At 42.3% G+C, this 141,857-nt stretch overlaps 7 protein-coding genes and 1 long non-coding RNA gene across 45 annotated transcripts in view; 5 read left to right on the top strand and 3 right to left on the bottom strand.

Moving 5' to 3' along the window:
* Window positions 1-6,089, top strand: part of NKAPL (NFKB activating protein like) — a 6,576-nt gene extending 487 nt beyond the window's left edge. Inside the window, 2 exon segments of the mRNA XM_078368085.1 lie at window positions 1-2,642; window positions 5,951-6,089. The exon segment at window positions 1-2,642 is cut by the window's left edge and continues 87 nt beyond it. Coding sequence (XP_078224211.1) covers window positions 1-779 — 779 coding nt within the window. The 3' untranslated portion in view covers window positions 780-2,642; window positions 5,951-6,089.
* On the bottom strand, window positions 5,899-24,664 carry LOC128931901 (uncharacterized). Its single transcript, XM_078368099.1, has 2 exons — window positions 23,997-24,664; window positions 5,899-10,292 (listed from the first exon to the last, which is right to left on the bottom strand). Exon 1 carries the CDS (start codon window positions 24,432-24,434, stop codon window positions 24,087-24,089), a length of 348 nt encoding a protein of 115 aa, XP_078224225.1. The 5' UTR covers window positions 24,435-24,664; the 3' UTR covers window positions 5,899-10,292; window positions 23,997-24,086.
* ZSCAN26 (zinc finger and SCAN domain containing 26) lies at window positions 7,127-17,582 on the top strand. The gene is given in 7 exon segments (XM_078368083.1): window positions 7,127-7,197; window positions 8,756-8,967; window positions 11,889-12,006; window positions 12,009-12,152; window positions 12,155-12,357; window positions 12,687-12,804; window positions 15,988-17,582. Coding segments are annotated over 5 exon segments (1,419 nt in total). The 5' UTR covers window positions 7,127-7,197; window positions 8,756-8,967; window positions 11,889-11,954; the 3' UTR covers window positions 16,890-17,582.
* On the top strand, window positions 17,053-52,974 carry PGBD1 (piggyBac transposable element derived 1). 14 transcript variants are annotated; one of them, XM_078368070.1, is made up of 8 exons: window positions 24,288-24,456; window positions 26,418-26,871; window positions 27,183-27,289; window positions 28,151-28,307; window positions 29,641-29,729; window positions 47,156-47,285; window positions 48,229-48,325; window positions 50,732-52,974. In XM_078368070.1, the coding sequence occupies exons 4-8, from the start codon at window positions 28,163-28,165 to the stop codon at window positions 52,290-52,292; spliced, it is 2,022 nt and encodes a 673-aa protein (XP_078224196.1). In that variant the 5' UTR covers window positions 24,288-24,456; window positions 26,418-26,871; window positions 27,183-27,289; window positions 28,151-28,162; the 3' UTR covers window positions 52,293-52,974. The 14 variants fall into 14 exon arrangements, with proteins under 14 accessions (XP_054110672.1, XP_078224196.1, XP_078224197.1 ...); XM_078368071.1 differs by having other exon boundaries at window positions 24,288-24,600; XM_054254695.2 differs by lacking the exon at window positions 27,183-27,289 and having other exon boundaries at window positions 24,288-24,389.
* Window positions 52,975-68,326: 15,352 nt separating this feature from the next.
* Window positions 68,327-93,816, bottom strand: ZSCAN31 (zinc finger and SCAN domain containing 31). Of its 8 annotated transcripts, none has more exons than XR_013533572.1 (6): window positions 78,988-79,103; window positions 77,484-77,581; window positions 71,742-72,217; window positions 70,930-71,068; window positions 69,551-70,399; window positions 68,327-68,396 (listed from the first exon to the last, which is right to left on the bottom strand). XR_013533572.1 is itself a non-coding variant. In XM_035294714.3 (6 exons), exons 4-6 carry the CDS (start codon window positions 72,120-72,122, stop codon window positions 69,711-69,713), a joined length of 1,209 nt encoding a protein of 402 aa, XP_035150605.3. In that variant the 5' UTR covers window positions 72,123-72,217; window positions 77,484-77,581; window positions 85,625-85,861; window positions 93,406-93,816; the 3' UTR covers window positions 68,327-69,710. The 8 variants fall into 8 exon arrangements, 7 of the variants coding, with proteins under 7 accessions (XP_035150605.3, XP_035150603.3, XP_035150604.3 ...); XM_035294714.3 differs by lacking the exon at window positions 78,988-79,103 and adding exons at window positions 85,625-85,861; window positions 93,406-93,816 and having other exon boundaries at window positions 68,327-70,399; XM_035294712.3 differs by adding an exon at window positions 93,406-93,816 and having other exon boundaries at window positions 68,327-70,399; window positions 78,988-79,045.
* ZKSCAN3 (zinc finger with KRAB and SCAN domains 3) lies at window positions 79,164-114,156 on the top strand. 12 transcript variants are annotated; one of them, XR_004741460.3, is made up of 7 exons: window positions 87,834-87,884; window positions 99,933-100,393; window positions 101,737-101,884; window positions 103,859-103,941; window positions 104,244-104,367; window positions 105,945-107,035; window positions 109,509-114,156. XR_004741460.3 is itself a non-coding variant. In XM_078368075.1 (6 exons), the coding sequence occupies exons 2-6, from the start codon at window positions 99,992-99,994 to the stop codon at window positions 106,802-106,804; spliced, it is 1,617 nt and encodes a 538-aa protein (XP_078224201.1). In that variant the 5' UTR covers window positions 79,164-79,350; window positions 99,933-99,991; the 3' UTR covers window positions 106,805-109,044. The 12 variants fall into 12 exon arrangements, 8 of the variants coding, with proteins under 8 accessions (XP_078224201.1, XP_078224199.1, XP_078224202.1 ...); XR_013533569.1 differs by having other exon boundaries at window positions 87,844-87,895; XR_008480972.2 differs by having other exon boundaries at window positions 87,844-88,001.
* Window positions 109,492-133,265, bottom strand: ZSCAN12 (zinc finger and SCAN domain containing 12). Of its 7 annotated transcripts, XR_008480971.2 has the most exons (7): window positions 133,181-133,265; window positions 131,601-132,072; window positions 125,381-125,525; window positions 123,403-124,549; window positions 115,062-115,452; window positions 113,774-113,883; window positions 113,393-113,641 (listed from the first exon to the last, which is right to left on the bottom strand). XR_008480971.2 is itself a non-coding variant. In XM_054254700.2 (5 exons), the coding sequence occupies exons 2-5, from the start codon at window positions 132,003-132,005 to the stop codon at window positions 115,332-115,334; spliced, it is 1,818 nt and encodes a 605-aa protein (XP_054110675.2). In that variant the 5' UTR covers window positions 132,006-132,072; window positions 133,181-133,265; the 3' UTR covers window positions 113,960-115,331. The 7 variants fall into 7 exon arrangements, 1 of the variants encoding a protein (XP_054110675.2); XR_008480970.2 differs by having other exon boundaries at window positions 109,492-113,883; XR_013533567.1 differs by having other exon boundaries at window positions 111,989-113,883; window positions 123,227-124,549.
* Window positions 133,266-133,307: 42 nt separating this feature from the next.
* On the top strand, window positions 133,308-141,002 carry LOC128931903 (uncharacterized). The gene is made up of 4 exons (XR_008480978.2): window positions 133,308-133,423; window positions 135,612-135,753; window positions 136,842-136,919; window positions 139,707-141,002. It is a non-coding gene; the product is annotated as an uncharacterized LOC128931903 (long non-coding RNA).
* Window positions 141,003-141,857: the final 855 nt, after the last annotated feature.

The following is a 141,857-nucleotide window of genomic DNA, read 5'->3' as shown; positions in this document are numbered from 1 at the left end:
CAGATTCTAATGAACATAGCCCAGTTGAGGATGAAGAGGTAAAGCATAGGAGGAGCAGCGGCTCAGACTCCAGCTCGGAAGAAAACGGGAAAAAGAAGACCAGTCGTTCAAGAAACAAGAAAAAAAGAAAGAATAAGTTGTCTAAAAGAAAACATAGGAAGTCTTCTGATGATAGTGACGGTAACTCAAACCCAGAAAAAAAGTCTAACTCTGATGATGATAAAAAGAGAGTTAAAAAAGCCAAGAAGAAAGAGAAGAAAAAGAAACACAAAACAAAAGAACCCAAGAAAAAGAATAAGACTGAAAAAGAATCTAGTGACTCAAGCTGTAAAGGTTCACAAGAGGAGTTGTCTGAAGATACGTGGACGGAGCAGCCAAATATTGCAGATACTATGGATTTAATAGGTCCAGAAGCACCTATAACACATACCTCTCAAGATGAGAAACCTTTGAACTATGGCCATGCTTTGCTCCCTGGTGAAGGTGCAGCTATGGCTGAATATGTAAAAGCTGGAAAGCGAATCCCACGAAGAGGTGAAATTGGGTTGACAAGTGAAGAGATCGCTTCTTTTGAATGCTCAGGTTATGTCATGAGTGGTAGCAGGCATTGCAGAATGGAGGCTGTACGACTACGTAAGGAGAACCAAATCTATAGTGCTGATGAGAAGAGAGCTCTTGCATCCTTTAACCAAAAAGAGAGACAAAAGAGAGAAAATAAGATTTTAGCCAGTTTTCGAGAGATGGTGTACAAAAAGACAAAAGGGAAAGATGGCGAGTAAGGGCTTAGTTGCACAGCAGGACGTTTAACAGGAAGTTTCATTTGACCCAAAGTGTTAAAAGGACTGTACTACCAGAGTAGTCAGCGTCTCAGGAAAAAACTTTTGAGATGTCTTTAGCAGCTTCTTTTTTTGACTTTAGAAAGTAACAGTTTTAAAAATAGTCATTACAGGAGGGGAGTTAGTAAAAAGTGAATCTTTCACGGCAGTCCCTGACACCTTTCTTCCAAAAAATATCTTTTTTGGTGTCTTCTACACGGGATGTACATTCTGCACATACACAACGGTATATGTTGCAGGATAAAGGTTAAGAGCTATTAAAGTTTTTTTCCCCTGTTACTCTGTTTTGCCATTCATTTGCCCCAGGGGGACCAAAAGCAGCCCAGAAAGAACAAAAGGATTCCATTAAGTGTACACCTCTACTTTCAGTTAGAAAACAGAAAATATTTACTGGCTCTTGAAAAGTCTGGAAGAAGGATGGATTTCCTGCATGTTAATTGAACTTTGGCTTTCTTCTCCACTTTCCTTTTCCAAGGGTCGTTTACCTTGGGCTGGTTTCCCTTATATAACAAAAGTGCTGTGAAGCCTCCTGAGTTTGGTTACCCTTTTTTCTGGTCCACCTCTGAAGAGAGAACATTTCTGAGTTGCCAATCCAAGCAGGAATCCAGAGATTCACCATAATGGGATGAGCTTGGACCACTTGCCCACTCAAAACAAGTGTTGTTGCTTAGGAAATAGAATCGCTCATCTGTGGAGTTGTAGACCAGTTGTACGGGAGTGGATTCTGGAATGAAAATCAGGTTGGGCAAGGGAGGTAGACAACTAATAAATGCCTACTACAGTTTTGAATCATTTTTTAAAAGCATATAGTGAAAGTACACGTTAGAAGCGAAAATTTTCTTGTAGAAAAGCTTGGCTTTGACTACTAGAAGCCAAATCCTGATTTAAGAGGATATAAGCTTTATTCATAAAAAAATATAGAAGATGAATATCAGAGTGCTTGAGTAGATTTGGGCCATCTAGACTGGCAAGAGAAAGAAAAAATGATAAGGTATAAAGAAGAATGCCAGGGCATGATGGCTTGCCTGTAGTCCCAGCCCTTTGGGAGACTGAGGTGAGATAATTGCTTGAGGCTAGGAGTTCAAGAGCAGCCTGAGTAACAGAGCAAGAACTAATCTCCACCCCCACTCCCAGAAAAAGTGAGATGTTAGATTTTGAAGGGAAAGCGAGGGTTAAAGAAACACGCACCACACACACACACACGGCAAATGCAGGATTTGTGTCCGGCATAACACCTACAGAGTTGGGGACCAACCTAATGCCAGTGCCTACCATTGCTTACAGGCTGGGGTACTTGTAGGCCTGAGCAGGAGGGGTCTGGGCAGTATGGCTTGCTGCCAGGGAAGATGTTGATAAGACATTTTGAGGCAATTTGGCTCTTGTTCCCACAGAATATAATGTTCCTGGCCCTTTTGCCAGCACAATATGAGAAAGGGCAGCCTGTTTCTCATGGCCCGAACCCCGTGGAATGTTTCACTTTGATCAAGGTCTGAGACCTGGTGGGAGACTTACAAAATGTTGCCATTTGGACTAACAAGAGAGAACCAGAGGAAGAATAAGGTAGTTGGCAGAACTCGAGGAGAGCAGATCAGGAGGGACTACAAGGACAGAATTAGCATCGAGAGACTGGCTAATCGTCAGAGAAAACTTCAGGGTGATCTCCACTAAAGGTCTATGAAAAGGCCTTTTTGTCGTTCCGTGATATGTGCCTGGACCCTGAGACTTTAACACCATCCAAACGATCTCTCATTTGAGCAACCCCCTTTTCACAGTTCAAAAGACTGATTAGCCCCCGGACAGTTGCAGGTGAGGAAATGGGGTTCTAGAATCTGGCAGGGCAGTGTGATGCGGAAGGGCACGTTTACTCTTCCACAAGATGTGACATGGCTGACGCTGGACCACACCAGCTTGAGATTTTCCCCAAAGCGGCTTGTTGCATATTGGTGATAGCCATGCTGTTACATGTGCATATTTCCATTTAGAACAAATGATACCACGCTATACACATGGATTGACACTTTGCTCTTTTAATGTTTTATATCAATACATATCAAACTTTCTTTTAAATAACCTTATAGTATTCCATTCTATGAAAGCACCATATTTTGTTGCATGGTTGAGAGGTTTTTCTATATTATGCTATCACACAGCATTATAGTGAAAGCCTCTGTGAATATGTGACAGTGTATCTGTAGCATATCATCTGAAAATAGATGAATATTAGGTCAAAAAGAATCTTGTGGATCATCTAGAAATGCTGACTTCAAGACCGAATTATTGAAACAAGGGGAAAATGTCAGGTGCTTCCTATGTATTCGGCACTGTGGCTGGTACTGCGGATAAACCAAGAAACGAGTTAAACTTGCTCCTTGCCATCATAGAATTTTACATCTTACTGGGGGAGACAGACTCACAAAAGCCGACAGACAAAAACTACAAATTACGGTACGACGTGAAAAAAGTAAGAGGCTACAGACGGTGTTGGGGGGATCTTTTTTGATAAAATGCTTAAAGTCTAAGGATGTCACATTTCAGCTCTGAGTGCTTTTCAATTTTAATAGATACTGCAACACCCCCTCTCTGTTTACACACTCACCATCATCATCACCAATACTGTGTTTTCAAACCTCTTCATCTTTTTCAATCTAAGGTGAAAATGACGTTTTATTTTTTATAAGGTAGAGCATCTGTTCATAGATGTGTTTATGAGTCTTTTGAAATTCTTTTGCGTGTATGTGAACTGCTCCTGTGATAACCTTTGTCTATTCTTTTATGACGTTGTTGGTCTTTTTCTTACTGATCATAAAAATGCTTTAATAAATAAATTAGATCTTTGTCAAATATCTTGCAAATATATTTCACTGTTATTTACTTTTTACTTGCTTTTTCTGGGAGACACTTGTCTATAATGCCCTTTAAGGCCTCAAAAGATTTTCTAATAGTGGCCGAGCAAGTATCTTTATCTTTCTCACTTGGAAGAAGGTACAGCTGAGAAACTGTGACTTCTAACTAAGCCAAGGCAAGATTAGTGAGCTTTTTTCCCAGAAAGATGAAATACACACCATACAACCAATAGTATTTGTAAGGCCTGCAGTGGAATACTCATGATAGCTGTAATTATGCTTCACTTGCCATTTAAAGTTGCTATTAGAGAAGGACTTGGCCAGTACATCTGCCTTAAAAGAGATTTCAAAAGCTGGAATTTGACTGCAGACTACTGTTGTCTCAGGGGAGCTAATAAAAAGGGTTACAACAACTTTTCCTTTGAAGTAGTTTTGCCCAGAGTATGTAGTTATTGATTGTGAAATAGAAGAAAAACGGCACAACAAAAATTTTATGTTATGTTTACGTTTCAAGAAGCCATCAAAATCACTTTATTATTTCACTCTGCTCAAGCAGGAAGTTGAACAGATCACATAACTTGTCTTAGCCACCAGAGTTATGTTGAGTTTTATTCAGTGCTGAGAAACAGCCTAAGAAAGCAAATTAGCGAGGCTACTGCCAATTTACAATGGATGCATTTTATGGAATAGCATTAATGTTCTCATAGACCATTACTATATGACTTTGTGGAATTATCAAAAATAGTGTTTCACGAAATATAAAAATCTCCCACTGATATAAGGGGTTTAATGGGTATTTCATGCTTGTTTTTTTTAAAGTTCTATAGCACAAGGGAAGGTGTTTCTTAATCTTAGCTACCAGCAGTTTAGGGAGTAAGAAATTATAGATTTAGCAAAATTGCTGCCAAAGTTGCTAATTCTTAGCCTAATTAATTCAGCTAGATTTTAATTTTAATTTATGGGGGATATGTCTAAGATTTCACCATCAAATATAAGGGAGGTTTCTGGTATATTTGAGGTGTTTAATTTTGTCTTATAAAGGAAGCATCCATCTATTTAGTTTTTATTAGGAGTTTCTGCTTTTAGTCAAAAATATATGTAGAGTTTTATGAAATGACATTGTAGCATTGTGGAAATTATATTATTTTTCCTTATCAGCCTACTAATATGGTGACTTAAAGTTATAGGTTTCCTAATATTAGACTATAGGTTAAATTTGTTAGATTCATTTATAGGCTTTGATTGTTTAGAAGAATCACTGGGCAAATAATTTATTTAAAAACTCAGAGTAATGAATGAGACCTTGCTGTAGAAGCAGAGAGAAGAACAGGAAGCATGATTACCAAAGGATAAGAACTGCAAATCTTATGCCGCAGCATGATGGCATGACTTGTAATGCAATAGCATCTCTATTGATGGTATGGAAAGAAAGGTCTTATCTTGAATATCCTATGAATGAACGTGGTAGAAACATGATCACTATAGTTTACAAAAATGAGGATAATCTTGGAAGATGAAAACCTCAACTTTGAAAATTGATTTGTATTTTCTGTATGTTGTCTGTCCTGATGATAATGGTGTTTTAAATTATTCTCACCTTATCTACTCCTACTGCTCCCAAAAGATACAAATGGACTGTTTAAATAAAAAATGCACAGCTTGAAAATTTAAAAAAAAACAACTCTTCTTTGTCTAGCTACTTTAAATGTTTTGATTTCATGAGCTATCCAACGCAATGCCAATAATCTCAGTATTGATAATAAAAGTGACAGATTTAAGAAACTAGTCAGGGTAGGGAGTTTTAGAGGGGGAGTAAATAATAGGACATAGTATTTGCTTTCTGTTTAAATTTTCTTTATGTCTATTCCTTATATAATTTTTTTTTAAAAAGTGCTTTCTAGATATTAAAAATAAGATATACAAGTTTTCTATTCAAGAAAGAATATTGACTTCTAATTAGTAATACATTTATGTTGACTAGATTTGTTGGCTTAATGAAAAGTTTATATTTAACTTTTACTTTAAAAATATGCTTTCAAACATACATTCAGACACCCAAGAAGAAAAGATAACTGCTTGTGATAATGAAACTGGTTGGTTTTTCTTTTCTGTTATGATAATTTCAATCCTTGAAACACTGAATAAATTACATGTCATAGTACAACAGTTTGTATATTTAATATTTCAAAGTTTCTATCAACTGATAAGTTAAACAAAAGTTTAAGATTTTTTAAAGAGTTTATTTTTTCTTTCTTCCAACTTTTGTTTTAGGTTCAGTGGGTACATGTGCAAGTTTGTTACGTGAATAAAGTGCATGCTGCTGGGGTTTGGTGTATGAATGATTTCGTCACCAGGTGGTAGCATGGTAACGCTTTTCAATCTTCACTTCCCTTTCGCCTTCCACCCTCAAGTAAGTCCTTGTGTCTGTTGTCCCCCTGTTTGTGTCCATGTCTACTCAACGTTTAGTACACCCTTGTAAGTAGAACATGCAGTATTTGGTTTTCTCTTCCTGTGTTAATTGGCTTAGGATAAATGGCCTCTAGCTGCATCATGTTGCTGCAAAGGTCATGATCTCATTCTTATAGCTGCATGATATACCATGGTGTAGGTACCACATTTTCTTTATCCAGTCCACCATTGGCGGGCATCTAGGTTGATTCCATGTCTCTGCTATTGTGGAAAATGCTGTGATGAACATAAGCATGCATGGGTCTTTATGGTAGAACAGTTTATATTCCTCTGGACGTATACCCAATGATGGAATTGCTGGGTGGAATAAAAGTTCTGTTTCAAGTTCTTTAAGAAATTTCCAAATTGCTTTCCATGGTGGCAGAACTAATTTACATTCCCACCAGCAATGTGTAAGTGTTCAGAGAGTTCATCTTATACAAAAACTATAAAAACCCAGTTTGTGATACTGTGGGCAAGACAGAGACTATTTCTATTCTCTGATGTAGAATTTATTTTGATAAAATGATATCTGTTGCTTTTATTCACCCTGAAGCCTACATTCATTGCAAAATGTTGATTTATTTTCTCTCACAGTAATAGACTTAATTTCTTATTACCTTAAACCTTTCAATCAAACATATGTACACTGTTTAATTTTCAAAATACTTTGACAATTATTTTTTCCATTGATGAATTTTTTAATTGTGGAAAAAATGGCGAAGTATGTGTTTTATTTATGTGAGCAAAGTGAAAACGCTGGCTGTGATGACACTCATCGGGGCTGGCCTGTTTTTACATGAATGAAATAAACATCGTCTTTAAAATGAGAAAAGAAAAACCAACAATTTCAGCTCACAAGGAAATGACCCTACCAACCATCGGACCTCAGCCGGCTGGACGCAAGTCAGCCCTTTTCTGCGAGGCCTAAGCGGCGGCACCATCGAGCCTCGGTCCTCCAGCGTTCCTAGAGCGGAGAAGAAAGTGCTCCGAAGAGCTAGAGCTGACCCTCGGCGATGCGCTGAGACGCTGTTTCAGAGCGTTTGGCGTTTCTGCGGCCCCTTGGCCAGGTAGGCGGACCTTCAAGTCGGGCTCCGGGGCTGGGGCAGAACCGCGGCCTATGGGTTTGGGGAGCAGCTGGTTCCCCGCGGATGCTGAGAACGTTCCCTCGACCAAGGGGGCGGGGTCCGTGGCGGAGGTGGCGGTCCTGGGGCCTAGAGTGATGAAGCTGCGGACCTAGTTAACCGAGCCCAACTTTCTGTTGCGTATTTTTCGTCCATTGAGCGCGATTTTAAGTAGGTATTCAAGGTAGGCGTCACCGAGAAGGTAATATTTGAGCAGAAATCTGAAGAGGGTGGGTGGAAAGACCTGCGTTGCTTTTGCGGGCAGGAACTTTCTAGGTAGAGGGACTAGCAAGTGCAACGGTCCTAACCAGGAGCTTGCTTGTCGTGTTTGAGGAATAACGGGGAGACCAGAGTGGTTGGAGCCGTGAACAGAGGCGACCTTTGTGCGGAATGTCAGGGAGATTGGGATGTGGAGAGGAAAAGTGTAGACTAAATGAGCATTATATCGTGTAAGGAATTCTGTCTTTGTGTGTGTGTGTTTGGAGGATTTTGAGCAAAAAAAAGCATGATCTGACTTATGTTTTAAAGCATCTTTACCTGGAGACTCATGATGATGATAGATTGTAAGTGGGCAAGAATGGAAAACTTAAGAGTCATTTTTTAAAATTGCAAGTCATTCAGGTGGGAGATAAGGATATCTTGAGCCAGTGGTCAGAGTATTGATCTACTTTGAAAATAGAGCCAGTAATATTTGTTACTGGGTCAGATGTAGGGTGTGACAGTAAGAGAGAAGGCAAAAATAAATCCAAAGTTTTGGGCCTGTGGATTCAAGAGATACTGGAGGATAGATCTGAGGTTGGTCTTTAGGATCTCGTGTAAATTCTTCTACTCTCCACGTCTCAATTTCCTTCTCTGCACGATGAAATTAGGAATAGTATTTTTTATAGGGTTGTGTGAGGATTAAATAATTAATGTATGTGAAACATCTAGTATAGTTGTCCTAGCTCATTGTTTTATTGTGCTGAGACATGAAGTGTGAGAAGAAAATTGGAGGGCTGGAGGGTGGGTCCAGGCAGAAGGAATAAGCTGTGGAAGGGCCAAGGAGCAAGAAGGAGTATTGCAAATTGGAGGAAATAAAGTAGTTCATTACAGCACAAAAGAATTAAACCATATTAAATGGTTTCAGTTTGAACTTGATCCTAAGGCATAGCAGGGACATAATACTGTTTCATATCCTCCTTAGAATGATCACTGTTTGCCTGTGGAAAATAGATTGGTGTGTTAGACCAGTCTGTCGCAGTAGTCTGGTAGGAAAAGATGGTAGTAAAGGGGATGAGAAGTGACTGATTTGAGAGATATTTAAGCAATAGAATCAATAGAACTTGATTTATCAGATACATGAGACATGAAAGAAGGAAGCAATGGTCAGTTTTCTGGCTTAAATAGCTGGGTAGTTGGAGCTCCTCCCAAAACAGTTTATCAAAGGATTTGTTACATACTGTGTTTGATATATTTAATCACATTATAGAAATGAACTCACTAATTCAGCATCATACCCTATCAGGCACGGTGGCTCATGCCTGTAATCTCAGCACTTTGGAAGGCCGAGGAGGATGGATCACTTGAGGTCAGGAATTCAAGACCAGCGTGGCCAACATGGTGAAACACTGTCTCTACTAAAAATACAAAAATTAGCTGAGCATGGTGGCAGGTACCTGTAATCCCAGCTACTCGGGAGGCTGAGGCAGGAGAATCACCGGAACCTGGGAAGCGAAGGTAATGGTGAGCCACTGCACTCCAGCCTGGGCAACAGAGGGAGACTCGTTTCAAAAACAAAAACAAAACAAATCATACCATATATATATCAGTGTCATGCCATATATTTATTTATTTATATATATACAGCACCGATATAGGTATCAGTGTGTTTGTATGTATATGTATATGGCATAGATACATACGAATATCGGTATAGATACCTATACACATAAACTAATACAAATACAGGTATATATATAAAATACGAATACAGGTGTATGTATAAATGCAAATAATGTGAATTACACACACACACACACACACACACACACACACACACATGCCTGCATTCATATTAATATTTGTGTAAGTAGGATATCTATATCAGTAAAGAAGCAATCTAGAAAGAGATTTATTAGAAGGAATTAACGTAGGTCATTACGGAGGCCGGAAAGCCCCAGTATCTTCAGAATGAGTTTTCAAGCTGGAGACTCAGGAGAACAAATGGTTTAGTTCCAGTTCAAGCCCAAAGGCCTGAGAACCAGGAGAGTTGATGGTGTAGTTCCTGTCCAAAGGCCATAGACTTGAGGTTCACCAAGAGCTGTTTTGGTTCCAAGCCTGATGGCAAGAAAAAGCTAATGATTCAGTTTGAAGCACTTCAGACAGGAAGGATTCTCTTATGCAGGGATGAGTCAAACTTTTTGTTCTAGTCAGACTTTTAACTGCTTGGATGAGGCCCACAAACATTATTGAGGGCATTCGGTTTTAACCTACAGTCCACCAATTTAAATGTTAATCTTATCCAAAACACCTTCACAGAAACATCCAGAATAATGTGGACCAAATTTCTGAGCACCCTGTGGCCCAGTTAACACATGATACTAATCATTACTATACCAATCTTTTATTTTCTGGCTAAAATTCATCACCTTCTTGAACTTTTTTACTTCTATTTAGAATACCAGGAACTGGCTTTTTAAAGTGTAAGTTCATTTTGACTAAGGAAAATAATTATCAGCTGGGAAGTATTACTACGTATACATTCAGGAATATATAACAGCAGAATATTTGAAGGTTGAGCCACCGGTTAAGCGAGCCTTTCCCCGTTCCCCCACTTACCACATGCACATTGATTCACTGTGCATGTCACTGATCTATAGGGTCACTCAGGCATAGTCAAAATCAAGAATGCTAAATCCCCACATACCAAGGGCCTGCTGCAGAGGATGATAGGGAATTGTCTGAGTTCATTTTTGACATGTTGGGTTTGAGAGGCTTCTGTAGGGTATCCTGGTCCCAAATAGGCAGAAGGAAATTCAAGTCTGGCACTCGAGATAGCAGACCTGAAGAATAAGGAAATCATCAGCATAATGACAGTAGTTGAAGTCACAAATAGTACTTAAACTCTAGTTAGCCCTTTCTAGTTTGTACCCACCCTGTCTCTCTTGTTCCATTCAATGTATTCCTTTTTTGAAATTTGTAATTTATGCTTGCTCTGTCCATTTTCTCACTTCCTATGACAGGCTAACTATTCTCTCTCACTACCAAAATTACCTTCACAGAGGTCACCAATTACATCTTTGTTTTTGAATTAGGCATCTATGCCAGGTCTTAGATTAATCCACCATCTCTTAAAAACTGTGTTCATGTCATTTCACTTATAATTAGTGAATTCCTTGTATTCTTTAGAATTATCTCATTTACCTCAAAACTTCTGTGAATTAGGTATTATCTTCATTTTACAAATGAGTAAACTAAGTCCAAAAGGATCAGTAAATTGCCTGGGTCACAACATGTAAGTGACAGGGCTGGATTGGAACCCAGGCCTGTCTAAGGCCCAGGCTCTTCCCACCATTCCACATGTAGAGAAATAGACCTCCTTGGCCTTCCCACCATTCCACATGTAGAGAAATAGACCTCCTTGGCCTTCCCACCATTCCACATGTAGAGAAGTAGACCTCCTTGGCCTTCCCACCATTCCACATGTAGAGAAATAGACCTCCTTGGCCTTCCCACCATTCCACATGTAGAGAAGTAGACCTCCTTGGCCTTCCCACCATTCCACATGTAGAGAAATAGACCTCCTTGGCCTTCCCACCATTCCACATGTAGAGAAGTAGACCTCCTTGGCCTTCCCACCATTCCACATGTAGAGAAATAGACCTCCTTGGCCTTCCCACCATTCCACATGTAGAGAAATAGACCTCCTTGGCCTTCCGGATACCATTGCCTTTATTCTCCTCCGACCTTTCCAGTTTTATCTCACTTCTCTTTCTTACATGTAGATATCTTCCAGGATTCAAACTCCATATAACCTTTTCCCAGCCGTAACTAACTACTGTACTGAACTTCCAGCAGCTTTGTGCTCTTTCTCTCTGTCTGAAAAAACTTTTCCTACTTCCTTGTCTGACTTTCACTTGTGTCTATTTTCTTTCCTTTTCTTTTTCTTTCTTTTTTGATATAGATGTTGCTATGATTGCCCAGGCTGAACTCAAACTCCTGGGCTCAAGCAGTTCTCCCTCCTCAGCCTCCCGAGTAGCTGTGACTACAGGTGTATGCCACCGTGCCTAGCCAGTTTTGTTTTTGTTTTTGTAGAGACAGGGTGTCACTATGTAGCCCAGGCTGGCCTCAAACTCCTGGGCTTAAGCAGTCTTTCTGCCTCAACCTCCCAAAGTGCTGAGATGACAAGTGTGAGCCACAGTGCCCAGCCTCAGTTATTTTGAGGACTACAAAATGGTGATTTTTCAAATCTATTATTCCTTCCACATTAGCTGGGTATTCTTCTGTAAAATAGCTTTTTCCTTCTGTATGTATGTTTAGAAATGGTTGTTTCAGAGAGAAAAGATGGATAGTAGGAAATGTATAAACCCAAGAAAATGTTATTGTTCTTGTTAGCAGTACTATTACTGTTTCTGTTATTCCTGTTACTCTATTTTTAGGAGTATCCCTGAAGATACAGTCGAAAGAAAGTTCTCCAAACCTGGAAGAGCAGTCTGAAGCTGGGGATGGCGACAGCATTGGTGAGTGCCCACTCCCTGGCTCCCCTGAATCTGAAGAAGTGAGGGAGGATCACTACTCTACTTGGGAAGAGGGATTCAAGCGGCAAAGAAACAGTAAAGGCCTTGGACAGGAGCCGTTGTGCAAACAGTTCAGGCAGGTGCATTATGAAGAGACCACAGGACCTCGAGAAGCACCAAGTCGGCTCAGGAGCTCTGTCAACAGTGGCTACAGCCCGAGACCCAGACCAAGGAGCAGATCCCGGAGCTGCTGGTACTGGAGCGGTTTCTGACCATCCTGCCTGAGGAGCTCCAGGCCCGGGTGCAGGGGCATCACCCAGACAGTGGGGAGGACGTGGTGGTGGTTCTGGAGGATTTGCAGCTGGATCTTGGAGAAACAGGACAACAGGTGGTAAGGGTCAGATGTGCTCTTTTTCAGGAATGCAGGAATTGAGATCTCTGGCCAGAGAGGTGGACATGGGCTCTTCAGCTGAAGGAGAATTACTAAGCTTTGATTCCGTTTTTTTCCAGTCTAGCTATTCATTTCTATAGGTCTTACCTCAGCCTTTCCTGGCCCTTGCTGGGAGAAAACGGAATATGCACCAGATTCCCCGTGACCTTTGCTTTGCGCCTCTGGGGTTCCTCTTTGTTCTCTTTTTAACATCTAGGTGTTTTTCTGAGCAGCAGTTTCCTAAACCCACATATATCTAATTATGCTTCCATATACCTAATTGTCCCTAGGACCCAGACCGGGCAAAGAAGCAAGAACTGCTTGTGGAGGAGGTAGCCCCTCCGAGAGGACGGCAGGAGCAGCAGGTTCAGCCGGAGTGTGAAGTTACAAGGCCTCAGAAAGAGAAGGGTAAGAGCTGCATTGTATCTTCCTGTGTGTGAAATGTGGGGGGCTGTGCCTCTCCTTCTCAGGTTCTGCTCAGCACCCTTGTATTTTTGCTTTGTTTTTGTTTTGAGTCAGGTTTACTGAAGCATAATTTACACACGGTAAAATTCACTCTTTTTAGCTGTACAGGTTAATGAGTTTTCACAAATGGGAAATAAGTATGGTCTAATCAGGACCACTGTCAAAATATAAGAGATTTTTATCACCCTAAATATTTTAGTTGAACTAAATAGCAAGGAAAGGGTATAAAGGGAATCTGGACCTTCACTTTGCTTTTCTTCCTCTTACCGTAGGGGTGATTTAAAAAAATAATGCTAGCTTCTTGGGAAGCCAAAGCAGAAGGAGCGCTTGAGCCGAGTTCAAGGCTGCAGTGAGCAGTGATTTTGCCACTGCATTCAATCTGGGCAATGTCTCTGAAAAAGAAACAAGTAGTGCTACTTTCTCACTCAGGGCAAAGAATCCTAGCCACATGCTTCAGTACTCATTGTTTTTCTTATTTCCTTCAAATTATTTAAATGGCTACTGTCTTTCATTTCTAAATGTCACCTGGATTTTTTTTCTTTTTTTTTTGGTTCTGTATTTTCTTTTTGGTTATTGTTTTTGTGTGGAGACAGAGTCTTGCTCTGTTTTCAGGCTGGAGTGCAATGGTGCAGTCATAGCTCACTTGACCTTCCAGGCTCAAGTGATCCTCCCACCTCAGCCTCCCACATAGCTAGGACTACAGGTGTGTGTGCCACCACACCTGGCTTTTTATTATTATCATTATTTTTTGTGGCAACAAGGTCTCCCTAAGTTGCCCAGGCTGGTCTCGAACTCCTGGCCTCAAGCGGTCCTCCCATTTGGGCCTCTCACAGTGCTGGCATTATAGGTGTGAGCCACCTCACACAGCCTCCTTTATTTTCTTTGTCACTGAAATTCTTCTTCCTAATTTTTGTTCCTTACATTTCTTTTTTTGTTTTTTGTTTTGAGATGGAATCTGCTCTGTCACCCAAGCTGGAGTGCAGTGATACATTATTGGCCCACTGCAGCCTCCACCTCCTGGGTTCAGGTGATGTAGCTGGGATTACAGGCATGTGCCACCATGCCCGGCTAATTTTTTGTATTTTTAATAGAGATGGGGTTTCACCATGTTGACCAGGCTGGTCTCAAACTCCTGACCTCAGGTGATCCCACCTGCCTCAGACTCTCAAAGTGTTGGGATTACAATCATGAGCTACCATACCCAGCCTTCATTTCTTCTTTCTAGTCTGATGCAATCCCTGCTGCTTCTTTCTCTCTCTTCATTTTTATTTTTTTGCATTAGTGTCATCTTGGTACTTCCATTGAAGTAAAGTTACCTCTTGTTCAGTCTTTATCATTTAAACATAGATTCGATAGTGTTTCTCCCCTCTTTAAATCCCTTCAGGAAGCTGGATTATGTTATATATTCCACTTTTTTTGGTGTTGGAAAAATTCCATAATAAAAAGTAAAAATAAGAAAACACCACCACCTTCAGTGACTCTCGATAGCTACTTAGAAAGGCCTCACATGGTGTGTTCTGGCACGTGGTTGCTTTCATTTTTACTAGCATAATCAACGTGTCCCACTTTTCTTGAGGCTTTTAGCTGACAGTTCAACATCCTGGGAATTCCCTCAGTCCTATACAAATTAGGACAGTTAGTCACCCTGTGTCCCACGTGCTCACACTACGTGTTCCCATCATGCCGAGCTATGGTCCATTTCCCATTTGCTTCTGACGGTTTCTCTTCTGAGCTTTTCCCGCCTTGTTTCTTCTGTCTGGGACATGTTTTCATCTCTCCCTGACTAATTCCTACTCACCCTTCAGGACCTATCGTGAGTCCCCCAAGACTGAGTTAGTTTCCCGGCCTGCGCTTCTAGAGCTCCAAGTTTTCTTCTGTCATAGAACTGATTACATTATATTGTAGTTTCTAGTTTTCTTCTCTTTTCTTCTTGCAGACCAAAAGGGAAGGGGTTTTGTTTTGTTTCCTGAGTCGGCTACAGTCACTGGCTTAGTGTAGACCCTCAATAAATGTCTGTTTGACGAATGGCTAGTTTTACCTCTAAAATCATGCTTTACATGCTACCTACCTCTCTGTTCAATTTCCAAGTTAGTTTCAAAGCTGCCTTTCTTCTGGGAGCATTCTGAATAAAGTAGCTGAAGGATAGGGGCCTGCCTTTTCTGAATAGCCTTGCAGAAATGAATTTGTGCCATGTAGTCAGTGATGGGCCTATAGTTTAAATACGAAAAGTGAACGTGGCTGCTGTGGCGGTTCATACTTGTCATCCCAGTACTCTGCGAGGCCCAGTGGGGAGGTTTGCTTGAAGCCAGAAACTTGAGACCAGCCTGGGCAACATAGTGAAACCCTGTCTCTGCAAAACATTTGTTTAATGTCTGTTATGTACCAGGCTTTGTGCTAGAGAAAACAGGGTCTGCTCTGCATGTGCTCACAGTCTCTTGGGTGTTGGGGGTCAGGGGAGCAGGGAGAGAGAGAGACATGAATAGATTATCACAGCATTGGGATATGAAAGCTCTCTTGAACCACACAGGAGAGCAGCCACTGCTGTCCAAGGAGATCAGGAAGGGCAAAGGCATTTTTGTGAACTTCAGGCTGTTGTAGAGGTCTTAGGGTGGAGTATTCTTTCTTTATTGATAAGGACCCAGAGCCCAGAGAATTTATCTTACTTTTTTAAGATTACACAGCTAGTCAGTGATAAAACTGGCACCACATCTACACGTCTTCATTTTCAGTTAAAATGCCATCCCTTTCTTATGGGCCCTGGGGGCCTCAATTAACCTAGCTTTTTAATTTTCTGTGTGATAATTTATCTTCAAGATTGTACAGCTATGCCCTTTAAGACAGTTTATTTGCTTGCTTGCTAGCTTCTCTCTGTGCGGTATCACTTGGTGAAATTTAAACTATTTAAAATAAGTCACCTCTTACCAGAATTTCCCATCTTCCCCCAAAGGCAGTCACAGTTAGTAGTGTGTTATGTACCATTCCATAACTATTTCATGTAATCACAAGCATCCACAATGTTTTATTTTGTACACATGGCTTCATTTAATTTTTTTTCCTTTTAGTTGCAGATTCTTTTCTGCAAGCATCAAAAGACAAGTAATTGGTGGTATATATTTAATATTACAGGAGAGGAGCCAAGGATTGAGAATGGGAAGCTTGTTGTAGTTACAGACTCCTGTGAAAGAGTAGAGTCATCTGGGAAAATATCTGAACCTATGGAGGCTCGTAATGAAGGCTCTAACTTGGAAAGGCAGCAGGCCAAGCCCAAAGAGAAGACTGACTATAAATGCTCAGAATGTGGGCAGGGATTCATCCAGCACTCGGACCTGATTGAACATGCGAGTACACACAAGGGAAAAAAACTCTGTGAGTCTGATGTGTGTCAGAGTTCTATTCTTACAGGAAACCAGAAAGTCCTCCCTAGAGACAAAGGTCATCAGTGTCATGAGTGTGGGAAAACCTTTCAGAGGAGTTCACACCTTGTCAGACATCAGAAAATCCATCTTGGTGAGAAGCCTTATCAGTGCAATGAGTGTGGCAAAGTCTTTAGCCAGAATGCAGGCCTTTTGGAACATCTCAGAATTCATACTGGAGAGAAACCTTATCTATGTATCCATTGTGGAAAAAATTTTAGGCGCAGCTCTCACCTTAATCGGCACCAGAGAATTCACAGTCAGGAGGAGCCCTGTGAGTGCAAGGAGTGTGGAAAAACTTTTAGTCAGGCCCTCCTCCTCACCCACCATCAGAGAATCCACAGTCACTCCAAAAGCCATCAATGTAACGAGTGTGGAAAAGCTTTCAGTTTGACCTCAGACCTTATTCGACATCACAGAATTCATACTGGAGAAAAACCTTTTAAGTGTAACATATGCCAGAAAGCCTTTCGACTGAACTCACACCTTGCTCAGCATGTAAGAATCCACAATGAAGAAAAGCCCTATCTGTGTAGTCAATGTGGAGAAGCCTTCAGGCAGAGGTCAGGTCTGTTTCAGCATCAGAGATATCACCACAAAGACAAACTGGCTTGATGAGGTGTTCTCTCCTTGTAGAACATCAGAGAGGGCACATTGACTAGCAAACAGCACTTTAGGAAAAGTCACCATAGCCCACTGTGGCATCTTGGGGGCTGAGTTGGAGGCTCCCTGCCTCTGTTTCCTCTCCTTTGCTTTCCTTGGAGTCAGCTTTGGACCACAGGAATTTCACCCTAGATGGTATAATAGGATCAAAGCTAAACAGCATTCTTCACTGCGGGATATCTCAGAGCCTTTAACATGACTGCATGATTATGTACTCCAAGCAGTAGAGAGCTTCATGACTAAGGGCTTTGAAGTCAGCAGTGAATCCGGTGCCCACAGATTTACAGGCTTAGGCAGAACAAGGGACGATTGATATTTTTGCATCTGCTGTAGCAACTTACTCTTATGAAACTGATGATGCTGGAAATAAACCACTCACAGGTGTCTTAAAGTACAGGTTAATGGTGAACATTTTCCCCCAGTGGCTTCACCTCATTCCTTCCACTGGCCTTACCCTTCCCTTCCCCAGTGGAAGCATTTTCAAAAAGACAGATCATCTTTGCTGGTTAACTTTAAAACTTGCCTCAGGGTTAGCTTCATGTAATTTTGCCACTTCGCATCCCCGTCCCCACCACATTATCTCATTATTCAAGTTATAAATCAGTGTTTTACTGATTTGAATAAACCTCGCTGAATTAATCTGAATAGCAACTGTCTGTCTTGATAACTCCAGGGCCAGTGTAGTGACTGCTGCGTAGACACTATTCAGTAAATGATGAAAGAAATAGGACTCTTTTAATATTGATGATGCAGTTTTGAAGTGTTACTTGTTCTGGGATATTTGGAAGTTTAACGTCAGCTTGGAGAGGAGATCGTGATCTTTATATTGTGAATACTGGAATGTCACAGATGAAAAATGCTAAATTGAGGGGCCTCCACTCCAAAACGAATCACCAGAGTGATAAACACCGCTTACTAATTGGCAACAGCTGCAGAGGGTATTCCTGTCAGAAGAAGACTTCGTGGTCTTCCAGTGTGAAAAGATCACTGAACCTTCATGTAGTGATTGGGACTAGATTCAGCTGCATGTAGTTTAAAAACAAAAAAGCCATGAGATAATTAGTCCATCCTTATGGCTGCTGAAGCTCCAGTTTCACATGCAAGATGTGGACAAACGGCAGAGGAACAAGAGGAACAGGCTCCTCCTAGTTCAGTCACCTCCTTTTGAGCAGCCTCTCCAAAAATCACTTAGCAAGTACGTCGTAGGCAAAAACCTTGGCAAAGGCTGGAAAGTGTGTCTTACTCTGGACTGCAGAGTGCCTAGCTGAAAATTAGGCTTCCGTTACTAAGGCTAAAGCAGAGCGTTGATGTTGGAATAAACACCTAGCAGTCATGGCCCACTTTCTGCTCCTTCCTATGTGTGCCAGCTGACCAAAAGCGAAGTCAGTAGTTTCTTGGAGCGAGAACAAATCTGTCATAGAAACAGCTGTAGCTTTTTTTTTTTTTTTTTTTTAAGACGGAGCTTCACTTTTGTTGCCCAGGATGGAGTGCAATGACGCAATCCAGCTCACTGCAGCCTTCTCCTTCTGGGTTCAAGCAATTCTTCTGCCTCAGCCTCCCAGGTAGCTGGGACTAAAGGTGTGCGTCACCACACCCGGCTAATTTCGTATTTTTAGCGCAGATGGGGTTTTACCATGTTGGTCAGGGTGTTCTCGAACTTCTGACTTCAAGTGATCCACCCACCACAGCCTCCCAAAGTGCTGGGATTATGGGCGTGAGCCATCGTGCCTGGCCTTCAGCTGTAACTTTTTGAGACACTAAAAAGTTACATGTAAAATCAGTCATTGTGTGTTGCTTAGGAAGCCAGAAAGCTATGCATGTTTTATTCTGCTTTTATGAGTAGAATTAAGTTGATGTCTGGAATTTTCCTCCAAGTATTTTGAGGACTATGCTTATGTCAGTATCTAAACATTTAGCACCATCTCATAGTTTAAATCTATTTGGTTCTGTTCAGTTTTAGAAAGTTGATAGAATGTATTATTATTATGAAAATGAAAAGATTCAGAATGTGTGGTACTTTGCCCTCACGATCATCTGGCAGATGTGCTTTGGCTTTCTCCATGATGATTTTATAGAACAGGTGTAAACATTCTGAATTCATTGACACCTTAAACAACTTAATTCTTCCTTCTGGGTCCAAAGGAAACGGTCATTTCTCGTCATTTCCTTTGGGTCAGACCCATCTCCACCTGGGCATAAATGTCAGCTAGAGGTATGTTTAACTAATAATGTCTTCCTACCACTTCATGCTTTAAAGTTACAGCAACACTGAGCAAAGGGCACATGTAACAAATCTCAAGGTTTTGCTTGCAGTGTAAGACGTCCTAAAAGGCAGATTAAAAATCCCTGTTCAGAGGACAGGAACCCAGGAGGGATGTACAGCAGCAGTATTTTCTGCTGATGAGGCATTTCTGTTGGAGGCGTGTCCTGTGATACCCAAATAAACAGTGAAGTCGGAAGTCACTGTCTCCATTTCCCACTCACTCACTTGTTTAAAAACCTGGTTAAGTTACTATGTAGTTTGCCATTAAAAGTAGTACGGAAAAATAGGAAAGGGAAAAAGTAATCCTAATTGTCTATTAATATCTTCATACATTCTTATTAAATTTATGTCTGATAGAAGTTCATATCCATTGTTTAAAAAAACTTGAAAAATGTAAAAACAAATCTTGTTTCATGGTACAGATACAGCATCTTAACGGGTATTTGTAGGTAACTGATCTTTTTCACACATAAACAATTGACTTCTCACTGGACTTTATATCTTGAACAGTTTTTATCTGTAGCAGACAGGATGGTCAATTTACCTGTCCTCACACCCTGTTCTAATCTGCTCCTGCCATAATCCTGAGTGTGCAGCTGCCATGTGTCCTGTCTCTAACCGCTGATGATTGGATCAGGAAGAGATCCTCAAGCCAGGCTTTAGATGCCCTTAGGAATTTGACATTGGATCACAGATTCTGGTTGGCATTTTTTAGGCACCTGAACCCAAAAGTAATATAGAGTTAGAGGCAGGGTGCAGTAGCCCATTCCTGTAATCCTAACACATTGGGAGGTCAAAGTGGGAGATCATTTGAACCCAGGAGTTTGAGACTGCCTGGACAACATGATGAAACCCCATCTCTACAAAAAATAAATTAGCTGGGCACACACCTGTAGTCTCAGCTACTTCAGAGGCAGAGGTGGAAAGCTTATTCAAGCCCAGGAGATCAAGGCTGCAGTGAGCCATGATTGCACCACTGCAGTCTAGCCTGGGCAACAGAACAGCACCCTGTCTAAAATACACACAGAAAAAGAGTAAGAGGACACAAGCGCACACTGGAACAGTTTTTGTGGCCACATAAAAAACACAGAGACAAACTGAGAAGCAAAAAATGAAGCAGTCTCCTGAAGTGGGAATCCCATGAGGGCCTGGAGAGACTCAGGTGTGGCAACTTCAGCCCTCAACCTCTGTAATCCATATCTGTCCTGGCCTTGGGATTGCTTCCAATAAAGGTTTCAAACAAATCCCTGATTAAAACATGCAGGTCGTTAAAAGCCTTCGTGGAAGATAATTTTCCATGTAAGCTGTGCGGTGTTCTATGGTATATGTCCCCAGCGTTAATCATTTACATCATTTACAATTTGATCCCCATGAACAGTTTTTCAGTGAACATCCTTGTATATACAACTTTGCCTACTTACAGAATTTTTTGTTTACTCAATTCCCATAATGAGAATCAATGAGGCAGAGGTAGGCATATTTTCTAATAAGGCTTTTGATGCATTTGCCAGAATGACCTCCAGAAAACGTACACTAATTTGTACACCCTGTTAGCAGCCTGTGATCATGCCCAATTTTCCATACCCACCTCTGGGAATTAATCTTTGACAATCGGATGTGTACAAAATGAATTGCTTTTTTTTTTAAAACGGGGTTTCACCATGTTAGCCAGGCTAGTCTTGAACTCCTGACCTCAGGTGATCCACCTGCCTCAGCCTCCCAAAGTGCTGGGATTACAGGCATGAGCCACCACTGCGCCTGGCCAGATTGCTTTTTTTAAATAGACTATTTCTTAGAGCAGTTTTAAGTTCTGAGCAAAAGTGAGAGGAAAATACAAAGATTTCTCAAATACCCACTGCTCCCATGCGTGGATAGCCTCCCCTATTATCAACATCCCCTACCAGGGTGACATTTGTTACAACTGATGACCCTACCTTGACACATTATCACCCAAAGACCATAGTTTACACTAGGGTTCACTCTTGGTATTGCACATTTTATGGGTTGGATAAATAAATAATGACATATCCACCATTGTAGTTGCACTGTCCTAAAATCCTCTGTGCTTCCCTTCCTCCAGCCCCTAGCAATCGCTGATCTTTATACAGTCTAGAGATTTGTCTTTTCCAGGATGTCATGTACACAGGTTGAGTATCCCTAATCTGAAAATCCAAAATCCAAAACGCATTAAAATGTGAAACTTCAGCACCTACATGATGCCACAAATCAAAAATTTGACACCTGACTTCGTGTGACACGTCATAGACAAAATGCAGTCAAGGCTGTTTCTGCCAGGCACAGTGACTCATGCCTATAATCCTGGCACTTTGGGAGTCCAAGGTGGGCAGATCACCTGAGGTCAGAAGTTCAAGACCAGCCTGGCCAACATGGCAAAACCCCGTCTTTACTGAAAATATATAAAATTAGTCGGGTGTGGTGGCACATGCCTGTAATCCCAGCTACTGCTGAGGCTTAGGCATGAGAATTACTTGAACCCAGGATACAGAGGTTTCTGTGAGCCAAAATTGCACCACTGCACTCTAGTTTAGGTGACAGAGCGAGACTGTCTCAAAAAAAAAAAAAGACTTTGTTTCATGCACAAAATTATTTAAAATGTATAAAATTAGCTCTATTTGTATAAGGTATATGTAAAACAAATGAATTTAATGTTGCGCCTCATCCCTAAGTTATTTCATAATCTGAAATTGGAAATACGGCTGGCCCCAAGCATTTCAGATAAGGGATACTTAACTTGTAGTTGAAATCATGTAGCCTTTTCAGATTGCATTCTTTTCACTTCGTAATATGCATTTAAATTTCCTCCATGTCTTTTCGTGTCTTGATAGTTCATTTCTTTTTTCTTTTTCTATTATTGGTTTATTTTTTTGGGATAGGGTCTCACTCTGTTGTGTGTTGCCCAGGCTGGAGTACAGTGGTGCAATCTTGGCTCACTGCCTCTGCCTCCTGGGTTTAAGCAATTCTCCAGCCTCAGCCTCCCAAGTAGCTTGGACCACAGGCACACACCACCATACCCAGCTAATTTTTGTCTTTTTTATAGACATGCGGTTTTGCTGTGTTGCCCAGGCTGGTTTCCAGCTCCTAAGCTTGAAGTGATTGGCCTGCCTCGGCCTCCCAAAGTTCTGGGATTACAGCACTTGAGCCCTGGGGGCTTTAGCCATGGCTCAAACCTGTAATTAGCACTGAATAATATTGCATTGTCTGCATGTACCACAGAAAAAGAAATGTCTGTTAAGGGACTGTTATCCAAAATATGGAAAGAACTCTTAGAAATAAGGGAACATCCTGATTCATACGTGAGCCAAAGACCTTGACAGACACCTCACTAAAGAAGATATACAGATGGCAAATGAGGATATGAAAAGATGCTCCACATCATAGTCCATCAGAGAAATTGCAAATTCAAATAACTGTGAGATGCCACTACACATCTATGAGAATGACCAAAATTCAGAACACTGCTACACCAAGCTATGGTATGGATGTGGAGCAACGGGGAACTCTCGTTCATTGGGTTGGGTGCACTTTTCCATGGCAACACCCTATCTCTACCGGTGTAGCTTAGTTTTTCTGTCTATGTGTTAGGGTTAGGTGTGGCCATGGAAGGTTTTTACATAGAACATTTGTGCTGGTGGGAATGCAAAATGATACAGCCACTTTGGATGACAGTTTGGTGGTTTCTTACAAAATTAAAGGGAGTCTTGCCATATAATGCAGCAATCACCCTCCTTAGTGTTTACCCAAAGGAGCTGAAAACCAATGTCTACACAAGAGTTTGCACACAGATGTTTATAGTAGCTTCATTCATAATTGCCAAAACTCAGCTGGGCGCAGTGGCTCAAGCCTGTAATCCCAGCACTTTGGGAGGCCGAGACGGGTGAATCACGAGGTCAAGAGACCGAGATCATCCTGGTCCACATGGTGAAACCCCGTCTCTACTAAAAATACAAAAAATCAGCTGGGCACGGTGGCACGTGCCTGTAATCCCAGCTGCTCAGGAGGCTGAGGCAGGAGAATTGCCTGAACCCAGGAGGAGGAGGTTGTGGTGAGCCAAGATCGCGCCATTGCACTCCAGCCTGGGTAACAAGAGCGAAACTCCGTCTCAAAAAACAAAAAACATTAAAAAATTGCCAAAACGCAGTAGGTAAATGAATAAATAATGGGTCTGTTGTTAAGACTTTTATATTTTTACTATTTAACATCTTTTCACATGTTAATTTGCCACATCTTGTATTGTGTATAGCAATGTTCATGTCCTTTACTAATTTTTCTGTTAAAGCCTTTTAAACAGAAGTGCCCTTAAAAACCAAATAGGGAACTTGCATATCAACATTTTAAATGCACATGTCCTTTGGCTGATTAGTTCTAATATGCGGCGTTTATCCTAGAAATATATTCATAAAAGAATGTAAAGGTATTGAATGATATTCCCTCTGGTATGCATCAATGGGGTTAGTAAATTATGGAACAGCCATACAATACGATTTAGCTATTAAAGAATGAGCTAATCTGTGGAGATCTCCAAGTGACCTTAACCGAAAAGAGCTAGGGTACAAAATCACACTACGATACCGTAAGTGTTTTAAAATGTACAGATACTCACTAAACAAAATGCTTATTAAGTGCTACTACGTTGCCGGTAGTGTTGTAGAAAATTATGCACAAAATATAATGGTTAACTCTAAGGAGTCGGACGCTTTTCGTTTTACGGTCCTTTTGCAACTTGAGTTGTTTACGGTACATATGTATACTTAAAGAAAATAATTTGTACAGCTTACCATAATGGTCTTATTGATCTGTGTCTCCCACCCGCCAGTGCTAACGCCAAAGACAGACATTCAGCTTTGTCTTTGCCACTCGGTTGGTTTTCATTGAAATGATGTAGATAAATGTGGGCGTGCTCGGGCCGTTCGGACGGGCCTGGGGTCGGGCAGCGGAGCGCGACCTGGGCGGGGCGGGAGGTGGCAGCGGGGGTCCTCCCTGCTCACCAGAGAGACGAGCGGCCGTGTTCCTAGAGAGGAAGGGAACCGCCGGATTCCGCGATTCGGCTGTGGGCAGAGACCGGAAGCGTCTGTGAGCCGGCCCAGCCCCGCGGCCCGTGCTCTGAGGAGACCGGCGCGCTCGACTGGGGAGCCTCGGGCCTCTGTGCTCCCGCGGGAGCCTTCCGCAAGGTCGGCCACGTCTTTGTTGTGCGCGTTCCTGAACTTCTGGTCCATTAACCAACAATTGGACGCGCAGGTATTGAGTGCCTGGCGCGGTGCTAGATGCTGGGTGCAGCCTCAGAAAAGTAGGTTCTGGGGCGCGCCTGAGGGTGCTGGCTGCTGGGATCTAGGTGCTCCACGTGCATTCGTGAAGAAGCCACCAGTGTTTGTTGAATACCAGGTCCGTGCCGGGCTTGTGGAGTCTGTGCAGCCGTAACCGCGTTCTCAGGAAGCCGGGTGGGGATGGGGTGGGTGACCTGTCACACGAGATGGAGGAGGTGAGGGTTGGGTGCAGTTTTCCGTGGGAACACCCCATTCTACCTGCGGCTTAGTTTTCCTGTCTGTCTGTCAGGGTTAGGGGTGGCCAGGGAAGGTTTTACAGAAAACGTTTGCACTCGGCCTTGGGAATTGACCCTTCGAAGGGCGGTCCTGACTGTAGAGAGGGTTAAAAAAAAACAAAACAAAACGAAGAACTTATCATGTCAGTGACACAAGGAATTTGGGAAGACCGTGGCTTTCTTGAAAGTAGGAACGAAGTCTTTTATTCCAGAGTTAGCCTTATGCCTGGAAAATAATGAAGTGCTCCGCAGATGTTTACTGAGTGACAAACATGCCATCAAAACCCAGTCGAGATTAGATCCTGGGGAGTATGGATTTCCTTCAGCGAGTTTAATGAAGATTTTGTATGTGTTTAATGTGTGTGAGGCATGTTGAATATGGTCAGAATTGTGCTTTAGGAGGTATTAACCCAGTGACCATCGAAGCAAGGAGTTAGGCAGGAATACCGTAACGGAACATTATCGTGACAGTGAATGAAAATGATAGTAAAAGAATAAGAAGGAAGGAATGGCTGCAAGGGGCGTCCTTTAGAATTGGCTGGACTCACCGATTGTATATAGAGGCTTTTAAAAAGATGGAATGCATGTAAGATGACGGCGATGCCAGTAGAGATGGAGAAATACAGAGTGAGTGCAGCTTGAGGGACTCTGATCTCAGTTTGGGATCTGTAGGAGAGGCCTACCGCTGCTGGCATTTCAAGATGTGGGTTTGGATTGAAAAAAGCAAGCTGGAGCCAAAGATTTGAGTCTTCTTAGAACTGAGATATATTGAAATTGTGACTAAAGAGATCACAAAGGGAAAAATGAAGAGAGGGGAAAAAACTTAATCCATGTCTCCTGTCTCAGTTATGTATTGCTGCATCTAAAATTAAACTTAAGTGGCGGAAAACAAACTCAGCTTATTATTCCACAGGATTCTGCAGGTTGACTAGGCAGTTCTGCTGGTCTTACCTGGAGTTATTAATATAACTGCATTCACCTGGAGAATTATCTGAGCACTAGGCCCAGTAGGGCTTTAGCTTGGGCATTTAGATTCTCATCCATGTGACCTCTACATAGCTAGCTTGGGCTTCCTCACAGCGTGGCAGTCTCATGGCAGTGAGCCAAGAGCTACAGCAGCACTCCCTCTTACAATGTCATTTCTCCCATATTCCACTGGTTAAAGCAAGTCATAGGCCAGAACAGATTCAAGGGAAGGGAAAATAGATTCCACCCCTTGATGCGAACGGTGGCAAAATCTCTTCACAAAAGATATTTGAGAATGGGAGACTTTGGACAGTCTGTTACACCTACATTTAAAGTGAAATATGCAATGAGAGATACACAGATATAGATTACCTTTGAGACTGTATTGTTTGTCCATGAAGGCAGCCATCTGGCCCCTCAGTGGGTAAATCATACCTGCTTCCCAGCTAAAGTGCAAGCTGCCCAAGCTTTCTTATTGCTGACCCTTCTTCCCTTATATCCTACATCCCTCACCTCCGGACTCAGCCCTGTTAGTACTAGATCCAGATAGACTTCCGATTCATTTCACTGATAATAGAAGCACGCAGGCCCAGCTTTCGAACATTACTTACAGTGGGGACAAAATACAAGTGGGTCACATACCATTTTGTAGCTCTTATAATTTGCATGTTGCTGATCGATTCTTATGCCTCAGATCTGTATTTCTGAATATGGACCCCAAGCTGAGTGAACCTTTAGCCTCTAATCTCAACATGGATGAAGCTTTGCCAGGCCCTGCTCCTGAAAATGGAGATGGCCTTGTGAAAGTGAAGGAGGAAGATCCCACGTGGGAGCAGGTGTGCAGCTCACTGGAGAGCAGCTCCCACCCTCAGGAGATTTGCCGCCTGCGCTTTCGGCAGTTCTGCTTTCAGGAGGCTCCTGGACCCCGGGAAGCTCTGGCCCAACTCCGAGAACTTTGTCATCAATGGCTGAGACCGGAGATGCACACCAAGGAACAGATAATGGAACTGCTGGTGCTGGAGCAGTTCCTGACCATCCTGCCCAAGGATCTCCAGCCCTTTGTGAAGACATATCCTCTGGAAAGTGGAGAGGAAGCAGTGACAGTGCTGGAGAATCTAGAGACAGGAAGTGGAGACACAGGACAACAGGTGTGAAGAGAATGTGTGTGATGGTGTGGGAGAAGAAAAGGGGGACACGTTTCAGTTTAACTTTTTGTTTTGAAATAATTTCTAATTTATGAAAGTATTAGAATAGAGAACTCCTATAAACTCTTCATCTAAATCTGCCAGTTAACATCTGTTTCATGAAGTCCCCTTGTTGTGTACCCTCTTGTGCAAGGAGGTGCATTCCCCCCTTGTACACACACATACATACATGTACACATGCAGTATTTTTTTTCTCAAACCATTTGAGAGTTAGTTGCAAACACTATATCCCTTTACGTCATTCTGTTGTCCAGGCTGGAGTGCAATGGTGCGATCGTAGCCTCATTGCAGCCTTGAACTGCAACGGTGGAAGGCTCAGGCAATCCTCCCACCTCTGGCTCCTGAGTAGCTGGGACTACAGGTACATGCCACCAGTTTTTGTATAGGGGGTGGAGTCTTGCTATGTTGCCTATGCTAATCTTGAACTTCTGGCCTGAAGTGATCCTGCTGCCTTGGCCTTTCAAAACATTGGGATTACAGGCATGAACCACCGCACCTGGCCATTCAGTGTGTATTTCTCTTATATAACCAGAATACAAATATCAAGTTGAGGGAAATTAAAATTGTTATGATACTATCATATAACCTTAGTCCTTATTCATATTTTGCCATGTTACCCTAATGATGCTGTTGATGGTAATTTTCTTTCTGATACAGGATACAAGCCAGCATTGCATGTTGTGCTTAGCTGCCGTACCTCTAATCTTTGTGAATCTGGAGTAGCTGCTGTCTTTGTCATGACATCATTGTTTTTGAAGAGTATGGCTAATTTTTTGGAGAATATCCCTCAATTTGAGTTTGTCCTCTATTTTCTCATGATCAGATTCAGGTTGCATATTTTGGCTACAGTACCACAGAGGTAATGCTGTATTCTCAGTGCGTCACTTCAGAGGCACATAGTGATGATTTGTCCCGTTACTGATGAGGTTACAGTGGTACCTGTCAGATTTCTCCACTAGAAAGTTACCTTTTTCCCTTTTGTAATTACTAAGTAATCTGTGGGAGACATTTTGAGACAGTGTACATATCCGGTTCCTCATTACATTTTCACCAGCTGGTTTAAACATCCACTTGTTTGCTGTTTTTGTTTTTCTGGGCTGGTATCCTTTGCCTGTCTTTTCTGCCTTGTTTGCTGCTGTATCCATAGCATATAGAACAGTGGCTGGCTCTTAGCATGCAGTCCATATATGCATGCCTTTCAAAGTAAATCTTTTGTTTTTAGGCCTCTGTCTATATGCAGGGACAGGACATGCGCCCAATGGTGACAGAATACCAAGGAGTCTCTTTGGAGTGTCAGAGACTCGGGCTCCTGCCTGGGGTAACTACCCTGAAGTGTGAACCTCCACAGCTTACACAAGAGAACCCACAAGAAGTGAGTGGTGAGTGCCAGAGAGTGAGCTTAGTGAGGAGACTGGGAACTGGCCACTGACACTTGCACAGCCTTCTTGTCCTCAAGTTTGACACACTGTGAAATGATTACCGCAAACTAACATATATCTCACAGTTACCTTTTGTGTGTGTGTGGTAAGAATTCCTAAGATCCACTCTTATGAAATTTCAAATATGCAATACATTATTACTAACTATAGTCCCCATGCTGTACATTCAGTTTCCAGAACTTATTCATCTTATAACTGCAAGTTTGTACCCTTTGACCAACATCAAGTTGTATTTTTTTGTCTAACCCTGAATCTGAACAAACTTAAAGACCTGCTTTATTTTACACTGTGCTTTTTAAGCTGACTTGTTGAGTTTGTATGTGTTGTGGACGACTACATTAATAGTAGCAGTGAATCAGGGCAAAGCTGTTTTTTTCCAGCAAACTTTATTCCTTCCAGAAATGAAACAACAGTAGTAAAAAGATTCCATAGTGATCCATGATGGAAGCAAAGAAAAGCAGAGCAAAAATAGTGATGTTCTGTTTTATATTTTTGGGTTAGAATGACCACATGTGCTCTTCATTTGGTAATTTTATACTCTGCCATCTGCCAACTGTGTGACTCAGGCAAGTCATTTAGTGAACGGGTCATTCAAGTAGTCAGCAGTTACCTGTTTGATCTCTGTGTGTACTCTGCACTCAGCCGTGATTCTTCTCAATGTGCCTAGGATATATGAAGGCAATACTTCGGACCTTCTTGATTATTTTGAGGATTGGCAATAATCTTTTAAAGTAACAGCACAGTGGCTGGCATTGTGCAGTCGTCATCGCCGTTTTGATTACTGTTGGTTCTGTGGGATTAGCACCTCCTAACAGTTTTTCTAGTTCATGGCTAACATCGCTTCTCTGTTTTTTTAAACATCTTTATTTTCTGACTCTCTCTCTATCTTCCTTTCTTCTGCTTTCCTTTTTCTCCTCCGTCTCATCTCACTGCTTTCCACATCCTTTCTTTTGTCTCTGTGTTCTCTGCTTGATCTTTCCTTTGTCTATGATTTTTATTTTTTCTTTATGTAAGAGTGCATGACTGTAAAGTACCTTATGAGTTCGTAAATCCCACTTAAGTTTTTGGGCGAGAGACCCTAAAGTTGTACATTTTAGAATTTCTGACAGAATGAAAGCAGTTGTGATTCTTTGTCTCACACAGTAAAGTCTACGTCTTAGTTCTTGAGTGTTTAACAAACATAAGAACTTTGGGGGAAAAGCCTGGGTCTCCAAAAACAGTACCCTAAAGGCCACTGTGTCTCATTTAGGACTCTTGCCTTCTCTCTCTACAGGGCCTGTTTCCCAAGGATCAGCTCATCTCCATGAAAAAAAACCCAGAGACGAGGCTGCAATGCCTGTGTTTAACCCAGTCAGGTCCCAGGTGAGCAGGATGCCTAGGCTTGTAGGAATGTCAGTAGTGGTCTTTCTCCCTCACCTCGTGTTCCTTGCCCTTATCTTGGCTCACACTCATCCTGCTGAGAGCCATTCAGGTGGCACAGTTCCTCTGCCTTCCCCTTGTCACAGAATATCACAGAGTGTTGCATCATTCAAGGATCTTGTATTGTTTACATGCCATTCATTGCTTCATTTCACACCTTGTTTAGGAGGCATGTGTAAATCTAAAGGCATGTGAGTGAGGGATGGAGGGAGGCCCCTGGTTTCAGAAAGTACTGCACTCATCTGACGCTCAGTAAATGATATTTTCTCTTTTGGAGTCTCTGCTTTCTTTCCCCAGCCGGAGAACAAGGGCTGTTTCTCATACTACTTTATATTCAGCACATATACAATGAATGTTTGGTGATAATAGTGGAAATTCTATATTTCCAACGTAATACTTTACATCCTCACAAGATGGACTTTTTTTTTAAATTCTCTCAGTGGTTCATTCATTTTCCTAGTTATTTATTTACAATAAAATTGAAGTCTCCCATTTAAGTCCTCTCAGACACTGCGGCCACATGAGTTTCCTCAAGACACTGTCTTCATGGGTTTCTCTCCTTGCTCAGTTCTCTTCTATGGCTTCTAATTGGTTTTTAGTCCTGTCGGACCCAGTGTCTCCTGTTATTAACAAATAATTCCTGAAAAGAAGTATCTAGAAAATAAAACCTACTGATACACATTTTAAAAATCAACATCATTTCCTTAAATATAATATAATGGTGTAATGTAGAAACAAAAAAGTTATCTTTTTAAAAGTAGTGTTTTAAAATGCAAGTACTTGACATGATTATAACTAAGGCAATAACAACATAGGTGTTTGCAGTGAAGTATAATTAGTATTAAGTTAAAATTAAGGACTAAGATCAGAAGTCCAGGAAAATCAAAGGGCAATGGTATAGGTGGACAGAGGAATGAAACTAGCATTGAGTCAAATAATACAAGGCTAGACAGAGAAAGTGGGGCCCTTAATTGAAGCAGGGCTTAGATGTTGTAAATTGAATTGTGTCCCTCCAAAAGATATATGAAAATCCTAACCCTAAGTACCTGTGAATGTGACCTGACTTGGAAAAGGCTGTGTCTTAGTCCATTTTGTGTTGCTAATAACAGAATTCCTGAGACTGAGTAATTTATTTTTGAAAGAGGTTTATTTAGCTCAAAATTCTGTAACCTGAGAAGTCCAAGATCATCAGCCTATCTGGTGAGGAACTCATGCTGCTTCCGCGTGGCAGAAGGTGGAATGATGGAGAACCAAATATGTGCAAAGAGACCAAACTTTAGAGGCAGTTGTCCTTTAAACAGCTGGCTCTTAGAGCTGAGCCAGGGCAAGAATAGAAAGCTTATTCAAAGAAATAACAACAGGTTGGGTGCAGCGGCTCTCACCTGCAATCCCAACACTTTGGGAGGCCAAGGCAGGAGGGTTGCTTGAGACCAGGAGTTTGAGACCAGCCTAAGCAACACAGCAAGACCCTGTATCTGTTTTTTTTTTTAATTTTTAATTTTACTTTAGGTGCATACTCTATCTGGCATTTCTCCCCATGTTATCCCTCCCCACTCCCCTTCCTCCCCACCCCCCACTTTCTCTCCCCTACCCACCCCAACTGCCCCCAGTGTGCGATGTTCCTCTCCCTGAGTCCATGTGTTCTCGTTGTTCAACACCCACCTATGAGTGAGAACATACGGTGGTTGGCTTTCTGTTATTGTGTCAGTTTGCTGAGAATGATGGTTTGCAGATTCATGTAGTCCCTACAAAGGACGTGAACTCATCGTTTTTTTTTTTTTTTATGGCTACATAGTATTCCATGGTGTATATGTACCACATTTTCTTTGTCCAGTCTATCATTGATGGGCATTTGGGTTGGTTCCAGGTCTTTGCTATTGTACACAGGGCTGCAATGAATATATGTGTGCTTGTGTCTTTATAGTAGAACAATTTATAGTTCTTTGGGTATATACCCAGTAATGGGATTGCTGGGTCAAATGGAATTTCTATTTCTAGATCTTTGAGAAATCGCCACACTGTCTTCCGTAATGGTTGAACTAATATACACTCCCACCAACTGTGTAGCAGTGTTCCTATTTCTCTACATCCTCTCCAGTACCTGTTGTCTCCAGAGTTTTTAATGGTTGCCATTCTAACTGGCATGAGATGATATCTTAGTGTGGTTTTGATTTGCATTTTTGTAATGACCAGTGATGATGAGCATTTTTTCATATTTTTTTTGCCTCATATATGTCTTCTTTTGAAAAGTGTTCATATCCTTCACCCACTTTTGAATGGGGTTGTTTGTTTTTTTCTTGTATGTCTATTTTAGTTATTTGTAGATTCTGGATATTAGCTCTTTGTCAGATAGGTAGATTGCAAAAATTTTTTCCTATGCTGTTGGTTGCCTATTCGCTCTAGTGATTGTTTCTTTTGCTGTACAGAAGCTCTGGAGTTTAATTAGATCCCATTTGTCTATCTTGGCTTTTATTGCCATTGCTTTTGGTGTTTTAGTCATGAAGTCCTTGCTTATGCCTATGTCCTGGATGGTTTTGCCTACATTTTCTTTGAGTGTTTTTATGGTGTTAGGTTTTATGTTTAAATCTTTGATCCATCTGGAGTTAATTTTAGTGTAAGGTGACAGGTAGGGGTCCAGTTTCTGCTTTCCGTACATTGCTAGCCAGTTTTCCCAACACCATTTATTAAACATGGAGTCTTTCCCCATTGCTTGTTTTTTGCTGGGTTTGTCAAAGGTGAGATGGTTGTAGATGCGTGGTGTTTCTTCTGGGGTCTCTGCTCTGTTCCATTGGTCTATGTCTCTGTTTTGGTACCAGTACCATGCTGTTTTGATTACTGTAACCTTGTAGTATAGTTTGAAGTCTGGCAGTGTGATGCCTCCAACTTTGTTCTTTTTGCTTAGGATTGTCTTGGCTATGTGGGGTCTTTTGTGATTCCATATGAAGTTTAAAGTGGTTTTTTCCAGTTCTGCGAAGAAGGTCATTGGTAGCTTGATGGGGATAGCATTGAATCTATAGATTACTTTAAGCAGTATGGCCATTTTCACGATACTGATTCTTCCTAACCATGAACATGGAATGTTTCTCCATCTGTTTGTGTCCTCTCTTATTTCGTTGAGCAGTGGTTTGTAGTTCTCCTTGAAGAGGTCCTTTATATACTTTGTTAGTTAAGTATTCCTAGGTATTTTATTCTCTTTGTAGCAATTGTGAATGGGAGTTCGCTCTTGATTTGCTGTCTGTCTGTTATTGGCGTATAGGAATGCTTGTGATTTCTGCACATTGATTTTGTATCCTGAGACTTTGCTGAAGTTGCTTATCAGTTTGAGAAGATTTTGGGCTGAGATGATGGGGTCTTCCAGGTATACTATCATGTCATCTGCAAATAGAGACAATTTGACTTCCTCCTTTCCTAATTGAATACCCTTTATTTCTTTTTCTTGCCTGATTGCTGCCTAGAACTTCCAATACTATATTGAATAGGAGTGGTGAGAGAGGGCATCCTTGTCTAGTGCCTGATTTCAAAGGGAATTTTTCCAGCTTTTGCCTGTTCAGTATGATATTGGCTGTAGGTTTGTCATATATAGCTTTTATCATTTTATGATACGTCTGTCAATACCTAGTTTATTGAGAGTTTTTAGCATGAAGGGCTGTTGAATTTTGTCGAAGGCCTTCTCTGCATCTGTTGAGATAATCATGGTTTTTGTCTTTGGTTCTGTTTATGTGATGGATTGCATTTTTGGATTTGCATATGTTTAACCAGTCTTGCAGCCCCGGGATGAAGCCTACTTGTTTGTGATGGATAAGCTTCTTGATGTGCTGTTGCAATCTGTTTGCCAGTATTTTATTGAAGATTTTTGTGTCGATGTTCATCATGGATATTGGCCTGAAATTTGAGTTTTTAGTTGAGTCTCTGCCTGGTTTTGGTATGAGGATGATGTTGGTCTCATAAAATGAGTTAGGGAGGATTCCCACCTTTTGTATTGTTTGATACAGTTTCAGAAGGAATGGAACCAGCTCCTCTTTGTACATCTGGTAGAATTTGGCTGTGAACCCATCTGGACCTGGACTTGTTTTGGTTGGTAGGCTATTAATTGCTGCCTCTGCATCAGCCCTTGTTATTGGTCTATTCAGGGTTTCAACTTCCTCCTAATTTAGTCTTGGTAGAGTACAAGTATCTAGGAATTTATCCATTTCTTCCTGGTTTACTGGTTTATGTGAGTAGAGCTGTTTGTAGTAATCTCTGATGTTAGTTTGTATTTTTGTGGGATCAGTGGTGATATCCCCTTTATCGTTTTTTATTGCACCTATTTGATTCTTCTCCCTTTTCTTTTTTATTAATCTGGCTAGTGGTCTGTGTGTTTTGTTGATCTTTTCAAAAAACCAGCGACTGGATTTATTGATTTTTTGAAGGGTATTTTGTGTCTCTATTTCCTTCAGTTCAGCTCTGATCTTAGTTATTTCTTGTCTTCTGCTAGCTTTTGAGTTTTTTTGCTCTTGCTCCTCTAGCTATTTCAATTTTGATGATAGGGTGTCGATTTTAGATCTTTCCTCTCTTCTCTGGTGGGCATTTATTGCTATAAATTTTCCTCTCGACACTGCTTCAAAGGTGTCCCAGAGATTCTGGTAAGTTGTGTCTTCATTCTGGTTGGTTTCAAAGAACATATTTATTTCTGCCTTCATTTATTTTCTTTTTTTTTTATTTTGAGATGGAGTTTCGCTCTTGTTACCCAGGCTGGAGTGCAATGGCACGATCTCGGCTCATCACAACCTCTGCCTCCTGGGATCAGGCAATTCTTCTGCCTCAGCCTCCTGAGTAGCTGGGATTACAGGCACGTGCCACCATGCCCAGCTAAGTTTTTGTATTTTTAGTAGAGACGGGGTTTCACCATGTTGACCAGGATGGTCTCGATCTCTTCACCTCGTGATCCACCCACCTCAGCCTCCCAAAGTGCTGGGATTATTTCATTGTTTATCCAGTTGACTCTCAGAAGCAAGTTGTTCAGTTTCCAAGTAGTTGTGCAGGTTTGAGTGTGTTATTGTGCTGTGGTCTGATAGACTGTTTGTTATGATTTCTGTTCTTTTGCATTTGCTGAGGAGTGATTTGCTTCCAATGATGTGGTTAATTTTAGAGTAAGTGCAATGTGGTACTGAGAAAAATGTATATTCTGTGGATTTGGGGTGGAGTGTTCTGTATATGTCTATTAGGTCCACTTGGTCCAGCTCTGCATTCAAGTCCTGGATATCCTTGCTAATTTTCTGTCTCATTGATCTGTCTAATATTGACAGTGGAGTATTGAAGTCTCCCACTATTATTGTGTGGGAGTCTAAATCTCATTTTAGCTCGTTAAGAACTTGCTTTATGTATCTGGTTGCTCCTGTGTTGGGGGCATATATATTTAGGATAGTTAGCTCTTCCTGTTGGATAGATCCTTTTACCATTATGTAGTGTCCTTCTTTGTCTCTTTTGATCTTTGTTGCTTTGAAGTCCATTTTATCAGAGACTAGGATTGCAACCCCTGTTTTTTTTTTGTTCTCCCTGTGTTTGGTAAATCTTCTTCCATCCCTTTATTTTGAATCTATGTGTGTCTTTGTAGGTGAGATGAGTTTCCTGAATACAGTACACCAATGAGTTCTTTTTATCCAGTTTGCCAGCCTGTGTCTTTTGATTGGGGCATATAGGCCATTTACATTCAATGTTAATATTGTTATGTGTGAATTTGATCCTGCCATTTTGTTACTGGCTGGTTTTCTTTCCCATTAGTTGACTCATTTTCTTCATTGCATTTTTGGTCTTTGCCCACTGGTTTGCTTTTGCAGTGACTGGTACTTGTTCCTTTCTATGCTTAGTGTTTCTTTCAAGAGCTCTTGTAGGGCAGGTCTGGTGGTGACAAAATCTCTCAATAGTTGCTTGTCTGTAAAGGATTTTATTTCTCCTTCACTTACGAAGCTTAGTTTGGATGGATATGGGATTCTGGGTTGAAAGTTCTTTTCTTTAAGGATGTTGAATATTGGCCCCCACTCTCTTCTGACTTGTAGGGTTTCTGCCAAGAGATCTGCTGTGAGTCTGATTGGCTTCCTTCTGTGGGTGACCTGACCTTTCTCTCTGGCTGCCCTTAGCATTTTTTCCTTTATTTCAACCCTGGTGAATCTGATGATTATGTGCCTTGAGGTTGCTCTTCTTGAGCAATATCTTTGTGGAGTTCTCTGTATTTCTTGAATTTGAAATTTGGACTGCCTTGCTAGGCTTGGGAAGTTCTCCTGGGTAATATCCTAGAGCGTGTTTTCCAGCTTGGATTCATTCTCCCTGTCATATTCAAGTACAGTGATCAAGTGTAGATTAGGTCTTTTCACATAATCCCATATTTCTTGGAGGCTTTGTTCATTTCTCTTCACTCTTTTTTCTCTTGTCTTGCCTTCTCTTTTTATTTCATTGAGTTGATCTTCAGTCTCCGATATCCTTTCTTCTGCTTGATCGATTCAGCAATTAAAACTTGTGTTTGCTTCATGTAGTTCTCATGTTGTTTTTCAACTCCATCAAGTCATTTATGTTCTTCTCCAAGGTGGTTATTCTAGTTAGCATTTCGTCTAATCTTTTTTCAAGGTCTTTGGTTTCTTTGCATTGAGTTAGAACGTGTTCCTTTAGCTCAGAAAAGTTTGTTATCATCTACCTTCTGAAGCCTGTTTCTGTCAGTTTGTCGCATTCCTTGGTCAACTTGTGATCCTATGTTGTTGAGGAGTTGTGATCCCTTGAAGGAGAAAAGGTGTTCTGGTCTTTGATGGTTTCATCTTTTTTGCGCTGTTGTTTTCCCATCTTTGTGGGTTTCCCTGCCTGTGTTGTCAGGGAGATGCTTGATGAGATTGTTTGTCTGCCTGTGGAGGAGCTACTGGGTTTCTAGGGACTCCTTCAGGTTACTAGGGAAGCTTCCTGTGTCTTTTTTGTTTACAGTGGGGGATTAGGCCCGCCTCTTCCGCTGACCTGTAAGTGCTGCTGGGCTGTCAAGGACGCCGTCCCATTGCTACGTAGGCTTCCTGTGTTTTTTGTTAAAACATGTAGCCCAGTCCCACTACGTAGGCTTCCTGTGTTTTTTGTTAACACATGTGGCCCAGTCCCACCCCTCTAGTGGTGGGTTGTGCCCTTCCTCCACTGGGCTGGATCACTCATCTCAGACTGTGGCACCGGCTGCCTAACCCACTAGAGTCGGAGCTTCAGCCCTCTGGGGTTTGTAGGGGAGGGGAGGGACCCGTCTAGCTGCACCTGGCCGTCTTCCCCTTTCAGCTTCCTCTCTCTCCAGTCATGGGGTAGGGGGCTGCCCAGCTGCTCCCGCTTACAGCTCCCTCTCTCTCCGGGTGGAGGGAAGGGGCAGTAGCTCAGTCCGCAGGCTCTTATTCAACTCCGTGCTTGTAATTCCCGGCACTTGACTGGCAAAGATCCCCTGTTCTGTGTATTGCTGAGGCTTTGGGGGAAGCGCTGTATCTGGACTGGAGTGCCGGTCAGATGCACTTTCTGGGTGAAGCAGCACTCCCCACTGCCTTGGTCTGCCCTGAGTGGGCCTTGCTCACTATCGGACCAGACCCGTTGAAATACACCTGGTACCTCAGTTGGAGATAGGAGATCTCTGGATCTCTGCATCTCTCTCGCTGGGTGTTGTACATTGGAGTTGTGTCTAATTGGCCATGTTGGATCATCAGCCTACCCTGTATCTATTTTTAAAAAAAGAGAGAAATAGTAACAAGAAACTTCGCAAAACTTGAGAAAGATATAAATGTCCAGGAATAGGAAGATCTGAGAACACCGAGCAGAGTCATTCCAAGTAAGACTGCCTCAAAGCATATAATAATCAAACTCTTAATGGTCAAGGAAGAAGAGAGGACCTTAAAAGCAGCAAGAGAAGAAACAAATAAGGAGCTCCAACTCATCTGGCAACAGACTTCTCAATGGCAATCATACAGGCCAGGAGAAAGTAGAATAACATTTTCAAAGTACTCAAAGAAAAATACTGACATTCAAGAATATTGTATTTAGGAAAATTATCTTTCATATATGGAGGAGAAAGTCTTTTCCAGTCAAAAGCTGAGAGAATATACCACCACCATACCCATCTTATAAGAAATGCTAAAGGGAATTCTTCAGTCTAAAAGAAAAGAAGACTAATGTACATAAAGAAAACTTTTGAAGGCATAAAAATCACTGATAAAATTAAGTACATGGACAAACCCAGAATACTTTATTACTGTAATGGTGACATACAATATACTCAAAAATGTACTGTGAAGTCCCAAAACATACCTATCAAAAACAATAATAGGACTGGACACAGTGGTTTATGCCTGAAAACCCAGTTCTTTGGGAGGCTGAAGTGGGAGGATTACTTGAGACTAGGAGTTTGAGACCGGCCTGGGCCATATAGTAAGACCCTGACTCTGTACCTGGGGACAGGAGACAGTGAGACCATATCTTCAAAACAAAACAAAACAAATAATAATAGCTAGCAACCTGTTAAGAGATAGATAGTATAAAGTTATAAATTGAGACAATGCAAAGTCAGAATCCAGAAGAATTGAATTAAAGCATAGAATTTTTTTTCTGTGTTTCTGCCTTTGATTCTACTCTCATATTTGGGATCTGAGATAAGTTGTCATTTCTTTTTTTTTTTTCTCTTTTATTTATTTTTATTGCATTTTAGGTCTTGGGGTACATGTGCGGAACATGCAAGACATTTGCATAGGTACACACATGGCAGTGTGTTTTGCTGCCTTCCTCCCCTTCACCCACATTTGACATTTCTTTCCAGGCTATCCCTCCCCAGCTCCCCCCCGCCGCTGTCCCTCCCCTCTTCCCCCCAATAGACCCCAGTGTTTGGTACTCCCTTCCCTGTGTCCATGTGTTCTCATTTTTCATCACCCACCTATGAGTGAGAATATGCGGTATTTCATTTTCTGTTCTTGAGTCAGTTTGCTGAGAATGATGTTCTCCAGATTCATCCATGTCCCTACAAACGACACGAACTCATCATTTTTGATTGCTGCATAATATTCCATGGTGTATATGTGCCACGTTTTCCCAATCCAGTCTATCATCGATGGGCATTTGGGTTGGTTCCAGGTCTTTGCTATTGTAAACAGTGCTGCAATGAACATTCATGTGCATGTGTCCTTATAGTAGAACGATTTATAGTCCTTTGGATAGATACCCAGTAATGGGATTGCTGGGTCAATTGGAATTTCTATTTCTAAGGCCTTGAGGAATCGCCACACTGTCTTCCACATTGGCTGAACTAGTTTACACTCCCACCGTAAGTTGTCATTTCTTTAAAATAACTTATATCTAAAGGTCTTCTTTGTAAGCCTCATGATGACTATGATGCAAACACCTATAACAAACTTCTTAAAAACAGAAGGCAACAAATGAAAACAAACTATAAGAGAAAATCATGCAGCCACACAGGTTTTTCTTTGTTGTGTGAGACAGCGTTTTACTCTTTCACTAAGGCTGGAGTGCTATGGTATCATTTCAGCTCACTGTAACTTCTGCCACTTGAGCTCAAGTGATCCTCCCACCTCAGCCTCCCGAGTAGCTGAAACCACAGGTATGCCCCACCATGCCTGGCTCATTTATTGTAGGGCTGAGGTAAGTTTTTGCCCATCTTGACCTCTCAAAGTGCTGGGATTAAAGGTGTGAGACACCGTGCCTGTCTGTATATAACAATTATAAATAACTATGCATGCAACACCAGAGCTCCCAAGTATATAAAGAAAACATTAATAGATCTAAAAGGAGAGATAGACTGCAATACAATAATAGGAGGAGATTTTAATATCCCAATCTCAGTAATTAACACATCATCCAGACAGAAAATCAACAAAGCAACAGTGGAATTAAACTACAAACTAGATCTGATAACCCTGATATTAACTGGACATGTCATCCAGCTGCTACAGAATGTACATTCATTTCATCAGTACATGGAACATTCTTAAGAATAGACCGTATCTTAGGCCACAAACAAATCTGAACAAGTTTTTAAAAAATGTAAATCATATCAAGTGTCTTTTCTGATCACAATGGAATAAACCTAAAAAGCAATAGCAAGAAAAACCTTGGAAACTACACAGACACATGGAAATTAAATAGCGTGCTTGTGAACAACTAATTTGTCAGGGAAGAAATTAAGACGGAAATTAAAAAATGGCTTGAAACAAATGAAAATAGAAAATGTAACATAGCAGTTTGTAGGATACAGATAAAGCAGTACTAAGAAGGAAATTTATAGCAATAAACACCTATATCCAAAAAGTAAAGAGATATCAAATAAACAGTCTAATGATACACCTCAAGGAACTAGAAAAGCAAGAACAAACCAAACCCAAAATTAGTAGAAGGAAACCAATAATAAAGATTAGAGCAGAAATAATTGAAATTGAGACCAGAAAAACCCCCAGAAGAATAATGAAACAAGAAGTTGGATTTTTTGAAAAGGTAAACAAAATCAACAAGTTAGCTAGATAAACAAAAAAGGAGAAGACCCAAATGATTAAAATCAGAAATGAAAAAGACATAACAGCTGAGACCTCAGAAATACAAAGAACCATTAGAGACTGTTATGAACAACTATATGACAATAAATTGGAAAACCTAGAAGAAATGAATACATTCCTAGATACATGCCAGCTACCAAGATTGGATCATGAAGAAATAGAAAACCTCAGCAAACCAATAATGAGTAACAAGATAGAATCTGTAATAAAAAGTCTTCCATCTAAAGCCCAGGACCTGTTGGCTTCCCTGCTGAATTCTACTAAACATTTAAAAAAGAACTGATGCCAATCCTTTCAAATGCTAAAAAAAAAAAAAAAAAAAAAATTGAAAAGGAGGGGCTACTTCCAAACTCATTCTGTGAGGCCAGCCAAACCAGACTGATACCAAAACCAGATTAGGATACAACATAAAAAGAAAACCATAGAACAATGTCACCATTGAGCATAGATGCAAAAATTCTCAATGAAACACTAGCAAACGGAATTAACAACACATTAAGAAAATCATTCACCATGATCAAGTGGGATTCACTCCAGGGATTCATTTATTTATGCAATAAGTGTGATATATCATATTAATATAATCAGGAACAAAAACCATATGATTATTTCAGTAGATGCTGAAAAGCATTTGATAAAATTCATTGATTTTAGATAAAAACCCTTGTCAAAATTGGTATAAAAGGAACATAAGAGCCGTCTCAAAATAGTAAGAGCTATTTTTTTTTTTTTTTTTTTTTTTGAGACGGGGTTTCGCTCTTGTTACCCAGGCTGGAGTGCAATGGCGCGATCTCGGCTCACCGCAACCTCCGCCTCCTGGGTTCAGGCAATTCTCCTGCCTCAGCCTCCTGAGTAGCTGGGATTACAGGCATGTGCCACCATGCCCAGCTAATTTTTTGTATTTTTAGTGGAGACGGGGTTTCACCATATTGACCAGGATGGTCTGGATCTCTCGTGATCCACCCGCCTCGGCCTCCCAAAGTGCTGAGATTACAGGCTTGAGCTACCGCGCCTGGCCTATTTTTTTTTTTTTTTCTTTGAGACGGAGTTTCGCTTTCGTTACCCAGGCTGGAGTGCAGTGGCGCGATCTCGGCTCACCGCAACCTCTGCCTCCTGGGTTCAGACAATTCTCCTGCCTCAGCCTCCTGAGTAGCTGGGATTACAGGCACGCGCCACCATGCCCAGCTAATTTTTTGTATTTTTAGTAGAGACGGCGTTTCACCATGTTGACCAGGATGGTCTCGATCCCTTGACCTCGTGATCCACCCGCCTCGGCCTCCCAAAGGTAAGAGCCATATTGACAGACCCACAGCTGACATTGTACTGAACAGGGACAAACTGAAGACCTTTTCTCTAAGGACTGGAACAAGACCAGGATGCCCACTCTCACCACTGTTCAACATAATACTGAAAATCCTGGCCGGAGCAATTAAGCAAGAGAGAGAAGTAAATGGCATCCAAATTGGATAGCAAAAAGTAACATTAGTCTGTTCACAGATGATATAATCTTATACCTAGAAAAACCTGAAAACTACAAAAAGATTGTTAGTGCTAATAAGCAAGTAAAGTTGCAGGATAAAACATCAATACACAAAAGTCAGTAGCATTTATATACTCCAATAGTGAACAATCTGAAAGAGAAACCAAGAAAATTAATCACATTTACAGTAGCCACAAAAAATGTAAAATACCTAGGGAATTAAAATACTAAACACCAAAAAATTTAAAAATTAAATGTAACTTAATTTAGTGTTTAAATTACCCAAGGTATTTTGTAATTTTTAGTATTTTATTTATAATGTAGTATTTAATTTAAATACTATATATAAGGAAAACTAAAACTCTCATGGAACAAATTGAAGAGGACATAAAAACAGTGGAAATATATTCCATGCTCATGAATTGGAAAAATGGTTATTATTAAAATGACAGTACTTCCCAAAGCAATTTACAGATTCAGTGCAATCTATCAAAATACCAATGACATTCTTCACAAAAATCGGGAAAAAAAATCATGTGATGAGCCCTAAATCCAATGACTCCTATTTTTTTTTTTTGACTCCTATTCTTATAAGAAATCCATATTTCCAAATTGACCAAAGGGTTGTAAAATGAAAGAAAGATGCCCGAGTAAAGACATACACACAGGGAGAATGCCATATGATGACTGAGGTGGAGATTTGTATAACACATCTACAAGCCAAGGGACTCCGAGAATTGCTGACAAACACTAAAAACTTGAAGAGAGGCAAGGAAAATTACCCCATAGAGCTTTTTTTAAAAATTTTTTAAATTATTATTTTTTTAAATTGCATTTTAGGATTTGGGGTACATGTGAAGAACATGCAAGATAGTTGCATAGGTACACACGTGACAGTGTGATTTGCTGCCTTCCTCCCTTCACCTATATCTGGCATTTCTCCCCATGCTATCTCTCCCCAACTCCCCACCCCCTGCTGTCCCTCCCCTATTTCACCCCAACAGACCCCAGTGTGATGCTCCCCTCCCTGTGTCCAGGTCTTTTCACTGTTCAACACCCACCTATGAGTGAGAACATGTGGTGTTTGATTTTCTGTTCTTGTGTCGGTTTGCTGAAAATGATGGTTTCCAGGTTCATCCATGTCCCTACAAAGGACACGAACTCATTGTTTTTGATGGCTGCATAATATTCCATGGCGTATATGTGCTACATTTTTCCTGTCCAGTCTATCATCGATGGGCATTTGGGTTGGTTCCAGGTCTTAGCTATTGTAAACAGTGCTGCAATGAACATTCATGTGCATGTGTCCTTATAGTAGAACGATTTATAATTTTTTGGATATATACCCAGTAATGGGATTGCTGGGTCAAATGGAATTTCTATTTCTAGGTCCTTGAGGAATTGCCACACTGTCTTCCACAATGGTTGAACTAATTTACACTCCCACCAGCAGTGTAAAAGTGTTCCTATTTCTCCACATCCTCTCCAGCATCTGTTGTCTCCAGATTTTTTTAATGATCGCCATTCTAACTGGTGTGAGATGACATCTCCCAGAGAGCTTTCAAAGATAACGTGGCCCTACTGATATCTTGATTTTGGATTTCTAGCCTCCAGAAATATGAGAGAATACAATTCTGTTGTTTTCCACTATTGAGGTTGTGGTACTTTGTTACGAGAGCCGTAGGAAAGCAATATAAGTTACAAGACAAATTATGAACAGATAAAGGGGAGAAAATATGGTATGATATTACAGATAGAACCCCTTTATTGTGTTTCATTTTATTTGCTTTGCAGATACTGCTTCTTTTTTTTTTTTTTTTAACAAGTTGAAAGTTAGTGGCAACCGTGTGTGGAACAAGTCTATGAGGCCCATTTTTCTAACAGTATGTGCTCACTTTGTGTCTCTGTCACATTCCGGCAATCCTGCAGTGTTTCAAGCTTTATTATTTTTATGCCTGTCATGGTGATCTGTGATCACGTATTTCTGATGTTACTATTGTGTTTGTTTTGCTGTGCCACAAACCATGCTTAAGATGGCAAACCTAATTAATAAACATTGTATGTGTCCCGCCTGCTCCACTGACCAGCCATTTCCTATCTCTTTTCCTTTCCTTGGTTCTTGCTATGTCCTGAGACACAATAATATTGAAATGAAGCCAATTATAATAATACTACTACCGTGGCCTCTAAGTGTTCGAGTGAAAGGAAGAGTCACATGCCTCTCAGATGAAATCGAAAGCTAGAAGTGATTAAGCATAGAAAGGCATGTCGAAAGCAGAGATCGACCAAAAGGCTGGAGGCTTCTCGTGCCAAAGAGGCAAGCTGTGAATGCAAAGGAACTGTTCTTGAAGAAAATGAAAGTGTCATGCTGATGAACATACAAATGATAGGAAAGCAAAAAAAAAACAAAAAAACAAACACACCAACCATGGCACTGCCTCTAGCCAAAGACTAACCCAGAGCGAATCCCTTCCTTTCTTCAGTTCTGTGAAGCTGAGAGAAGTGAGGAAGCTACAAAAGAATAATTGGAAGCTGGCACAGGTTGGTCCATGAGGTGTAAGGAAGAAGCCGTCTCCATAAAATGCATCAGCAACAAGTGCTGATGTAAATGCTACAGCAGGTTATCCAGATCTAGCAAAATTACTAATGAAGGTGGCTACAATAAACAGGTATTCAATGTAGGTGAAACTACCTGGTATTGGAAGATGCCATCTAGGACTTCGATTGCTAGAGAGGAGAGGTCAATGCCTGGCTTCAAAACTTCAAAGGACAGTCTGACTCCTGTTAGGGGCTTACGCAGTTGGTGACTTTAAAGTGGAAGCAAGTGCTCATTTCTCGTCCTGAAAATCCCAGGGTCCATAGAATTATGCTAACTCTACTCTGCCTGTGCCCTAGAAAGGAACAACAAAGCCTGGATGATAGCATGTCTGTTCACAGCATGGTTTACTGAATATTTTAAGCCTACTGTTGAGATGTAGTACTCAAAAAAACAAAAACAAAAAACTGATTTCTTTGAAAATATTACTGCTTATTCACAGAGCACCTTGTCACACAAGAGCTCTGAAGGAGAGGTACAAGGAAATAAATGTTTTCAAGTGTGCTAATACAATGCACATTTTGTAGCCCATGGATCAGGGAGTAATTTTAAGTCATTAGTTGAGAAATACATTTTGTAAGGCTATAGCTGCCATAGGTAATGATTTCTTTGATGGATCTGGGCAAGGTAAATTAAAAACCTTCTCGAAATGATTCCTCATTCTAGATGCCATTAAGAACATTTGTGATTCAAGGAAGGAGGTAAAAGTACCAGCATTAACAGGAGTTTGGAAGAAATTGGCTCCAACCTTCTGGTTGTCCTTGAGGGGTTTAGTACTAGAGTGGATTAAGTAGCTGCAGATGTGGTGGGAAGGACTAGAACTAGAAGTGGAACCTGAAGATTTGACTGAGTTGCTGTAATCTCATGATAAAACTTGAACCAATAAGTTACTTCTTATGGATGAGCAAAGAAAGTGGCTTCCTGAGATGGAATCTACCCCTGGTGAAGCACTGTTGAAATGACAGCAAAGGATTTAGAATGTTACATAAACTTAATTTACAAAGCAGCAGCGGAGTTTGAGATGAGGGACTACAATTTTGAAAGAAGTTCTACCGTGGATAAAACGCTATCAAACAACATCACGTGTTACAGAGAAATTTTTTGTTAAAGGAAGAGTCAATCAAGGTGGCTAATGTTACTGTTGTCTTATGTCTTATGTCAAGAAATTGCCACAGCCGGCCGGGCACGGTGGCTCAAGCCTGTAATTCCAGCACTTTGGGAGGCCGAGGTGGGTGGATCATGAGGTCAACAGATCGAGACCATCCTGGTCAACATGGTGAAACCCCGTCTCTACTAAAAATACAAAAAATTAGCTGGGCATGGTGGCGCGTGCCTGTAATCCCAGCTACTCAGGAGGCTGAGGCAGGAGAATTGCCTGAACCCAGGAGGCGGAGGTTGCGGTGAGCTGAGATCGCGCCATTGCACTCCAGCCTGGGAAACAAGAGCAAAACTCTGTCTCAAAAAAAAAAAAAAAAATATTGCCACAGCCACCCAAACCTTCCACAACTACCACACTAATCAGTCTGTAGCCTTCAACATTGCAGAAGACCCTCTACCCACAAAAACATTACAACTCTCTGAAGGCTCAGATGATTATTAGCATTTTTTAGCAATGAAGTATTTTTTAAATTAAGATATATACATTTTTAGACATAATGCTTATGTGCACTTATAGACCACATAGTATAGTGTAAACATAACTTTCTCATGCACTTGAAAGTCAAGAAGTTTATATGACTTGCTTTATTGTGATACTTGCTTTACTGAGGTGGTCTAAACTGAACCTGCAGTATCTCTGAGGTATGCCTGTGTTTAAATGAGGTGGGCTTTGCTTTTTATTATCAAAATAATTATGTGTTTGTAGTTTGGGTAGGGTGGTGATGAGTTAAAGAGAAAATGTCTTCTGTCTTGAAACCCCCTCAAAACAGACATTCATTTTGTAAAAGACTCGCACTATATCCTTTCTCAGGCCACAAGAAAGAGAAAGTAGATTGGAAAATGAGAGAAAGTCAAGACGTTAATGAAACCATGTGATAGCCCTTTGAGGACAGTGTCAGGGAGATGGAGAATCTCAGACCTTGTCCGAAATAAACAATTTCAATGTATGACTTTTATAGCCTACATGTAATTACTAGCTTTAAAGTGTTTTTAAACAATCTTTATTCATGAAATTCAGTGAAATTTCCACACTTACATTAGATTCCATGTCTGTTAAAAGGAGTCCCAAAACTCCATTATGTATTTGTAATCAGTTTAATTGCATTTGTCACAACTGCAATATTATATGGAGGTGCTGTTCAACCAAATACATAGAAACTGCTGTAAAACAGTGTGTGGAACAGTCCGAGTGAGCCAACTTTTGTGACAATGTCTTTAATCGACTTTGAATTACTGATTTTTTTCGTTATCATCCTATAAAAACTCTTCAGGATTGTATGTTTCAGTGCGGTTGATGTATATTGATTGTAGGTTTGGCTCAGCAGGACACTCAAAAGTCCTGCAGGATGAGGAAGAATTCTTTGTAGTGTGGGACTGTCCCACCTGTTGCAAGATGCCTAGCATTTCTGGCCTCATCCTCTGAATGGCATTGGCATGAGGTGGTGGTGAGCTTCATTGTTGTGAACAGAAAGGTTCCCACAAATTTACAAAATGCCCTGAGTGGCTGGAGCTACTGGTCTACAGTGTGATAGTCAACACTCTTCACAAGTGGATTCCTTACCACAGTGAAAACAGAGGCTTTCTTTTTTTGTCTTTTTAGACACTGGTGAAGACTGAGGAAGGAACAGCCCAGGCCCTTGCTAAAGAGAAGTGGCCGCATCTGAGTCTGGCTCAGAGGAACCTCTGTGGTAACTCAGCTCAGGAAACAGTTAGGAGCCTCAGCCTGATGAGTAAGCCCAGGCCTCTGGGCCTCTCTCTGTACTCTCATTTTCCCATCACTCACCCGGCTTGGCCCTTGGGACCCCGCATTTCCTACAGACCCCCACCCTTCCTTTCGCTTCTTCTGGCCTCTGCCTCCAGACTTCTAGCTCTTATCATTTTGCATCCTTCCCAATCACGTTTTCTTCTGTTGCTAATCAGCTTACTGATTCTCGTGGTTATCTTCTCTGAGCATCCCTCCCAGTTGCCTGATTCCTTCAGTCATCTGAAAAACGATCAAAAGGATCCTTTTTCTTCCCTATCAAGGATTCCATATAACTTGTCATTTCAGATATCCCTTTATACTTGGAAGCCCCATGAACACCTCTGCCTGATCTTATCTTTACCTCAGAGGAAGTCATCTTCACTGTCTAAGAACACTGCTGTTCATGTTTAATTTAATTTTTTTTTTTAGTTTTTTTAGAGATAGGGGTCTCACTCTGTTGCCCATACTGGAGCATAATATCACTATGATAGTTCATGGCAGCCTCAAACTCCTGGGCTCAAGCAATCCTCCCACCTCAGCCCCTAAACAGCTGGGACTATACGCAGCAAATTTTTCTGTAGACAGAGTCTCACTGTTGCCCAGGCTGGCCTTGAACTCCTGGCCTGAAGAAGTCCCACCGCAGCCTCCCAAAACACCCAGCCTAATTTTCTTGAAATGTGCTCTGCCCTGTTGGGCCCTTTCTCCAGCTGGGCCTTGGTGCTTTAATGACCCTTTCTTAGCATTTTCCCATACCATGCTACGTTTTGTAAAATTGCTGAAACTGGGCACCCTTGAAACACTAGTGTGTTTTTTTGTTTGTTTAATTTGGAACATCTATTCCCTACCCTGGAATTTTGCTTTTGTTTTTGTTTTTTTTCCTCAAAATTCACAGAACAGATGACATTTAAATCATTAATGTTATATTTTAGCTGAAGAAATTGTAACTAAAGATAGATTGTTTAATGCAAAGCAAGAAACTTCTGAAGAAATAGAAAAAGGTGGAGAGGCCTCAGGAATGCCCAACAGGTGAGTGTCCATGGTCCTCAGTGGATCAAATGCTGCAGATATAAAAAATTGGAATGGAATCAAAGAAACCAGTTGGTCAAAAGCCTGCTTCCCTCTAATAAGATAGGACGACTGCCACTCTCACTTCTGTGATCATAGGGGGTCCATGCCAAGAAACTGACCTATTCAAAATTTTCAGTATGCCATAAATTGACTTGCAGTTGCCTCCAAGAAGCCTGTCCTGATCCAGTCTGTCCTGCTTGATTCTCTTCCCTGGGCTCCCTTACATTTTTATGGAGCCATAGAGAAGCCAGAAGGCAGATAATTTAACAAGAGTGAGGGCTGCAGGTGAAGCTGCCATGGCAGTTAAGGAAGGAATGTCAGAGCAGAAGAGGACAAGCAGGGTACAGGTTGAGCATTCCAAATCTGAAATGTCCCAGAATCTGAGCTGTTTTGAGTACCAGCACGATGCTCAAAGGAGATGCTCACTGGGGCATTTTGGTTTTTGGATCTTTGATTAGGGATGCTCAACTGGTATAATGCAGATATTCCAACATCTGAAAAAAATCCAAACTTCAAAAGCTGCTGGCCCCAAGCATTTCAGATAAGGAGAAATTAACCTGTATTTTCAACCCCTGTTAAGAGACCTGAACGGGTCAAATCATCCATGTCTTCACCTATGCCTAGGCACAGGTCAAAAAAAAAGTCAGCTGACGAAGTAGAAATGAATGACAGTCACGGTGCTTTCTAAGTGCTGGTTGTGGGGATTGATGAACTTGTAACAGATACTCATATGCAAAGCAGGAAACTTCTGAGGAAATTGAAAAAGGTGGAGAAGGTTCAGGAAGGCCCAACATTCTGAGGCTTCTCAGGAATGGAGAAAGAGAGGGAGCGAATCACAAACAGAGGGTTGGCTTCTGGTGAAGCCATTTGGTCCTCAGAGACTTGAGAAAAGAGGAGAAAGGAAGCAAGGTGGGATACTTGACTAAAGAATAGAGAGGGGGTGGGAACTTTCCTTATTGACATTTGTTCATCTTAGAGAAACTGGGAGCTAAATCTCAGCTAAAATAGAAATATCTTAAAGCTTAAGAAGAGAAATGACATTTTGCATTAAGATTAGCGAAGACTGAGCCAAGCTCCACCAAAGGAAGAGAAATAACTTTCAGCAACTTAGAGCAGAGTTATACAGCTGAAGAATAGGAATCTGCTATTATGCCTGTGAGGTACACTTAGTATCAGGCAGCTATCAGGTAATGCACAGTGCCTATGAGAATAAAAATACTCATGACAAAAAGTCTGAAGGTAGGTTATTTCAGGTTTGGTACAATAGCTTAACCATGGTATCAAAGATCTAGCCCCTGCCCTCTCTCTAGTCCCCCTCTCTCACCTCCACCCTACTTTCTTAGCTCACTCTTTTCTCCCATTTCTCACTCCCATTTCCTTCCCTCACAATATTGGATGTAATGCAATGTAGATCTTAGAGTTTACATATCAACAGTAGAAAGACTCTTTGTGATCAAGGAACATCACTGACATTATGGATATCAGGGAACTTTAAGAGGGATGTGTTGAACACATTCAGACATTGAAGACACCCTGGATGATAAATGTGTTCAGTAAAGAAATGTATGTAGTATAAATTATATTAAAATATACCCTTCTTGCTTGTTAAATGTCTTTGAAAACTTGACTAGTTTGCCAACAGAACACTAATAAATTAAATGCACATATCTAAAAATTAAAAAGTTTGTGTAAAATAATACTTTTCATCTTTGTAACTTTAGCTTCCTTCCTTGTAAGCCTCAAAAATCATTCCAAGTGCAATGAGTTTAGTTTCATTTGTTTTTCCCCAGGGTAGTATGTCCATCAGATGACCCTTTTACATTCAGAAACTCTGTGAGAGGTGTGAGGAGACCTGATATATCACCTTTTTTTCTTGTTCAAGTTCAGAACAAATTGACAGGGATGTGGGAGTAAAATAGATGGTTCTGGAAACCTTAGTTTCTTAGTTTCCAGACAGAAGTTAGACTGGCTAAAAACAGCTCAAAGGCAGAGCTAAATAGGCTTGTACTGGCAGAGGAGGAGTGTAGCAGATTTCCCTCTGCTTAGGTCTTCTCAGTGCAACTTGGGGCAACAGGGGGCATGGAATGTCAGGAGCTCCTAAATAGAACAGAGGGAGGGGCATACCAAGGATGCCGAGTTCTTTCTCCCAGGTTCAAGTTAGTTCTATCATAAAGAGTGAGTGAGAAGTGGAGAGCAGCTAGAAATGTTCAATCTAGCCAGAGTCCTTCCCATGGAAACAAGAGAAATAAGTAAGTACCCCCACACACACCCTAAACCCCAGAAGATTAAAGCTTCAGCAGATTTATCATGTGAGAGAGAATATGACTGAGGATTTTTATAACATGCTCTTTTTTTCTTTCTCAGAGGGTGTGCACTCCAGATTCCTTGTAGTACTCCTATCCCTACTGAAAGGACAGTTGCACATTTGAACACTGTGAAGGGCCATCACCCAGGTGACCTGTGGGCCCGGATGCACATCTCATCCTTGGAATATGCTGCAGGAGACATTACTCGAAAAGCGAGAAAAAAAGACAAAGCTCGAGTGAGTGAACTGCTCCAAGGCCTTGCATTCTCTGGTGACTCAGATGTGGAAAAAGATAATGAGCCTGAGACACAGCCTGCTCTAAAGAAGTTAAAGGTGTCACGTTTCCCAGAAAACAGTTGGACCAAAAGAGACATTAAACCCAACTTTCCAAGCTGGTCAGCGCTGGATTCTGGACTTTTGAATCTCAAGAGTGAAAAGTTGAACCCAGTAGAACTTTTTGAATTATTTTTTGATGATGAAACATTCAACTTAATTGTCAAGGAAACCAATAATTATGCTTCTCAGAAAAATGTCAGCTTGGAAGTCACAGTTCAAGAAATGAGGTGTGTGTTTGGTGTCCTGCTTTTGAGTGGATTTATGAGGCGTCCTAGAAGGGGAATGTATTGGGAAATCTCTGACACCGATCAGAACCTGGTTAGAGATGCAATCAGAAGGGACAGATTTGAATTGATTTTCTCAAACCTGCACTTTGCAGATAATGGCCACCTAGATCAAAAAGATAAGTTTACAAAGTTGAGGCCTCTCATAAAACAAATGAATAAAAATTTCCTCTTGTATGCTCCCCTAGAAGAAAACTATTGCTTTGATAAGTCCATGTGTGAATGCTTTGATAGTGACCAATTCCTGAATGGAAAGCCTATTAGAATTGGCTATAAAATTTGGTGTGGTACAACCACACAGGGTTATCTGGTTTGGTTTGAGCCCTATCAAGAAGAATCAGCTGTGAAGGTAGATGAGGATCCTGACCTCGGGTTAGGTGGAAATCTAGTGATGAACTTCGCTGATGTTCTTTTAGAAAGAGGTCAGTATCCCTATCACCTGTGTTTTGATAGCTTCTTTACCAGTGTGAAATTGTTGTCAGCCTTGAAAAAGAAGGGGGTGAGAGCAACTGGAACAATTCTTGAGAACAGGACTGAAAAATGTCCCCTTATGAATGTAGAACATATGAAAAAAATGGAGAGAGGGTATTTCGATTTCCAAGTAGAGGAAAACAAAGAGATAATTTTGTGTCGTTGGTATGGGGATGACATTATCAGTCTGTGCTCCAATGCTGTGGGCATAGAACCAGTCAGTGAGATAAGCTGTTGTGCTGCCGATGATGAAGAAATCCCTCAGATAAGTCAACCGTCCATAGTAAAAGTGTATGATGAATGCAAGGAAGGTGTAGCTAAAATGGATCAAATTATTTCAAAATATAGGGTGAGGATAAGAAGCAAGAAATGGTACTCAGTTTTGGTGAGCTACATGATTGATGCAGCCATGAACAATGCATGGCACCTGCACAGAGCCTGTAACCCAGGTGCTTCTCTAGACCCATTGGACTTTTGGAGATTTGTTGCGCATTTCTACTTGGAACACAATGCCGATCTGTCGGAGTAAGGCACATAAAATGGACACAGTGCAGACACAAATAAGACGTAGAAAAATAATAACTGTACATGGCTGCTGTACCCTCCCAAAGCAAATCTGATATATGTAATGAAGTTATTAATCAATTAATACTTTTAAAAATCAGATATTTATATGGAATTTCAAAGACTATTGTAACAAATAATGTTAAAAATTATCTGTGAAAATGTTGAACTGTAGTACCTTTATGTCATATTTTGTATCAGACACAGGAAATAATTTACTTGTTCAATTGACTATTTTGTGCATTTAAAGAATGAAATCCTATCTCTTAAAAAATTCCCTGGAGAATGCCATTTTAAAAATGCAAGCAATGTCATAGTAACTGTAGAATGGTGCTGACTCCGTAGTTCCAACTAGAGACACGGCCTATGAAGTAAGAATGATCTAAACAAAACATAGGTGGTAAGAGACTAAAAACCTTAGCATTGGTGTAAAACTGGATCGGATTGTGTGCAGGTGAGAAGGGTCAGGCATGGATACTGAAGGAGAATGCTATAAAGGAAAAACCAGAGGTAAAGCAGTGCCTTTGAATATTGAAAGGATAGGTGTAGCCTATGGTGACTGTGTGAATTGGCAGCAGAAGCAGAAGAGTAAAGAAAACCGAGGAAACATGAAGCAAATCAGAATAACAAGTCACCATGAGAGTGAAGGAAAAGAAGAGAGTAAAGCAACATAAAGCCCATGTTGAAATCACCTGAAGAGATGTCTGGGTTTAAGGTCATCACTGAACTGATGGAACTGACTCAGTGAACTTAAGGAGAAACACCTGGAAAAGTGAACAATATGGACTGTGATTCCTTAGTGTTGAAGTCTACTATTGGCGGATTAGTCTGCTGGGTAGAGAAGACAGGTTCCAGCTCATTTCTGTGGGTTATAGCCACAACAGCTCCTTACCTTTCTTTCATATCCTAAAATTTACAGTCCCTTTCTTGGCTGGAAGGCACGTGGTCAGGTTTGAATTCTTTGAAGGCATGTTTATTATGTGGATGACTGGTGAAAGTGTAAGCTGTGCGTATTGTAGTCACAGATTCACCTATTCCATATAAGATGTTCAAAGAAAATAGAAATTCATTAGTTCCTGTAGTCAATCTTATATTTGTGAAATACATCACCAGGATGGTTTTTACTTTTAAATGATGGAGTGTCTGGTGTCTGCCCACAAAAGGATGTTAATAGAATGCACAACAGAGAGATTCCGAAGCTTCTGGTGCTGGAGCAGTTCTTGACCATCCTGCTTGAGAAGATCTAGGCCTCAATGAGAGAGCATCGTCCAGAAACTGGAGAAGAGGCTGTGAGCTGCTTGGCTATGTAGAACAGAAGCACTGATGGATCAAGATAACAGGAGAGAAGGTAGAAGATTTGGAGGTATAAAGCCAGAACGAGGGGCACTGACAGATTGGTGGTAAGGAGACTATTTCTGAGCAACTTCAGTCTCTAATGAGCCAAGTTGAAGTTATTAGTTATTTGCATTTTTCTTTTCAACTTTCAAATATCAATCTTGCAGCCCTTGAATGGTCTAATGAAACACTGATTTTTCTACATCCTGAAAATCTCTTCTCTAAGGATTTAGCTCTTATTCTCATAATAATTTGTGCAGAAACCTACTGATTCAAGGTCCAGCCTGTCTCCATTAAAAGAACATAATCTTGAAGGAAAATTACTTTTGAGGGCACTGAAGGCACCCTTAGTCATCCAGCTTCAGCCCATAAAGACCCAGGTAAATGAGCACCTTTCAAAAGACTGGTGAGAAGCAGAGTTTCTTCTGAGATGGAAGTATTGCCAACTAGAGACACAGAAGTAATCTTTGGTCCCATTTTTAATTCATTTCCCCTTTCATTAAAACTCTACTTGGCCAGGCATGGTGGCTCACACCTGTAAACCCAGCACTTTGGGAGGCCGAGGTGGGCAGATCACCTGAAGTCAGGAGTTTGAGACCAGCCTGACCAATATGATGAAACCCCATCTCTACTAAAAATACGAAAATTAGCCAGGCGTCGTGGCACTTGCCTGTGGTCCCAGCTACTCAGTAGATGGAGACAGGAGAACTGCTTAAACTGAAGAGGCGGAGGTTGCAGTGAGCTGAGATAACACCATTGCACTCCAGCATGGGCAACAAAACTGTTTTTAAAAAGCCTCTACTTTATCCATCTTCTCATGCCCAGTTGACGCATACAAAATATTCATTAGTTAAATGAATGAATGAAGGTAGGTGAGCAGAACCGACATCTACCCATTCCTTCTGGAGACAAAGTATGTTTGGCCTCTTGTTTGTGTTTAGTCTGTGTCTCAGCACAGACATGAGAGAAGTGACTATAGCCTTTACCATAAGAGGGTGAATGTGACCTTCTGAGAATGTGTGATCAGTGCTTAAGACACCTTCACATTAGCATGTAAATGTGTACACACTATTACGTAGCCACTACGCACAATTCTCAAGACTTAACCATGGCTCCAGGACCATGTGAAGAACCCTGTGTACTGCCCTCTGCTCCAGTCTTAGGGTGTCACTTCCCTTGGGCTCCACATTTACTTCTCAACTGTAGAGTGGTATATTCACTGCCATGCGGAGTGTGGGTTAGGCTCAGAGTTAATCTGCCCAAGGTTACATGGCTGAAATTCAAAAACTTTATGAGACCAAGACCACATACAGTCCACTATTTAGGCTTTTTCATAACATACTGTCTCTATCTTCTGCACAGCTGATACTCAGAGTTGCTCTTCAGAACTTTCACAGTTATTGTTTAGAGACTGGCTTGGGGAGGGGGAGGGTCAAGGAAGGCTCTGGTGGGCATTCAGGCAACATCACAGAACTGTGGTCTGAATGATGGCAAAGAGGTGGAACGGTGTGAATAGATTCAAGAGATATTAGAGGTGGGTGGTAGGCGAGGGTCATTAGGTGTCTTCTTTGATACCTGGGTGGTCGGTGATATTATTTGCGTAATTATGGAACCCTGGAGAAGAGAAAAGCAGATTTAGAAAATGGGACATATTAAGTGCAGCCTTTGATAACTGCCAAGTGGGGACGGCTCTAAACATCAGGGCAGACAGGAAAGTGAAATAAGAAGTTATTATGTAATTATTTCCTGCCTACGTCAGCAATTACTATCTGCATCACTCACCATATAACTAAAACGTGCACAGTTTCTTTATCTACTTGTTGATTGATGGGAATGTGGGCTGGTTTCATATTTTTGCAATTATGAATTATACTGCTATAGACATATGTGTGTAAACATCTTTTTCATATAGTGATTTATTTTCTTCTGGGTACATACCGAGTATTGGGATTGCTGGATCAAATGATAGTTCTATTTTTAGTTCTTAAAGGACTCTCCACAGTGTTTTCCATAGTGGTTGTACTAGTTTGCATTCCATCCAGCAGTGTAAAGGTGTTCCCTTTTCAACCACATCCAAGCCAACATCTGTTACTGTGTTATTGTGGCCATTCTTGCAGGAGTAAGTTCTTACATTGCGGTTTTGATTTGCATTTCCCTGATCATGAGTAATGAGCATTTTTATGTGTTTGTTGGCCATTTGTATATCTTTTGAGAATTGTCTCTTGTCCACTTTTTGACAGTATGTTTTTTCTTGCTGACTTAGTTTCATGTAGATTCTGGATATTACTCCTTTGTCAGATGTATAGATTGTAAAGATTTTCTCCCACACTTTGGGTTGTCTGTTTACTCTGCTGATTGTTTCTTTTGCTGTGCCAGAAGCTTTTCGTTTTAAGTCCCATCTATTTATCTTTGTTTTTGCTGCATTTGCTTTGGAATTTTTGGTCATGAATTCTTTGCCTAAGCCAATGTCTGGAAGGGTTTATATATATATATATATATATATATGTTCTAGAGCTTTTATGGTGTCAGATCTTAAGTTTAAGCCCTTGATCTATCTTGAATTGATTTTTGTATAAGGTTAGAGATGAGGATCCAGTTTCATTCTTTTACATGTGGCTTGCCAATTATCCCAGCACCGTTTTTTGTATAAGGTGTTCTTTCCCCACTTAATGTTTTTGTTTGCTTTGTTGTAGATCAGTTGGCTGTATTTGGCTTTATTTCTGGATTCTCTACTCTGTTCCATTGCTTTATGTGCCTATTTTTATACCAGTACCATGCTGTTTTTGTGACTATGGACTTACAGTTTGAAGTCAGGTAATGTGATGCCTTCAGATTTGTTCTTTCTGCTTATTCTTGCATTGGCTACATGAGCTCTTTTTTGGTTTCATACAAATTTTAGATTTTTTTTTCTAGTTCTGTGAAGAATGATGGTGATATGTGCATGAGAATTATATTGAATTTCTATATTGCTTTTGGCAGTATGGTCATTTTCACAATATTGATTCTATCCATCCATGAGCATGGGATGTCCTTCCATTTGTTGGTGTTGTCTATGATTTCTTTCATCGGTGTTTTGTAGTTTTACTTGTAAAGGTCTTTCACCTTCTTGGTTAAATATATTCATAAGTATTTTATTTTATTTGCAGCTATTGTAAAAGGGGCTGAGTTCTTGATTTGACTCTCAGCTTTGTGGCTGTTGGTGTATAGCAGAGCTACTAATTTGTGTACATTAATTTTGTATCCTGAAAATTTTCTGAATTTATTTATTAGTTCTAGGAGCTTTTTGGAGGAGGCTTTTGGGTTTTCTAGGCGTATGATCATATTATCAGCAAACAACAACAGTGTAACTTCCTCTTTATCAATTTGGATGCCCTTTATTTCTTTATCTTGTACCATTGCTCTGGCGAGGACTTCCAGTACTATATTGAATAAAAGTGGTATCATTGGGCATCCTTGTCTTGTTCGAATTCTCAGGGGGAATACTTCCAACTTTTCTCCATTCAGTATCATGTTGGTTGTCAGTTTGTCATAGATGGCTCTTATTACATTAAGGTATGTCCCTGCTATCCTGATTTTGCTGAGGGTTTTAACCATGAAGGAATGCTGGATTTTCTCAAATCCTTGTTCTGTGTCTGTTGGGATAATCATGTGATTTTTGTTTTTAATACCATTGGTGGTATATTACATTATTGACTTACATATGTTAAAACATCTCTGCATCCCTGGTATGAAACCCACTTGATCGTGGTGGATTATCTTTTTGATATACTGTTGGATTTGCTTAGCTAGTATTTTGTTGAGGATTTTTGCATCTGTATTCATCAGGGTCTATAGTTTCCTTTTATTTTTATGTCTTTTTCTAGTTTGGGTATTCAGGTGATATTAGCTTCATTGAATGTTTTAGGGAGAATTCTCTTTTTCTCTCTCTTGTGGAATAGTGTTAATAGGCTTGGGACCAATTTTTTGAATGTCTGATAGAATTCAGCTGTGAATCCTTCTGATCCTGGACTTTTTTTTTGTTTTTATTGGCAATTTTAAAGTTACCATTTTGATCTTGCTGCTTGTTATTGGTCTGTTCAGAGTTTCTGTTTTTTCCTCGTTTAATCTAGAAGGGTTGTATATTTCTGGGAATTTATCTATCTCTAGATTTTCTAGTTGATATACATAAAGGTATTCTTAGAAGCCTTGAATGATCTTTTGTACTTCTGCATTATCAGTTATATCTCCTGCTTGGTTTCTAATTGAGCTTATTTGGATCCTCACTCTTCTCTTCTTGGTTAATCTTACCAATGGTTTATCAACTTTATCTTTTCAAAGAACCAGCCTTTTGTTTCATTTACCTTTTGTATTGTTTTTTGTTGTTGTTACAATTTCACTTTGATCTGCTTGGATCTTTGTTATTTCTTTTCTTCTGCTGTGTTTGGGTTTGGTTTGTTCTTATGTCTCTAGTTCTTTGAGGAGTTACCTTAGATTGTCTATTTGTGCTCTTTCAGACTTTTTGACATAGGCATTTAAGGCTATGAACTTTCCTCTTAGGACAGCCTTTGCTGTATCCCTGGGGTTTTGATAGGTTGTGTCACTATTGTCATTTAGTTCAAAGAATTTTTAAATTTCCATCTTCATTTCATTATTGACCCAACAATCATTCAGGAGCAGGTTATTTAATTCCCATGTATTTGCATGGTTTTGAGGGTTTCTTTTGATTTGCAATTTTATTCCACTCTGGTCTGAGAGAGTACTTGATATAATTTCAATGTTCTTAAATTTATTGAGACTTGTTTTGTGGCCTATCATATGGCCTATCTTAGAGAATGTTCCATGTGCTGATGAATAGAATGTATATTATGCAGTTGTTGGGAAAAATGTTCTATAAATATCTGTTAAGTCCATTTGTTCTAGGGTATAGTTTAAATCCATCATTTCTTTGTTGACTTTCTGTCTTGATGACCTGTCTAGTGTTGTCTGTGGAGTATTGAAGTCCCCTGCTATTATTGCATTGCTGTCTATCTCATTTCTTAGGTCTGATAGTAATTGTTTTATACATTTGGGAGCTCCAGTGTTAGGTGCATATATATTTAGGATTGTGATATTTTCCTGTTGGACGACTTTTATCATTATATAATGTCCCTCTTTTTTTTAAAAACTACTGTTGCTTTAAAGTTTGTTTTGTCTGATATAGGGATAGCTACTCCTGCTCACTTTTGATGTCCATTTGCATAGAATATCTTTTTCCACCCCTTAGGGTTTATGTGAGTCCCTATGTGTCAGGTGAGTCACTTGAAGACAGCAGATACTCGTTTGGTGAATTCTTATCCATTCTGCCAATCTGTATCTTTTAAATGGAGCAATTTGGCCATTTACATTCAACACTAGTATTGAGATGTGAGGGACTATTCTATTCATCATGGTATTTATTGCCTGAATACCTTGTTGTTGTTTTTTTTTTGAGATGGAGTTTCACTGTTGTTACCCAGACTGGAGTGCAATGGCACGATCTTGGCTCACTGCAACCTCCGCCTTCTGGGTTCAAGCAATTCTCCTGCCTCAGCCTCCCAAGTAGCTGGGACTATAGGCACGCACCACCATGCCCACTAATTTTTGTATTTTTAGTAGAGACAGGTTTTCATCTTGTTGACCAGGATGGTCTCAATCTCTTGACCTTGTGATCCACCCGCCTCGGCCTCCCAAAGTGCTGGGATTATAGGTGTGAGCCACTGCACCCGGCCACCTTGTTTTGTTTTTTATTTATTGTGTTTTTGTTTTGTAGGTTCTGTGAGATTTATGCTTTAAGGAGGTTCTATTTTGGTGTAGTTTGAGGATTTGTTTCAAGATTTAGAGCTCCTTTTAGCAATTCTCGTAGTGCCAGCTTGGTGGTGGCAAATTCAGCATTTGTTTTTCTGAAAAAGACTATCTTTCCTTCATTTATGAAGCTTATTTTTGCTGGATACAAAATTCTTGGCTAATAATTGTTTTGTTTAAGGAGGCTGAACAGAGGACCCCAAGCCCTTCTAGCTTGTAGGGTTTCTGCTGTGAAATCTGCCATTAATCTGGTAAGTTTTCCTTTACAGGTTACCTGGTGCTTTTGCCTCACAGCTCTTAAGATTCTTTCCTTTGTCTTGACTTTAGATAACCCGAGGACTGTATGCCAAGATGATGATTTTTAAAAAAATAAATTTCTCAGTTGTTCTTTGAGCTTCTTGTATTTGGATGTCTAGATTTCTAGCAAAGCCGGGGAATTTTTCCTTGATTATATCCTCAAATATATTTTTCAGATGTTTAGATTTCTCTTCTTTCTTAAGAACACCAATTATTCTTATGTTTGGTTGTTAACATCGTCCCAAACTTCTTGGAGGTTTTCTTCATTTTTTAAAATTGTTTTTCTTTGTTCTTTTTGTATTGGGTTAATTCAAAAACCTTGTCTTCAGTCTCTGAAATTCTTTATTCTGCTTGTTCAATTCTGTTGCTAAGATTTCCCAGTGTATTGTACATTTCTCTAAGAGTGCCCTTCATTTCCAGAAGCTCTGATTTTTATCTTTCACTGAAGATTTCTCCCTTCACATCTTTTATCATTTTTTTGCTCCAGTAAGTTGGACTTCACCTTTCTCTCCTGCCTCCTCGATTAGTTTAATAATCAACCGGAATTCCTTCTCTGGCAATTCAGGTATTTCTTCTTGGTTTGGATACATTGCTGGTGAGCTAGTTTAATTTGAGGGGTGTGGGGGGGTGTGTTAAAGAATCTTTTGTTATATTACCAGAATTATTTTCCTGGTTCCTTATCATTTGGGTAGACTACATCAGAGGGAAGATATGAGACTCAGGGCTGATGTTCGGATTCTTTTGTCCCACAGGGTATTCCCTTGATGTAGTGCTCTTTCTCTTCCTCTAGGGATGTGGCTTCCTGAGCTGAACTGCGGTGATTGTCTTCTCTTCTGGATCTTGCTACCCAGTGGAGCTAACTGGCTCTCGGCTGGTACTGGGAGTGTCTGCACAAAGTCCTGTGATGTGAACCATCTTCAGGTCTCTCAGCCATGGATTCCAGCACCTGCTCTTGTGGAGGTAGCAGGGGAGTAAAATGGGTTCGGTGAGGGTCCTTAGTTGTAGTTTGGTTTATTGCACTAGTTTTATATTGGTTGGCCTCCTGCCAGGAGGTGGTGCTTTTAAGACAGCATCAGCTGTGGTAGTATAGGGAGGATCAGACAGTGGGTGGGGTCCTAGATCTCCCAAGAGATTGTCTTCAGCTAGCATGGTGGGTAAAGACCACATGGTAGGGGCAGGGTTAGGCGTATCTGAGCTCAGACTCTCGGTGGGCAGGGCTTGCTGTGGCTGCTGAGAAATGGGGGTATGGTTCCTGGACCAGTGGAGTTTTATGTTCCCAGGGGGATTATAGCTGCCTCTGCTATGTCATGCAGGTCTCCAGGGAAGCTGGGGAAAGCCGGCAGTTACAGGCTTCATCCAGCTCCCACACAGCCCAAAAGGCCACTCTCACCCCCAAGGTACCCCCCTCACCCCTCAGCTCCACTGAGTTTATTTCCAGGCAGCAAGTGAGCAGAACTGAGAACTTGCCCAAGGCTACTTGCCTCCTGGCTGAGAAAGCAAGCAGTATTTTCAGATTCTGTGCCTCCCTGCCTGCTGTGGCTTCTATGCTATGTCTGCACTCCTGATTCATTTCCTCCCAGGAGTTCTGTACAGAAAATTCTGAATTTGGTCAAAATTGTTACAAAGTTCAGCTGGAAGTTTCCTTGTTTTCTCAGTTTCTCTGGCAGCCCTCCCCAAAGACCTCTGTGAGACAGAGTCAGAAATGGCTTCCCTGGGGACCAAGAGAACATAGGGCTCTTCCCGCTGCTGCTTCTACCCTGTGTTTCACTCAGCTAATTTTATTTCAACATGTAAAGTCAAATTCTTCTCTCATGATCTGGACCTTCAGGTTCCCTAAGTGAGGGTGTGTGTTCAGGGCAGATGATCTCTTTCACACTTCAGGCACCCACAGTTTTTCAGCTGTCTCCTGGGGTCTGCAGGAGCAATCTGCTTCCTTCAAAGGGTCTGTGGGTCCTCTTGGCTTTCCTGGTATGTTCCTTTGGTAGTTCTTGGAGCAGAAGTTCATGACGTGAGTCTCCCCACACTGCTCTGTCCATTGAGTGGCAGCTGCAATTTAGTCCTGCCTCCTGTCCACCAGTTTCCTGTCTTGTCCCATAAAGTGCGTTCTTACTGAGGTCTCACTCCCCTGTCATTCAGAGCAAAACTCAAATGAAAGTGGGACTTCTTGCCCACGTGGATTTTCTGATGTTGGAAGTCAGAATGAAGAAGGAAGATAGTGCCAAATTCAACTGTCTGATAAAATTTCTCTCCAGGACAAATTTACGAAGGTATTCAGATTCACTATATCTGTGGTTCTGCTGCAGGTATGTGTGTGTGTGTATATATTTCTCTTGCAAGGTAGGGATGATGAGTCAATTTAAGCTCCAGCTGTGTTTTATTTTTCATGCTCCTGCTCCAGCCTGACACACTCCGGGAAATAGGTCACTACTGCTGTCAGTAAAGTGTGGGTTCTGGTCAAAGATATAGTTGGTTTATGCTGTAAGAGATCCACTTCTGGTATAAGAATTCTTCATTTCTTCTTTTAATGATTCATACATTGATTAATCCAAACTAATTCAAGTTCTACCCGAAGGTTTTCTTTCAATCACACTACCAAATTAGCATCCTTTCTTGGCTTTTTAAAAATTTTTTTAAAGAGGGTTATTAAGCCCAAGAAGTGTTGAGGTCTGTCCGAAGGTCTGCTACATACACAGGGATAGGGCTTCTCGCCTGTGTGGACCCGCTGGTGCTGGATATGGCAGGAACTCTGGCTGAAAGTCTCGCGGCAGTGGCTGCAGCCATCAGGCCTCTCGCGGGGGTTTGTACCTGCAGGTGCTGGCGGTGGGTGGAGTTCCTTAGGAAGACTTGTCCTAGTCTTCGCTGGGGAAGGGCCTGCGTGAAGTACAAGATCGCACTGAAGAAGCCGCGGCACGCGGCACTCGACGGGAACCGTCCCTAGGCGGCGCTGTCTAAGTGTTTGCTGGGGGTGTGGCCGGATCTCCTGGGCACACGCAGGTCTGGGTCTGGTTGGAGCGCTGCTCCCGCGCCAGCTTCCGCTTGGCGCACTCATTCGGTCTTTCTCTGACGAGGAAATGCATCCTGGGGTGGATCTGGAAGTCACGTGAACGTTTCTTCCCTTGTGGGCTTGCCCGTTCACTGCTTCTGTCTCATTTAGGACTGAAAAACTTTTATTTCAGGTCTGCATAGGACTGCTTTGGGGGGTTTTACTCATTCGGGTGTCTCTTGCTTTAAGGCTAGTTCATTTTTGTTGTTATTCTTAGTCTCCGTTTCTTCAACCGTAGATTCTGATCTGAAAATACGAAAGAAATTTGTCAACCGTCCCCATTATAAAAGTGTAGTAAGCTGGTTGGTAAATGCATGTAAGGGATCACTGCCATAAACTGAAGAAAGGGGACAGAGCAAGAACCTGCCTCAAAAAACAAAAAAGAAAGAAAAGAAAAAAGAAAGGACAGAAAATATTCTGTGGAAGCTGAACACTGAATCATGAGGAGCCACTCTGGATCCTGACTCTCTGGACCCCTTACTTTCATTCTCTGCTTAAGGCTACAGAGTTAGTAAAACGGACTTTTAAATCCCTGAACGATAACGTGTATATATAAAATCTTAATTCTAAGATTTGGGAATTACTGATCCTAACTGTCATGTTGGCTGTTGAATGTTATCAAGCTATCCAGGACCAAATGAGGCACTTTAAGTTATTCCCTTCAGCACAGATACTAGCACAAATCATCAACAAACTGAAACCAGAAAACCACATATTGCCTCAAGCAAATACATGTTAAACCTGTGTCATGGACAAAAAGGAATTTTTTTAAATATGGATAGAATTTGCTGATAGTTATTTTTCTTCACATCCTGGACTTAAGGAAGTCCAAGAGTTGGGGAGTGGAGCTAGTTGATTGGAAGGGAAATACTATAGTTTATATAGTCTTACCTGGGGTAAAGGAAAAGCATCAACAGAAAAGCAGGCAGAAAAGCTAATGTTTATGAAAATTTGAGTTTTGAGGTGCAGATCGGCAAATCTGAAAGTAAAACAAGTTTGGTGGGGAGGTAAGGGTATCCAGGTGAGACCTGGGATTTGTCCTCTCAGGCATAAGAGCTAAAGGTGAGATACTAGGCAGCTCACGTTTTTATTCTAGGGCCAGAGGACTGCTAGGAAAAGGAATATAACAAAATAAGGCAAATGTGAAAGGTGAAGTTGTAATTAAAAAAGGAGATTCTACAGAGTAGGACCGAGTTATTTTCTCCCCAGTGCATAGGCATAAACAGCCACCAGGAAGTCTTTAAATGTTCTTTTCTTTCTTTGATGCTTATATTTTCTGTATCTTGCTCTTTCCCTTTAGGGAGGCACCTATAGCATGCAGAGAGAGAATAACCCAAGAAAGCTAGAGGCTAGATTTAACCTGGCAGCCATCCAACTGCGAGGGGCAGTACACAGGGTTCTTCACATGGTCCTGGAGCCATGGTTAAGTCTTGAGAATTGTGCGTAGTGGCTACGTAATAGTGTGTACACATTTACATGCTAATGTGAAGGTGTCTTAAGCACTGATCACACATTCTCAGAAGGTCACATTCACCCTCTTATGGTAAAGGCTATAGTCACTTCTCTCATGTCTGTGCTGAGACACAGACTAAACACAAACAAGAGGCCAAACATACTTTGTCTCCAGAAGGAATGGGTAGATGTCGGTTCTGCTCACCTACCTTCATTCATTCATTTAACTAATGAATATTTTGTATGCGTCAACTGGGCATGAGAAGATGGATAAAGTAGAGGCTTTTTAAAAAAAGTTTTGCTTTTGTTGCCCATGCTGGAGTGCAATGGTGTGATCTCAGCTCACTGCAACCTCCGCCTCTCCAGTTTAAGCAGTTCTCCTGTCTCCGTCTACTGAGTAGCTGGGACCACAGGCACGTACCACGATGCCTGGCTAATTTTCGTATTTTTAGTAGAGATGGGGTTTCATCATATTGGTCAGGCTGGTCTCAAACTCCTGACTTCAGGTGATCTGCCCACCTCGGCCTCCCAAAGTGCTGGGTTTACAGGTGTGAGCCACCATGCCTGGCCAAGTAGAGTTTTAATGAAAGGGGAAATGAATTAAAAATGGGACCAAAGATTACTTCTGTGTCTCTAGTTGGCAATACTTCCATCTCAGAAGAAACTCTGCTTCTCACCAGTCTTTTGAAAGGTGCTCATTTACCTGGGTCTTTATGGGCTGCAGCTGGATGACTAAGGGTGCCTTCAGTGCCCTCAAAAGTAATTTTCCTTCAAGATTATGTTCTTTTAATGGAGACAGGCTGGACCTTGAATCAGTAGGTTTCTGCACAAATTATTATGAGAATAAGAGCTAAATCCTTAGAGAAGAGATTTTCAGGATGTAGAAAAATCAGTGTTTCATTAGACCATTCAAGGGCTGCAAGGTTGATATTTGAAAGTTGAAAAGAAAAATGCAAATAACTAATAACTTCAGCTTGGCTCATTAGAGACTGAAGTTTCTCAGAAATAGTCTCCTTACCACCAATCTGTCAGTGCCCCTCATTCTGGCTTTATACCTCCAAATCTTCTACCTTCTCTCCTGTTATCTTGATCCGTCAGTGCTTCTGTTCTACATAGCCAAGCAGCTCACAGCCTCTTCTCCAGTTTCTGGACGATGCTCTCTCATTGAGGCCTAGATCTTCTCAGGCAGGATGGTCAAGAACTGCTCCAGCACCAGAAGCTTTGGAATCTCTCTGTTGTGGTACTCTGGCTGCACTTCCTGTTGGTAGATTCTCCAGAGGTGGCTGAGAGTCACTCAAGGCCCAGGGGAATCCTGGTAGCAGAGGTGCCTGAAGTGTCATCTGCAGATTTCACGATATGAAAGACTATTTCCTGGAAGTCTGTGTTCCTGATTCCATGTCTAATGACTAGTGTGAACCAGGAGCAGGCAGTAAGAATTTTGTGATAAGAAAGGACAGAAAATAGGCTGGGCAAGCTGTCATGTTAAAGAAGTACACACGGCCATTTTTTCCACTTCGACATGCATAGCTGTTTTCTGTACCTCAGGGACGTAGCATGGCCACCACTAGGACTTCTCTTGTTCTCCAGATAGTTTGAGCCTTAAACATTTGTAGCAGGTTCACTCTGCCTATAATTTGGGATTCAGGAAGATTCCCATTCAGCATCTTATCTTCAGGAGTAGACCTATTTTTTTTTAAATAAAATTATATTCATGTATATATACACGTATTCTATATGTAAATACACATACACACATACAACAAGGGATTAATATCTAAAATATAACAAATTTATACCCTCTGATAAGGAAAAGTTAAAATGTCCAGCAGAAAACCAGACAAAAACACCAAGAAAACATTGCAAAATCTAAACTACAAAAGGATTGAAGGACTGAACAGGCTCTGCAACCAGAGATGATAATAATACAAGAGGAGATACAAATGTAAAGAGAAGTAAAAGCCCTGTAATTCTGAATTAGAAATAAAAAACAAACAGGCATTATATATATCTCCTAGATCTTTCTTTCTTTCTTTCTTTCTTTTTTTTTTTTTTGAGATGGAGTTTTGCTCGTTACCCAGGCTGGAGTACAATGGCATGATCTCAGCTTACCGCAACCTCCGCCTCCTGGGTTCAGGCAATTCTCCTGCCTCAGTCTCCCGAGTAGTTGAGACTACAGGCACGCACCACCGTGCCCAGCTAATTTTTTGTATTTTTAGTAGAGACAAGGTTTCACCATGTTGACCAGGATGGTCTTGATCTCTTGACCTCGTGATCCACCCACCTCGGCCTCCCAAAGTGCTGGGATTACAGGCGTGAGCCACTGCGCCTGGCCCTTCTCCTAGATCTTTTTACTGAAAAGGCTTGGAAACAATAATCAGCTAAGCAGTGAGACTTTGCTAGCACCCAATTTGTCATCTTGAAATTCCAATTCCCCCAAAAGAAATCAGGATTCCTGGGAGAAGGGGCTGAATCCAGATCGGAGGCAAGAAATGTATGGCATGAGCCTGAAATGTCTTGTCGTACCATAAAGCTAGCATCTTGAGTCAGAAATATTCAGTTGTCAAGTTGAAGACCTTCCCACTTGAAGACAGGAAAATTTGAGCACCAGTTAAGATAATGACAGCAGTGAGTTGAAATACTTCAAGTGTGTTTTTATCCATGAGTCTTAATTATTAATTAATTATTAATTAATTATTCTTAAAAACACACATAAAAATTGGTCGCCATTGGAGAATGCTAGGGAACCAAGTATTTTGAAAACAGGTAAATAATGAGAAACAAGCCTTTATCCTTCCTTTTCCATATGAGCTGTACCACTTGGTAACCACATAGGACACTGAACATCCTTCTTGTTACTGTCAGTGAGGCCAAAGCAGGAAGTAGTGGCATCAGCTACTACAACACTTTGGACCAGATCAGGGAAACAGAATCTGGAAAAGAAGAAGAAGAAAAAAAAAACCCCAAAACCAGAAACATTCCCACATTCTCCCTTCAATTTTCTTCTTACAGGCATGCCTGTTGGGCCCTTTGTACTTTCCTGTCTCTCCCCCTCCTCTCCTATGCATTTGGGATGTCCTTCATTCCCTTAGTGTTCCTCCTTTACCCTTTTATCCTGTTCTGTGGCTTTCTCCTCCGTCAGCTTTACTTTATTTTTCTGAGTAGATGAGAGAGAACAGGACTGTCTGAGCACTGGGGTCGGAGTCACAGATGGACCATGCCAGGCTTCAGTGTTGAAAGTAAGTGTGGCATGCCATAGCACCTTAGCTGAAACCTTGTTCCTGTGGCCCAAGCAGTTCAGAGAGCCCAAGAATGGTCTGGGGGTGTGGACTGGCAGGTACGCATGGTATTCATAAACATACCACAAACAGCCCCCTTCCTTTTGCCCTGCGAGCTCAGGCAAGAGGAACAGAAGCTCTATAGAAGTAGCTTTTTCCTAGAGTAAACATTTATGGTCCTGTTTACACTGCCTGGGTAAAGACTTGGCTGTATTTGCCTATTCCAGAGCAGAGGACACAGCCTTGCTCTACACACTCACCTCAAGCCACCTGCCCATTGCACTTCACAGGCACCTCAGTCCTCTCAGGGTGGGACAGGCAGTGGGTCAGTGAGGGAGCACAGGTTCAGGGACTATGTACTGGTGGAGAGGTTGCAAGTGGAAGGATGGAGAGTAAGCTACTCTTTGCTTGATGCATCAGGCATATTAAAAGGACCACACTAATCCTCAGGGTAGTCCAGGACCTTGATACTCAAAGTGCACTGCATCAATCAGCAGCATCTGAGGCATCTAGGAGTGCATTGCTCATTTAAAATGCGGACTCATGGGCCCCTTCTGACCTTTTACATTAGGAATCTGCATTTTAACAAGATCTCAAGTGATTTGTAGGTATTATGAAATTTCATAAACACTATTCCAGGAGATTTGAATTCAGCTAATTGCTAATTGTGCTATTGACAAATAAAACAGTAAGTGACTTTTAAAGAATTGTTTATGGTTCCTAAGCCACAGGGAAAAAAATGCACACACATATTTATGTATTCTTTAACACTTTAAAAATTAACTTCAAAGACAAAGGTTTAGGGCAGAATAGTTTTAAGCTGAACTTTTATTTCCTCTCTTTTGAAATATTCTGATTCAGATTTTGACTGTGGAGAAAAGAATAACAAGAATGTCAGCAGAGGCATTTCATATCCTAATTTTAACATGATACTTAAAATTCTACCTACATTTGTTAAATGGTATTATTTCTTATGTAAAATATAATGCACATTTATTAAGAGCTACATTTTAAGTGCTTTCCATGTTTGTGTCTATTTAATCTTACGCACCTAATGAGGATGGTACTGGTATCATCCTGTTTTACAAATGGGGAGATGACAGCACAGTGGCAATTAGATAAGTTGCCTACAGTCCCACAGCTCACAAACGGGGAGGTGGGATTTGAACTTGGTGCCAGAGCACATGTTAAACCCTGACAATAAATGTTTGCGCATGCTGGTCTCCCCAGTAAGTAGCACGCTGCCCAAGCTATCAGACTTCTTTTCCTTACAGAACCACTTCAATGATGCTGCTTGCAGTGGCACTCAGAGTTGCTGACCAACCCCTAAAATAAGAACAATGCTGACATAAAGGCTATGAATTAAAGAGGCACCCTCTAAGGAATAGAGAGTTTTAAATATCATCTTACTTATTTGCAACAAAAATGGAAAACCTACAGTAATGACCTGCATTGAGATTTTGATACACTATGTTGATGATTCATATCTAACTCATATTAACATATGATATCAACATATTTTGAGGATTCATATCAAAAACATGAGTTAGATATGAAATGAGACATAGATTTCTAAACCATTAAAACTGCAGGTTTCATACCATGGATAATGCTGCTTACAGAAGCATTTCTATCCCATTCCTAGGGGAGACCATAGCAATCATTTCCTTTGGGAATGTGGGTGATTCTTATACCCAAAAATCTTGAGTTTGTTTAAAATGTTACTCTTACAGAAAAAGATGCACCTCTGAATACCCTTTGATCTTAGCCAATCTTTTTTAAAAAGTATACAAATATACTGATCTTAATTGTTCAATATTCAGTATTAATCAAAAACAGGCCCTCCCTAACAATTTATTTCCAATAAGATTTGGTCCCTTTAAAAGAAATCATTACAAACAAACCAAAGTATAGGGAATAAGAAGGCCACCCAGCGACCCCTACAATCAGTCATCCACAGTGGAGACACCAGCACCTGGTTTATAGACAAGTGATTCACTGCAAGGCAAAAATAAATCTTACAGGAACAGAATAAGCCACCCGAAACTCTTCTTTCCAAGATGGTCCCATTTAGGGGTCCGAGGGTCTGCAGAATTAGTCCAGTTCTGCTGGAACAGTATGGATTCCAAAATGCCTAATAAGGTTGCAATGACGACCGAAGGCTTTCCCACACTCATCACACTCATGGTCTCTCTCCCGTGTGGATTCTCTGATGTTTCATAAGAAGTGCCTTCTTACTAAAGATTTTACTGCACTGACTGCACTGATGCGGTTTCTCGCCAGTGTGGACTCGGAGATGCTGGAAAAGCCCTGCGTTCTGAATGAAGGCTTTGCCACACTGATTACACCGATAGCGCTTCTCTCCAGTGTGTATCCTCTGATGCTGGACAAGGCATGAGCTGAGGAGGAAAGCCTTCCCACACACTTTGCATTCATACGGTTTTTCCCCTGTGTGGATTCTTCTGTGTCTAGTGAGGCCATTGCTGGCACTGAAGGCTTTCCCACACTCCTTACATTGGTAGGGTTTCTCTCCAGTGTGGCTCCGCCGATGTTCATTCAAGCTTGACCTCCGGCTAAAAGCCTTCCCACATTCTTCACATTCGTATGGCTTCTCCCCAGTGTGGATTCTCTGGTGCTCAGTGAGTACTGAACTCTTAGTGAAGCTTTTACCACATTCATTGCACCTGTGGCGTCTCTCTCCAGCGGAATGTTCCTGCTGCTTTTCTGCCCTGCAGTCTTGTTTACAAGTTTCTCTGTGCTTAGAATCCAAAGATACATCTCTTTGGAGTCTGCTATCCCTCAAATGTTCCATTTCTTTTAAGATTTCTTGCTCTGATGCCAGCTTCTGGTTCTCAGGTATACTTTCACCATCTGGAATAATAAATGGACCAAACAATGTAATCTCTTTCCTTTATTAAAGGATATAATCATGGGGTGGAAATAGAAAGGTCCATATCAAACAGACATGTGCTAGGAATGAAGAACTGGCAGTTGGGGGGGATTGGGTTTAACAGGGATGTTTAGGCTCGTCAAGTAAGCAGCTATCAGTACTGCTGAAAGGCTGGAGGGAGCACCCAGAGGCTCCCAGAGAGGACGTACATCAGCAGGCACTACGTTATACTCGCTGCAAGGCAGGCGCTGTTCTAAGTGTTTTACATGTTACCTTATCAAATACTCAGTGATTCTGTAACTGATGCGCTATGATTACCCCACTTCAAATATGCAGAAACGGAAGGTACAGGGAGGTTACCAGATCTGTCATTTGTCCATTGTCACAACGCTATTAAATAGGAGTATTTCAATCCCAACCCAGACAATATGGCCCCAGAGTCCACAGTCTTAACTACTACCCTGTATAGACCCACCAGATATTTCCTTAATGGACCTGTCAAAGTCCTTACCTTGTTCTCGAAATTGGTGGAGGTGAAAAGATTCACATTTGAGCTGTGTCACCGTAGGCTGAACCTGGACATCTGCTGGTTCCTGCTTGATCTTCAGATGCTCCACATCCTCTGAACGTCCACGTTCATGATCTGGATCCTGAAGGCAGCAGGCATGTTTGGTTCATAAGAGGGGATTATAGGAGTCCAAGCTCATGCTAATGAAAGACATCACATGGAACCATAGGAAACATTTTCTAGAGAGTTGTCATAGTGGAAGGACCAGAGTTTAATTCCATACCCAAGAGCAAAACAGGGAAAAGTGGCCTAATCTAGTGTGGTGGTTTAACATAAACCCAATCAGGTAGAATCTAACTACCCCCCCGCCCCCAAATGCAAACTGTACTTCATAGCTCAAGTCTACTGAATAGAAAGTGAGGCAGAAGAGATGGTATGTAACTTCTGAGTCATAAAAAACACTGCGGCTTTTTCCTTTCTCTCTCTTTCTACCCAAAAGAAGCCAGCTGACATGTTGTGAGGGCACTCAAGCAGCCCTATGAAGAGTACCAACATAGCAAAGAACTAAGACCTCCTGGAACAGCCAGTGAGCAGCTGAGGCCCCCTACTAACAATCGTACCGGTGAACCACCTTGGAAGTGGATCCACCCACCTGAGTTATGTCAGATGACTGCAGCCTCGGCCATTAAGGTTTAGGGGTCATTTGTTACACAACAGAGAACCAATACATGTGGCTATAGCCAGCCAACACATGTCACCGAACCCCACCTTTCATTTAGTATTTAATGTTTAGAAGTCCATCTTCTTCCTCTTACCTCGTTCCCTGGCTCACTAAGCTCTTGTTCCAAATCTTCAACTACGGCCACAGCCTCTTCCCCACTCTCTGGATGGTGCTCCCGTACCCAGGCCTGGAGCTCCGCAGGCAGGATGGTCAGGAACTGCTCTAGCACCAGCAGCTCCAAGATTTGCTCTTTGGTGTGGATTTCTGGCCTCAGCCACTGATGACAGAGTTCTCGGAGCCGGCTCAGAGCTTCTCGGGGACCAAGAGTCTCTTGATAACAAAACTGCCTAAAAAGTTGTCGAGAGGCTTCTTGGCCAGAAAAGTTGTTCACTCGAAGGTAGGTTTCTTGGTCCCAGAAAGGGTCTTCTTCCACCTTCACAATCTTCAGTTCGTACTGTTCCTCTGTTGAAGCCATTCCTGGGACAAATTTAAAAGGCTTGCTCTGGCTTGAGGTGAAAGGATAACTGTGATTTAAAGTTTTCTGATTTAATCTTCCTTAGGAGAAGACACCTGATGATAGAGGATTATGTATTAATGGAAATAAATCATAAAGCAGTGGGGAAACAAGCAAAGTATGGAAACACGTACGGCATTCTGTCATTTATGTTAATAAAACGTATATATACTGACTTACATGTTTAGCAACGGGGAAAAGGCTATGGCAGAGTATGTTAATGGCCTCAATTCTTCCCCCTTCCCTATAGCCATGTATTAATATTTTGCAGTGCCCTTCCTTGGTGACACTGGATTCAACAATATGACTTGATTTGGCCAATTATATTAGCAAATGTGATGCATTCGCTGGTATTGAACTAGTACTAAACTCTTAGTGAAGCTTTTCCCACATTCATTGCACCTGTGGCGTCTCTCTCCAGTGGGATGTCCCTGCTGCTTTTCTGCTCTGCTCTTGTTTGTAAGTTTCTCTGTAGCTAAAGATACATCTCTTTGGAGTCTGCTATACCCCAAATGCTCCATCTCTTTTAAGAGTTCTTGCTCTGATGCCAATTCCTGTTTCTCAGGTATACTTTCACCATCTCGAATAATAAATGGACCAACAATGTCGTCTCTTTCCTTTATTAGATAATATAACCATAGGATAGAAATAGATCCATGTCAAACAGACAAGTACTAGAAATGAAGAAGTGGCAGTTAAGGAGGGGGTTGGGTTTGAACAGTACTTGTGTGACTGGGCTTGCTTACTGTTGCCCTCTGAAACTGCCAGAAGAAGGATATCCTTCAGATGATGCGAGACATGCAGGACAGAGCCAGATCACCCAGTGGGGCAGATGAGACCATCCCAGAGTGGCTGACAGCCAGCTAACTGCCAAACATATAGGCCTAGCCTGAGATCTGCAGAGCTGCTGACTGCAGACGTGTAAGTAGGGCCTGCCCACCCCACGTGAGCTGTGCCCCATATACTCATGTGCTAAACAAAAGTTTATCACTATATGCCACCAATGTTTTGTGGCTATCTGTTATACCACATTATTGTGGCAACAGATAACTAATATACAAGGGTGAACCTCTGGGAAGGAGAATTAGGTAACTGCAGAATAAAAATAACAAGAGGTATTTACTTTTTGACCACAGACATGATGCTAAAAGGAAATGCTCATTGGAGCATTTCATGTTTCAGATTTTCAGATGAGGCATGTTCAACTGTTAAGTATAACACAACTATTCCAAAATCCAGAAAAGCGGAAAGCCAACAAACTCTGGTCTCAGGCATTTCATATAAGGGCTGTTTGGTCTGTAGAAGTGATTTGAGAGCCTGGTCAATATGTGTATATAGTAGCTCTAGGAGGAGAACAGGATATATAAAACTAGCTATAATATCAAATGACGAATGCTATAATAGGGGCATCAACAGAATATTCAGGGAGTAAAGAATAGAAAAAAGAATTTCTGACTGGGTATAGAGCATTCAAAGAATATGACTTAGGGGAAAGTACATTTGAATTAGGCTAAAATCATGAACAGGATTTTTTGAGGAAGATGAAGGGATCTGGCATCATAAATCAAGCAAACAACCTGAAGAAAGGAATTTACGGGCACACACAATGGCAATAAGGACAGGCAAAGCTGAACTATAGCATATGGGGTGTGGGTAAAAATGTGAGAGGAGATGAAGTTAGACAGATGTGTTATAGGGGATAGAAAATGGCTTTCAGCTCTAGGCTAAGACCTTAGACTTCATGGAAAACTGAGAGGCACTGAGGCTTTCATTTTATGCCATAGCGTTAGGTCTGTATTAAAGAAAACACGGAGTAAGGTTCAGGACGGAATGGTAAGAGTATGCTGCAGGGTCGTGGCTGCTTAAGTGGGAGGTTAATGGTAGTTACCCTGACACCATCAGTGCTGACTTTTGTGGTGTAATTTAAGTCTTACATCGTTTTCCCCAAGGCTAATGGAATTATTAAGGTCTGAGAGCACTTGGAAGTTCTTCAGTTATACTTTATTGGGTGAAAATGCATTTATTCCATTCATTCGAATATTACGTGTCTATTAGGTGTCCGGAATAGTGTGAGGTGCTTAGTTCAAAATGGTGAAAGGTCCCTACCTTTATGGTATTTACCATGGGAAAGACAATTCACATAAAATTACATTACAGAATTAAGGATATGAAGAGTATCGTGGCATTTACTCTTTGTCAATGTCCAAGGCCAAATATTTATCGTTTTACTCCTTACTGTAGCATCTGGTGACTGGGTTTGTTGTCTTCAGTGCAGGAAGACTGGAAGTCTGAAAATCTCTAATTATGAATTTGCACTGGATTCCATTATCATTAAACACGTAGCTCCTCATGACCTTAGGTTTATAGGCAAAAATTGTTCTGCAAATATGGGTTCTGCACTTTAATGCTATTGAGAAACCGTGGAGATGGGGTTGGCTTTTTTTGTTTTGTTTTTTGTTTTGCTTTCTGGATCGCTACAGGCAATCTCTCACATACACAAAGCCACAGCTGGAATATTCCTCCATCAGTTCTCCCCACAATTGGTGCTTAGGATTTACCTCCTGGTCTTATACCGTCATGAACTGTCTTTATCCCTAATGCCTAGAACAGTGCCTGTCAGTGCTCCATAAACATTTTCTGGATAAATAAATACATATTCCCCTACTATATTCCCCTTCACTTCCTCAAGCTATGGTAAGGACAGAGAAGGGAACATGGAAGGGAAAATATATTCTTTCTTCTTATCCCCCAAACCACCCATTCCCAGGATGTATACGCATTACCCTATGTTCCCAGCCAGTCCTCCCACCTCTTCCTATCTTCTCTCCCAAACTGCTACACATTACAGACACTTCTTATTTTTAAAATGCCTAGAAGACTTACAGACCTGGACTTGCCACAAAATTATGAAATCATCTTCATGTATTGTTTACCTGATTTATTCTATTATATGCAACTTTGGTGTCATCCGATATCCTAGCAGGGAACAAGTACTTGATAGACATCTGATGAATTAAATGGAATGAGCTATTTAAGCTCATCTTTGGTGAAGCACTGTAGTACAGTGAATAATGTTCAAATCCTGGGGCCTCTCTAAAGTGATAATGACCACAGTACTCCTCTTGCAGGTGTTGTGATTATATAAGGTAATGCATATAAAAGCTTAGCACAGTACCTGGCACACAGCAATTATTACATAAATATCAAACAGCAGGTATTATTAGTAAAGCAGTATTAGTAAATTGCATATCTTCATTTCATAGCGGAAATAGACCCAACAAAAATAAAATATTTACTTCATGTATTAATACTCAGTAGACAGCTGAAAATATTAGAAGAAATATTCAAGAAAATCCAGGACAGACTGCCCAGTGGTGACCTCCCAGTTGTGTGCTGAAGCCCATCTCTAGGGTACCCCCCTGAACATCCCAACAGCAGCTCAAAAGCAACACATTAAAGATTGGATTCAGATTTCCAGGGTGACATGATACAGGCCAATTTATGATTACCAATTGACTCCAAACATTTGGCATTGGGAGATGATATATAAAAGGTGATAAAGAGAACGACAAGACGAAGATCCCAGTGGACCAGAAACAAACGCAGAGTAGTTAGTGAGCTGATGCTGTGGGCTAACTGACTTGACTGAAGGAACAAAGACATCCTAGAATTCAACTCCTGGGGGATTAAATGTGCTGTGTCTCAGGTTGGAGGGAAGCAGGCTGACTGTTCATGCCAGGGCCTGCAGTGGACTTCCACACTCATGAAAGGGGGACAGAAAAATAAAGGGCAGTTGACAGCTGACTCAACTTATGACTTTATTAGCAACTAAGGCCCAGGAGACAAGGGGCAAGGAGAGACTCATTACTAGTAACTGACCCATTTATTCACTTATTTAGTCAATAAGTGTTCATTGAGCAACCCTAACATACCAGGTACTTGGCTGGGCACTAGGGCTCCAATGGTGAAAAAGACAAGACCAGGCTGGAGCGTACATTTTAACAGGGAAGACATACTGAAAATAAGAGCAACAAGAAAAATAAGTAAGGAGGTAAATAAAATAATTACAAGTTGCGATGATTACTATGAGGAGAATAAATGAGGCACTGAGTTACCAAATAAACCGACAGCCTATTTAGAGGGGGTGGTGGAAGGTGAGGTGACACTTAAGCTGAGCGCTTACGTGCAAAAGAAGTGAGCCATGCAGAGTAGGGATGAGGGAGGGGAAGAGCACTCTGGACTATCCAAAGGTCCTTAGGAAGTGCATCCTGCCATCAAAGACAGGAAAGGAGGCTGGAGTGTCTGCAGTCATGTGGGAGAAGAGTGGCAAAATATTAGGCTGGCAAGACAAGCAGGAGTCAGATCATGTACAGCATAGGAGTTAGAATTGTATAAATGTAATAAAGAAACCACTGGAGGCTTTAAAGAAAGGAAGTGGGAAAAATGTGGCACATATACACCATGGAATATTATGCAGCAATCAGAAATGATGAGTTTGTGTCGTTTGTAGGGACATGGATCAATCTGGAGAACATCATCCTCAGCAAACTGACACAAGAACAGAAAATGAAACACCGCATATTCTCACTCATAGGTGGGTGATGAAAAATGAGAACACATGGACACAGAAAGGGGAGTACTAAACACTGGGGTCTATTGGGGGGAAAAGGGGAGGGCCAGTGGGAGGGGGAGGTGGGGAGGGATAGCCTGGGGAGAAATGCCAAATGTGGGTGAAGGGGAGAAGAAAAGCAAAGCACACTGCCATGTGTGTACCTACGCAACTGTCTTGCATGCTCTGCTCATGTACCCCAAAACCTAAAATCCAATAAAAAATTTAAAAAATAAAAAATAAAAAAAAATAAAACAGCACTAATAATTAAAAAAAAAGAAAGGAAGTGACAGGCTGAATTATGTAGAGAGGAGCTCTGCTACTGGATGGAGAATGAGCTGAGGGAATGAGGGTAGAGGCAAGAGTGGAAGCAGAAATGGAAGAGCAGAAGCAGAAGAGTCAAGAGTTGAAAAAAGGGTCACGTGGAAGGTGTGAAGGCTATTGCACTCAATCTGGAAAGACTTCCACTTAGTTTAGATGTTACTGTACAGAAGCAAGAAGAAACAGCTTAACCTTTGTAAAAGCAGTACAGTCACTGGACAATTTATGGAGCTGTGCTAAGAGTTGGGAACACACAGGTGTTTATAGCTCATGAGGATATAATTCCAATACAATTAAATATAAGCTGTATTTTAAAAAATGTGTACAAGGTATACTCCTGGAGGAAGTGAGAGAGCTCATCCTAAATACAAGATTAAGTTTCTATGCATTACCTGTAATCCACAATGGAATTCATTTCACTAAGTGTCTATTATGTGTCATACAGCAAAGAGTGAAACAGTGCAGTTTGATGTGTCCCCATTGTCCTTCACTGAAACAAAAACATGGTAGAAACAGCGTAAAAGAGAATGTTTTCATTCATGTTAGCATAATAAGCAACAGCAACAAAGAAATCATGTAAATCATAAATCACCTGTGTTGTAAAATAAATCCCAAAGGATAACCAATTACGATGACAAGAAAATGAGGCAGAACTTAAATACCGTGAGCAAACAGTCAAATACAGAAATGGGGATGCTCTGTAGGATGACTGGAGGAGCCTGCTTTTCAACAAGGCAACCGGATGGGAGGAAGGGAGGCAAAGGGTAAAATTGCTCTAGATTAAGACTTACAACTACATGCAGTGAGTGGTCTATGATTGGATCCTAGTTGGTACAAACAGGTGTAAAAGACATCTGTGGGACAACAGGAGGTGGAAGGATTTAAACATGAACTAGGTGTTAGGTGAAGCACCTACACTTAGTTGGGTGTGCTAATAATATTGTGGTTACGTAGGGAAATGGCCTTAATTTTTAGAGATGCATTAGAAACTAGAGGTGACAAGTTATGATGTTTGTGATTTATTTTACAATATTTAAAAAACATATGCGATAAACATTCCATAATGTTGACTCGTTAAATAAAAGTTATGAGTATTTAGGAAATAAGGCTTTTGACAGGGAGCGAGGTCCATCTCTGCGTTTTCCACCTCAAAGCTCCACCCTCTCTAGGGATCTCTCCCACCACTGTGTTAGGACTTAGCTTGCCTTAGGTAGATAGCTAAGATGGGGAGGGGGTAAGGGAGAAAGACTGCCCCCGGCCCATGGCTCAGTGCCTCATCCCCACATAACATAAAACGAAGCGTGGGAAAGAATTCAGGCTGCAGGCACCGATAAGGGAACTAGCACAGGGTGCTGTGCCTAGAGATATGCCCAGCTGCACACATACGAAAACCTCCCGCCCATTTGGATAAAAACTTGCACATAGCCTCCAGTTCACTCAGATAAGGGAACGAGGCTTGGCACAGAAACGCCTTTGTCCTTTGTATAGTCAGCAGGTTCCCAGGAAAAGTTTCTTCTCCTTTTGTGGGCAAGGGCACGGTGGGCCCTGGTAGGTCCGGTGGGCGCTCTACTGTCCTTTATTAGGTCTATAAGCCCGGGTTCTGTGATTCAGGACCTCAGCTCCTGATTGGTCCGGGGCCAAACTTTCACTGCAGCTTCTGATAGGTCCTGGGCCACGCTAAGCAGCATCTATGAATCATCATTTCAGCTCCTGATTGGTTCCCGGGTCAAGCTGAATCAAGCGTTAGCCAAGACAGCCCGCGGACTAAGCACATTCCTTCTCTTTTCCAGTCCACAAAAACCCCAGAACTGGCCCCACAGTGTCCTGGTCGGGACCCCGTCTCTGCTAGCAGAGATTTTTCTCCTTTCGCCTATTAAACTTTCGCTCTAACCTCACCTTTGTGTCCGCGCTCCTTAATCGTCTTGGAGGTAGGACCAAAGACTCCGGGCGTTATCTAGGAAAAGGAAAGCCTGTTTCACCTGACTCCACCGGGGCTTCCGGCCACTGACAGTGTAGGGGCGGGGCCACGCCTGCGCAGACGTTCCGTCCCCGCCTATTCTTAGGCAAAGACCGGAAATATTCCCGGAACCGGCGGCTTCCGACCGGTACCGAGACTCACCTTCCGGGCACCGGGAAGCTACGGAACAGGTGTCCGGGCTGCAGCACCCCAATGACCACCGCAAAGGCCGGAAATGCGTCAGCCGTCCTGAGCCCAGTGACTCAAGCCAGGCAACTCTTTCCTTTCTAGGAATTCCTGAGGTGGTTGCATCCTGGTGACTCCTTTATTGCAAACCCCGGGCCAGAAATCCCAGCCGCACTGGGTGCGAGGTGAAGAAATGCAGCGAGGGATTTCTGTGGGGAGCGGCCCCCAGCCTTTAGGAGTTAGATGGTCGTAGAGACGCAGAACAGAGCAGGAAGTTGTTAGGAAGATATAAAGGAAGAGAGAGCGAGAAACAGGAGGTAACTCCACGGCCAAACAGGTTTATTTTCAGGAATAAGTCTGCGAAGAGTCCCGGTTAGGAATCGATGGCTTACAGGCTGAGGCTTTTATAACAAAGTTTCTATTGGGGAGGGGTCGGGGAAGTGCTGGCTAGTTGGGCCTGTCTGGGGACTTTAGTTTGAGACAGATGTGACGAGGGCCATTAGGCTCCGTTGAAGCTGTGGGTTGGGCTGACATTTGCTTTGTTTCTGGAGAACACAGTCATCAAGGTTGTAAGATGGCATCACTGTTGTTCGTCCTCACAGAAGGGACTTGATATGTTCTCTACCTCTAATACGTATCTGTTCTTCCCCGAGTCTGTCCGCTTCTTCTGGTCTCTGACATCACAGTGGGGAGATGGTAATGGTGGAAACGAGAATACAGAGTTGTTTTTGTTGTAGTTTTGTTAGTTTTTTACTCTCAAACCTCTGCCTTCTGGAATCTCAAAAGTCTAGAAGGGCATGTAAACAAGTAAGTAGGTAAAACTGGCATGTGAAATGAAGTAAAATAAGTGCTTGTAAATCGATGAGAAGTCTCTGGAACATTGAAGATGCTAAGTACATATGTAAAAAATAAATGTATGTATTAGATTGAATTCGTGGCATGGAAGATAGAAGAGGAAAACTAATGGGGCAAAACAAGAAGCAGCAGGAATCTGCCAGTGTGCACGGGAAAAGGCGCAAAGGAAAGAAATTTCTGGGAGAGGAAATCAAATGTACAAAAGCAGTGCTGAGTTGAGATTGGTACATCCAAAGAACTGGGCTAATCAGCATGACTGGAGAGTGGAATATGCGGCAGGGCCACCAGCTATTACTTTTTTTGGATCCCTAACCAAGGAATTTGAGCAATCTGATCAAATTTGCCTCTAGAAATGCTATCTTGGCAGCCATGTGGGGATGGACTGTAAGGAAATGAGACTACAGGCAGGGAGAGCAGCTAGGAGACTACTACAAGAATCCAGGGTAGAGATAGTGAGAGACCGAATCAAGGCAGTAGCAATAGAAATAGAGAAGACAGATAACACATTAAGAGGTTGAATTGATTTTTTACAACTCATTTTTTTTTCATTATACAGATTCCCATTGAATCCAATTTTTGTGCCAAAGTTTTCCTGGATATAATAATTATGAAGAGCACAAGGTCCTCACCCTCATGAGGTTTATAATATAAAGAGGAATACAGGCATAAGGAGATCCAGCTTATACGATTCAATAGACCCTATTTGAGAAAAGGAATTCAAAATTACAGGTACAAACATAGGTATGAAAATGGATATTTAGGTCAGGTGTGGTGGCTCACGCCTGTAATCCCAACACTTTGAGAGGCCAGGGTGGGAGGATCTCTTGAGTCCAGGAGTTCAAGACCAGCCTGGACGACATAGTGAGACTTTGTCTCTACAAAAAAATAAAAAATATTAGCCAGGCACAGTGGCTCATGCTATTAGTCTCAGCTACTGGGGAGGCTGAGGAGGGAGAATCAGTGGCTGCAGTAACCATGATCGTGCCACTGCACTCCAGCCTGAGTGACAGAGTGAGACCCTCTCTCCAAAAAAAAAAAGACCAAAAAAAAAAAAAAAAAAGAAAATTGAGATTTAGAATGGAAAATGGGCTGGGCATGGTGGCTAATGCCTTTAATCCTGGCATATCAGGAGGCGGAGGCAGGCAGATTGCATGAGCTCAAGAGTTCAAGGCCAGCCTGGGCAACATGGCAAAACCCCATTTCTACTAAAAGTACAAAAATTAGCCAGGCATGGTGGCCCATGCCTGTGGTCCTAGGTACTTGAAAGGCTGAGGTGGGAGGATTACAGAGCCCCGGAGGCAGAGGTTGCAGTGAGCTGAGATTGTGGTACTGCACTACAGCCTGGGTGACAGTGTGAGACCCCATCTCAAAAAAAAAAAGAATGAAAAATTACATATTACAATTTTTTTTAAAATACAGGGTCTTGTTCTGTCACCCAAGCTGGGGTGCAGTGGTGTGATCATAGATGACTGCAACCTCAAACTCATGGGCTCAGGCAATCCTCCTGCTTCTGTCTCCCAAAGTGCTGGGATTACAGGTGTGAGTCGCCGCCACCACACCTGGCCATACTACATATTTTAAAGTCTTTGAAACATCACAAACAAAAATCAGAAAAATAGCAGAATATTTTCATTATTTATTGACACCTGCCTGACACCTCTATAGTAACTTTCCCCTTATTTGTTGGCTTTATGATCTTGGACTGCTTCTTTGTGTGTTAATTTCATAATTGAAATTTTTCTAGAACGAGTAAAAAGTTAATGTGGCCTTTCCTCTAGCATGGTTGATCAAAAGCTTTTTAAAGTTATTGACATATGAGTAAACGTCTATCAAGTTTCTTTCAATTATGAGTATAAGATTTCAGGACACTAAAATTTTTGTGTGGGGACTAATCTGAGAATCTCTGTGTTGATGACACATTAACTAGTTGCTCTTAGATGTCCTCATAGTCAATGGCATATTATGTTGTCTTTGTCAATATCAGTGTTTTATGTAAAATGTACAAGAAATTTAAATCTCTTTTCAATGTGTTCAGTCATTCACTTTCTTCACTAATTAGATAATTGACCAAGAGCTTGTTTTTTACTGTATTCAAAGTTTAGCTCTTTTTCTTAAGGAATTGCTGATTTCAGATAATTTGACATTGTTTCTTTTGCTATAATTTGCTTCCTGATGTCTCAATAATTTCCATTGATTTTATTAGCTTTATTGCTTTTGTTTCTCACATTCCATTAATTTTTTTTTTCCAGTGGGAAGGGTAAGAGTCTTGTTCTCTTTCCTAGGATGGAGTATCGTGGCTCGATCTTGGCTCACTGCATCCTCTGCCTCCCAGGTTCAAGCAGTTCTCGTGCCTCGAGTAGCTTAGATTAGAGGTGTGTGCCACCATGCCCGGCTAATTTTGTATTTTTACTAGAGACGGGGTTTTGCCATGTTGGCCAGGCTGGTCTTGAACTGCTGACCTCAGGTGATCTGCCCATCTTGGCCTCCCAGTGTGCTGGGATTACAGGCGAGCCAATACACCCAGCCTCCATTAATTTTTAAATTTAAATTTGCTCTCAGTTCTTTAATAATTTTATTTTGTAATTTAGCATTTATTGCTTAACTCATAGCAAAATATCTTTTCAAATTGCAGTTAAAGTGACTTATTTCTAAGATAGTGTCCCCTTACCAGATGGTAAAATTCCCTGTTGCTATTTCAGTGCCACTCAGTAAGAGAAAAATAAGAGATGGGGAATCAGAAATGAAAACAAACAAACAAACAAAAACAGTGGTTTAAACACCTGTTGCTAAAATATCCATTTTTTTCCCTTCAAATTTCACAAGCATATGAACCATGTAAAAGACATTGCTAGGTATCATACCAGGCCAGGGTATTTGAAGAAACATGCAAGTGTAGAATCACTCATGCTTTATAGGCTTAGCAGTAAACCCACTTCCGAATTAGTAAGTGCTGCAGTTGAAGTATATTGGAATCCGATGACCATTACGGTAATTACAATACCCATCTTTAATTTATCATAGCCTAATTTGAAATAATATTGTATCACTTCCCATTTTAGTCTTAATTTCATATTTAATACTTTACATTTCAAATACAGACAGAAACTTACAACACTATTATTCCTGTGCTCTTGCCCACTGATAATGGTTTGGCTGTGTCCCTAACCAAATCTCATCTTGAATTGTAGTTCCCATAATCCCCACATGTGCTGGGAGGGGCCCAAGTGGGGGGTAATTGAATCATCGGGGCAGTTTTCCCCATACTATTCTCATGATACTACGGTCTCACAAAATCAGGTTTTATAAGGGACCTCCCCCTTCACTCTGTTCTCTTCTCTCTCCTGCCACGGTGTGAAGAAGAACATGTTGCTTCCCCTTCTGCCATCGTTGTAAGTCTTCTGAGACCTCCCCCACCATGCAGAATTGAGTCAATTAAACCTCTTTTCTTTATAAATTACCCAGTCTTGGGTATTTCTTTATAGCAGCATGAGAAAAAGCAAATATAAGTAAATTAGCACTGGAAATAGTGGGGTGCTGCTCTGAAGATACCTGAAAATATGGAAGTGACTTTGGAACTGGGTAACAGGTAGAGGCTGGAACAGTTTGGACAGCTCAGAAGAAGAAAGGAAAATGTGGGAAAGTTTGGAACGTCCTAGAGACTTGTTTAATGGCTTTAACAAATTGCTGATAGGGATATGGACCACGAAGGCCAGGGTGAGATGGTCTCAGATGGAAATGAGGAACTGTTTGGGAACTAGAGTAAAGGTCACTCTTTCTGTGCAAAGAGACTGGTGCATTTTGCCCTGACCTTGATATCTGTGGAACTTTGAACTTGAGAGAGTTGATTTAGGGTATCTGGTGGAAGAAATTTCTAAGCAGCAAAGTGTTCAAAAGGAAGCAGAGCATAAAAGTTTGGAAAGTGTGCAGCCTGATATATGATAAAAAAGAAACCCCCATTTTCTAGGGAGAAATTCAAGCTGGCTGCAGAAATTTGCATAAGTAATGAGGATCCAAATGCTAGTCACCAAGACAATGGAGAAATTGCCTCCAGAGCTTGTCAGAGACCCTCACAGAAGCCGGTCTCAGGCCTAGGAGAAAGGCGACTTTCTGGGCTGGGTTCAGGGTTCCCCTGCTGTATGCAGCTTCAAGACTTGCTGCCCTGCACCCCAGCCACTCTAGCCATGGCTAAAATGGGTCAAGGTACAGCTCAGTCCATTGCTTTAGAAGGTGGAAGCCCCAAACCTTGGCAGCTTTCATGTAGTGTTGGGCCTGCGAGTGCACAGAAGACAAGAATTGAGGTTTGGGAACCTTCACCTAGATATCAGAGGATGTATGGAAATGCCTGGATGTTCAGACAGAAGTCTGCTGCAGGGGTAGAGCCCTCATGGAGAACCTCTGCTAGGAGAGTGCAGAAGGGAAATGTGAGTTTGGGGTCCCCACCCAGAGTCCCCACTGGGTCACTGCCTAGTGGAGCTGTGAGAAGAGGGCCACCAACCTCCAGCCCCAGAATGGTAGGATCCACCGACAGCTTGCACCCTGCACTTGGAAAAACTGCAGACACTCAAGGCCAGCCCATGAAAGCAGCTGGGAGGGGGCTGTACCCTGCAAAGCCACAAGGGTGGAACTGCCCAAGGCCATGGGAGCCCAGGTCTTGCATCACTGTGACCTGAATGTGAGATGTGGAGTCAAAGGAGATCATTTTGGAACTTGAAGTTTTAATGACTGCCCTATTGGATTTCGGACTCGCATGGGGCCTTTAGCCCTTATGTTTTGGCCAATTTTTCCCATTTGGAATGGGTTTGTTTACTCAATGCTTGTACCCCCATAGCATCTAGGACGTAACTAACTTGCTTTTGACCTTGCACGCTCATAGGCAGAAGGGACTTGCCTTCTCTCAGATGAGACCTTGGACTTGGACTTTTGGGTTAATGCCGTGTTGACTTGAGACTTACAGGGAACTGTTGAAAAGGCATGATTTTGTTTTAAATTGTGAGGACATGATATTTGGCAGGAGCCTGGGGAAGAATGATATGGTTTGGCTGTGTCCCTGCCCACATCTCATCTTAAACTGTAGTTCCCACAATCCCTACATATGGTGGGAGCCACCCTATGGGAGGTAATTGAATTATGGGGGCAGTTTTCCCCAGGCTATTTTCATGATAGTAAAGTCTCATGAAACCTGATAGTTTTATAAGAGGCTTCCACCTTTGCTTGGTTCTTCTTCTTCTCTCTGCTGTTGCCATGTGAAGAAGGATATGTTACTTCTCCTTCCACCATGATTGTGTTTCCTGAGGCCTCCCTAGCCATGCAGAACTGTGAGTCAATTAAACCCCCTTTCTTTATAAATTATCCAGCCTTGCATATTTCTTCATAGCAGCATGAAAACAAACTAATATACACATCTTTTGTTGTGCTATTCTTATATATCTTACTTACCTGCACATTATAACTGCCAGCTTAAAATATTTTTGCTTTAAATGATCACTTGTTTTTTAAGAAAATAAACTAAAAAGCAAGGCTTTTATATTTACATACATTTTCACCATTCTGATGCTCTTTATTTCTTCCTGTAGATCTGAGTTTCCAGCTGTCACTTCCCTTCAGCCTGAAGTTTCTCATTTTTCTTTAGGGTTTGGTTTTGGTTTTGGTTAGGTTTGTTGGTTTGCAGTGCAGATGCAAGTCTGATGGAGAAGTACTTTCAGCTTTCATTCAATAGAAACCGTCTTTATTTCACTCTTACTTTTGAAGAACAATTCCACTGGATTTAAAATTCTGGATTAGGAGTGACATCAGAAAGTTGGCAGAAGAGAAAGTACTAGCCCTGTTCCCCTACAGAAACACTGATTAACAATTGTATATGAATCAACATATCCTTATGAGGATTCCATAATCAAGTTTAAAAGCTGCAGTACCCTGGGTTAGCTTAAAGCCAAAACAGCTACTTCGAAATGTGTAAGAAGTACCATTTCGCTTTACACAATGCCTTAGTCCATTCAGGCTGCTATAACAAAATACCTTAAACTGAGTAATTTATAAACATCAGAAACTCATTGCTCACAGTTCTGAAGGCTCAGAAGTCCAAGGTCAAGGCAGTGCAGATTTGGCATAGACTGAACGCTTCTCTCTACTTTATGGATATGGTGCCTTCTATGTGTCCTCTTATGGTAGATGGGGCAAATAGGCTCTCTCTAGCCTTTTCTTATAAGGGTACCAATCCCAGTCATAAGGGCAGAACTCTCATTACCTAATCACTCCCAAGTCCTCACCTTTTAGTGCCGTCACCTTTGAGGCTAGGTTTAAACATAAGAATTGTGGGGGAACACAAACTTCAAAGCCTGGGACTCATGTCAGCCCTTCCCCAAAGTGGGCACAGCTCAGAGCTAGGAGAGAATGCCCTGGCACGTGACTACTTCCTTAGGAGAAAGAAAAGATTGGAGCATGCATCCTGTGTTCTGGCTCTTTGGAGGGTGGCCCAACGGACTGGCTTCTATCTTACCTCATTTGGAGAGCTGATGGAACTGTCATAGTTTGGGTGCCTGGGGGCCACTAAAATCAAAGAAGAGTTGGAGTAGCTTATGAGCTGCATTAACAACCTTGAATGATTCTAAATTTTCTTTTAAAAGTGTGAAAGTTTGCTTGCTGGAATTGATTTTTTTGTTCAACATCTAAAGTAGAAACCCAATTTTATTTTATTTTCCCATTTAGCTATCCAAATATCCCGGTACTATTTATCAAGTAGCTCCTTTCACTGATTTGTCGTGCAGTTTCTGCCATATCAAGCATCCAACATACATGTTTGTTGCTCAGTCCTCAGTTCTCTTTCATTGGTCTGTCTGCAGTTGTGCCAATACTATTTTGTCTTAGCTCCTATAAATTTGTAATAAATTATATAGGGCAAGTTTCTGCAGCTCCTTCGTTTGTTTAAAAAATGTCTTGGATTCATCACTCTTTCATTATTCCATATAAATTTAAAATCACTAGTGAAGTTCCACTGAGCACAGTTGGAATCTTGGTGTGCTTTGTGCTGAATGTGTGTATTAATTTAGGAAGGAATGATATCTTTATGATACTGAGTTCTCATATATATGGACCTGGCGTATATTTCAACTGCCTATCCTTAATGAAAAAAGTTTCTAATGTTTCTATTCAGGTATGTTTTGCATTTCTTTGCTTCTGTAATACCTGTTTTTAAAAAATTATACTTTTATAATTTTGATGGAAAATGTGATTGTGAATATGAATTTTAAAAAGTTCAGCAACCTTGCTAAACTCTTTTATTAATTAACATAATTTGCGTGTTAGATTGTCTTCGATTTTCTATGTAAACCTGGCAGCGTGCTCCTTAAAAATATTTAGAATTAATATTTTAATTAGGTAATGCAATCAACTCCAAAACTAAAAGCACATTTCAAACATCCACCATAACGCTTTCCTTCTCACTCTTGTCCTTCTCAGTTTCTTACCGTTAACCTCACACAGCAGACGACCGTTATTAATTTTCCAATTTATTTTTCCTTGGCTTTTTTGTGCCACGCACGCAAACACAATTTAGATTCTTTTTACCCTCTTCTATTCGCAAATATAGCAAACTACAGAATGAGTTCTGCACTTTGCCTTTCTCCCTTTGGTATAGCTGGTAAAATAAAAATTTTAAAGTCTCTTTAATAGCAAAAGGGGAGGGGACACGAGGTGCGGAGGTCGCAAACGACAGAGTCGGCCAGGGACCTGGCTAGAGAGGCCCGGAAGTGGCTTCTGTGCCCCGCCCTGCGGGTGGTTCGCTAGTTTCGGGCACTTTGTGAGTATGGGGTGAGTAGGGGACGCCGACTGGGCGTCCGCTTTCCAGCGTGGGGTTAAGCCTCCTTCTGGGGCTCTCCTGCTGTGGGTCCTGCCATTCTTTTGTCCCCGGGTACAGGTGCGTTTGCAGGTGTGTGTGTGTGAGTTTGAGGAGGGAGGCCCTTCCCTCCGCAGTTCCTGCAGCCTCGGCTCCGGAGGAGGGAGACCCCTTCGAGAAGCCGCCGGGGGAAGGGCGCTCTGCGGCGGGACCAAGTGGCGCTCCGCGTCCCCGCGGACAGCCCACCGTGGGTGTCCCTTGTTTAGAGCCGTTACTGGCTGTCTCGGTCTGATATCCTCAGGGTGTTTTGCAGACGGGATGCATGGGTCACATAGACAAGCCTTGAAAATGGGAGCCGTGACATTGTTTGCACTGCCTGGTGACAAGGTCAGTTTCAGGGTCTTTAAATTATTCCGTGGTACTGGCCAAAAGCCCGAAGGTTGGAGTCAGATTACCTGGTTGGAATCCCGCCTCTGCCACTTATTGGCTGTGTGATTTTTCACTAGTCCCTAACCTCTCTCTGCCTCCTTTTACTATTTTGTAAAATGGGGATAATATTACCTAACATCACTGGGTTGTTGTGAGGATTGAGTGCATTAATATGTGTAAGGTGCCGAGTAGCATGATTTAAAGTATTTGCTTTTATTAATACTACTATTATTTATACCTAGGATGACGCATTATCTTTAGTGACTAACTTCTGTTACCGTTGCTTTGAATTTTAGTGTCATTCATCAATTCACTTCGTGTTGGATGATTTCTATATTTTAGGAGGGAAAAATAAGATACTCTAAAAAAGAGCCTATTGCAAAGCAAAGACCAAAACTGGTTTGTGTTGTACATGGTGATAAACTCCCAAAGGCTTTAAGACTCAGGGGTACTATTTTCTTGGCTGCAGATTAGGAGGAACAATAGAAGTTTTTAACAGTGCAAAAGGATTAGGAACCCCGGTTTTAGCAGAAATCCGATGTCCTGCTTAGTGCTGGAGATCTACCACTTTCCGAGCTTCCAGCAGCATCCTAGCCTGAAACTGGCTTCATACTAACACCGTTATTTCAACCCAGCTTTTACAGGGTGAACTCTCTTTTCTAGACTTGTAACTCTTTTCTGATAATGAGAAACTTTGCTTTCTTGATCTTTAGTATATTTACTGATTTGATAAATACTTTATGTTTGCAACGGATTTCCCAGTCTTGTGTCTCCCAACTGTGATCAGTTTGGCTCAGATCCAAGTAGGAGCCAGGTAGTGAAACCTAAATGGAGTCTGTGTAATGAATGATAAAATGTATCAGTGTTGTTTTCCTGCCATAGACTTTCTCTCCTCCCCGCCCCGTGTACACCCTCCCCATTCCACTTGGGCTCCAGGTTCAGTCTGAGTTGGGCTGTGGCTCTCTCTCACCTTCCTTGACCCTACCTTGATGCTTACTGACTGTATTTTCAGGAAGGAAAGAAGGTAGACTTTAATTTTCTAAAATTTGGAGGAGAAATTTAAACATATCTAACTGTAGAGAGAATATTACAATGAATACCAATATACCCATGACTCAGATTCAGCCATCATCTTGTGGTCATTTTCTTTCATCTTCTTTTCCCTCCTTTCCTTCCCTTTTCCTCCACCCTCACATCTCCCTCCTTCCATTTTACTTCCTCCCTCTTTCCTTCTCTCCTTTCTTTCCCAGTCGCTCCTTTTCATTTCCCTCCCTCCCTCAGTCTCCCCCTTTCGTTTTTTTTCTTCATTCCATCTCTCCTTCTCTCTCTTTCATTTTATAACAAATTGCAGATGGAAACATTTTAGTTCACTCACAAGTGCACGTACTTCAGTGTTAATTTCTTATATATAGGGACTTTTATCTTAATATAACCCTATTATCATTATCACATGCAACAAAATTGACAGTAATTCCTCTATATCATTATATTGTTTTTCAAGTAATTGTCTCAAACATTTTTACAGTTTGTAAGTCTTTTTACAGTGTTTTTTTCAGTAGGGTCCGAATATGGTTCACCATTTGCCTGTGTCTGATAAGTCTGTTCAGTGTCCTAATCTGTGACATTTCCCACTCCCTCCCACTCCTGAATACGGGTCACCATTTGCCTGTGTCTGATAAGTCAGTTTAGTCTCCTAATCTGTGACATTTCCCACTCCCTCCCACTCCTGAATACGGGTCACCATTTGCCTGTGTCTGATAAGTCTGTTTAGTCTCCTAATCTGTGACATTTCCCACTCCCTCCCACTCCTGAATACGGGTCACCATTTGCCTGTGTCTGATAAGTCTGTTTAGTCTCCTAATCTGTGACATTTCCCACTCCCTCCCACTCCTGAATACGGGTCACCATTTGCCTGTGTCTGATAAGTCTGTTTAGTCTCCTAATCTGTGACATTTCCCACTCCCTCCCACTCCTGAATACGGGTCACCATTTGCCTGTGTCTGATAAGTCAGTTTAGTCTCCTAATCTGTGACATTTCCCACTCCCTCCCACTCCTGAATACGGGTCACCATTTGCCTGTGTCTGATAAGTCTGTTTAGTCTCCTAATCTGTGACATTTCCCACTCCCTCCCACTCCTGAATACGGGTCACCATTTGCCTGTGTCTGATAAGTCTGTTTAGTCTCCTAATGTGTCACATTTCCCACTCCCTCCCACTCCTGAATACGGTTCACCATTTGCCTGTGTCTGATAAGTCTGTTTAGTCTCCTAATCTGTGACATTTCCCACTCCCTCCCACTCCTGAATACGGGTCACCATTTGCCTGTGTCTGATAAGTCTGTTCAGTGTCCTAATCTGTGACATTTCCCACTCCCTCCCACTCCTGAATACGGGTCACCATTTGCCTGTGTCTGATAAGTCTGTTCAGTCTCCTAATCTGTGACATTTCCCACTCCCTCCCACTCCTGAATACGGTTCACCATTTGCCTGTGTCTGATAAGTCTGTTTAGTCTCCTAATCTGTGACATTTCCCACTCCCTCCCACTCCTGAATACGGTTCACCATTTGCCTGTGTCTGATAAGTCTGTTTAGTCTCCTAATCTGTGACATTTCCCACTCCCTCCCACTCCTGAATACGGTTCACCATTTGCCTGTGTCTGATAAGTCTGTTCAGTCTCCTAATCTGTGACATTTCCCACTCCCTCCCACTCCTGAATACGGGTCACCATTTGCCTGTGTCTGATAAGTCTGTTCAGTGTCCTAATCTGTGACATTTCCCACTCCCTCCCACTCCTGAATACGGGTCACCATTTGCCTGTGTCTGATAAGTCTGTTCGGTGTCCTAATCTGTGACATTTCCCACTCCCTCCCACTCCTGAATACGGTTCACCATTTGCCTGTGTCTGATAAGTCTGTTTAGTCTCCTAATCTGTGACATTTCCCACTCCCTCCCACTCCTGAATACGGGTCACCATTTGCCTGTGTCTGATAAGTCTGTTCAGTGTCCTAATCTGTGACATTTCCCACTCCCTCCCACTCCTGAATACGGGTCACCATTTGCCTGTGTCTGATAAGTCTGTTCGGTGTCCTAATCTGTGACATTTCCCACTCCCTCCCACTCCTGAATACGGGTCACCATTTGCCTGTGTCTGATAAGTCTGTTTAGTCTCCTAATCTGTGACATTTCCCACTCCCTCCCACTCCTGAATACGGGTCACCATTTGCCTGTGTCTGATAAGTCTGTTTAGTCTCCTAATCTGTGACATTTCCCACTCCCTCCCACTCCTTTTAGTAAAAATGCCATTTATTTGTTGAAGAACGTGAACCTCCTGTTTTATAAAATGCCTCACATTCTGGATTTGGTTGATCGCTTCTTTTTAGTATGTTTAACTGATTAGTTCTCAAACTCAGCTGCACATTAGAATCACCTAGAAAGTTTTAAAACTTACTGATGCTGAGTCCCACCCCCAGAGGGGGATTTAATTGATTTTTTTTTTCATTGCAACCTCCACCTCCCAGGCTCAAGCAATTATTGTGCCACAGCCTCCCAAGTAACTGAGTGTGCACCACCGTGCCCAGCTAATTTTTGTATTTTCAGTAGAGACAGGGTTTCACCATATGGGCTGGTCTCAAACTCCTCACCCCAGGTGATCCACCCACCTTGGCCTCCCAAAGTGCAGGGATTACAGGGTGAGCCACTGCCCTGGCCTGATTGATCTTGATTGTATCCAAGGCATTAGGATGTTTTAAAGGTCCGCAGTGATTCTAATATATAACAAAGTTTGAAAGCCTTTAATGTAACTTTCTTCTGTATTTCGCCTGTACACTGGTATTTGGATCTAAAGACTGGATTAGATTTAAACTCACTTATTTTGGTATTATTAGCTCGTGTAGCAGTACCCCAGATCTCTTGTGGCAGCTTATTAGAAGGAAGTATTTTCTGGTACTTTTCATTTGTAAAAATCAATGAGTTCTCTCGGTTTCCTGCTTTCCTTCTATTCCCTGCCGTCCTTTGAACTGTAGAGAGCTGGACTGAGGAATAGAGACTCAGGAAGATACAGACTTGCAATTTTGTTTTTCCCTTTGTAACCTCTACTATCTCCACCAGCCTTACAATTTCTATCTATCATCTATCTATCTATCTATCTATCTATCTATCTATCCATCCATCCATCCATCTGGAGACAGAGTCTTGCTCTGTTGCCAGGCTGGAGTTCGGTGACGCGATCTTGGCTCACTGCAACCTCCGCCTCCTGGGTTCAAGCAATTTTCCTGCTTCAGCCTCCCGAGTAGCTGGGATTGCAGGCATGCACCACCATGCACCACCATGCTCAGCTAATTTTTGTTATTTTAGTAATGATGGGGTTTCATCATTTTTGCCAGGATGGTCTCGATCTTATGACCTCTTGATCCACCCACCTTGGCCTCCCAAAGTGCTGTTATTACAGGCGTGAGCACTGTGCCCGGCCCAGCCTTAAATTTTGTAGCCTCTCCATTTCACTGAGTAAGGAGGAACATACTGACACCTGAGTCCAGTCAAATAATTTTGCAGTCACTCACTTCTAGTTTAAAATCTAGTCCAGATGGTTCATAGGAATCTCAGGTTTCCCCTCCCTCTTAGGGCAGGCCCCGGTCTCATGGCTTCTGGGATAGGCCCTCTTCCAGAATATCTTACTTTTCCCTCCTAAGATATAAAAATAATCCATTGCACAGTGATGACTCTGAGGGAGCCTGGTGGCTGGTGCTGTTGTCTGTAGAGAATACCATACTGAGGAAGGAGTGGATTAGGAAGCAAGAAAATCAGTTTGCTTTGGGGCACATTGAATTCAATTTGTTTGCACAGTTTCCATATAGGACTGTGTGGGAGGCAGCTCAGGATCGGGGTCAGGAGTCTACAGCCTAGAAATAGAAGTTAAACCTTGCAAGTGATTAACGAGCGTTCTGGAGAAGATTGTGGAGAGAGAAAAGGTCAAGAACAGAACCACCAGGCCCACTGTTGTTTAAAAGAAGAAAGACCAGTTAATGATACTGTTAGCCCACATATATACGGTACTTACCACTGTCGTGCCAATTGTCGGGTTCCAGCACATGCTGAGGTCCAAGGCGAGCTGGCGAATGGGTGGTAGATAGCAGGGAGAACACACAGGGGCCACAGGCAGGTGAAATGTGATCTTCAGCAGCAGCAGCTGCAGCTCTCCCACATTGTCTGCGTCTGTCTCGGCTGCCTCCTCTGAGGCTGCAGCCCTTCTCAGCAGCCGGCTCCGGGGCTCCTGCTGCTCCCACACTCACAGCTGTACTCCCTGGCAAGCTTGTTAGCTCCTGGCTCACCCCCGTCTGTCTGCAAGACAGCCAGTTCTCCCTTCCAATGGTCAGCAATTTCCCTCTCTCTCTCTGGACACAAGTCCTATGTACAGCGTCAGCAGGGCAGTTATACCTTTCACAGACAACAGTGGCTCCGAGCCAAGTATGAGCTTACACAAACAGGTTACATAACAAGTGGGGTGGCGCGCCTGCGTTCCAAACTTGCTGAGTCATGCTGGCCTGGATATCTGATTCGCCCTGTTCTTGACCAAAGCACATCCATTTACCTTACACGCCACCCCCAGGCCAAGGGAGACATAGGTTTTTGGCACACAGGCCTGGCATATAAGCTATGGGCACCCAGGGCTGATACATACACAAAGGCTTGACACATAAGCCTGAGGCATAGGCTCTGGGCACACAGGCCTGATATGTACACACGGGCTTGACACATAAGCCTGACACATAGGCTCTGGGCACACAGGCCCGATATGTACACACGGGCTTGACACATAAGCCTGACACATAGGCTCTGGGCACACAGGCCTGATATGTACACACGGGCTTGACACATAAGCCTGACACATAGGCTGTGGGCACACAGGCCCGATATGTACACACGGGCTTGACACATAAGCCTGACACATAGGCTCTGGGCACACAGGCCCGATATGTACACATGGGCTTGACACATAAGCCTGACACATAGGCTCTGGGCACACAGGCCTGATATGTACACACGGGCTTGACACATAAGCCTGACACATAGGCTCTGGGCACCCAGGCCACAGTAGTAACACAAGAAGCAATCATTTCAGGTTATGGCGGCAACCACCCCATGATGATATTACCCCAATGTTGCTTTATATATTAAGCCAGTTTTTTGTTTCCCTACCTTTTAGGGTGTTGCGGCAGGCAACAACAGGTTACTGTTTGTCCCCATACCTGGTCGGAGGAAGTCATCCTTTCTCCCATAGGTCTGGCCACGTGGCCTGGCCTTACATGGGTCAGTGACTAGCCACTTCTGTAACTTCTAGGTGGTTAACCGCAAGGTTAAGCCTGATAAACTGCCCAGCTATTGGTACAGATTACCGTAGATGTCACCTTCTTGGTGATCACCATTCACACTGCCCTGAGTTCAGCTCATTAGCTACTTTGTCCACACCTGTTATCAAACCATAAGGTCAGTACTAGGCTGGACTGCGACACCCCAGCCCGACCTGTCTGTGTACCACACTCCATTGGGAATGCGGGGATGCCCTTCCCTAAACAGTGAAAACTCAGGGTCTAGGGGTGCCTCAGGCCCCATGGCCTTATCTTGTATCAGGACTGCAGGTCCTAAGACTTCTTGTAATTGTGCTGCTAAGGGACTTAGAATAATGCGCTGTTCCAAGTAGGCGCCCCGGTTTGCAAAAGTGATGTGTGTGCCGTCCCAGGGCGCGGGTTGTTAACCATGAGTATACACACCCTGCTGTTGGGTAAGTCATGCGCACAACTGTAGCCCGTCCCGCCGTGCTGTCCTGAGCCTAAGGGCAGCCTATGCAGTTACTAACTGCTTCTCTGTCAGGGGATACCAGTGTTCAGCTCCCTTCCAAAGTTGGGACCAAACGTCTACTGGCATTCTAAAGTGCTCTGTGCACTGCCGGAAGCCCCAGTCAAAACTCTCTGTGGTCACATGCACATCAAGTTTAAATGGCTGTTCCTTATCAGCTACCCGAGGGCTTGTGCCTGCTGAAAAGCCTGTTTAGCCGCCAGGAAGGTGGTTTCAGCTGCATCATCCCAGGCAAGTGGGGCATTGCTGCTTCTCAATCTGCAAGAGAATCGGAGGTTAATGTAAGTCATTGATAAGGCCATGACATGTAATGGGCTGTGCATACAGCCCTGCAGCAACACCATGAATATCCACTGTCGTCCTCCCACGCAGGCAAACTGCTCCTGGCTCTCTGGAGTGATGACAGTTAAAGGGAATGCATTGGTCAAGACACCACACAGTGGCACCATCACAGTTCTGTTGTCACGTGGTCTATCAGATCTATGATAGACAGCACAACTCCGAAGCTGTGCAAAGCATCCATCTCCAGAATGTCCTCGGGCATGGGAGAGGCATACATGTGCACAGGTGGGGAGCCAAGCAGCTGATGCCAAGGTGCAAAGATCCAGGTTTCACTTTCACTGATCAGCTTTCATAACCATCAGTACATGTAGCTCTGCCTGGAAACTTACTCGGTTTTAGGGACCGGTGGATTGCCGAGTCCACATACAGCCTTTGGTTATCCGATGTCCCCCCCAAGCTGGGCACCTTGGCCAGTTCCCAGTCAAACAGGAAAGGCTTTACATTTCTGCCTGACTGCAGCAGGTAATCTTTGAGCTGGAATGCTCTGGTCATGCAGCAGTGTCCTTTTCCCGAATGACTTGCACTAAGTCTGTATACAATTGCCATCTACTGACAGTTTCTGGTAATTCATCAGCATCAGTCCACGCTGTAATTAAAGAAACCTGCTCTTCCATCTGAGGCTGAGCAAGAAATAGGTCAGCTCCTTTGTCCCAGAGAGAGAGAATTCAGGCAGGGAGGGGCTCCCCCCAGATGCTGCTGACGCTGCTTGCCTAACTCCCACAACTCAGTCGGGGTACAAGCACTATATGACGGTGCTTCCCCACGGTTGGGAGTCCCTGGGCCCACCCTTGGGACCCAGTGGCTGTTCCTGCTCTGTTGTCTGGCAGACCACTGGGTGAGCTTATAAAGGAGGTTCTTCCTCCTCCCTGTGCTGCGTCCAGCAGGGACTGGTCAGGCACTTGTCACAAATGCCCATCTGACTCTGCTGGCAAAGGTGCTCCCCTTCTCGGTGCTGTGCACTTCTAGGTGCTTCAGCATCTTCTCCACGCTCGTGGAGGACCTATCCACTGTGGCCCATGTTTCCACCAGAGCCCATGACAGCACGGCTGCCATTGGGTTCCACAGCTCATGCTGCGGCTGCATAGCTGGCCCGGGAGCCTGGGGGGCTGAAGACCCGCTTACCTCATCCTGCCCACTATACCAAATGTCAGGGTCAAGCCCCAGCTGAGGTCTGAGGGGAGTGGGTGGATTTGGGGCAGGGAGCTGGAAGCACACTCAAGAGACAGCAGGTAGAGGGGACATGGCTTTATTCAGCAGCTCTTTCACAGTGTCGGTGCTGCATTTGTACACCTCACAAACAATAGAGGCTCAGAGCCAGGTGATGAGTCACAGTACATAGCTGTGACTATAGAATGCATGAAACTGTGCCTGCACTCCAGGCCTGCTGAGTCATGCCTGCACTCCAGGCCTGCTGAGTCATGCAGGATATTGACCTTGGCCTATGCCTGCCTGGCTGCAACACAGCCATGTTCCTTCAACCACACACCAGGCACTGTTCCGAGAACTTTATACAGTCACTTACTTAATGCTTACAATGGCCCTATTCGCTATCACTATCCCTGTTACAGATTAAAAAAGGGAGGCACTGAGCTAGTAGGTAGTAAAGCCAGGATTATACTGACCTCAGGAGACCTGGCTTCAGAACAGTAACCAGATGACAATGGGAGCTGAGAAGAACCGGGAAGGAGGACTCAGGGACGAGTGAGTTTCTGGAAGTAGACAGTGTCCTCAGCCCAGTTGCCTGAGAAGAGGCCATGGAAAATGGGAATCGAGGGAGTCTGCGGGCAGAATCTTAGCGATGTTGGCAGTTTGCAGCCTACGATGTGTGGGAGGCTCAGTGGGAGGTGAGGACTAGAATCAGGGACTGGGGGCTTGCTTTCAAGAAGTCTGGTCTTGAAGGGGAAGAAAGAGAGTGGTGTCGGGGTCCGGCACGTCTGCCGGGGGGACTACCGACCTGCGGGAGTCCCCGAGACCGCCAACGTAGATGTCTCGTTCAACCTGAGAGAGAGAGTGCGCTGAAGAGAAGGAATATAGAAAAGTAGAGTCTGGAGGGCTGGGCAGCGCAGCAGCAGCCACAGTGACAGCCACAGCGATTTTATTCTTGTGGGTTACAGCTTTTATACCTTTTTCTTGTTACATTTACTTAATCTCAGTAGAAAGGAAAAAAGGGGGTAAACAAAGGAAATAGAAACTCCATAAAAAATAGTTATCAGGGGCTTGTGCTATCCGCTCAGAAAGCAGTTTAAGGGGGCTTGTGATAGGAGTTTACATTTCAAAGACACAATGGCGCCCTTAAGGTGGCTGGTTAAACCTGTTTTTCACCAGGAGCTAAAACAAAGGCTTGGCTCCAGGGAAAATATGGGCAGAGGTCTCTGCTCCTCTTAGGCATCTCAATTGCAGTAAGTTTATTGCTTACACCGAGACTGAGGGGACATGGAAGCAGACAGAACAATGTCCTCATAAACTGCAGGCCTGTGCTTTGCATCCTGTTGTTGCTTTTAGTGAGTCAGCTCGCGGCCCTTTGTCTCACTCGACAGCCCTCGAGGTGGGGAAATGCAGACAGGTTCAGCAGCCAAACTGGGGCCAGTCAACTAGCTGTCTCGAGCCCTTGGCGCGAACGCTACAGAGTGGGAGATTGAGGAGGTGGCAAAGACCAGGGCCAGCCTGTGCTCTCTCCAGGGCAAGGGCTTGGTGATGTTTTCTGCCTTCTTGGTGTTTCTGAGAGAAACTAAAGGGCCTCCAGCCCAGAGATCAGGAGTCTGGAGAAACTCTACTTTCAGCTGAATTTTAATATGAATATTATGCCAGTTTTTTGGACAAGGCTCACATCAGATGTAACTGAGGGTCTCACTAGCAGGCAGCCAAGGTTTGTTAATTCAGTCCCGTTTCTTTTGGTCCAGGGCCTTCTATCTTTTCTTTCTTTTTCCCCTTACCGCAGTACCTTGACCACAGAGAAGACCTGATACAGCTATCCTTCACTGTCTATGGGGGATTGATTCCCGGATCCCCACTGATACAAAAGTTTGTGGATGCTCAAGTCTTACATAAAATGTTATATAGTATTTGCCTACAACATACACACATCTTCCTGCATATTTTTTAAGAGATGGGGTCTCCACACTATTGCCCAGGCTGGAGTACAGTAGCACAATCATAGAACTCCTGGGCTCAGGTTGTGCTCCTGCCTCCTCCTCCTGAGTAGCTGGGACTGCAGTTGTATGCCCCAGGCTCAGCTTCTCTTGTATACTTTAAAGCATCTCTAGATTACTCGTAAACCAAATATAATAGAAATGCTTTGTAAATACTTGTTATTTTGTATTTTTGTGTGTTTTTTTAATTGTTGTTTTTCTTATCCCCCCTGACCCCCAGATATTTTCCAGCTGGTTGAATGTGTGGATGTAGAACCTGCAGATACAGAATCAACTGTGTTAGTTTTCTGTTGCTGTATAACATTTGCCTCAGATTTATCAGTTTAAAACAAAATCTGGGCTGGGTGCAGTGCTCACCCCTTTAATCCCAGCACTTTGGGAGGCTGAGGCAGATCTTTTGAGGTCAGGAGTTCAAGATCAGCCTGGCCAATATGGCAAAACCCCATCTTTACTAAAAATACAAAAATGGCTGGGCGTGGTGGTGCATGCCTATAATCTCACCTACTTAGGAGGCTGAGGCAGGAGAATCTCTTGAACATGGGAGGTGGAGGTTGCAGTGAGCCAAGACCACGCCACTGCACTCCTGCCTGGGCAAGAGGATAAGACTCTATCTCAAAACAAAGAAGCAAAAACAACAAACAAACAAAAACAGTTTATTTGTTCCAGTTCTGTAGGTCAGAGGGCCAGGCAGGCTCAGCTGGGTTCAATATTAGGGTCTTCCCAGGTCAGTGCCAAGGCATTGGGAAGGCTGCAGTCTTACCTGGAAGCTCTGAGAGGAATCTGTTCATCAGGTCATTGAGATTGTCAGTAGAATTCAGCTCCTTGGGATCAGTCCAGTCAGTCTGGACTTGCTATCTCATTTTCAAAGTCCTGAGTACTGGGGCAGGAAATTAGGGTCATCTTCGAATTTGGACAAACCACCCCTGGTTATTAACGGGTTAACTCTGGACGATTTCACTGAGAGGGACTGCCTGGAGAGTCCAGGAAGCCCCCTGGATGCTCACCACTTTCATTTTCTTTCCTGATTAGTCAGGGGCTTGGGGGTGTCTGGGATGACCCGGGACATGCTTTGGGGACCTTACTGTGGGATTCAGGCGTGGGTGGTGTAGGGGATAAGCTGCGGAAGCACTGAACATGGAGGAAGTTCGGCAGCAGTTCCCCAGAGAGGTCTCTGGGCTCCTGAGCAGGAGCGGGGACAACCTGCAAGTTTACTGGCTAATAATGACTTCCCACCTTTCAGGGATCTGCAGAAATAGCTCTGGAAGCTGGAGTGAGGCCTGAGGACTGCCTTGGCCCGGGATGGCTAGAGAATTTCGTGAAAGCGCAGCCCTGGGTGCCCAGTCTACGGAAGACCAGACGGAGCTTCTGGTCATAAAGGTGGAGGAAGAAGAGGCCGGTTTTCCTAGTAGCCTGGATCTGGGCCCCGAGCGCTCCCGCCAGCACTTCCGAGGCTTCCGCTTCCCGGAGGCTGCGGGCCCCCGCGAGGCGCTGAGCCGGCTCCGAGAGCTCTGCAGACAGTGGCTGCAGCCTGAGATGCACAGCAAGGAGCAGATCCTGGAGCTGCTGGTGCTGGAGCAGTTCCTGACCATCCTGCCGGGGAACGTGCAGAGCTGGGTGCGGGAGCAGCATCCAGAGAGCGGGGAGGAGGTGGTGCTGCTGCTGGAGTATTTGGAGAGGCAGCTGGAGGAGCCGGCGCCGCAGGTAGAAAGACCAGGTTTAGTATCTCAGCGCTGTGGTGCGTTTCCTCCTGACATCTCAAGATCGGAGTGAGGGGCATCCCCTTAAGATCCGGGAGTTCTCCATCTCTTTTTGTACCGCCAACCTCCTTGGCAGTAAGGCGGAGTCCCTGGACTCCCTCTCAGAATTAGAGTTTTAAACACATAAAGAAACTATGCAGGATTACAAAAGAGCGCAACCATATTGACATACAGTTAGCAAAGAGTTAAATTTGTATTAAAGTCATATGCGCGGTTTGTTATTACTGCATTAAATACGTGACCTAGGGACGGGATTCTAACTGGCAATTTCAAAACGGTGATAAACGTGTATTTGCCTGGTTGTAACGTGATGGGAAAACATGTGCAGGTTCTATTGGTGACAAAGTCCTGGCTGTTGCTTACGGTACCTTGAGTTGTTGCTCCCATTCGTAACTGAAGGAAATGCTAACTCTCTCATAAAGACCAGTAACAATAAGATGAGTTTTTAATCCCATCTAAGTTCATGGACCACTTGGGACAAAATCCATGGACCACTGGTTATGAACCTCTGGCATAAAGTGGGCCGATTTCTACCTCCATCTTCCTCCCTGTTTTATGAGCCTGTTTCTTCTTTGCATCATCCTGTGTCCCTGTGCACAAACCTCAGAGGACCTGTGTGGCCAGAGCCTTCTAACTGGAGAGCTGGATGCCAAGGTTCTTGACTTGGGTCTGTTGCACCCGAGTCCTATAACAGTGGGAAGTCACTGCAAGTCTCTCAGCTTCGTTCTTTATAAAGAACGTGGGAAATTCTGAGCTGCACATGAGAAAGTAACTTGAAAACTGTAATTGTATATTATTATAAATACCTGGAAGGAAACCTGCATTTAATGAGGACATATCATATGTCAGGCCGTATTAGGGGATTTCACATGCTGTGATCTTATTTGGGTCCCCCAAACTCCATAAACTAGAGATTGTTATCCCCTTTTCAGATAATAAAAGGTATTAACATTCTCTGAGAATTTTGGACCAGTTTCCAAAGGATTTTCATAAAAGCACAAATGTATATATGAAGGAGCATAGAGTAATGGTAAGAACATGCGCTCTGGCATCATTCTACCTGAGCTCCCATCCTACTATTGCCACTTACTAGCTGCTTAAACTGGCCGTGCCTTCATTTCCCTGTCAGTAAAATGGGTGTTACAATAGTACCTCCCTTATAAGATTGTTGTTTTCTGCGTTAAATTAGTTAACTTTTATAATACTCTTGGAAACAGTGCCAGCCACATAGCTGGTTCTGTGGGAGTGTTTGATGAATAAATGAAAATAAGAATAAATGATTTCTAGGTTCCAGGTGTTGACCAGGGACAAGAGCTTCCCTGTTGCAAGATGGCACTGTTGCCACCAACCCCAGAGTCACAAGGTAGCCAAGCTCAGCTAATGAAGGCTCTGCTCAAGCATGAATCTCTGGGATCCCAACCCTTGCAAGACGGAGGTAAGGATTTTCTTTTCTTTTCTCTCTTTTTTTTTTTTGAGACAGTCTTGCTCTGTCACCAGGCTGGAGTGCAGTGGCATGATCTCACTGCAATCTTCACCTCTGAGGTTCAAACGATTCTCTTGCCTCCGCCTCCCGAGTAGCTGGGACTACAGGCACGTGCCACCATGCCCAACTAATTTTTTGTATTTTTAGTAGAGATGGGGTTCCACCAAGTTGGTCAGGATGGTCTCAATCTCTTGATTGTGATCCGCCCACCTTGGCCTCCCAAAGTGCTGGGATTACAGGCGTGAGCCACCGCGCCCGGCCCAGGATTATTTTCTAGGCAGTATGAATTCTGCAGACTTCATCTAATTTCATTTAAGGATAGCCAACAAAATCATTGATAGGTGGTTTACATGCCCATCGCAGACCAACTCTTGAGTTAAGACTGAGACTAAAAGGAATATTTCCAACATAATGGTGGAAGGTTTTTCAACCAGTACTGGACGTAGTAAATAAGATATTAGTAAAACGGGCTTGAAAAGAATCGGTTCTTGTTTGAGTTTTGTTTTGTTTTATTGGGTTTTGTTTTCTTGAGACAGGGTCTTGCTATTTCACCCAGGCTGGAGTGCAGTGGCCTGATATCAGCTCACTGCAGCCTCCACCTCCTGGGTTCAAGCGATCCTCTCACCTCAGCCTCCTGAATAGCTGGGACTACAGGTGTGTACCACCATGCCTGGCTACTTTTTTTAAAAAAAAGTTTTGTGGATATGAGGCCTCACCATGTTGCCCAGGCTGGTCTCAAACTCCTTCTGGGCTCAAGCGATCCTCCTCCCTGGGCCTCCCAAGGTGCTGGGATTATAGGCGTGAGCTGCCACACTTGTGTATACCTGCTACTTGCCTTTGTTCTTCGTTTAACTCGTAATTACGGAGGCCTCTAGAGTGGTGGGCAGTTAGCTCTGGGAATGGAACTGTCAGCGAGACTCTTGTTGGTCCAGTGGAGCTTATATTTCAGTGAAGAAGGTGGCAAATGAACACTTTAATAATACAGTTCATATGACAGGGGGGAGTCCCAGGCAGAAAGTAAACAGAATCTGTACAGCCAGCCAGGCAATCTCATAAATTGTAGGACTCTTGCAAATTAAAGGGTATAAATCTTCTAAATCCTCGGTCTGTTATGAAAATAATTTGAAGTTCACTGCATAGGAAACAGCTGTATGTTCAGAGGTGTCCTTTCATGCGTCCTAAACACGTGTGCCAGTTCCCAAGACACACCTCACTGTGTGTTCCAGCCAACATGCAGCCGCTAGTTTTCAGCAGAGGTTCTAGCCTAAAACACCTGTGTTGTGCCCCTTTCACAATTTGCTTCCTGAAGTTATATAAGGGATAATAAGGAAACCTGAAGTCCTTTTACTTTTCTCTCTCTTGAATTTTAGCAAGTTGTAAAAGTCAGACCCTATTTCTGCCTTTCATAGCCCACCTTTGCCTGACTCCTCTTAACTTTTCAAATCCAAAGTGAAAAGCTCCCTAACGGTTACTAAGGACATACTCACTGAAAATCCAATTTTTCCTCCTATCTCTAGCAAAATCCAAAGGATCTTAAATCGAAAGCTTTTCTGTTTTATTTTTGTGCTCTTTTTATTTCACCACTGCTAAAAAGGATTCTGCCATTTTGCTTTGTTTTCACATATCTAGAGAGCACAAGAGCTGTCTTTAGCCACAGGATTGGAGCTGGTAGGGACCGGGAATTTTGGAAAGGATCAGACTGTATAAACGTGTTTGGCAGGCATTTGTTTGTTGAGAGAGACAGGGTCTTGCTTTGTTGCCCAGGCTGGAGTGCAGTGGCACAATCACAGCTCGTTGCTGCCTCAGACTCCTGGGCGCAGTCAAGTGAGACAGGAATCTATTAATCCACATATTTAACTTAGATTCCACAAGGCAGGGAGGCTGAATGCCAGGGTACATCTCATCCAGAGCTTCTTTCCCTCTTAGTTCCCCAGGTCCCTGTGTTTGCCCACGGAGGGTACTGCAGAGGAGATGCAGTGACAGCTTCTAGGGTTCCTCCAGAGTCCCAGGTGAGCTGGACCCCCCCCTCCCCCAATGCCCTTCACTGCTGTTGAGCTTCCTGTGAGGACTCCTCCCTCCCCATTTCCCTCTATCCCCAGGCTAGATCCTCCATTCAGATCTCAGATGGGATTTGCATTTGCTCATCTATCTTGAGGTTGTTTATCATTACTTCATTTAGGTGCCCACAGAAGAGGCTTTTCCTGTTTTATTACTAGCTGTTGGCAGGGGTGGGGGCTGGGGGGCTTCCCAGATCTTCCCTACTCCATCAATTTGGTCAGCCCTTCTTCAGTGGGGTTACCTATTGTTTTAGGGGTTGCTGAAAGTGGAAGATGTGGCCCTGAGCCTCGCCCCTGAATGGACACAGCTGGATTCATCTCAGGTGAATCTCTATAGAGATGAAAAGCAGGAGAACCATGGCAGCCTGGCCTCCCTGGGTAAGACTGAAGGACACTAGTTCCTTTTAAGGTTTCTTGGCGTTCTTTGTGTATTAGAACCTGTTGAGCTGTTGGAAGCTGTTGAGCTGTATTATGTTTGAATTCACAATCACCATTTTTGAAAGCCTGTTACTTACCAGCTCCTTACTTTATTTTTTATTTATTTTTTATTTTTTGAGAGATAGGGTCTTGCTCAGTCACTCAGGATGGAGTACAGTGGCACAATCATGGCTCACTGCACCCTCGACCTTTTGGGCTAAAATGATCCTCCCACCACTTCCTCCCAAACAGATGGGACTACAGTTATGGACCACCACAGTTGGTTAATTTTTAAAATTTTTATTTTTTGTAGAGATAGAGTTTTGCTATGTTGCCTAGGCTGGTCTCGAACTCCAGGGCTCAAGCAATCCTCCTGCCTTGGCCTCCCAGAAGGCTGAGATTACAGGCGTGAGCCACTGCACCCAGCCTGCTTACCCCTTCTGACCTTGCTTTCTCCTCTCCCTGTCAATATTCTAGTTAAGTTAAATGGGTTGAAGTCGATACAACCCCAAGTACAGGTCTGGCTCATCGGAGATGCCCAGTAAGTGTTGATGTCCTTCTGTTCCTATCCCTGCTGAAGAGGAAATCTGGGGCTTCTCTTCAGGAAATGGGCCTTGGGACCATAGAGTGTGAGAGTTAGAAGGGTCTTCAGACATTGACTACAGACCCTGACCTCAGAGATGAGGGTGCAGAGCATGAGAAGATTGCCTGACTTGTCTGAGGCCACATAGCTCATTGGAGGCACAGATCTCCCAGCACTGAATCCAGTTCTGTTTGGGGACCTTGCCTCTGCCTGGGATATGAGCACAGAAGACTGTCTGTATCATATCATTGATCAGTGCCCAATTTCTGAGTCTCCACTTTTGCTGTTTCATTTGTTTTTGTTTTTGTCTTTTAAGATGGAGTCTCACTCTGTCACCCAGGCTGGAGTGAAGTGGTGGGATCTCAGCTTACTACAACCTCTGCCTCCCATGTTCAAGCGATTCTCCTGCCTCAGCCTCCCAAGTAACTGGGATTATAGGCACCTGCCACGATGCCTGGCTAATTTTTGTATTTTTAGTAGAGACAGGGTTTCACCATGTTGGTCAGGCTTGTCTTGAACTCCCGACCTCAAGTGAGCTGTCAGCTTCGGCCTCCCAATTGCTGTTTCTCAAAGATATTTCAGAAATTCTTCCACTTGCCCCATTTACTGTCACTTTCTGTTCAACCCTTTTAGTATCTAATCCTAGGTGCATGGCCCTGCCTTACCATTCATAGAGCTTAGTACCACCACCTATGTCCCCCGCACAGTCCTGGGTTCTCACCTCTTTCCCTCCACTCCCTATTTGTGCGCCTCCAATGGCCCCATTCCCATTCTCAGATCTCCCTCCTCCCCAGCACTCGGCTCTTGCCTTTTGTTCCCATCCTTATTCTAGCACTTAAATCCTCATCCCGGGCATTTGTAGACCTCGGTCATTTCTGCCTCCCTGGTACTAATCACAGAGCTTTCCTCCCATGGCAGGGTGTAGCCCACAGTTGCCGGCCATTTGTTGTTTTAGGTGGTGAAATACAGACTCAGAGCAGGGACTTGCCTCCAGCCGAGGAGCTTCCAGAAAAGGAGCATGGGAAGATATCGTGCCACCTGAGTGAAGACATTGTCCAGATTCCTACATGTGCAGAAGCTGCTGAACAGGAGGGCAGGTTACAAAGAAAGCAGAAAAATGTCGTGGGGAGTAGGCGACATTATTGCCATGAATGTGGAAAGAGTTTTGCTCAAAGTTCAGGCCTGAGTAAACACAGGAGAATCCATACTGGTGAGAAACCCTACGAATGCGAGGAGTGTGGCAAAGCCTTCATTGGGAGCTCTGCCCTCGTCATTCATCAGAGAGTCCACACTGGTGAGAAGCCATATGAGTGTGAAGAATGTGGCAAGGCTTTTAGTCACAGCTCAGACCTTATCAAACACCAGAGAACCCACACTGGGGAGAAGCCCTACGAGTGTGATGACTGTGGAAAGACCTTCAGCCAGAGCTGCAGCCTCCTTGAACATCACAGAATCCACACTGGGGAGAAGCCTTATCAGTGCAATATGTGCGGCAAAGCCTTTAGGCGAAGTTCACATCTCCTGAGACATCAGAGGATTCATACTGGGGATAAAAATGTTCAGGAGCCTGAGCAGGGAGACGCCTGGAAAAGTAGGATGGAAAGCCAGTTGGAAAATGTTGAAACTCCCATGTCTTACAAATGTAGTGAGTGTGAAAGAAGTTTCACTCAGAATTCAGGCCTCATTGAACATCAAAAAATCCACACTGGTGAGAAACCCTATCAGTGTGACGCATGTGGAAAAGGCTTCAGTCGAATCTCATACCTTGTTCAACATCAGAGAAGTCACGCAGGGAGAAACATCCTATCACAGTGACCACGCCGTACATGCGAGTCAGTGCTCAGTTGTGACCGATCTGAAGCCACTCACCCTGGAGTCTTGATTACAGAAATTGTGTACTGGGCTTCGTTTACCACTACACATCATCAGGTGTTAGAAAATATAGGCTGGGTTAGATGAAGTATCTTCTAAATTCTAGAAGGTGTTTGGAATCAATGGAATCAAAACACCCTTGATAGGAGACTATGGGAAAGTTGTCTAGAAGAGGTAAGACCTGAAACGGTTCATTCTCTCCGGTGGAATTAATCGGATGTTTAGACTGGCTACTCTCCCTAACCCAGTACTTTGAGTTGGGTTCTCTGACCATTCTCTTTGACTCTAACAAATCCCCCACAGTTGGTCAGATTCACAGTCTTATATCCCCCTCTGTGCCTTTTCCGCAGGTGCTAATAAATGTTTGTTGAATGTACCAGTGAGATTACCTTAATATCTCTGAAAATTTGATGTTATCCAGGTTTCTAAAGAACTCACCAAGGCCATTTGTGCTTGTGTCTAACTCTCTGACCCAGATTGTGACTCAATCTAGTGCATTTTTTTGCCAAGTACATAGGCAGAGCAGAGGTAATGGCAGGGCTTCTGTGATGGAAAGAATCCATATTTCTTTTTCTTTCTTTCTTTCTTTTTTTGAGATAGAGTCTCCCTCTGTTGCCCAGGTTGGAGTGCAATGGTGTGATATTGGCTCACTGCAACCTCCGCCTCCCGGGTTCAAGCGATTCTCCTGCCTCAACCTCCAGGGTAGGTGGTACTACAGGTGCGTGCCACCATGCCTGACTAGTTTTTTTTTGTATTTTTAGTAGAGACGGAGTTTCACTGTGTTAGCCAGGATGGTCTCGATCTCCTGACTTCATGATCTATCTGCCTCGGCTTCCCAAAGTGCTGGGATTACAGGCATGAGCCACCGGGATATTTCTTTACCAGACTAGGAATTCTGTTCTGGTGCAAATGCCTTAAACAGCTTATCACTAAATCATTATGAATGTGTACCATCCATGGAATTGCATTTTTTTTTTTAAATATGGGGTCTCACTATGTTGCCCAGGCTGGTCAAAATCCTGGGCAATCCTCCTGCCTCACCCTCTCAAAGTACTGGAATTATAGGTGTGAGCCACCATACCCAGCCCAAATTTCATTCGTGTGTGTGTGTGTGTGTGTGTGGAGGGTGTCTGGTTTATTCAAAGTAGCTGTCACAGGCCCAACCATGGAGCAGAAACCTAACAGTTGGGAGCTATGGGGCTGAACAGGGCAGGGAAGTCCAGGTATTGGAAGGTAAATGGAGAGGTCAGCTGAGCAGCCAGAGTAGGCCCAGCAAATTTCATTCTTTAATGTTTCCCTGTTGCTACTGTTTAAAGAAGACACTTTCCTATTCAGTCACTGTGAAAATCAATCATCAAGTCAGAATAAAATGATAAATATTCTAATGCTCAGTATCTTACTTCCCTTAGTTCTCTCGGGCCTAACCAACGTCTTCTAAAACAATAGACCCTATCCTGCCTACCACCCACCACACACTGTAAACTGTGTAAAACGTATTCCTGCTAAGTTCATACTTTCTCCAGGTCAGTGGATTCACACCAAATATTTAAAACAAGTATCACTTAGAGTTTCAGAGCCCCTTTATTAATGTCTGGCTGTCTTGGTCTTCTTATACATTGATTCCAAAATCACTGTGTGGTAACAGCATCTGCATTTTCCATCATGACTATTTTAACCATTAATTTAACTCCTCAGGCTGTCTACTTTTTGTTAAACACACCGTGTAGCCCATCTTTTTTTCCCATCATGATAGTCAAAATTTTAGTCTTGTGAATTGAAGTGAGGAAACTTTTAGTCAGCATTATACAATCAGTATTTATTATGTAAACATTCAATGGCAGTTTCTACCAAAGTGTCTCGGAATGACTGTTCTGCTGCAGACTTCCGTGTTAGCGCTTCACCGTATTCCTACAAAAAGAAGCACACTAGCCAAGTGAATAGTGCAGCACGGCCTTCAGTCACTGCTCAGGCCTGATCCAACACCGGAGAACCCACACTGGGGAGAGAAGCCTTGTGTGTGTGTGTGACAACTGTGGGAAGACAGTTCCTTTTTTGTTAGAATCGCTTCTCCTTATTGTAGAAATATGCTTTCATTATTGCATCTACTCACATTTCTCACATGGTGCCTGGCACCAGCAATCTCTTCCATATTATAATATCAATTAAAGACTCTGGAATTCAAAGATTTTTCTGGTCACCTTTTATAGTTAATGATTTGGGCATTGTGATATATTGTCTCCTGCTCTGTGTATTTTGTTTAGTAGAAATTGAATCCTCATCCAAACTCCTTTATAGAACTACCCAAATCCCTGTTTTTATGCCAGTTTCCAAGGCATAAAGGATCACTTCAAGGTTTTCAGGGATCTAGGGGACACAAATCTAGCAAATCCTAATGTAATTTATTTGTATTATAGTAGTAAACCATATGGTTACTTTGTTTGAGTAGATTCTTAAATTGAGAAAAATGCATTGCATGATTTCTAAACTTTCTGAATATATTTTAGCATTCTCCAGAGAAACAGAAGCAATAGGGTCTGTGTCTATATATGTATGTATGTGTATACATATATATTTGTATTTATAATATCAATTTATGTATATTATACATAATATATGTGTTTGTGTATATATTTTTATTTATTGGAAGGAATTGGTTCATATGATTATCAAGGCTGAGAAGTCCCAGGTTCTCCGATCTGCAAACTAGAGATGTAGGAGAGCCAACGGAGTGAGCAGTCAAAAGCCAGCAGATTCAAGACCCAGAAGAGTCAGTGTTCTAGTTTGAGTCTGAAGGCCAGACAAGACTGATGTCCCAGCTCCAGATGGTCAAGAGGCGTACCCCTTGAGGTAGCATCATCTTTTTTGTTTTCTTCCTAACTTCAACTAATCAGATGAGGGCCACCCTCATTAGGGAAGGGAATCTGCTTCACCTGGTCTACTGAGGTAATGGTTGATCACATCCAAAATCAAACACTCAGAATAACGTTTGACCAAATATCTGGGGACTCTGTGGCCCAGTCAAGTTGACACATAAAATTGGCCATTACAATACTATAGTTTCAACATTAAAACTACAGTAGAGTATTACAATTTCAGTAAAGCATTAAAACCTTTAACCTGTGCTGCCCCCTTTTGTAAGTTCTTCCAAATGGCAATAGGAGCCTGGGAAATGATGTTTGTAGCCTCCCTACTGAGCTTACAGATCAGGATAGAACGGCTGGTATGAGGCAGGCTGAGGGACAAGAGATAAACTGTATCACCATTGTATCCTTAGCATCTAGCAGATTTACTGATGAATAATTCTGAAAATTGGCTGGTTCTACTTGTTCTTTTGTATTATTAACATAACGTAAAATCTCCTGACAGTGATTGCTGGAGACCAAAGTATTCACATTATTATGTCAGGTCAAATGCTAAAGAATCAAAGATGAACAAGACATTATTTCTGCCCTCGAAGAACAAAAACCCTAAACAGACTTCGTTCTTCTAAGGCATTTTATGCATTTCTGTTCTCACTTTAGTGAGACTTAACAGACTTAATAGCTCTTCCTTTAGGAGAATGACTGCACCATGGCTGCCTGGCAACTTGCATGTCTTCATATGAGCCACACAGACGAGGATTTAACACTAGCTGATCTAAGCACCGTAACTCACCTAGAACATGAGTGCACGGTAGGTTTTGTGAGGAGCTGATAGAAGGCCGTTTCCCACATACCTCCCTACCTACCATGAGGCTGTCACGAGACAATTTCCTCTAACGAGGAATGAGGCTTTGTACCTCCCTCCATTTAAAGTATAACTGCTAGTTAAGCTTTTCAAGAGTTAACAAGAAACAGGAAAGTAAGTTAGAGATATTAAATAATTTCTAGTTTATAAATATAAAAGAAAGAATGATCTGAATGGGAGTATGGGTGGAGACAACTTGTCATCCTTTCAGGAGGAATCTACAAAAATTCTGGGTGGTCCAGGTACTTCCCTTCAAGGAGATCCAGGAGGGCCTTCTCTGCCACAATTTTTTATCATTGGATTAACTGTAAAACACCCAAGATTAAAGTATTAAGTAATAATGGCTTAATTAGCTAATCTTTTTACTAATTCATTCATTACACCTTAGCAACAGAAGGCTGAATATAGGTTGCTTGGAGAGCAGGGAAGAGTCCAGGTAAGGGTGGGAGAAATTATCAAGGGACACGAGGAAACTTTTTTGGGTGACATATTGATGGCAGTGATTGTTTCACAGGTGTAAACATGTTAGAACTTAACAAGCTGTACACGTATGCAGTTCATTACATATCAATCTCCTTCAGTAAAGCTGTTTAAAAAGTCATAACGAAGCCAGATATGGTGGCTCGTGCCTGTAATTGCAGCACTTTGGAAGGCTGAGGCAGGAGGATCGCTTGAGGATAAGAGTTTAGGACCAGCCTGAACAACAAAGAGACCCTGTCTCTACAAAAGACAAATAGACGAACAAATTACCTCCGTGTGGTGCTGCATGCCTGTAGTCCCAGCTAGTTGGGAGACCAGAGTTCAAGGCTGCAGTGTGCTATGACTGCACCATTGGACTCCAGTCTAGAGCAACACCCTGTCTCTAAAAAAATAAAATAAATAAAATTTGTTTTAAAAGTCATGAGGTTACATTGCATATTCTAGGCAAATACATTTGAAAGTCTTGATGAAATGGGTAATTTCCAAGGCAAAGATTACCAAAGTGGAACCCATTATAAATAGCCTGAAAAGATCATTTTCATAGAATAGAGGAAATTACCAGAAATTATCCCACAAAAAAGCATACGACTCAAGGGTTTCACATCAGAAACTATCCTTCTAAGACTAGCTAGATCTGATGCTTAATAAATTGTTCTAAAGCATTAAAAATGAACACAGACTTAAATTATATTTATGATGCAAGTTAAGAGTGAAAATCTAAACCTGAAAAATATGGTATAAAAATTATGGACCAATTTCACATGAATAGTGAAGAAAATGTACTAACTAAAATATTAACAAGTAAACCCATTAACACATTAAGAAAATAACATGCCGTGGCTGAGGTTTGTTCTAGGAATGCAAGGTTGGCTCAATATTAGGAAATCATTTTATATAATAGTAATAAAGAAAAAAATTGTGTGATTTGCAGATACTGGAAAAGCCTTTTACTGAATGCTGTCCATCTTTTAAAATAATGAATGTATTAATAATACCTATGCAAAAAATTTAGGTATGTGCAGTACAGAGAAACCTAGAATTCTGAGATAATCACTAAAAAGTTTTGAAATACATGGTTCCTGAATTTAGTGCCCTACTATAAAATATATAAGCTGCATTCTCTCATCATGGGTAGAGATTGGGCTACATTCAACTTATTCACAGCCTCTAAAGATTCTTTCATATTTTTGCCTATAGGTTTTAGAACAGAAAATAATAAGCAAGTTACTTAATGTATTAGCCTTCACAATGTGTATTATGTGTTATCTATATGAAAAAAGTATCAGTCATTATCTGTCAATAGACTATATGTGAAGTATATTTTTCTATCTTAAAAAAATAGCTGAGTGCGGTGGCTCACGCTTGTAATTCCAGCACTCTGGGATGAAACCCTGTTTCTACTAAAAATACAAAAATTAGTAGGGCGTGGTGGTGGGCACCTGTAATCCCAGCTACTCAGGAGGCTGAGGCAGGAGAATTGCTTGAACTCAGGAGGCAAAGGTTGCAGTGAGCTGAGATAGTGCCATTGCACTCCAACCTGGGCAACAAGAGCAAGACTCCATCTCAAAATACATGAAATAAACAAGCCAAACCTGGAAAAATATACTCTCTGACGGGATACCTACATGGTCTTGTATTGGAGAATATAAAGGCAGTCTCAAATTTACAGAAATACCCAGCAATTCAATAATCGAGTTCTTTTCACTACACTTATTGAAACATTATATATGTGATTTTTGTGTCCCAGGGTACAAACACAAGCCTGCTCAGCCCATAAAGAAAATATATATGTTTACAGTAAACAGTAGACAATCATACTACTGGGTGCACTTGCTGAATGAATTAAATATATGATACTAGAGCAGGCATGAAGAAAAAGACCTGTCCTCCAAAGCAGAGATAATCATCCGGGAGGCAGATCACAAATCCAGAGAGGCAAGTTATTTCATTTCAAAAGTCCTGGTTGCGTCTACTTACAGAACCCTCTGGAAAAGAAAAATAACTTCTAATATTTCCTTTTCTTGACCTAAGACACTCAATGTTTTTACTGGCTAAAATTAGCATTTTAGAATACTCATTTCCCATACACCTTGCCTACTTATATTAATTATATTAACTTTTCAAAACTGGAAACTCCCTTGTTGAGGTATGATTTTTGTCCATATAACTTCCCACAGTCCTCTCATTTATAAGAGTCTCTCTAATATGAATTCACTGATTTTTCCCAAGGTCCAACCTCTGAAGGCTTCTCCATACTCGAACACTGGCAGGGTTTCCCTTTAGTGAGAACTCTCCAATGCTGAAGAAAGCTGGTACACAATGGAAAGCATTTCCACATTCGTCACGTTTATTGTGCAGATTCTCTGGTGCACAGTCAGTCCTTGCCTCTGGGTGAAGGTCTTCCTCCATTTGTCAAACAAGGTTGTATAAGGTTTCCTTGCTGGACAAAGGCCTCCTCAGTTATCACATTTATGCAATCTCTTACATGGATTCTTTGTTGTCAAATAAGGCCATGTGGCTGAAAACTTTCCCACATTCCTTATAAGGATAGCATTTTTCCTTGTAGTGGTTCTTCTGGGGGAAAAAGAGGGATCCACTATAAACAAAAGCCTTTCAAAACTTGTTGATTGCAGAGATTCTCTGAATTGTGGACTCCATGATGCTGAGTCACGATTCCCCAGAAACTACAGCTTTTCCCATACTTACTGCATGGATGTTGCAGTTCATCAGACATTCCCCACCCCACAAAACTCAGCATCTGCAGAATGTTTTTGTTTTGGAGCCAAGTCCTTAGTTTCCTTTCTCAGTAACACCATCTAAAACAAAACGCACAGACAATTCAAATGTCAGTTGCCTCTTCCGAAATGAGATTTATGATAGAGCACAGCGAATAAAAATAAAACCCACTTTTATTTAAAGTGCATGTCTTTTCTAAGACTCTAAACAAGCATCTCATTTTTGTGACATGTCCAAGAAGGCACGTGGCAGAGTAGGAATAGGGGGGTCCAATTTGGGTGAGAAGAGACAGCTAGGCAGAAAGAGACTGGAGGTGTAGGAAAACTTTTCACAAAATGTGGCAACAAAAGAAATCACGAAAGTATAATCAAAAAAGTTAAGATCAGTTTGAATCCAAAGCTGAGAAACAAGGAGTATCATGAAACGAAGAGAAAGGTTAATTTGCTAAGGACAGTTAAAAGGACTATTTCTACTTACTGATATGTACTGGCTACTACTATAGACCTACAAAATGTTCAGTAGATATTTGTTGAGTGGGTCAGTAAACAACCAGATATGACCAAAGTTAACTTGAAACAGTAATAGCTACACCAGTTTCAAAATATATACCGATCTGATGTGGGGCAACCAGTAAACCGGAAAATCCACAGTGAGAAGTAACTTTTCTAGGTAATATTCATGTCTACAACAAAGAAAGCAACACTTTGAAGCTAAAGGAGTTAAATGGGTCAAAAAGCCAAAACCCCAATCCCCTACGAGAAGGGTAGAGGCAAGGTTTTTGGGGAGAGGACGCCACTAAAAGTTCTAAAAGATTCCCCTGTGAGACTTTTCTCTTCTTTCTCTCCAGAGATGTTCTCTCATCATCTTTCACATCAAAAGGCAATCAGAGGTAAACTACGACTCTTAGGTTTGATCTGAAACCTTTGATTCCAAGGTACTATCTCTGTCATAAGCATAACTTGTTCCATCCTTTAGCCTGAGACCTAAAGGCAATGGGATAAAAATGGTCTTGGGAAATGGAATTTGAAGCTAAACCCTAAGATAAAACACTCAACAAACAAAAAACCCAATATAGAAAGAGAAGGCCCCAGAGATGCACTTAATAAATAGCAGGAGAACTAAAACCCAAGAGGGAAATGTTGGGATATGGTTCCAGAGACATCTGGTGGATCCTAAAGTTGAGGTTTGCTGCTTTCTATCCTATTCCCAAAAGCTTTTGCTAGTCAAGCCATAAGTGAATCCTCCCAACGTTTCCCACCTGTGGTTTGTCCTTCACTCAAGCTGTGTCTCCAACTTCTCCAGCATCACGGATTGCCTCCTCTCCACATTCTGGATATTATCCTACCTATGTCTGCAGCTTCATAAGCAGGGGCCAGGACCTGTTCCAGCACCCACTTCTGCACATATATTTCTGGCCTCAGGAACTACTGGCAAAGCTTCCCAAGGTTTCTGACAGCTCTGTGAAGTCCAGGTAGCCATATCCACATCATAACAATGTGAAGCCTTCTTCCTTTACCCTCAGTCACTATTAGAGATGTTTCCTACAACACGACTGCCATTCTGGAATGAGAGAGCTCAGGAGAAGATCCACTCCAGCTTGGGGTTCACAGTGATTTTTCCGAAGTATTTCCTTGTAGGTGGTCTTCTTCCTGAGGCATACAATAACAATGTTAACAGAAACTAAATTTTGTTTAGCTCTTTAGCCAGGAGCTCACTTATCTGAACATGGCACTGAAGGAAAATGGAACTCTGTGTCAGCAAGCTAAATTAAGAAAGCAAGAGTGACTGCAAATTATTAGCCGCATCTGCTAGCCTTTGACTCTCCGAAAGTTTATATTAATAAAACTTTAAAGATCATGACCCTCTTCCCTTGGCTCCCCAATTCAAAATATCCCATATAAACGGCAGGGATAAGAACATCAGAAATGAAAAATAACAATAGCTGTTATTACTTAAAATTCACTATGCATGCAGCCATTTAAGTAGCTATACTCTCACGAGGAATGAACCTGAGGCACAGAGGGATTAACTTGCTCAAAGTCACACAACGGCTAGGTGCATTCTGTCTTGTCTTGTACTCAGCGTCGATCTTGGGAAGATCATGAATCATATAATTTCCCCAAATGAACCCAACTTTCCTTTTACCAAAACTGGGAAGCCAGACTCCCTTTTCCTCAACAGCCAGTTTTCCTGATACCTCAAAACTTGAAAGTCGTCTTTAACTTCCCCAGCAGCTCTCAACCTATATCCAGCCCGACCTCAGCAGAGACAATGAAGGGCTGGAGGGCAGGAACCTGAGGCCAACCGCCTCCAAAGGTTCATCACAAAGGCCGGGAATTTCGGTACTTTCAGGTCCTGCCGCCGTCCACGGCAGGCTCAGCATTCGGCTTCTCTAGGATTCTGGAGGCTTTCTCCTCTCTGTGGTTGCCCGGCCCTACCCAGCCCCAGCTGAGCAGTCAGGTAACCCCAGGGACCCAGGCTCCCAGGCCGCGGCGCGTCAGACCCCCGCGAGGCCGGCCTTCCTGCTGCAGAACGTCGGAAGAGCAGCTCCGAAGTAAAACTGCGGACACCCTGGGCTGCTAGTTACCTCTGAGAACTAACGGGCGGAGACAAAGGGGAAGAAATCTCTCCTTTCCAACTTGGGCGGTAAGTGTCCTCTGCCGGCCACTGTTCATCAGGTCCCCAGGCAGGAAAGCAGAAGTACACCTGGGTGGGAGCTTTTGTCCCAGGGCCAGGAGGACTGTGCAGCAGTTGTGGGAAACTGGCAGCATGTTAAACTCTGACCTGGGGCACTGGCATCTAGAGCCAAAGCGTTTGAGAGAGCCCACAGCAACAATCAGAACACGAGCAGCTATAAGGCGCTAATGTGCCAAGCAGTATTCTAAGCACTTTGTCAACTCATCTAATATACGGAACTGCCCAGCTGGATAGGTCCTATTATCGTTGCCATTTTACATTTAACGTAATCGCTTGCCCAAAGTCATTTAGCTAGTAAGCTGAGATTCGAATCATGGCAATCTGTCTCTAGAATCCAGGTTCTTAAACCCTATCTCAGGAATAAGTAGGGAATTTGGCCACAGGAAGCTGTCAAGTTCTCAATCTTTATCAGGGATGAAATGGGGAGAGATCTACTCCTAAATTCATTACTGAAGTAGGCAGAACTAAGGCACTAGATCAAAACACTAAGGTATGCACACCAAGCTTGAAGAGGAGTCATGATGAGGTAACCATGAATCAGAGATTACAAATATCTTCCACTCTGGAGCCCCTCTTGGGACTTCCAGGAGCAGGCCAGCTGGGTTTAAGAAGGTGACTGGCAGGAGCAAACAGACATACACACTACAGATCAACTTGCACTTGATGGGTGAAAGCTCTGAGGGCCTTGACCGATGGGTTTCAGATACCTAAATGGTGTTTTTAACGTGTGAGGAGAATCAACTGTCCATGTAATCAAGGGAAAACTGCTGGCTCTAAATGGTGGTGTTACAGTGTGAGTTGGGGGCTAGTCAACTGAAAAGTTTAAAACACTTACGGTTGGCTTTGTCAACATCAAATTATATACCTCAGACCATATATATATATATATATTAATATATACTTTTTACATATGAATATATATATAGAAATACTATACATGTAAAAAAAAATAACGTGAGGACTCCTTACCTAACACACGCAGAACATTTGAGAGGGAGACGATCCACAGAAATTCCAATAAAATGAGAAGCTGGAGTGGCTGTGGTGTAAGAACTTCTTGGTTTAAAGGATAAAAGTTGGGAAGAGATTCAATTAAAGGCTATGGAATTCTTATGTCTAGGTTGAACAAGCACTTGCTCAAATTCTGGCCTTGTGGAATTAGAAAGGACACCATGTGAATTGTAAAAGTGGTCAATCTTAAGCAAAGAAAAATATGTGTATGCATTCTTAAGTCAAAGAAGTATCTCCTAATATAAAATCACTTCTAAAAACACTCATTAAAGATAGATCCATAATGAGTTATTAACTCATGGGGACATACCTTTAAATCTTTCCATTTTAAATTAGACAGCTAAATATTCCTTATTCTGTGAGAACAATGCCGACAGCCAAATATTCCTCATTCTGTGAGAACAATGCAGACTGATTTATGGTTCTAAGCTAGGAAGGCTGATCTTTTCATATAAAGAGCCCACTTTTAAAGTGGAATGTCCCCTGCAACACCCCTGCTGTGCAGGCAGCGAGAAGCAGAGCTGTTGATGCTCGCCACACCTCAGCCAAGATGTGGTATGTAGAGAGGGTGGTAATATTGTTACCTGAGGTGTCTGGACTCTAGGACTTTCTGAATCATTTTTCAGAACAGTGCCTGGAGATGAAAAGTTTTTATAGATAATGACTCAAGACATTGAATTACCACTGCAGCACATGGTTTGTTCAGCTGAAATAAACAGAGGAAGTGTATTCACAGGTTAAAAGTATGGACTCTGGAACTGGGCTGCTTGGGTTCAGATCTTGGCCCGACTGCTTACTATCTTTGTGACCCTGAGCAGATTTCACTTATCTATTTCAGTTTCCCCAGCTGAAAGTGAAATGATGCAAGTAAAGCATGTAGTAATGCCTGGCCCTTAGTAAGCAGTTAATAAGTGTGCAGTATTATCACTACCCTTTCCTCTATTCCAAAAGATGGCCAGTCAGAACAGCTGTGACTGTAACAGCTCTGCAGTCAGTAACCCACTGTGGATTAACAGAAGAGGCTGCTTCTGTGCTGAGTACAGGAGTCCAGACTTGTCTAAGCTCTTGCATCTTAGAGGTCTCTACAACCAACCTCATCATGCAGTTGACACGTCTCAATTCAGAGCCCTGCTCACTCGCACTGTCCTTCCTCATCAGCTTCATCTCCTTCCTCAAACTCTGGCAACCTCTTAATACAATTTACTTTTGGAAGGAGGCCACATTCTTTTTTCTTCTGCAGTTCCTTCCCACGGCACTCTGTGGAATCCACAGCCCGGGTCTGTGAATAAAAACTCACTTCACTTCTCATTACTTTAGAAAGTTGGCTTCTCCCCAACCTCTCCATGCCTTTTGCCGTAAACATTTAATGTGTTGTTTACCTTGAACCAATTAGAAAAACCAGTTAGAACCAGTCAGTCTTACCCTTAATATTAGATTCATTTGAGTCTTGTACCAGGTACTTCTATGTGGCTGTTGTTACTACAACCCATGACCATCACTTCTACCTTAGACCTGCTTCACTTTCATATTCTTCCTTTCCACCCTGCCCCCTATTATTGTTATTTATTTCAAAATCCACATACATTAGATGCTTCAGAGGTTTCCGGTTTCTAGCATCTTGTCACTGTCACACCACGTCTATACTTTATCCATGAAATGTACTTGACTTCATCACAAGGCATTGTGTTCACTGCACTCCCCAAGGTAGCACTCCTATTCCATATCCGACATGGCATGTCCTCCATTTGCCCCTCAGGGCCTTCAATTTCCCCATATTGCCAATTTGGCTCCAATTAGTAGCCTTATTCTACTGCATTTTCTCTTTATCCTAGATAGCTAGTTTAATCCCCTTTGATGCCTGCCTGGAAGTTCCATGTCACTCCACCTTTTTTGGTACTGCAACTGTATTTAAGCATAAGAAATAACCAGAATAAAACCCCTACATTTTATTTTTATTTTGAGACAGAGTCTTACTCTGTCACCAGGCTGGAGTGCAGTGGCACAATCTCGGCTCACTGCAACCTCCACCTCCCGGGTTCAAGCAATTCTCCTGCCTCAGCCTCCCGAGTAGCTGGGACTACAGGTGCATGCCACCATGTCCAGCTACTTTTTGTATTTTTAGTAGAGTTGGGGTTTCACCATATTGGCCAGGAATGGTCTCGATCTCTTGATCTTCTGATCCACCCACCTTGGCCTCCCAAAGTGCTGGGATTACAGGCATGAGCCACTGTGCCGGGCCTTCACATTTATTTTTAAACAAGTATAAACTGTACCCTCCTATATAACAGGCATTTCCATTAAGTCTTTGTTTATGGTCTCTTTATAATATTAGGTATATAAAAAAGATTGATAGTGTGAAGAAAGGCAAATGGAGGAATGTGCGCATTGACAGAACATATTAAGCAGAAAATGAACTGGAAAGACCCCAAGTAAAGGCAACTTTAAAACAAGGATTGCATTTCAGTGAGCAGTCAGATTAAAAGAGAGGCTCTGAAGTTACTATGAACGGTAAGTTCAGTTTGGATAACGAGTCTGTAAAATCAGATAAGGAATATGTATAGCCCGTTTGGTAAGGAGAACATTCTCATACAGGTTCTTATCACTAAGCAAAGTCCCCTCCGCTGAGAAGAATTTCTAACAGTGAAAAAGCAAAAGAGCTAACATAACTAACTCCACTTTTGTATAAGGAGCCTTTACCCATTCCTCCATGTAGGCCAGGACAATTTTAGAGCACTGAGACAATATGCAGAAAGCGCAATCATGTAGTTTTAAAAACTAACTCTGGGATTTAAAAAGTCTGTAAACAACTACATAGTTAAAGATTTATAGGCGCATTATGACCCAACCAGTAACAACCAAGTTCCCAACCTCCTTGGACTCTTGCTGGCGCCAAGATGTTTGTGGTCAGATGTTACCTCTTCATCCCAACTCACTCCTTTGCCCTTAACATAAAAAGAGCCTAACATTTGTACTGACTTAAGATGGTACTTTAGAACTCTAGTCTACCATTGCCTCAGGCTGCTGGCTCTCCGAATAAATCTGCTTTTCCTTTCACCAACTCTCTTCTCTGCTGAGTCTTGGCTTTGGAGCGCAGCAGCTGAACCTTGGTTTGATTACAAGTTTGCATTCTAATTATGTGCGAAAAGGGAGGCAGGGTAAACTTAGTTAGAGCATAGGTCTCACATACTTATAGCCTCAGAGCGCCCAGGCTCACACTGGGTTCCTTGTTTCCTGGAGGAAAAAAAACAGATTTCCAATCCCAGTTGCCTCAATGCCTTCTGCATGCAACTCCAACGCTGGGCTTATGAAACAGCCTAGCTAAGCACTCTTCAACTTATGAGTAAGTTGTTTTCCAACTGTTCACTTGCCTCTGTCTGTCATGAGCTCAAGGTTTTCCCGTACAGAAAGTCATGTAAGTTCCAATCCCAGAAGCCAATTTGGCCCTAATTTGCCTGAATTATAATACTTATACTATTAGGATTTCTATGGGAATATGTGTTCATATTTACAACTTAGCTAGAAACATACATATTCCTATAGGACCAGAGACTCTTCTGGTGCTAATCCAGGGATAAAAATTCTGTACAGCGTTTATGGATAGAGAGGCGAGAGATAGGGGCACTAGCAAAATTGGAACGGAGTACATTACAGGAGTGAAGAGATGGGACAAAGACCAAGGGCTGCATAGAAAGGTAATTAGGAGTGGGCCTTAACTAAGAAGAATGCAGATTACCCTTCTTTGATTTCTCCCCTTCCCCTTTTGTCAACGTCTCAGCACTTCAAAGCCATTGAGCAGCTAGTGTGAGGAGAAGAGAGGACTGGAGTTACGTTGGGTGTAGTAGGAAGTTAGTCCCAGAAAAGTGTGGAGCTTGCTGTGGCAGGGTAGAAAAGGAAGGAAATAACAGGCCATCTCAGTAGAGATTAAGAATGATTTCTGTAAATAAAATGACAGATCAGGGCTGGGCGCGATGGCTCATATCTGGAATCCCAGCACTTTGGGAGGCTGAGGTGGACGGATCACCTGATGTCAGGAGTTCAAGACCAGCCTGACCAACATGGAGAAACCCCATCTCTACTAAAAATACAAAATTAGCCAGGTGTGGTGGCATGCGCCTGTAATCCCTGCTATTCGGGAGGCTGAGGCAGGAGAATTGCTTGAACCCAGAAGGTGGAGGTTGTGGTGAACTGAGATCATGCCATTGCACTCCAGCCTGGGCAACAAGAGTGGAACTCCGTCTCAAAAAAAAAAAAAAAAAAAAAAAAAATACAGATCAGGAGCCATGTCCAAAGCAGAATTTTTACTCAACAATACAAGGTTAGAGTCAACCAGTTTTCAGTTGGTTCATTTTTCAGAAGCCCAAGGGATAGTATCTCTAATTTGGGGTCCTTTTATGCGCTCAAAGTAAATCAGTCGTCAAGAGCAATGATTAGGGAACTCAGAACGTAATGGCAATATGAGATCTGGGAAACAAAAGGAGGCAAAAAGCAAAGCAGAGAAGAGCACCAAGCCATCCCCTAAATAAACAACACAAGGGCTCACAATCAGAAGGCCCTTGGAATGTAGGCCTGTCTCTTTTTCTCTGAATACTTAAATTTGAAGGGATGGAAAGACCACCTTAAACCCTAATCCTAGTTTTTTGGCACAATGGTGGTCTAATTCTCTGTTCACTCCAAAGAGGAGGTGGTACATGTTCCCTGTAAGGATTTCCTTGTGCTAAAAATGTGCAATGGCCTTTAGTTTACAGGACTATGTTCAAGCTTCCCCACTTCACAGACAACCGTGAAGTGAGCTGTCATTCAACTCAACGTTTCTTAAATTTTTAAAGTATATTAAGTAAACTTTAAAATGGAAGCTATAAAAATGAAGATTCTCGACTCTCATCCCAGGCCTAATGAAGCAGAATAGTGGGATTCAGGCCTGTGAAACAAGCTCCACAGGTGATTTTGAGGTTCATCAAAGTTGGAGGCTCACTAGCGCAATGGCCAGGACTAGAAGTCAGGAGACCTGCACTTAGGTTACTCCTCTTTTCTTTTTGTGGGATTCTAGCTGTGTCACCATCTCCACAGGCAAGAGTATTCTCATTCTTTAAATGGATAATGCTTTTGATTTACTGAGGTATTTTAGGAATTAAATGAGAAAAGTGCTCTGTAAATGTCAAAGTCCTATAAAGTATTAGATGAAATTATTCACACTCTGGCCTTCTTAGAGTCTGTCCCCAGGCTGTTCCCAGCTTAATGCTATTGATTGCCCAATCTGCATGAAACTCTTACTTCAGGCTGGCTACTCTTTTCCCCGATGCTTCCAGATCAATGCGCTCTTACTTTGGCTTACATTTGTTTTGTCTGTTTTTCTCCCTTTTGGCTGCTAAGTCTGCCCATCAAATCCTTATTTTCAATAGAAATCTTTCCTGACCACTCTAAGAAAAAGTAACATGTCCTTTAGAGTTTACAACACTTATAGTCTACACAGTGCCACTTTGAGTCGACATTGAGCATCAATTCTAGTCTCCCGTAGTCTTATTTAACTAAATACATGGACCTTACCTATTCCAAACGATAAACTCTTTAAGAGTTTGGGGTGATCTTCTCACTCTCCACAGCACCTAATACAATGGGTAGCACATAGTGAATTCTTATAAACATCTGAGGTTTCCTTACAGCAATGGTGGCTGAACTTTTGCCCCAAATATTATAAAGCTAAATAGTGTTTCTCACCAGCCTGAACTCTGTGATTACTTCCCTGTAGTCATCGCACGGAAACAGCTTTTTCTCCTTTGTGGATAGTCTGATGTTGAGTAAGAGCTGAGTTCTGCCTGAATGATTTCCCACACTCTTTACATATATAGGGACCACCTCTATTATGGATTCTCTGGTGTTTACTAAGATCTGACCTCTGTCTGAAGGCTTTTCCACACTCATCACATTGGTAGGGCTTCTCCCCAGTGTGGATTCTCTGATGCTGAATGAGGCTGGTGATTCCTCGGAAGGCGTTCCCACACTCATCACACTTGTAGGGCCTTTCTCCAGTGTGGATTCTCTGATGTTCTGTGAGGACCGATCTTTGAGTAAACGCCTTCCCACACTTATCACATTTATAGGGTCTTTCTCCAGTGTGAATTCGCTGATGTTCTGTGAGACTTGTCCTTTGAATAAAGGCTTTTTCACAGACCTCACATTTGTAGGGTTTTCCCCCAGTGTGAATTCTCTGATGCTGAATAAGGCCACTCTGACTGAAGGATTTCCCACATTCCTTACACTGATAGCATTTTTCTTTGTGGTGGATTTCCTGATGGGAAACAAGGGATGAGTTATAAGCAAAGGCTTTTCCACACTTGTTGCACTCATAGGGCTTTGCGCCGGTATGAACTCCTTGATGCTGAGTAAGTATGGAACGCCGACTAAAGCTTTTATTACACTGAGTACACTGATAAGGTTTGTCCCTTGCGTGGATCTTGATATGGTGAAAGAGGCCTGCTTTCTGACTAAAGGCTTTGCCACATTCGTTACAGTGATAGTGTTTTTCTCCCGTGTGAAGTCTCTGATGTTGGTTAAGAGCTGACCACCGGCCAAAGACTTTGCCACACTCGTTACACTTATATGGTTTCTCTCCAGTGTGGATTATTTTGTGTCGAATGAGCACAGTTCTCCCACGGAAAGCTTTTCCACACTCTTCGCATTTGTAGGGTCTGTCTCCAGTATGGATCCTCTGATGTTCTATGAGGTGTGAGTGCTGTCTAAAAGCTTTTCCACAGTCGTCACATCCGTAAGATTTTTCTCCTGGACAGATTCTCTGATGTTCAGTACGGTCCAAGTTCTCAGTCAGGCTTACTCCATTTTCATCACAGGTAGGTTGTTTAACTTCTCTGGAGTGTGCAGAGGGCTCTTCTGTTATTTCTTCAGGTTCATAAGTTTCTCTACACCTAACAGACTGGGACATAGCATGTTCAGATTTACTGGGTGTACTCTCATGAGGTTCCATTTCTTCAGAAACTTCTTGCTTTAAATTCCCACATTCATTTCCAGTCTCAATATCTAAAGCTAAGAAGGGATCATGAATGTTACCTTTTATATCTTTAAAATGTATCTATACATTTTAATATTAAGCAACTGCTAAAAAATAAAAAACGCAAGACTCTACCATCTTAGTGATAGAGGAAAATATATATTTTTAATATGGAAAACATATGCATCAAAAAATATGTGGAGGAACACACAAAAATTAGTATCAGTGACAACTTATTTCCGAGTAGGGGCAGGAGGCTAGGTGGCTAGGAAAATTGGGTAGAATAGAAACTTTTCATTAAATAACTTAAAAATGTTTTGTTTTTGAGCCATGTACATTTTTATCTATTTAAAAAATTAAATGAAAATGAAAAAATATTGAGAAAATAGAAATAAGACAGAGGGTCTTTCACACATTCACCAACTTTTAATGTTTTGCAACATTTATTTTATTATTCCTTTTCTTTGTAAGTATACAATTCTTTTGTGTGTGAATCATCTGACAGTTGTGAATGTAATGGAGCAAAGGCTTATTTAATGAAGGAGAAAGGATTTAGTGCAAGTGGAAAACAGAGGTATTGTCTGATGGGGCAAAGGCTGAAAATAGCAAGGAGGTCAGTATAAAGAGAGATAAATATCAGAAGGAATAAATTAAGTGCTAAAGCCAGAATTCAGAAGAATATGAATATAGAAAAAAGAGAGTTGAAGAGTGACACACGAGGCTGTCTGGGAGTCTGTATGAGCCATTAGATTCCAAGAGAGCCTCTTTGACTTTAATGATCAGAAACAGTAGCAAGTACAAAAAAGCCCCCACGTCTTGTGCTACCCATCTTCCCCTTCCTCCCAAGATGGGTCTTTCTTCTTTACCTTGCTTCTGTTGGAATTCAAGTTCCGGAGATTCATACTTTAGCTGGGCTTTCATGGACTGGAGGGACATACTGGTTTCTCCTTCTTTTCCTAGAGATACCATCTCCTGCAAGAACATTTCCTGTTCCTTAGTGTGAGGCAAGACCTGAGGAAAACGAGATATCGCTGACAGACTCACTCTGACAACAGAAAACAAAAAGTGTCCTATCTGTGGCAGCGGCTGAGACCTGAAACGACCTTTTTTCTCAGTACAAGCCTGCCATAACCCTACCCATTCTTCAAGGCCAATGTAAATGTCACCTTTTCTGGGGAACCTTCTTTTCTCCACCCGGAAGTAATTTCTCCTGTTGTTACCAGTAAAGTATGTTGGTTGTGTCACTTTGATTTCTTTGTCTTGTGCTCAAAGAAGTGGAGAAAGGAAAGTGAGTAAGACAAAACAAAGGAGAGAAGAAAAAGAAGGTGACATGAGGCAGAAAGGAAAGAAGATAGAACTTAGGGTGAAATAAAACGTTAAGAGAGAAAGAGGAAAAGGAAAGGGGAGATGTAAAGGCAAATAATGTAGACAAATGATAAAAAAGAAAGGCAGCTTTGGGACACCACGGTGGGAGGATTGCTTAAGGCCAGGAGTTTGAGAGCAGCCTAGGCATCTCCCCCAACAAAATGAAAAATTATCTGAGCATGGTGGCACACACCTGTGGTCCTAACAACTCAGGAGACTGAGGCAGGAGGATTGCTTGAGTCCAGGAGTTCAACATTACAGTGAACTACAATTACAGCACTGCACTCCAGCCTGGGTGACAAAGAGACCCTATCTCAAAAAAAAAAAAAAAAAGTACAAGGGAACAAATGATTAGGAGAAAGAGGGTGGGAGAAGAAAGACAGGGAAAAGAAGGAAAGGGGTGAACTCTCCTCCATATTCATTCCAGAAGCTATTCCCAATAGTCTCTGCCCTTCTGAGGTACCCGTTCCACTTCTCTCCAGGAAGATTATCTTATATTGTATGTATCCAAGATCACAATCAGCTCAGAAATCATCTCCTCTTCATTTTCCCCATTCCACCCTCATACTCTTCTCCATTTCTTCTGTTTTAGAGGACGATGTCTCCTCTTTTTCAATGCTTACATCTCCACTTTGCCTTTAGTCCCATCACTTTTGGCTTCCCCTGACCCTTGCTCCCTCAGTGAACTAACTCATTTATTCAGCAATTTCAGCCACTGGGTGGCTCCCATGCTTCCATGTGCCTATTTCCTCTTGCATTTAAAAGTAACAGGTTTCCCCAGCATGGTCTTGTAAAAAGCAGGGATTTGGAATCACATGGATTACTTACTCTCTCTCTTTCTTTAGTGGCTCTCTGACCCTGGGCCCGTTACTTACTCTCTCTCTTAGTTCAGTGGCTCTGTGACCTTGGGCCCATTACTTACTCTCTCTTTCTTTAGTGGCTCTGTGACCCTGGGCCCATTACTTACTCTCTCTCTTTCTTTAGTGGCTCTGTGACCTTGGGCCCATTACTTACTGTCTCCGAGATAGTAAATGTCATTTGTATAAAGCACCTTGCTTGTCATACAACGGACTCTCAAATTACTTCCTTATTATCTTCAAAGGTTAAACTTTATAAATAAAAAATCACCATATACACTGCCTCTATTTCCCTGATACAGTTTCATTTTGTAGTCTCAGTTTTCAGAATAAAAGCCAGAATCAGCAGAATGCTATCTCAGATGTACAGAAAACGATGTTTTGATATCTCACATTTTGCAAAAAGGAAGTGGGGGGGGGAAATGCCAGTACAGTGAGCTGTGCCTTCTATTCCTGGATCTCTGGTCAGGCCTCAGAAATCAAGCTGTAAACTCCATTAGATGCCTCCTGCAATGCTTTCAGGGAATGAGCTGATTGGCAATACAAATTCGACACATTTAAAACCAACTGACTTTGCCAGCACCGAAGAATCCCGTTCTTTCTCTGGTTCTCTCTGTGCCTCCCGAGCATCCCGTTCTTTCTATGGTTCTCTCTGCGCCTCCCTGGCTTCTCTGCTTCTCTCTGCGCCTCCCTGGCTGCTCTGCTTCTCTCTGCGCCTCCCTGGCTGCTCTGCTTCTCTCTGCGCCTCCCTGGCTGCTCTGCTTCTCTCTGCGCCTCCCTGGCTGCTCTGCTTCTCTCTGCGCCTCCCTGGCTGCTCTGCTTCTCTCTGCGCCTCCCTGGCTGCTCTGCTTCTCTCTGCGCCTCCCTGGCTGCTCTGCTTCTCTCTGCGCCTCCCTGGCTGCTCTGCTTCTCTCTGCGCCTCCCTGGCTGCTCTGCTTCTCTCTGCGCCTCCCTGGCTGCTCTGCTTCTCTCTGCGCCTCCCTGGCTGCTCTGCTTCTCTCTGCGCCTCCCTGGCTGCTCTGCTTCTCTCTGCGCCTCCCTGGCTGCTCTGCTTCTCTCTGCGCCTCCCTGGCTGCTCTGGTTCTCTCTGTGCCTCCCAAGCTGCTCTGTTTCTGCTGGTGGTTACTTCTTTCATGACCTCATCCTATCTCATGGCTTTAAATACTATGTATATTCCGAAAAGTCCCAATTCTGTATTTCTAGCACAGACCCTGCCACTGAATTCCAGTTCATTATATCCAGTTGTTTTCTCACCTTTTCTGCTTGAATTCTAATAGGAATCTCAAAATTAACATGTGCAAACGCTAACTTTTTTTCTGAGGCAGAGTCTCACTCTGTTGCTCAGGCTGGAGTGCAGTGGTGAGATCTTGGCTCACAGCAACCTCCGCCTCCTAGGTTTAACGGATTCTCCTGCCTCAGCCTCCGGAGTAGCTGGGATTATAGGCATCTGGCACCACACCCAGCTAATTTTTGTATTTTTAATAGAGACAAGCTTTCACCATGTTGGCCCAGCTGGTCTTGAACTCCTGACCTCAGGTGATCCATCCGCATCGGCCTCCCAAGTGCTGGGATTACATGCATCAGCCACCGCGCCCGGCCCAAACCCTAACTTGATTCCTGTCCCTCCATCCCAAACCCACTTCTCTCCCAGTCTTTACCATCTCTATGAATGACAAATCCATTCTATCTGATGTTCAGACCAAAAAAATGGGCATAATCCTTTACTTTCTCTCATATCCCACATTTTATATAAAAATGAATCCTCTCAAGCTCTTCCTTCAAAATAAATCCAGAATCCAATCACATTTTACCACTTCCACTGCTACTACTCTAGACCAAGTCACCAGTATCTCTTGCCTGGAATATTGCTTATGATCATTGCTCCTGAAATGGTTTCGTGCTTCTGCCTTTGACCCCTGTGCCTACCCCAGCCCCACTGTGGAACTTTCACATAGTAGCCAGAGTGATCATTTAAAAATTCAAGTCAGATTATATCTCTCTTCTATTTAAAAACTCTCCAATGACTGTCCATCTCAGAATTCAAAATTCTTACAATGGCCTACAAGTTCTGACACAATATAATCAATCTTAGAACCATTTTATTTCATCTCCTGTTTGACAAATACTACATCTCTACCATGACAAGTACATTTTCACTTTAAAATCCTCTGCCTTGGCAGGGCATGGTGGCTCACACTGATAATCACAACACTTCGGGAGGCTGAGGCAGGCAGATCATGAGGTCAAGAAATCTTACCATCCTGGCCAACATGGTGAAACCCCGTCTCTATTCACCAACATAGTGAAACACTGTCTCAAAAAAATTAGCTGGGTATGGTGGTGTGCACCTGTAGTCCCAGCTACTGGGGAGGCTGAGGCAGGAGAATCATCTGAACTTGGCTGCAGTGAGCTGAGATTGTGCCACTGCACTCCAGCCTGGTGACAGAGCAAGACTTCATCTAAAAAAAAAAAATTGACCCTCTGCCTGAATGCTGTCATCCTTGATAGCTGTGTGGCTTGCTCTTTCCATTCAGATTTCTCCTGTAAATGTCACCTATCTGAAAAGCCTTCTCTGACAAGACTACCAAAAACAGGGCTGTCCCCATTTCTTTCACCATTCCTTTTCTCTGCTTTTATCATTGTTGTTTGAGCACATTTGACTGTCACTTATATCTTGTATTTTTTTTTGGAGATAGGGTCTCACTGTGTCACCCAGGCTGGAGTGCAGTGGCATGATCTCAGTTCACTGCAGCCTCAATTTCCTAGGCTCAAGCAATCCTTCCACCTTAGCCTCCCAAGTAGCTAGGACTACAGACACCTGCCACAGTGCTTGGCTAATTTTTGTATTTTTATAGAGATGGGGGTCTCACTATATTGCCCAGGCTGGTTTGTCGATTTTTACTTTACTATCTGTCTCTCCTCAGTAGAGTAGAATCTACATGACAGCTGCAACCTCCCATGCTTTGTTCGCTGTTACATTCACGGTGCCCTAAATAGGACCTAGTCCAAACAGATATTCAGTAAGTATGTACTTAGTAATTGCCTACAGTCTTTGTTAGGAATGTCTCCATTATACTAGCGCTTTTTTATTTTATTTATTATTATTATTGTTGTACTTCAGATTCTGGGGTACACGTGCTGATCATGCAGGATTGTTGCACAGGTACATACATGGCAAGGTGTTTTGTTGCCTCCATCCCCTCATCACCTATACCTGGCATTTCTCCCCATGTTATCCCTCCACCCACCCAACTGTTTTCCCTGTAGCGCCCCCAGAAGCCGTTATACTAGTCTTTCAAGCTTGAAATCCCTAGTGTTTAGCTTAGATTGCTCTGTAAAGATTTCTCCATTGGTTCTTCCTTCTTTACTTAATAGATCTGTCATCACTTCCAAACAATTCTTACCTAAGATAAGCCTCATCCTTGGTAATCACACTTTCATGATCCTATTTCTTTCTTTGTTTTTGTTTTGAGACAGAGTCTCACTTTGTTGCCCAGGCTGGAGTACAATGGCACAGTCTTGGCTCATTGCAACCTCTGCCTCCTGGGTTCAAGTGATTCTCCTGCCTCAGCCTCCCAAGTAGCTGGGATTACAGGCACGTGCCACCACGCCTGGCTTACTTTTGTATTTTTAGGGTGGTCTTCAACTTGTGACTTCAGGTAATCCACTCGCCTTGGCCTCCCCAAGTGTGAGGATTATAGGCATGAGCCACCGCGCCCAGACTCATGATCCTGTTTCAAACTAAGATCTTTTTGCCATGTTCCTACCCTCTTTATTGTCTTTTGTATCACAGTGCGAGATGATACTTCTGTTTTATCATTTCACCAAGTTTCAAACTCTTTATAACAGGGTTTCCTAGTGCCTACCCTCTTTACTGTCTTTTCTATCACAGTGCTAGATGATACTTCTGTTTTATCGTTTCACTAAGTTTCCAACTCTTTATAACAGGGTTTCCTAGTGTTGCCTCTACTGACATGTTGGTTCAGATAATTGTTTGTCTGAGGCTGTCCTTTGTGTTGTAAGATGTTTAGCACCAGCCTTGCCCTCTCTACCCACTAGATGCTAGCAGCACCTCCCTGAGTTGTAACAACCAAAAATGTCCCAAGACATTGCCAAATGCCCTCCGGGGCACAAAATCGGCACTGGTTGAGAAACACTGTCTTATTTTATTGTTAAAAAGAAAACAAAAAAGTTCTGCATAATTTGATTCTCTTTTACATATTACAATTAGTGAAGCTCATTTAGACTCAAGGAGAAAAGGTTGGGGGGGGGGTCTGTCCTACAGAATAAAATCTCAATCGTTGAGATTCAAGGTCCTGGACGCTATCTCAACTCTTCTACTCAGAATTCCCCTTTCTAATCTAACTGGGCTTTCTACTACTCAAAGCAGCATGGATCCCTGCCCTGCTCTCCTCACTAACTTTCCATTGTACTCCCACATCTCAATCCCTGAAATACTTAATTTCTCCATTTTAACATCTTGTAATAGAGTCAGAGCAATGCATATATCTGCAAAACCTTAATTCTTAATTATTTGTATTGTGCAATAGAGGGATGCCCTTTCAAGAGGCTGCTTCCCATCCTGCTGCTTTCATCTGATACCTGGCCTTAGAAGTCTTCTAAGATGAGCAGTATGTTTATCAAACAGAATTTTGTAACTTAGTAAAGAAATATAAAATCCTTCCACAGAAAAGTTACAAATAAGTTTAGCGCATTAGCCAATTTTCCATGAAACTCATGCCCCTTTCTGGTGCATCAAACTGTCAAGAACATGCTTTGTGGAAAAAATGGCTCTTCTTCACTCTGGCACAGAAATCCACAATTTATCTTTTCTCAAGCAGAAGTCACATCGTTTCTTTCTCACCCTGTCTCCGGGCTCATCCAGCTCTCTCTCTAAATCCTCCAGCACAGTCACCACGTCCTCCCCACTCTCTGGATGCTGCCCCTGCACCCAGGCCTGGAGCTCCTCAGGTAGGATGGTCAGGAACTGCTCCAGCACCAGCAGCTCCAGGATCTGTTCTTTGGTGTGGGTCTCTGGCCTCAGCCACTGACGGCAAAGCTCTCGGAGTCGGCTCAGAGCCTCACGGGGACCAGATGTCTCCTGGTAGCACAACTGTCTGAAGTACTGACGGAAGACCTCTCTGCTATGGCTGCTGTTTTTATGCAGGTTCCAGTCCCGTCTGGTGGTAAACTTCTCCTCCTCCTCTATCTTTACTTCCAAAGGTTCATCCTGGTCCATGTGGGCCTGGATAGCCCAAGTGGATGCCATTTCAGCTGTGCAAGAACTATTGGTGTTTCAAGTAAGATCTCCCTGGAAAATTTCTTCCTGGACCATCCTGAGGAGTAAGACATTATTATTAATACAAGCTACACCATAAAGGAGAACTGCAAGTGCTGAGAACTTGGAAAGCCGGCCTCCAGATTAATGTACAATACTCAGAAAAATACTATGATAGAAAAGACTTAAGATTTGACCAATTTAAAGAGAAAGACTGAGGAAAGGTGCCGAGTTGTTTCAGGATAGAAAAGACTTAAGATTTGACCAATTTAAAGAGAAAGACTGAGGAAAGGTGTCGAGTTGTTTCAGGATAGAAAAGACTTAAGACTTGACCAATTTAAAGAGAAAGACTGAGGAAAGGCACCGAGTTGTTTCAGGATAGAAAAGACTTAAAATTTGACCAATTTAAAGAGAAAGACTGAGGAAAGGCGCCGAGTTGTTTCAGGATAGAAAAGACTTAAAATTTGACCAATTTAAAGAGAAAGACTGAGGAAAGGCGCCGAGTTGTTTCAGGACTTTAAGAAGAGTAAGACTTGTTAGTAAACTTATTCTCATTTGGTCCTAAATGAAAGACAAATAGAATAAAACTAACATTCAGAATAAGTAAATAATAATGATGAAAGGTTGGGACACCCTTGATTAGTTACTTTTATCTTTTAAATGTCCAGATGTCTGCTGGAAACCGTGAAATCATAAAAGCAACAAAGTAATGCAAATGTATTTCCTCAGGGACTTAATCTTTCTGCTCATTCTTCATTTATAAAGCGAGAGGTTACTCTTTAAGGCATCCCTCCACCCTCACGGTCTGTGATTATAATCTGAAGTGAGGCAGGCCCAGGAAAGGGTCCCTAGGACGCAGGCCAGCGTGGGCGACTCGCCACTGTCCAGGAACGTCGGCAAGCGCTGACCCCAAGGATACACAGCCCGAGGCAAACCTGGAAGGTATGAGCCTTACAGCCGGGAATTGCCGCAGACACTGGGAACCGACCCCTCATCCCCAAAGGGTCCCAACGCACTTTGGGGAGGGAGAGCTTCCCGCGGATCCGCCCGGGATTGGGAGGACTGGGGTGCCCTCTACACCAGCCAGAGCCTGAGGGGCCCACCGGCGGGAATACGGCAATCTCCCGCCCACCTGCTCGCCCCGCACAAAGGACAACACTGCTCACCTGCGGCCGCCGGCGCCAGCACAGGACTCCCTCCTAGCGAGCGAAGGGCGGAGGCCTCCAACCCTTTCCGGAAGCGGAACCCATCAAAAGTGATCCACAAAGGCCGGAAGCGGCCGCGGGGGGGGGGGGGGCGCACTTCCGCAGTCGCTCCCGGAAGGGGGCCGGAGGGGCTTTCGCCTCAGTAGTGTTTCCGCGCGCCCTCGCTAGAGCGAAGCTGAGCGCTCTCAGGCCCGCGGGTAAGAGGTATGGGTTTATCTTCCTCCTTTTCTTTACCCAGCCATTGTCCACACTTCCCCCGACCCGACGGGGGGACTGATTTGCAGGGTTGCTAGTTCCCAGCCAAAGAACTGAAGACTGGGAAACCCCTTGCGTCTCCATTCGCTTTGGGTCCGGAGGTGCTTCCCGACACCACGCTTGGTGGTGCCGAAGGGACTCCTGCCACACACACATCCAGAGGGCCAGCCTACTGGTTTCTGCTGGCGATTTCGCCACCCACGATTCTCTTGATGCTCTTTTTTATGCACTTATGATACATTATACACCAGAAAGCCCAGTTCAATGGAAAAGCTATATAAAAAGAATAATTTAGTAAATTAGCAAGATATAAAATTAACACACTAAAATCAACGCCCTTCATATATGTGAATAGTCAATGATAACGAGTTACGAGATAGAATGGAAGAGAATTCCATATTTACAATAGCAACAAAAAAAGTGAAAATAGGAATAAACAAGAAATGAGCAAAACTTCTCCGGGGGAAGCTTTAAAACACTCCTAAATGGCCAACTGTATATTAAACAAACAGAAAGCAATATGCTGTTCTTGGAAAGACTCAAAGAGGTCAGTCCTCCCTAAATATGTATGCAACTATAGTATTCCAACAAAAATATCAACCAATATTGTTCTGTAATTAGATAACTTGATTATGAAGTTCAAGTGGGGACATAAGTAAGAATAGACAGGAAACCCATGAAAAAGAACAATGGTGAGGGACAGCCTTTTCAGATACTGGAACATACACATATTATTTTAGTTAATTAATAGACAAAGAATATACCAGAAATAGATGCAGGTATATAAGGATATTCAGTGAGTGATGAAGGTGACATCACATATAAATGGGAAAATGAATCACTTAGAAGTTGTACTGGGATGACAACCATTTGGCAAAGCTAAACTGGATTTCTATTTTCCACCACACATTGCAATCGACATAAATTCTAAATGGATCTGAGATCTAAATGTAAAAAATCCACCTATACATGTATTAGAAGAAAACATGAATAATAGTTCTAACACTGGGAAGGGGAAACATCTAATAATATGACTCAGAATCCAAAAGCCTTACAAGTAACAAATCTGACTACATGAAATTAAAATGTATTGTTTGTCCAAAAAAACACCACAAGTAAAGAAAAAGGTTTGCAACATATAGAGAAAATGACCAGAAGATAGTTGACAGAATAAAAATGCTAGCAGCCCCCAAACATCTGTAAAAAATGTTCAACTTCACGCAAAATATGAACATACAAATTAAAAACTATGCTGAGTGAGGTACCATTGGCCATTAGATTGGCAATGGTCCAAAAGTTTGACAGTACATTCTACTCATGAGGAAGGGGAAACTCTTAACATATTCCAGTGGGAATGCAAAACGGTGTGACCCATAGGTGGGAAAAATAATACTATACAGCAAAATTATGTATATAAGTTTACCCTTTGTTCCTGCGATCACTTCTAGAAATCCATCTCAAAGATACTTTGACAAAAATATGAAGTGATGTACACACAAAATTAAATGGGATCAGGGGAGACCTGACTTTTAAAATGCGAAATATGAGGGAATGAAATTGAGAAATACTCAGCAGGATAAATGGATCAGGGCTTCATCATTGACTATGTGGGGGTTAAGAGAACCAAAAAAAGCCTGGCATCATCAGAGGATGGTGGTCCCTCCACCAAGACCAGGGACACTAAATGACAGGTAGCATGTTGAGAAGAAATGTATGAGCTCAGCTTGGTCACGTTAAGCTTGAAATCCTGGAAAGCATCACACTGTCGATGTTGCTATTTGTTAATGGATTGGTTTAGGGATTTGTGGGTCTAGGAGTCATGAGAAAAGAGTTAGCTTGAGATCCATATTTTGGAGCCTTCTACCTTTCAGTAATTGTTAAAATGATTAAGATAGCTCACGAAGTGTGTGGTGCTAAAAGACAGCCTAGGACAGATTTCTGGAGTGCCCTTTTGTAGACTCTTCTTTCAGGGCATCTGGGGAGAAGGGAGAGAGATCCCTCCTCATACGTTGCCAGGGCTCAAATCTTATGTGAAGCCATACAACATCTCAGAAAACAACAGACACAGAGAAATTATTGGACAACTTGAATTCAACCTGGAACTGAACCTCAAGCTCACTTTTGGGTTCTTTTCTAGGCATCTAGAAAGATTTTTACAACTCAGTGTTTTCCGAGTTCCACTTGGCATGACTTACTGCAAGAAGCTGATATGGAAATCTCACTTAAAAAGTCAGCTTGCACCAAGGATGACTGACTTGCCGCAGTTCCCAGGGACATAGGTAAAACAGTCAATTTTTTGTCATAGGTGCACTGTAGCCACAAGAAAAGAGCATCTAAGCACAAAGAGATCTTAAGACAGAGAGAACTCTGAGTAAAACCATTCTCCATCTTTTGACTCTGGAGAAATACAGGGATATAGAGACAAAGAGCAGATAAAAATGGATCTCCAGAATACCTTTATTTTAAACAATTTTTGCCTAATGTTATTACTGACGCTTTTTGGCCATTTTACTAACCAAATAACTCTAACATTTAAAAAGGAGAAAGTTTCTTGTGATATATTGGCAAGCCTTCTAACTGCCCTTAAAATCAAAAGGGAAAAAAAGCAGATGTTGAGATCCAGAACTCAAGGAATAAGAGAAAAGGACTGCAGGAAGTATTTCATTTACAGATTTGAAATTGGAAGCCGAAAGCAACACAAAGTTTTATGATGTGAATTCTGTGAGCTTCAGAAAGTATATAGTTGAGAACACAGAGACTTGAGAGAAAGCATAGAGTGAGAACACAGGTAAATGTATCTAAAGGCAGAACTCTCAGGGTTCACATGGGCACAGTGAAGCACATAGTGAGAACACAGGTTACTAGATCTAGAGGCAGAACTCTCAGGGTTCACATGGACACAGTGAAGCATATAGTGAGAACACAGGTAAATAGATCTAGAGGCAGAACTCTCAGGGTTCACATGGACACAGTGAAGCTTATAGTGAGAACACAGGTAAATGTATCTAAAGGCAGAACTCTCAGGGTTCACATGGGCACAGTGAAGCATATAGTGAGAACACAGGTAAATAGATCTAGAGGCAGAACTCTCAGGGTTCACATGGGCACAGTGAAGCATATAGTGAGAACACAGGTAAATAGATCTAGAGGCAGAACTCTCAGGGTTCACATGGACACAGTGAAGCATATAGTGAGAACACAGGTAAATAGATCTAGAGGCAGAACTCTCAGGGTACACATGGACACAGTGGAATGTTTTGCTTCCTGTCTACACCTCTGATCGGAGAGTCCATAACTAGCTGTTTTTTTTTTAAAAAAACAAATAGTGTCTAATTGATGAACTACTGATATCATTTGGTTTTTGCAGGTCATCTCTCAGCTGTCTTGAAGGAATGTGCAACAGATTAAGAAAAAGTCTGAAAACTATTTCAATAGGTCCATGCTGGTAAGCAGAAACTGAGCCATGTAACTGCATACAACTTGAATAAAACCTTGTTTTAAAAAGTGAGTTAAAAAAGTAAAAGTGAGTAAAAATTTAAGCTGCCCTCCCTCCCAGGGAGACAAAAATAGGAGCTGAGAATAGTAACATAATCATACATTGAAGATTGTGATTTAAATTCCAATAGAATATTGCAGATATTCAATAGGCACTGTTTAGAGTAAACAAACAAAAAAACAAGAAAGCAATAGAACCAAATTGCTTAGTGATGTGGAGGTGGCCATTATGAGAAGCAGGGATAGAAAAGGCAGCCCTCAGGAGTACTGGGTAGTGTGTCAGATGATAAAGTAGATCTGTTGCTTTTCATCATAAAACCTCGTTTGCTGTTTGATTTTTTAAATATTATAAACCTTTCAGGGCATAGTGTTCTATAAAAAATTATAAGCTTATCTTACTTTGATTAGAAAAAGACAGTAGCATGTTGGCAATTTTCATGGTTAAAAAGAGAGAGAGAGAGAGAGAGAGACAACAGCAAAAGAAAAATTAAAGGGCAGTGGTGCATGCCTGTAATCCCAGCACTTTGGGAAGCCAAGGAGGTAGGATCACTTGAGGCCAGGAAGTTGAGGCTTGCAGTGAGCCATGATTGCACCACTGCACTGAAGCCTGGATGACAGAATGAGACTTGGTCCCCTAAAAAGGAAAATTAACATTTTGTGTATTTGTCGAAATGCAGATGCCCAAGGTGAACAATGCCCAAAGTGAACGAGATGAACATATTAACAAAATAGTAAAATGTACCTGTGCTAGAAGCATCCACCAGGCAGTTTTGTTTAACACAAATGATTTCTTTGGAAGAGCCAGATGGTAATCTGAGTTACAGGTCCTCAGGGTCTTGAAATTTATAGATCACTAAGATCTCATGGCCCATCCACAACATCTGCTGTGTGTGTGTGTGTGTGTGTGTGTGTGTGTGTGTAGAAAAGAGACTTTGATTTTTTGGTAAAACTGGTGTTTTTTTGCATGACTTCTTAGGGGCCCTATAGGAAATTCCTCCCACTTTGAAGACTGTTGAGTTTCGTCTAGGATTGAATAAAAGCATTGAGAATATGTATATAAACAACGGAAAGGAGAAAGGGAGAAAAATAGGGAAGGTGGTAAACTGTGTCTTCCACAAACACTAAAAGGAACACTGTTGGGAGCTGCAGCAGCAGCTAATTTTGAAGTCATGAGGAGAGAGGGCGACACAAAAGCAGAGCACCTATTTAAGAGAAAGGGTCTGAATCTAAGAGATTTTGATATAGGACTGAACCTCACTCTGGCACTTCATAACTGAGTGGCTGTTTTATAAGATTTAAGATTCTTTGATGAAGGGACACGACATGCTGATGATGAAAAGCAGAACTTTGTTACTTACAGCTCCAAAAGAGAGAAGCCGCCATGCAAAACGACACAGAGTAGGACCCAGGGACAAGCTGGAGCTGCAGAAGGCAGTGTATATATGGCAAGCAGGAGGAGTTAGCTGTTTCAGGGGCTCCCTTGGGCCGGTTAATTTCATGGCCTCTGGGTTACAGGTGCTGTCCCTGGTTGTCTCGTACCTGTCCTCAGACAATGAGGGAGGACATTCTCCTGTTAATGGAGGCAGCTGTGGTGTGTGCACTGTGGCTTCAGAGAATGGGGGCCCAATAAGTCAAGAGATTGGGATGGGGGCTTAGCAAACGACCTGCAAAGGGGAATTGAAGAGTTGTTAGCCATCACTTTCAAACTGGGTCAAGATAGCATTTGTGAAATCTGTCACAGTGACCTTGAACACATGGCCACTCCACTAAGCTTCAGTTGCCTCCACTCTAAAACATTTCATGTGTGAAGTATCCACTGCTAGTACCTAGTTATAATACGTTCACAGTACATGGCATTTACAATAATACATTATAGACAACTGGCTTTGACGTCTGACACCAGTTTATTCAATTTCTTGGTCGATAATCTGGGTGATAAGGTATTTATTTAAAGTAAAGGCAGATTTCCCACTTTAGAAGCAATCATAAAATCTTTGCTGACTTTTAATCAATATTGCTTACTAGGCTGTTTTACAATAGTCTCAAATTTAAATATAGTTTACTGAACTTACTACACAGTTTACACTGAAAAGGCCTTTCCTCCGGTTTGTACTCGGAGATGGAAAACAGGCCTGTGTTCTGAAGTCTTTGCCCTACTCATTGCAATGATAGTGCTCCTCTCCAGCATGGAAAAACTGGTGCTGGTTAAGGGCTAACAACTGGCAGGAGGCTTTCTAACATTCATTGCATTTATTTGGCCTCTCTCCAGTGCGTGTGTGCTTTTTTAATGTCTAAAACAGCTAGCGTTTGCACTTAAGGTCTTCCTACATTCTTCATATTTGCAGGATTGGTCTGCATACATTTTCTAATGTTGGGTAAGTCCTGGGCTCAAGTGCTTCCCACAATCAGTACCTTCGAGGTATTTCTCCCTTGAGGAGTGCATGCTCTGATGTTTCACAAGACTTAGTAATTACAGAGTCACTAGTCTCAATTTCATTATGCTCACAGAGCTTGTCCTTCAGAAACTCATTTCCAGGAAGGTTCCCATTGTGACTCTTACTTTCTTATTGGGTATCTTCTTTCTCCTTTGAGTGAGCATTCTTAGTGCAGATGCTGGGTTGCCTATGCTGGTCCTATTTGCAGGATTTCTCCCTATAGTGGATCTCTGCTGCTCTGTGTGGCCTGCTGTCTAACCGAAAGCCAACACTGAATACATTTAAAGAATTTTTTCCTCTAGTAGATCTCCTGAAGCCAAAAGAGGGATACGTTATATAAAGAAGCTTTCCCACTGTCGTGGCACTTACAAGCATTCTCTGCCATATAAACTACCTGATGCTGAATCAAGGCAGACTGATGAATCAAGGTTCTACTACACTGATTCCAAAAATCATTTCTCTTCCAAATGATTTTTTAAGATTATCAAAAACTCTTGCATTCTGAGTAAAGCCCTTTCAACAAGTGTTTCTCACCTGTGTAAAGTCTCCAATGTCGACTGAAGACTGATTTTTAAGTGATTTTCCACATCCATCACATTTTGGATTTTTCTTTCCTTTTGGATTCCCATTTGATGAATAAGGCCAATGTTTGATTTAAGAGTCTTCCCACGCTCTTCATATACAATGGATGGGCTTAGAGTGCTTTCTTTGATGCTGAGTGAAGTCTGCATTTGGAGTAAAGCCTCCCCCATGTGGACCATGCTTCAAGGCTTTCTGCGTTCAGAGGAGCCTCTGATGCTGCTTATGTACTAAATTCTAGATAAAGTTCGTGTTGGAGTCATTGAGTTTGACTTGTTTCTTAATCGTGGAATGTACCCAATTTCTCCTTCAGCTTCTGTAAAGTTTTCATTTGGGTCTGCCAGGAATGTCTCTGTGTGTTTCCCTTTCTTCGTGTGTCTTGCTTTGGGTGTATATTTCTGTATTTGCTTCTGGAATCACCATCTGTAGCTACAAGTAGATGAACTGTCCAATGAAGAATATAAATTCAATGAGTACAATTCAGATTTATGAGTCAACTATTTTAGAATGCGGGTAACAGGGCTTCTGCATGTAGGAAAGGGAAGTGGTTAGCAAGAAGACTGATGAAGGTCACTGAAAAAATGCAAAGCAAATCAAGATGTGTAGAAGGGACAATATTTGAGAGCAAGGAGATATTGTCTGAAAGTTTTGCAGTGGCAAAGTGATACATATGGGTAAGCGAAGAAATACAGACTAAGTATAAAAACTTTGGAGTAGTAACCAGCAGTAAGAAGCAGGAAAGGACTGTTAATGATGATGATTTTGAGGTTGAGTTATACCTAATAATGGACAGCCATAAAACGGGGATCACAGTAAATATGAGACTATGTGACAGAGACACTCTAGAAATAAAGAAGTCAAGGTTTAGTGGAGGCCTCGCTCCATTTGGGATACTTACTATCCTGAGTCAGTAACTGATGGTGCCCTGAAATCTCTGTATGTCCAAGACTTCTTAAAGAGATCCTTCTCCTGAGCTTTGCTACTTAGTATAAGAGGAAATTAAATATGTGTAATAAAAATACACTGTGGTTTTGGCATTTATTTAAATTTATAAACAACATAAAGAATATATAATTTGACCAGAGGCATTGGCTTATTCCTGTAATCACAGCCCTTTGGGAGGCCATGGTGGACAGATTGCTTCAACCCAGGAATTTGAGACCAGGCTGGGTAATATAGCAAGAACTCACCTCTGCAAAAACTACAAAAATATTAGCCAAGAGTGGTGGCGCCCACCTGTATTCCACGGTGCATATTTACCATGTTTCCTTTATCCATTCCACCCCTGATGCACATCTAGGTTGATTCCATGTTTTTGCTATTGTGTATAGTGCTGTGATGAATATATGAGTGCATGTAACTTTTTGGTAGAATGGTTTATTTTTCTCTGCATACATACCCAGTAGTGGGATTGCTGGGTTTAATGGCAGTTCTTTGAGAAATCACCAAACTGCTTTCCACAGTTGCTGAACTGTGTATAAGCATTCCTTTTGCTCCTCAGCCTCACCAGCATCTCTTATTGTTTGACTTTTAAATAACAACCATTCTGACTGGTGTTAAGATGGTTCCCACTGTGCTTTTATTTGCATTTCTCTGATGATTAGTGATCTTTCACATTTTTTCATGTTTGCTGGCTGCTTCTGTGTCTTCTTTTGAGATATGTCATGTGTTTTGACCAAATTGTAATGGAATTTTTTTTGCTTGTTGAATTGTTTGAGTTCCTTATAAATTCTGGATATCAGATTTTTGCTGGATGAAGTTTGCAAGTATTTTTTTTCCCATTCTGTAGGCTATTTACTGTTGATAATTTATTTTACTGTGAAGAGCTCTTTAATTAGGTCCCATTTGTCAATTTTCATTTTTGTTGAGATTGC

The sequence above is a fragment of the Callithrix jacchus genome, chromosome 4 (genome assembly GCF_049354715.1).
Source record: "Callithrix jacchus isolate 240 chromosome 4, calJac240_pri, whole genome shotgun sequence".
Classification (NCBI taxonomy): domain Eukaryota; kingdom Metazoa; phylum Chordata; class Mammalia; order Primates; family Cebidae; genus Callithrix; species Callithrix jacchus.
This window is presented reverse-complemented; position numbering and strand designations above follow the sequence as displayed.

What these genes read in the sequence shown, in the direction of transcription:
- LOC128931901 (XM_078368099.1), bottom strand. Translation starts at nt 24,434, where the DNA reads ATGGACCAGAAGTTCAGGAACGCGCACAACAAAGACGTGGCCGACCTT.
- PGBD1 (XM_054254695.2), top strand. Translation starts at nt 26,434, where the DNA reads ATGGACCCCAAGCTGAGTGAACCTTTAGCCTCTAATCTCAACATGGAT. An exon ending in GTGGAGACACAGGACAACAG is followed by an intron (nt 26,872 to 28,150) that starts GTGTGAAGAGAA and finishes TTTTGTTTTTAG; the next exon opens with GCCTCTGTCTATATGCAGGG. An exon ending in GAACCCACAAGAAGTGAGTG is followed by an intron (nt 28,308 to 29,640) that starts GTGAGTGCCAGA and finishes CTCTCTCTACAG; the next exon opens with GGCCTGTTTCCCAAGGATCA.
- ZSCAN31 (XM_035294714.3), bottom strand. Translation starts at nt 72,122, where the DNA reads ATGGCTTCAACAGAGGAACAGTACGAACTGAAGATTGTGAAGGTGGAA. An exon ending in TTAGTGAGCCAGGGAACGAG is followed by an intron (nt 71,069 to 71,741) that starts GTAAGAGGAAGA and finishes TGCTGCCTTCAG; the next exon opens with GATCCAGATCATGAACGTGG. An exon ending in CCACCAATTTCGAGAACAAG is followed by an intron (nt 70,400 to 70,929) that starts GTAAGGACTTTG and finishes TTATTATTCCAG; the next exon opens with ATGGTGAAAGTATACCTGAG.
- ZKSCAN3 (XM_078368075.1), top strand. Translation starts at nt 99,992, where the DNA reads ATGGCTAGAGAATTTCGTGAAAGCGCAGCCCTGGGTGCCCAGTCTACG. An exon ending in GGGTTCCTCCAGAGTCCCAG is followed by an intron (nt 103,942 to 104,243) that starts GTGAGCTGGACC and finishes CTATTGTTTTAG; the next exon opens with GGGTTGCTGAAAGTGGAAGA. An exon ending in TGGCAGCCTGGCCTCCCTGG is followed by an intron (nt 104,368 to 105,944) that starts GTAAGACTGAAG and finishes TTGTTGTTTTAG; the next exon opens with GTGGTGAAATACAGACTCAG.
- ZSCAN12 (XM_054254700.2), bottom strand. Translation starts at nt 132,005, where the DNA reads ATGGCATCCACTTGGGCTATCCAGGCCCACATGGACCAGGATGAACCT. An exon ending in TGGATGAGCCCGGAGACAGG is followed by an intron (nt 125,526 to 131,600) that starts GTGAGAAAGAAA and finishes CGTTTTCCTCAG; the next exon opens with GTCTTGCCTCACACTAAGGA. An exon ending in GGAAAAGCCTTCAGACAGAG is followed by an intron (nt 115,453 to 123,402) that starts GTCAGATCTTAG and finishes TGTATGCCTCAG; the next exon opens with GAAGAAGACCACCTACAAGG.